General features: G+C 35.0%; 11 protein-coding genes across 30 annotated transcripts; 5 read left to right on the top strand and 6 right to left on the bottom strand.

The window, feature by feature from the left end:
* Positions 1–3,277: 3,277 nt before the first annotated feature.
* On the bottom strand, positions 3,278–8,488 carry LOC117934098 (2-deoxy-glucose resistant protein 2-like). Its single transcript, XM_034855714.1, has 8 exons — positions 8,389–8,488; positions 6,647–7,893; positions 6,470–6,560; positions 6,168–6,325; positions 6,017–6,068; positions 5,316–5,395; positions 5,094–5,187; positions 3,278–4,884 (listed from the first exon to the last, which is right to left on the bottom strand). Exons 2-8 carry the CDS (start codon positions 7,817–7,819, stop codon positions 4,352–4,354), a joined length of 2,181 nt encoding a protein of 726 aa, XP_034711605.1. The 5' UTR covers positions 7,820–7,893; positions 8,389–8,488; the 3' UTR covers positions 3,278–4,351.
* Positions 8,489–17,415: 8,927 nt separating this feature from the next.
* LOC117933458 (histone-lysine N-methyltransferase ATXR6) lies at positions 17,416–21,903 on the bottom strand. Its single transcript, XM_034854827.1, has 6 exons — positions 21,587–21,903; positions 19,397–19,477; positions 19,048–19,277; positions 18,578–18,678; positions 18,252–18,464; positions 17,416–17,901 (listed from the first exon to the last, which is right to left on the bottom strand). The coding sequence occupies exons 1-6, from the start codon at positions 21,864–21,866 to the stop codon at positions 17,742–17,744; spliced, it is 1,065 nt and encodes a 354-aa protein (XP_034710718.1). The 5' UTR covers positions 21,867–21,903; the 3' UTR covers positions 17,416–17,741.
* A 977-nt stretch (positions 21,904–22,880) lies between these two features.
* Positions 22,881–41,727, top strand: LOC117933442. The gene is made up of 10 exons (XM_034854797.1): positions 22,881–23,255; positions 24,283–24,414; positions 36,714–36,837; positions 37,699–38,132; positions 38,344–38,420; positions 38,556–38,691; positions 39,523–39,726; positions 40,982–41,298; positions 41,462–41,551; positions 41,648–41,727. The coding sequence occupies exons 1-8, from the start codon at positions 22,881–22,883 to the stop codon at positions 41,039–41,041; spliced, it is 1,542 nt and encodes a 513-aa protein (XP_034710688.1). The 3' UTR covers positions 41,042–41,298; positions 41,462–41,551; positions 41,648–41,727.
* Positions 41,728–47,906: 6,179 nt separating this feature from the next.
* Positions 47,907–50,059, top strand: LOC117933011 (dof zinc finger protein DOF4.6-like). Its single transcript, XM_034854357.1, has 2 exons — positions 47,907–48,054; positions 48,602–50,059. Exons 1-2 carry the CDS (start codon positions 48,031–48,033, stop codon positions 49,439–49,441), a joined length of 864 nt encoding a protein of 287 aa, XP_034710248.1. The 5' UTR covers positions 47,907–48,030; the 3' UTR covers positions 49,442–50,059.
* Positions 50,060–53,841: 3,782 nt separating this feature from the next.
* Positions 53,842–56,601, top strand: LOC117933705 (pentatricopeptide repeat-containing protein At2g13600-like). Its single transcript, XM_034855198.1, has one exon. It carries the CDS (start codon positions 53,991–53,993, stop codon positions 56,562–56,564), a length of 2,574 nt encoding a protein of 857 aa, XP_034711089.1. The 5' UTR covers positions 53,842–53,990; the 3' UTR covers positions 56,565–56,601.
* Positions 56,546–60,621, bottom strand: LOC117933706. Its single transcript, XM_034855200.1, has 5 exons — positions 60,237–60,621; positions 59,077–59,282; positions 58,103–58,201; positions 57,802–57,875; positions 56,546–56,990 (listed from the first exon to the last, which is right to left on the bottom strand). The coding sequence occupies exons 1-5, from the start codon at positions 60,526–60,528 to the stop codon at positions 56,765–56,767; spliced, it is 897 nt and encodes a 298-aa protein (XP_034711091.1). The 5' UTR covers positions 60,529–60,621; the 3' UTR covers positions 56,546–56,764.
* Positions 60,622–62,614: 1,993 nt separating this feature from the next.
* LOC117933707 (protein yippee-like At4g27745) lies at positions 62,615–64,729 on the bottom strand. Of its 3 annotated transcripts, none has more exons than XM_034855203.1 (3): positions 64,630–64,729; positions 63,882–64,004; positions 62,615–63,047 (listed from the first exon to the last, which is right to left on the bottom strand). In XM_034855203.1, exons 2-3 carry the CDS (start codon positions 63,972–63,974, stop codon positions 62,820–62,822), a joined length of 321 nt encoding a protein of 106 aa, XP_034711094.1. In that variant the 5' UTR covers positions 63,975–64,004; positions 64,630–64,729; the 3' UTR covers positions 62,615–62,819. The 3 variants fall into 3 exon arrangements, with proteins under 3 accessions (XP_034711094.1, XP_034711092.1, XP_034711093.1); XM_034855201.1 differs by having other exon boundaries at positions 64,555–64,722; XM_034855202.1 differs by lacking the exon at positions 64,630–64,729 and adding an exon at positions 64,192–64,541.
* Positions 64,730–66,299: 1,570 nt separating this feature from the next.
* Positions 66,300–68,022, bottom strand: LOC117933131 (protein yippee-like At4g27740). Of its 2 annotated transcripts, XM_034854524.1 has the most exons (3): positions 67,881–68,022; positions 67,669–67,768; positions 66,300–66,635 (listed from the first exon to the last, which is right to left on the bottom strand). In XM_034854524.1, exons 2-3 carry the CDS (start codon positions 67,762–67,764, stop codon positions 66,411–66,413), a joined length of 321 nt encoding a protein of 106 aa, XP_034710415.1. In that variant the 5' UTR covers positions 67,765–67,768; positions 67,881–68,022; the 3' UTR covers positions 66,300–66,410. The 2 variants fall into 2 exon arrangements, with proteins under 2 accessions (XP_034710415.1, XP_034710417.1); XM_034854526.1 differs by lacking the exon at positions 67,881–68,022 and having other exon boundaries at positions 67,669–67,874.
* Positions 68,023–70,078: 2,056 nt separating this feature from the next.
* Positions 70,079–80,225, top strand: LOC117933624 (RNA-binding protein 1-like). Of its 7 annotated transcripts, none has more exons than XM_034855077.1 (7): positions 70,081–70,318; positions 74,870–74,991; positions 75,083–75,317; positions 75,500–75,561; positions 75,629–75,710; positions 77,142–77,259; positions 77,382–77,750. In XM_034855077.1, the coding sequence occupies exons 1-6, from the start codon at positions 70,231–70,233 to the stop codon at positions 77,243–77,245; spliced, it is 693 nt and encodes a 230-aa protein (XP_034710968.1). In that variant the 5' UTR covers positions 70,081–70,230; the 3' UTR covers positions 77,246–77,259; positions 77,382–77,750. The 7 variants fall into 7 exon arrangements, with proteins under 7 accessions (XP_034710971.1, XP_034710970.1, XP_034710974.1 ...); XM_034855078.1 differs by having other exon boundaries at positions 70,083–70,318; positions 75,086–75,317; XM_034855080.1 differs by lacking the exons at positions 77,142–77,259; positions 77,382–77,750 and adding an exon at positions 75,949–76,437 and having other exon boundaries at positions 70,079–70,318.
* A 1,742-nt stretch (positions 80,226–81,967) lies between these two features.
* On the top strand, positions 81,968–85,679 carry LOC117933623 (oligopeptide transporter 6-like). The gene is made up of 6 exons (XM_034855076.1): positions 81,968–82,521; positions 83,198–83,295; positions 83,386–83,955; positions 84,233–84,488; positions 84,599–84,781; positions 84,887–85,679. The coding sequence occupies exons 1-6, from the start codon at positions 82,048–82,050 to the stop codon at positions 85,499–85,501; spliced, it is 2,196 nt and encodes a 731-aa protein (XP_034710967.1). The 5' UTR covers positions 81,968–82,047; the 3' UTR covers positions 85,502–85,679.
* Positions 84,195–102,139, bottom strand: LOC117933621 (U-box domain-containing protein 43-like). Of its 11 annotated transcripts, none has more exons than XR_004654323.1 (12): positions 101,800–102,139; positions 99,871–101,166; positions 99,275–99,578; positions 97,879–98,369; positions 95,948–97,166; positions 89,896–95,272; positions 88,606–88,717; positions 88,276–88,454; positions 86,017–86,359; positions 84,873–85,735; positions 84,647–84,758; positions 84,195–84,471 (listed from the first exon to the last, which is right to left on the bottom strand). XR_004654323.1 is itself a non-coding variant. In XM_034855074.1 (5 exons), exons 2-5 carry the CDS (start codon positions 101,089–101,091, stop codon positions 96,171–96,173), a joined length of 3,012 nt encoding a protein of 1,003 aa, XP_034710965.1. In that variant the 5' UTR covers positions 101,092–101,166; positions 101,800–102,139; the 3' UTR covers positions 95,854–96,170. The 11 variants fall into 11 exon arrangements, 1 of the variants encoding a protein (XP_034710965.1); XR_004654327.1 differs by lacking the exon at positions 89,896–95,272 and adding an exon at positions 87,439–87,645; XR_004654324.1 differs by lacking the exon at positions 89,896–95,272 and having other exon boundaries at positions 101,729–102,139.
* Between the last annotated feature and the right edge of the window lie 1,374 nt (positions 102,140–103,513).

The following is a 103,513-nucleotide window of genomic DNA, read 5'->3' as shown; positions in this document are numbered from 1 at the left end:
CATGCCTAATAAATTGAATATTGGAAATCAATGGTTAAAAATGATTATTACTATATTTTTAAAGTAAATATTTTTTAAACACCTCAAAAAATATAAATATTTTTAAATACCTTAAAAAATATTATTATTATTATTTATCCAATATATATATATATATATATAAATATCTTTAAGGTTATAGACAATTATTTGAATATTTTCGCTATTTTATGGACAATACATTGATATTATCTTAATATATTATTTTGTAACATGATCATCTTTTAACTAATGGTGATAATTAATTTTTAATTGAATGATGTATTATAACTTAATAATTTAAAAAATATTCAAATACCCTTTTAAATCTAAAATAGATGTGGGCCTGACATGATTTAAATTATTAAAACACGATGTCATTAAGTCAAACAAATGTATTATATTAAGAGATGTGTATGTAATTATATCATAATTTTTTTTTTTTTTTTTACTCATACATGATATCTTTTGTATAAAGTTTTGTACATGAAAAATAACAAAATCTTTTGTTATGTAAAGAGGTATAACAACACATTAAAATCGAAAAGAGAATATAATGGAATACAAATTAGATAAAAATCACCTTAAATAGGGATATAATAGAAAACATGTAAATGCAAGAAAAAACAAGTTTAGATGAAATTTAAAATAAAAAATCAAAGAAAATAAATTAAAAGTAATAATATAAAAATGGTAGAATCTTCAAAACTATAATTACAACAAAAAAATTATTTTAAATTAACTTGATAATTTAAATTAATGTTTTTTTTTAAAAAAAAATTACAAATGTTACAAAGATAATTTTTTATCCTTTTTAATTCTATTTAAATATGATTTTTTTAATCTCCGCTGACATTATGTTTATAAAGGTAAAACAGTAAAAATATATATATTTCATTCAGTTTACTTGTAATAAACACTTTAAATGTAATTAATTTTAATTTTTTTTCCTATGTTTTAATTTTGGTAGGGAAGATCTAAATGACATAGTTTGGTAAAAAATATTCATAATTTTTCCTTAATAGTTATTATATGTTGTTTATATTGTCTTAAGTCATTTGAAACAATGACACTAATATGTTATCCATTTATATTAATTTGATTTCACAAAAAAAAAAAAAAAAAAAAGGTAATACCTAAATATTATGGTTAATTTTCCTTTATATAGGATGTAAATATAGTAAGAAAAAATATTGTTAAAACTACTTAAATGAAATATGCAATTACAAATTTTGGATGATGAAATTTAAAATTTAAAATTAAAACAATTTTTAGGTGAAGGAATGTGTGGGGGGAAAATGTTCAATCCTTAGGTAACAAGAAAAAAAAAAGTTCAGAATTGATTGAAATCTTGCATAAAGGGTAGCCTTTGTACACTCTTATATAATTAGTACATTTGCTTCATACAGTTAGTATATTTGTCTTGTACAGTGAGTGTAATACTCTTTTATAGTTAGTGTAACACCCTTATACAATAGTGCAAATTTTAATTTTATTCTTAGTGCTTTTAATCAAAATGCTTCCTCTATAAACGTATTTGGGAGAATCATTTAATAAGTAATTCTCCAAGAAACATTACAAGTAGTTTTTTAATTTTTTAAAATGCTTCATATTTTTTTTTTCAAACATCTTATTTTTCTCCAAAAATATTTCTTGTGATATAAGTGTTTTCTAAAAGCATTGTATGCTAGTAGTATTTTCTAAAAGCACTATTAAACGGATTCTTATTGGCATCCCATCCATGCACACAACACAATAGTTCAAGCAAAGAGTATAGAGAGCTAAGCCATCATATTGTTCTGCAAACACATAATTCTGGACTAGAATTGGGTTGGGTTCATCCTTTGGACTTGGACTCAAAAAATGTTTTGTGCAAATATTGAATTCATTCCTTCCATATTGTGCTGGGTTTTTCCTCAATTGCATGAAAAGCCCATCTTGGGTATTATTGCTTGGTATTGGAGGAGTTTTGTGGGCAAGGCCCCCTGTTGAGTTGATTTTCAAATAAAAAATTAATAAGAATTTTTATAAATGCAAACCGGATTGAAAAATCTCATCTATCCCACCTGAGTTTGGGTTGGGATTGTGAAAAATGCATCAATATTTATAGTAAATTCATATTTTTATAATTGTAACATATTTTAACTAATATTTATAAATGCATAATTTTGTAAAATTGATTTTCAGTTAAACAATATAATATTTTTTATTATGATCATAGGTTTATATAAACTTCAAAAATGAAACCATTATTTACTCAACCCTAACGACTATTACCGACCAATCCGCCCTACTTATAACCCTAATGATGTGTGTCCAAAAAACGTTAGCCCCCAACTCAGCAGCAGGCTAAGGTTGGATCCAAGCTTTTTGTAGAATTCTTCATGATAGGCATTAATATATACTTAATCCCTGGCATTCAGATGCTGATGACCCGACAATTCACGCTTTAAATATCATAACCAACCTTAATAATTTGTGATTATCAATGTAAACAATGACAAGAAGCATATAAATTTCTGTTTACATTGATTTTCATGTCTGATACTAAGAAGGCAACAATGTTACATGTAGTGTGCGATGCCACATTCATTTCAGCAAGTCACATGCGGTTGTGTTTGGTTTATACACACTAAGTATTATTTTGTGACTCCTTGGATCCCATCGTGAAAGGGGAAGAAGAAGAGGAGGAAGAAGAAGAAAACAAGAAAAACCCGACCCCCACAAATAAAATAATGCGTTAATTATGATTAGGAGGCGAATCCAAGAGATGGGTTGTCTCTTTGTCGGGGATTAGTGCTTGATTATTAGAAGTCAATTATCTTTGATGAGGTTTTGGATGCGGGTTTAAGCCTAAAAACCTTAATGTTTGCCTCTAAGAAATAATCATCTTTTGTTCTCATTGTCCCCTTTGACTTGTTTTCATGTGTTGTAATAGTTTTTTCTTCCACTGTTTGATGGAAAGTAATTTGTCTTTGGCCCAGCACTGAATAGAGACTCAGAGCTGGGTCAAGAATTCTCTCATTTTCCCTAAACTTGATGCCAAAACTTGCCATCAGCCACATCACTATCTACTTCCTGTTGTCCTTCACACAAAGTTTTCATAATGATTCGTTATAATTTCCAAACCCCAAATGGTCAAAAGGCATCGTGGCCACTGTTCCAGCATCCATTCCCCAGTGGTTGGACTGGATGTGACCAATGTGCCCAACACCTACCTCTTAGCACTTGAATCATTTTGTTCGTATGTATATATGTATATATGTATGAATGAGTTTCATTATGAGCATCTGTGTGGGGAAAGAACTACACTAAGAATTTCATTTACAGACTAAATTACAGTTACAGATGTGATAGCTGCAAGACATTCTCAAGCTATGAAAAACCTGGAAAATAACTCGATACTGTCCGCAGGGATATATAAAAATTGAGAAATTTTCACCTATGAATTCTGTTAGAGAAACAAAAGGGATTACCAGGCTAACAGCAGGGTTGGCAAGTTGGGTGCAAGGAGGACGAGACATTGACCCTCCGGGGGACGAAGCAGCAAGGATACAACTGGAGATGGGATCCACGGGCAACTCTGAAATATGTAGGTTGGCGCGTAGAGCAGAGAGAATGAGTCCAATCAATGGAAAGTGAAACCATACCGGCCCTTTACTCAACCCCAGTGTGACATCACCCCACCATCAGGCCGCCCCGGAATGGCAGACAAGTGACTCAATCATTCAGACCGGCCAACATCTCACAAAAGAAGGAGATCCCCACCAATTTTTCCCCAGATAAATTACAACCACCAGCTCTGAAATCTTCTCTTCCATTTCAGAGAACAAAAGAAAGAGGTTCACTACAAGGCCCCACGGCCACCTCCATTATGCAGATATGGATCTCAAATTGGTTCTCTTAACACATGACTCTTTTTTACTTCTGGGCCAGCAGACATGAACTAATCAGGAAAACAAATCAAAGAATTGTAAAATGCAGCTAGGTACCCCATATCCAGATAGGCTAAACCTCAGCCACTAGCTGATTCCAAGCCTCATTACAGTACAACCATGGCACTGTTGCCACCAGGCGTGAATATGGTACACCTGAAATCTGTGAGGGGTCCACTGAAATCCTAAAATTCTCAAACACCATCTACACTTCACATGCCCGCTGAATATTCGAGCCTGAACTTGCCCAAAATCAACTTTACTCTGTCATCTGATCGAACATCTGATTGAACATATAAATTTTGCAGCATCAGATCAGCCATAGGGAGTACTATAGCATGTAAAGTACACAACCAAAGGGATCATCTCTGATTCTCTGACCAACAAGCCTATAGGATTTAGAGAGGTGCCGGTAACCCATAATTGTGGAATGACCTGATTCGTCCATCCCAGCCTGCAGTCACAATGACAAGACCCCATGCATGAGAACTGGATGTGCTCTGGCAAGCTTTCAAAAATTTATGTTCAGATTTACGGATTTTAGATGGAACAGACACCAGGCTTGAAGTAGGAAGTTTTTCCTCTGGCCATGTTGCGGATCCCTTGGGAAAAGATTCTGAGAAGAATTCTTGGCTCAGGGAAAATGAAGCAGGTGAAGGAAAAGGCAGAGTGTTGGGCGAACTCTCATCCAGAGCATGAAATTGCCATCCATTTTCAGGGTTCCCATATTTCATACCACACCATGGTATTGCAACTGATGCATTGGTCGGGAAGTGCTCAAACGCCCTAATGCTTTTTGATTGGGAGAGAGCAGACTCTCCTTCATTACTGCAGTTCCATACATAGACGTTGGAATCGTCACATGCTGAAACTATATGCTTTCCGTCTGAGGTGAAAGATGCAGACATCTGGTTTCCTGCATTACGGAGGCCTGCAAAGAGCGAAAGATATTAAAGTCAAAAACTAAGATTATGCAAATTGAAATTTCTTTCAGAAAAGATCATGTAGCTCCCTTTCTAACATGTCAAATGCCTGCTTAGGTTTCACAGCATGGATTCCACTAAAGAGTATATGTAATATGTATGCAATCAAAAAATGCATTGCAGAAAAAATGCAGCAAACAGAGGAACAACCACATACCCTTGTATTTCCCAATCACATTGGTCCCATGGAGAATTCTGACTTGTGAATCTGCACATGTAACCATTACCGTGCTAGGGTCTTGTGGAGAGAACTGGAGTGAATACCACAACATCAGGGTAAATTGCAAATCTATAATTAAAGGAAACAACAGACTAACGTAAAAAAAAAAAAAAAAAAACACAAAATGAACCAAATCGATAGAGGATAAGCAATGACTACCTGGAAGCCAGTAATCCTCTTGCAGAGTGATTTCTTTTTACCATGTAAGCACATCTGAGATTCCAGTTGCAAGTGATTATCTGAAATGAACAAAGCCAATTTGAAGGTTATTCTATGAAAAAAAAAACCCGATACGTTGAAAGCCCTCAAATTTTGGGCATTTCAAAACCAGAGCTGCTAAAAGATTAGTAAACCACAATAACTAAAGTGGGTACAAACTATAATCTGCCTATAAATTAATTCAAATGGAAGGGATTTATTCCAATCCCAAAATAAGTCTATAATTCCATCAATGGTTGGTTAAAAAACTCTGAGGTGTGCTGAAAAGAGAAAATTTTCCACCTATATGTACAAAAAAACATTATCTATTATAGATTTCTAGGATATGAAATACATGGTTCAACAGATGTAGTATTTGTATTCGAGAACTACATATTTTGTGTTCCTGTATAAATGTAACCCTTAAAGAATGAGAAAGCCGACTCTATCATATTGTACGCATATATTCCAGGACACATCCAACTGCAATATGATATCTATATTGAATTCATGCGAGTCATAATATCGCGCTAAAAAGCCAGCAAGCACAAAGAATTATCCTCAAACCTTTCAATGTCCTAGGACATATATTTTCAAGCGACAGCAGCAATTCATATACAAGGAAAAAGAAGGGAAAAGAATATTTCTGGTGCTTTGCATACCTGATACATTGTAAAAGCGGCAAGTGCCTGTCATAGAGCCGACAATCCCTCCCTGTATGAAAAATAGAAAGATTGTTTATACAACATTTCTCAGATTTCTAAGGCCACAACCGCATTCCAACAAGACAAAAGAGCAAGAAAATCACCAAACCTGCCCATCAGGGCGATAGCACACTGCAGTGACCATTTCTCTTATATCAGTCCAATCAACAACTTGGCAACCAGGAATTGCCCAAATCCGAACTTTTCCATCTATTGATCCACTGATGAAGTAATTATCATCCACAGGGTTAAACTGAACGCATGTCACTGCATCACATTGCCATAAAGAAAATTTTCATAAGAAGAATTTCTGAAGAAAAGCAGAGATCCTATTGACCAATCAACCATGATCAATGCCCCAATAACCAAAAAACATGTTAGGAAGAAACACACAAAGAGGCAGGTACCCACCATAATTATTATGTGAAAAAATTTTGAGGCAATGGTCGCATCCCACTCGCCACAGACGAACAGTTTTATCAATTGATGAAGAAAGTAGATACTGCACCAAGACAAAAGATAATGAAATTCCAATTCAATTTTAGCCACATTTCAGGAAAAGCTAATGTTTCCAAAACAAATACTTACATTGTTATTTGACCATGAGAGGTCCAAGATCTCGCTGCTGTGCCCATGGAACTCATGCAATGGTTTCTCCAATATCCTGAAGACTTTTGGTGGGAAAATGACACAAGCTGAGTCTGATGTTTTCCTCAGGCTCCTCAATTTGCTCAGTTTCTCTTTTTCGGCAAAGAGGGGTGTCAATTCAGAAAGATGATTCACTGTGAAGTACATGCACATTGGGTCTATTTCCGGAATGTCATGATCATTTGATCTCTCATCCTCCACCACTTGCCATATCCGAACAATCCCATCTTCACCCGCGCTGGCGAGGTACTTCCCATCCGGGCTGAATTTCATTGTCAAGATTGAACCCTCATGGGCCTGAATATCTTGTCCCTTATATAGAGCCGAAAGTTCCTTCATCTGCTTCCTGCATTGACGAACCCTGACTCTCTGTATCCTGGCCCCCGGAATTGGATTGGTGTCATTGGTCGTCAAGTTATGAATTTCTCCATGCCGATCCATGATGCAAGACATGGAACGCAATCTACTCAACCAGCCCTTCTTGACTCTCTTTGCTGCACCCACTGGATTGCTTGCCTCTTCAATTTCCCTTTGCATGACTTGCTGGACCGAGGAAGACAACAATGAATCAGAAATGTTTTGACATTCATTAATTGTCACCAATCGGTCCAAACCCACTTCTCGAAATTCACTCACCTCGCTACCCTCCCCCATTTCATCCACATCAAACTCTGCTCCAACATCCAAATTCCCAATTCTACATACAAATTTCTCCTGCAAACCAGACCCATCCTGCTCATTCGACCGACTAGAACGAAACTCATCCTCAAAACCCAAGGTTCTCAACACCGCCCCACTACTCTCTCTAACCCTATCAACCCCTCCTCCCAATGAATCACTACATACATCTACAGAATTATCGCGTGAAAACCTATCTAAGCTCGACCCCATCCAATTCAAGAACTTGTTACGACGCTCTTTCACGCTTCCTGGGCTCCCAGCCCATACATCATATTGAAAAGCTCTGGAAGCATAATTATTGAAACCAGAGCTAGAATTGGCATTGTCATTGCAATCAGAACCGGAATCTGACAGCGATGCAGCATCCATATCATCATGGGCATCGAAAAATTGGTATTGCTCATCCTCATTTTCACTTAAGCTACTCATCATTCTTTGAGTTCAACCCATGAAACCCCACCTCAAGAAACCTGAGTTTTTAAGGCCTGGGCAATGTGCTAAATTCCCTAAAAACAAGGAATACCCAGAAAAAAAAACACAAACACAAAATCCAAGATCAGTATAACAGCAAAAAAACTTATTAAATCAAGCAACAATTATAATACTCATCAATAACAAATAATAATAATAAAAACAAAAACAAAAGGATCCAACATGGATCCCAATCCTCACCCAATGAACCTGGTCTTCCACATAATAAATATCCATAATTTAATATTTAAAAAAAAAAAAAACCAAAACTAAAAAAATTAAATTAAAAAAAAAAAGGAAGAAAAAAAAAAAAAAAAAGACACCCACAAAACCCTGTCATTTCTGCAACAAATTAACGCCCTCACATCACTTACCAGCACAAATAGATCAAAACCCATTACCATTCAAGATCAAATAATTACACTCAATCCAAAAAAAAAAACTTTATCCAGCAAAAAAACAAACCGAAAAATGAAAAAAAAAAAAAAAAAAGGAATATATGAACAAAGATTGAATTTTTATGTGCTTACATGGGTTTTGGGTTTCTATGGGATTGCTTAGAATGTGTAGAACTCATCCATTGAAGCATCCATGAAGGTTTCGGAGCTAGCTCCTCTCCCCTCTTATATATCCTCTCTCCAGGGGAAAAAAAATTGCAAATAAAATATTAAGAACTCCAAAAAAATAATATAAAAAATGAGTGAGGGTAAAACAGGAAATACGATAATTTCTTGGACTTCGTGACAGATGGCTCGAGAAACGAGATTTTGAGGGAAGGAGCGGCGCGTACTTGGACGCGCAAATCGGTTGCGGGTGGGATTATCTTTCTCCGGTTCTCCTATTTAACCACTGAGCTAGTGAGTGCAGTTAGTAGTATTCTATACTCTATACTTTAATTAATTATTGGAATATAATAAATTAAAAAGAATTATATTATTTTAAAAAAATTTAAGAAGAGTCCAAAAATAAGGAATTTGAAAAATTAAATTAAAGAAATTAATAGACAAAAATACTTAAAATTACAAATTTTCAGATTTTGTTCATAGAACATAAAATTTCATATATTATATATGTTAATTTTTTTATAAAAAAAAATTATATTACAAATGGGCTTCACAAATTTTCATTAAAAAATTTGATGGCATAATAAATTAATATTCATAAAATCAAAAGTATTTACCCCATCTCAAGTAGAAGACCTAATTTATTTATTAGAATTATTAATTTTAGTTATTTGAATTTTATTTTTAAATGATTTAATTTAATTTAATTTAATTTAGCTACTTTGACTCCATTTTTCATCAAATGGGTTCTACAAATGGTCCAACATGGTTCACTTTGAAACCATTTTTTCAAAGTGGGTGAGCTATTTAAAATGATATAATTTTAGACCAATTTGGTCATGACAAGTCCATTTTGTTAAAAATAAATAGAAATGAGTTGATTATTATGTTTTATAAGGTTTAATCATTCCATTTACATGCATTAGTCCACTAAACAAGTTGTAATCATTCCATTTTAGGGCACTTTTTTTCTCCCTAAAACACCCCTTAATGAAATTATTATAAAATTGACGAATTTTAGATAATGAAATCATCAAATTGAGAGAATAGGCTGAGTAGCTAGGTAGGTGGTCTTTCCACTATAAGAAGTCAAACCCAAATTGTTGACTTCAATTTCAAATTGGACACATGGAACATTGATTGTTTAAATTAGCTTTTATTTAACTAAATATTTAATATGTTTAATTAAAATATCATTTTTAAATAAATGATCGGTTGTCAACGGTCCTCTAATAAATTTTTGTTTTTCAAAAAAAATAAAATTGAAATAGTTTTAGAGATTTTGTTTTGAAAATATAGTAAAATACAAACTAATAATTATTTTTAAAAACTATTTTTGAAAATATTATCAAATCAATGAAAAGATGGTAAACATATCTTTTCAAAAAATTTAGAATCTAAAACAAAATCTATAGATATCGGCTTCAATAATGATAATGAATGATATTACATCAAATCTATCAATTTTTTGTTATCAGATTTTTTTATATAATAAAACATTATGATTATGGGATTAAGAAGATCATGATTAATTTTTTATTTAACCCTAAATGTGAAGGTTTAGAACAATTAAAATCCATATCCCTTCATTAAAAATCAAATAATCTTAATTTGCATGGGGTCCAATGCTAGGAAAAATAAAATAAAATAATCCAAGTATGACCCAATTCAAATTATCATGCCCAAAATCATAAAAAAACCACCACAAAAAAATAGTAGATTGATTGATTTTGAATGTAGACTTGGGATGGATGGGAGGTAGATGAAGTGATCATGACCGTCCGATGATGGATAGTCAACGGTCGGATTGGACCAGGCAAATGAGGAAAGCTGTTGGGCATGAGGCCCATCTCTTGTTTGTATTCACTTTCAATCAAGTGGTGGGAGAGTTATCAATGTCACCCATCTTTTATTTACATATTTTTTTTCTTATTTTATATAGCTAGAAAATTACCCTAAATGGGTGGGCATGGGCATTTTTGTCATTACAATTTTAGCCCTACACGTTTTCAAATATGCCCTAAGTGACCCAATCAAGAGGTCAAATTTTTGTCTGACATCTTTATGGGGCATGGGTAGGGCATATCCCCAAATTAGGGATCTCATACCCTCCAATCATTCATTTATTTTCATCTTGATTTGGACGCGTTTTATAAAAATGTTGCATGATTCTCATCATTGATTCATCCTAATTTAGTATTTTATCACATGTGTGTGGAATTTTGCATTTATCAAATCAATGATGGTGATTTTTCACGGATACATTCATCTAAATTCCATACATTCCATCTAAATTTATCCAAAATACAAATTGGGTCTATACTTAAAGTTTGCATTAGGGTTATGATTCGTCATATCAATTATAGCGATTTTTTAATCATTTTACTAAAAAATAATAATAATTAATCTACTAGTATTTTAATCAAAATCAATCAAAAACTCGAGTAGGGGTTCAGTCCTACATTAGGTGATAATTCATTATATCATATCAATGATAGTAATACATTAATTTTTAATCAAAATTAATTAGAAAACTAAATTAAATTAGCTGAAAGGCTTGCGTTTAGGTTACTATAGATTATATTAATGAAATTACGATATGATCCAATTGGGTATGAAAATTTTATTAATAAAATAAGTGAGATTAATCAGGTCAACTCAAGTAGGTTTATGTCTTCAACAAAGGCCCATAAACTCAAAGAAAAGGTCTAAAGCTAAAGTCTTAACTTTAGTCTTTGCATGAACCAACAATTAAATATATGTACTCTACTTGATTATATGTCGTTGTTAAGGCCTTACAAAACCCTAAAATGTCAAAAAGGGAAAGCAACTTTGTTTCCATTTCATCTAACAATTTACAAAATTCTAAATGATGATTTGTTTTCATTTTACTATTACCGACCATATTATTGTAGTTTGCAAGTTTTTGGTTACTTTTGAAGTAGGCTTATGTCTTCTTAAAGCTTTACAAAAGCCTAAAATATGGTAAAAAGAAAAAGTTTTTCTTGTTTTTATTTGATTAACTATTTGCTTCATTAAATTTAACAATAATTTTGCTATTATCAACAAACACAAAGTTTTTTTAAACACTTTTCATCTAGGTTTATTTTTTGATTAAAACTCTACTAAGTCTTATACAACATATTAAAAATGAAAGCTTTCTTATGTTTAGGACAATTACTTTGATGATTTTGATAATAATATAGTAATTCTATGCAATAATAATAATAATAATAATAATAATAATAATTATTATTATTATTATTATTATTATTATTATTATTATAATGTGAGTTGTTGGTTGCTTTTCATCAACTAGGTTTATCTTTCCTTTAAAGTCCTACAAAACCTAAAAGAAGAAAAAGCAAAAAGTTGTGCTTGATTTCATTTGATTGCCCAATTTACATTAATAAATTATTTGGCAATGGCCCTAGCATTATTGTTTTCATCTTGCTACCATGGGCAGCATTATTATAATTTATCTCTTTAGTCACTTTTCAAGTGTGTTGTGTCTTGATTCAAGCCCCCTTAACCCTAAATTGTGCTAAAAGAAAATTTGTTTCCGTTTGTTCAGGTAGTTTACATCAATCAATTCTGCAATAATTTTATATAATTTTTTTGTTTCTATCATGCAATTACCGACATATCATTATGTTTTATAAGTTTTCTGTTATTTTTCCACGGTATAGGTGAGGCTTGTTTAAAAGTATTGAACATATATATATATATATTATTGTAATTAATAGTTCATCCCATTAAACCAAAAAGAAGAGAATCATCATGTTCTTTCGTTTCAACTAGAAAAAATTGTCGTTTCATGCGTGGAATTATATGCGTTCCCTTCGTTACGCAACCTATCTTTCATCTCTCAAATGATTAGTTTTACTATAACACAAATGAAAGCGGTATTAGATATTTTAATCGGACTTTCTCATCACAAGACTTCTATACATCTCATCACAAGTCTTCTATACAAAATAGATAATACAAATCTTTTATATCCATCAAAAGAATAGTTGGAGGGTTTCAATTAATTTTAACAAAATTATTCACATCTTGCCTTCTCATGAAGCAAATAGAATAGCAAAAATACAAGCTTTGAAGTAGCATATTCCACTCTACTTGCATTTAAAGGTGGAGAAGAGAAAATTCTCAAAGCTTTGCTCTTTTTTTCATGTACACACATCATAAAGAATAAAAAACACACTGGCATCATGTGGCGGTGCTGCATATATTTATTAGTTTGGCACCACCAAAATGGGCAGCTGGACCAACATGCACCTACACACATTGAATTAATCCAATGAAAACCCTTGATTTAATTTAATTTTATCTTCTCTTTTTGCCTTGGACCTGCCATTTTGCAACATGGAGATGAGTTGTGAAACAACCCTGAACTAAAGAGAGCATTACTTGTAAGTGAATATTATTTAATTTATTCATGTGGGTTGCCTACTTATCAAGCAACAAATCATTCTCTGGGAAAGAGACACATTCACCCAAGATTCTAGCCTTCATTATATGATCGATAAAGTTCATGGACTGCATGGGAGCTGGGGTTAGGGTTTGTTCTTATCAAACAGCACCAGATTCTCCTAACAGTTGACTCATATATATATATATATTGGGTTTCTCTCTTCTTCTTCTTCTTTCTTTTCTTTTTTTTTTTCCATTTTTGGCATACCCCATAAACCCTATCCCTTCAGAGTGGTGCTTCATCCACAGATTTGATGAAAAGTGAAGGTGGGTTGGTGTAGAGAGGATGGATCTCTCTCTCTCTCTCATGAATGGTTCCTTAAATTCCTCCATAACTTGACAGCCAACCTCATTAAAAATAACAGTTGAATGTCATGCAAATGGGAGTATAATATACATGATGAGCTACGACTTAAGCACTCTCTCCATTAATTGATCTCTGGCCGACATAGGATGAAGTCTTTTACTATATAATCACTTGATACTATAGTTTAGTCAAGTTGCTAGCATAAACCCTAGATTCAATTCAACATGTGAACTTTATATTCTATGTCGTTTGTTGGTCATGGTGGTAGTACTATATTTTCTTCCAACTCCAATGCATGTAGGGCTGCTCCCATGTATGCATGTTTTTCAACACGTTTTTAGGGTTTCTTCTGAGATGGTGCAAAAGGTGCTTTACGAAGAAGCTAGTGAGAAAGAGGGCCTCTTGGCATGCTGTTTTGTTTGACAAATTTACATTTCATGGAAGCTACATTTGATATCGATATCGATATTGACATTGATATTAAACAGTACCATTATTAATTATAGATAGTTATTGATGGTAGTTAGGTTATTGGGAAAATAATTCCGGTAATTCGGAAAATAATGGCTCAACATAATTGTGTATAATTGGAACTAGGTGTCGGGGAAATATGCCTAAGGTTGAGTTGGCTCGAGATTTGATATTGACTCAGGAACTAATTCTGATATTGTGTTTACTTTGGGATTTAGTGTTGACCTAGAAAATATGTCCAAGGTTGTTGGCTCGAAATTTAATACTAGTCGAATCATATGAAGAGGATTAGTTTGACGTCACTTACACCCAATTGATTGTTGAATAAATAACTAATATCTTGATCCTCAAAATTGAATCCAATTAAAATAAATTATAGTGTATATCATTGAATGAATGAACGATGAATATGTTGAAAAACAAAACAAATCATTTGATGAACCACTTACGAATTTTTTTTACTATTTTAATAATTATAATAAAAAATATTTTTATTTTTAGAATTATTCATCATACTAGCTATTACTTAATCAATTTGAAAAATAAATTAAAATTTTAGATTTTATTTAGTAGTTGTTTTTTAAAATAGTTTTTTATTCTCTAGAACAAAAAAAAAAAATGTTTGGAAACTAGAAAAAAAATTATATTCTTACAAATAGAAAAAATGGTGTTTTATCTTTTAATTATTTTCACTTGTTTGCCAAGGATTATTTTTAAAAATAATTATATAAATATAAAGAATGATTAAAAATAAAATACTTTATGTAAAAGTTATTTTAAAAACATGATAGAAAGCATATTAAAAATATTTCGGGTTCCAAAAGTTTGTTTGAGATGTGAAATGTTTTTAACATGCTTTTTATTTTTTTTTAAACATGTTTTAAAAATAAATCATATATATAGAAATTCATTTTTTATAATTATTTTTTAAAACATACATTAGAAAACCATTACAAATAATTAAAAGATATTCTTTGATAACACTCTGGTTTATTTAGTAATTGTTTTCAAAAATAATTTTTGATTAAAAAAAGAAAAAGAAAATATGTTTGTTAATTATAAAATAGAAAATAGTTTTCTATTATTTAAAACAAAAAACATTGCACTCTTAAACAACATCTTTAAACTATTTTTACTTGTTTTTTTAAAGATGGTTTTTCAAAATAATTATGCAAATATTTTGTAATTATTTTTGAAAAATAGTTCTCCTTTTTAGAAAAAAAAAAATGAAAATTCATTTGACAACTAGAAAACATAAATCATTATTCAAGATATAGAAAAGATGATGTTTTAAATTATTTTCACTTGATTTTTTAAAGGCCATTTTAAAGAATAATTATATAAATATAAAAAATAATTAAAAATAAAACAATATATATAAAAGTTATTTTTAAAGCATATTTAAAAACATAAAAAATATTTTAAGTTCTTAAACAAACTTTTGTTTTATAAGATATCAAAAAACTATTTTAAAAAATTATTTTCAAAAACATTTCTCAAATAGAGTTATTTTTAAGATCAAAAAATTGTTTTTTTCTTCTAATTATTGAACGCGCTAAATTGTTTATGAAACAGTTATCAATCAAGGTCTGAGTGTACTTGAGAACAAATCATGTTTTCATCACGTGATGACGATGATGAATGATACTGATAAACGTGTAGGGAGGAGGGGCCTCATCATCCAAAGTAGTAAGGGTGGATACACCTTGAAAAATCGAGTCCAAAAAGGATATGGTGGTCTCTAGAGTTCTCAAACAAACAAGCAAGTGGGTGGGGCTTTGATGGTTGCATTTCTCTGAGTCGTGTTTAATAGGATGGATACCCTCTACCCACTCGGTCTTTAAGCATTCCCTTTGGTCCTTTTTTTCCTCCCTCCTTTGATTGATTGCAAATAGGGCAATACTAGAATAAAGACCCAACATTCAACCCTAGCCCTAGCCCTTGCCCTAGTCAGACACATGACACATTGAATTGTGGGTTGGGCTAATCAAAGTTGTGGATTTATACTTCATATGATCTAGTGGGTCATCAAGATGAATTGTAGGTCATATTCATTTAATAATTAATATTAATGTAACCCACCTTTGACTCGTCTTACCAAAATTAACATCTTATGTAAATAGATATTCGACTTATCCAAAGCTAATCAATAAATATACCCAAGTCCTAATCATACGACCCTTTTTTGAATTTTTAAGTCTATTCAGTCACATCTGATTTCTAAAATAGAAATTTTCTTCTTTTACTTTCATATCATTCTATAACGATAGTATTAGGAGGTGAATTTCCATTCTTTGTCACAAGACAAAACCCTAATTGAAGAATGTTTGCAACAACAAGCAACCATGCTAAAGAAGGAAGAAGAGGAAGATTAAAATGTGGGGTTTAGCATGGAAAATGATATTTTCTCAGAACCCAAGAAAAGAGGGACTTGTATGGGCCTAGGGATCTGAGTCCCAGAAGAGAAATCTCTGGTGACAGATATTTTATGGTGGCTGGACCTTGTAATGCCCAAAGAAAAGTACATATTTTTCCCTACAAAACTGTGAATTGGACCACAATTTTGTGTGTGTGAGTGGGTGGTACATCTGATACAAATCTGATGGCAGACATAGAATCCAGCACCAGAATCAATGGGACCACCCTCTTTCTTTTTTTGTGTGGGGAGGGCACCATCTGATCTAAAACCCTCCCTCTCAAAACCCTTTTGGCAGCTACTGTGATTATGGTGTTGCCTCTAATTCCTGGACCACCCTCCTCAGTTTAGGGCTCTGACCCCATATATAGGGTGGTCCTTCATTTGATCATGATAATCATAAGTTCAGAGGTCATGGACTCACTCACTGTCCCTGCCCTTTTCCCTCTGCCCTCTGCATCTTAGTATTTGTCATCACATCAACTTCACTGTTTTTCTTGCTCCTATCTAGTATACGGCCTTTTGGAGCTTCTCCAATGTGGGTTGGTTGAGGCCTTTGGGTCTTATCTCAATGGTGGGATTTTAGTGAGTTTTGATATTTTTTTAATCAAAGCTTCAAAATTTTTTTATAAAATATAATGCATAAATATTCTTAAATTTATAATATTTTCTTTTATTTTTCCCGACAAGGTTCGTTTCAATATTGTCAAAGCACGTGTTCCAGGTGATGTTTTAGATGGTGTTCTAGGTGGTTGGAAAGCGATGTTAGAGATTAGGACTAGGTTTTGGGCTCAAGTGGTGGTGTCGGCATGGGCCGATCGAAGGACCTAGACGAATTCGATATTTGGTAGGCCTAAGCTAAAAATAGAGGTGATTGAACAAGACATCCCTCGTCACACTACAAATTATAGGAAAATTTGACAAGACCAATTTTCAAGATAGCCAAACAACATCTTGAGGGTCATTTTACCTTTTCCCACCACTTTGATCTGAAATCCCACTTTCACAATTCCCTTTTGGGCTACATTTGCATTTCCATTTCCCTCGTCTTAAAACAGCAGCCTGATCAAAGTGAGATGCCTGCCTGTGCGCACAATGACTTGAAAAACTCTCATCTGTTTGCTCAAAGAAAACCTGAGAGCCCATCAAGCGAAAGAGCCTGAAGAGACTTTCAGAATGCGTAAGGAAGCTACTTCAAAGTCCAAATAATTCATTGTAAAAGGGGTTATTAGATTTCAAAGAGAAGTTCCTCACACTTACAAAGGACAATTCATCTAACATATTCCCATCGCCTAGGGACCCACACTGAAAAAATGATGTGAGATGATTCAATCTTCTGCTTCAAACTATCATAATCAAGAGATTTAAAGGAAAGCTTATCTTTTAAAAAGATGAGCATTGGAAAATCATGAACATTTCTGATCCATTCCATTACAAAAGAATCCACTCCAATACAATAAATAGGATTAAATTTCTTGGTAAAAGGAGTTGGAGTTCTTGTACAGTTGAGGTTTCATGAACTTTAAGATCAATGGACAAATGAAAGGCACTGAGTGTGGTGAAATCCATCAAAAGAATGAGTGTCTATGCAGCCTGTTTGTTCACAGTTACTCTGGGTTAACTTAGCTGTGGATATCAGTCAAGGGAGGATTAGACAAAGTGTTGAGTTGGGTATTCATTCTCATATCCATTGTAGTCATAATACAATCTTTCTCCCTTTGGTATGTCTCTGCTTGCTATCAGTAAAACCCGACACTCGCCGTTGACTTCAAACCTCACACACTTGACATTCTGCTTCTTCTTACCATCCCTGCATCAAAACACATTGTCTTTATAATCAGATTGATCTAGAAACAATCCCCTTTTCTCCAATATAGTTCCCAAACTCAACAGGAAAACATAAGGCCTGGTTGATCAACTATATGCCTAGACAAATGACACAAGTTTGGGAACTATACATTCTATTATGTTGTTGCAAAGGATATCCAATCTGTGAGTCTTCCTATTTCTCTGTTTACACAAGTGTATAGAAATCATATTGGTGTGTCATCTAAGAAGATCTACTTAATCTAAAAGCATTTTGTGAATTATTATTTGAGGGGCAGAAAATAAGAGATTTGGCTGAAGGGAGGAAGAGCTTGAGAGAAAGAATGAGCTTACGGCGTGTGATTGTTGATTCCATTGATGAAACGGGCAATGTTACCACGCTTGTCAGGACAGATGACAAGGCTTCTTAAAGGCTCATTGGCAGAAATGAGGGTCATCATGCTATCCCCTTCATCGTTTTCTCTGTTCTTCAAGTAATCAACATCTCCAACATACTCTGTTATTATTGTTAGATCTTTTATGAATCTATCTGCCTCAACTGTGAACCTATTGAAATCAAATAAGCAGGCCAGGTTAAGGATCCCTATTTTAAAAAAAAAAAAATTATACAAGAAAATCCCATCAATGAAAGAATAAACAACATTGAGAACTGCACTCACCCTTCTTTAGGATCAAAAACAACCATAAGAGGTGGCCATTCTCCTCTTCCCATCATGCTTTTGCATAAATTTAAGGTTTCAGTGTCTTCTTTAGATAAAACCTGAAATGCAGGTTGTTTGAAGTTTTACTATGACAGAGCCAAAGAGCAGAATACGGATGTGCAAGAAACCCGTTTGGCAGATTATTAATAAGGACAACGTTATCAACACTGAAAAATAGGATAACATTTATTTGAGCATTAAACATGATATTCATGGATTTATGCAGAACTTAAGTAGGCTAAATTCAGTGAATATATGTCTATAGGCCAAGTGAGCGAACGAGCTAGAAGGGTCTACAGTGTCCTAGAGGTTTCAAATATCCATTAGCCCAGCCAAACTTAGCATCATTGAAAATATTTTCTAACTCTTAACTTTATGCCAACAAGAAATTCACTTGAGCTAGAGTATTTCCTTATAAGGTCACTGACCTGCATTCCTCCATGCTCAAGAACTGCTCGATTTGCAGACTTAGGAGCCATACCAGGGATGTAAGTGAGCTCATTGCTGAACTCTGTCCTGGTAGCTGTTAATGCTGTTGCCAGTGATGCCATTTGTTCCATTCTCCTCAAAGGGTCTTCAGTTGGATTGAAGGGCAGCAGCTTCCTCTTCTTCTTTGACACAACTAAGCTGCTGCTTCTTTTACGTCTCTTTTGGCTATCTAAAGAAAAAAAATTGAAAAACAAAAAACCACAACAAAAAATGAATCAATTCCAATTTGTGAAGGAAGCAAAAGACCATCTGGAAAAGAATCACCCTGGGAAACATAAAGCCCTTTACCATAATTAAGCTTTTGTGTTGATTCTGTTGACCTCTGAATCCGAAAGAAATCAACAATTTTGGTTTGGACCAGAGGAAAATCTGCAATTATAGAAAAGAAAAACGCTAGTGGTCAGACTTAGGAGAGGGAGATTGAGATACAATAATGCAAATGGACATACATAAACATAAAAACATGTAAACTCCATTTGATTGTTGAGAAAATAAAATTTGAAGCCCTAGATCTTATGATGCTTTGTTTTCCAATACCTCTGAGTTCCAAAAGTCGATTAAGATTCAAATTTTCATTTCTTTTCCCTTTTTTCATCTGTAAAATCATAAAATCCAATAGAATGTATAGAAATGCAATAAAACTTTGAAAGTTTCAAAATTGAAACAGTTCCTTCTTTTATGCAGTATTTATGTGGTTCTTTTTTTTTTCTTTTTCTTTTCTTGTACTTTCTTTTCCATTGTTATAAGAATTCAAATTGTTTGTTCACTCAATTTTAAGAACCTTTGAACTAACACAATTCCATATTTTGGATTATAATTTTTCAAAAGTATTATTTTCTTCTGATTTGTATTTAAGCTCCAATTCAGTACAAGGAAAAATTTTGTATCATGATATTTCCTCCATTTTCACAGTAACCAAACAAAAAGCTAACACAATGTTCTTTGAGATCAATACAGCATAACCCATTGTAAAATCCCTATAATAAACCCTGTTAGTGAACAAGTGAGATCAACTTTCTTTTAGAAAGGCAGACATGCAGCAAAGAAATCAATGAAAGAACAAACTAAAAGAAAATATCAAAATGAGAAAAAACAAAAGCATAAAACAAAGGTTTATATTTTCACTTTCTACTATATCCCTCCATTTTCTAACAATCAGATAGTGCATCTAAGCACATCCATATGACTTCTAGCACTAATACAACAAGACCCAGGAATCAACAAACGAATTTGAAACAAGAACTCAACTAATCATCAAAAAAACAATCAACCACTCAATCAACAAAAAGTTGAAACGGAGAGAAATCAAGAACCCTGGAATATAAACTTGAGCTTCTTGTGATTCGAATTGGTTGGACAGAGCCAGGATCCTTTGGGAACAGAAACAGTGAGAGGTGCAAGGCAAAAGAGGTGAAACCCAAGATAAAATTTGTTGCAAAGAAGAAGCTCAGTGTTGCTATCACTAGATCCACATTCTTCACAGCAGTTGTAATTGATTTGAGATTTTAAGGTGCCCTGCAGTGAAGCCCGTGAAGTGGGTTCCAAAGCTTGGCTCCTTGGCAGTGGCTTAGGGTTCTTGTTGAAGACTTCATAGCTAGGGTTTTTGGAGGTTTCATGCCCCAAGTGCAAAATTATTCTATGGGTTTCCTTCTATTTGCAGGTTAATGGAGATGTGAAAACCAAATATTTAATGCGGAGAAAAATAAAAAATTTCATATTCTTCTATTTTGATCTATTTCATCAGTAGACAACAAATCCTCAACATAAATAAAACGTATATAGCATCAAACATAGGGCTTTCATTTCCATTTTTCACATTTTCCTCCATTTTCTCACCAATCAAACTTCCAAGCTACTTTTGAGACTTAAGCCGTAAAACTCCCAAATCAAATATTGAAATTGAAGACAGAAAAAAAGCTCCATCTTGCAGATTTTCCTCCACTATGTGAGGAGTGGGACAGAACGTTGACACACTTTGTGAGATCAGTACAACAAAACCCAGAAAAGAATGAAACTGAAACAAACACTGAAATAGTGTAAAGCAGAAGGCCAAAATTTCCATTTCGTTACATTTTATCCATTTTCTCAGCAACCAAACAGATTATTCACATATTTAAGTTCCAGTAAAATCAATGCAATGGAACCCACAAATCAACTAATGAGCTCAAAATAAATATAGAAGGAAAACCTACATTAAATAAATAAGTGAACAAGCAAATCATACAAAAGCTTCAAAAGAATTATAAAAAGCAGCATAAAAATAGGGTTTAAAATTTCATTCTTCCCCTCTTTATTCCTCCATTTTCTCACCAACCAAACAAACCTTATCCACATTTCTAGATCACTTCCCTAAACTAACACAACAAAAACCAAAACACTACCAACAAAATCAAACCAAAAAACAACTCAAACACACATTAAACAGAAAGCCAACCAATCAATAAAAAATCGAATAATGCCAAGCAACCATCAACATACACTTGAGCTTCTTCTGACTGGAGCACGAAGGGCAGAACCATGGCCCTTTGGGCACAGAAACGATGATGGGTCTAAGGCAAAATAGATGAAACCCCCGATCGCACTTGTCACACAGGAGCAGCTCGTCGGCGGCGTCACCAGAGCCGCATTCTTCGCAGACGGCATCGCTGTAGTAGTCGTCGATCTGGGACTTTGAGAGGGACTTCACAGGAGATTGAGATATGGGTTTTGAAGCTTGGGTTCGGCGTCTACGAAGGGTTCTGGTTTGTGAAGAAGCCATTGCTGTAGGGAGAGAGAAAGAGAGAGAGGTGTGAGATTGGGTGTGGAGAGTGGGCGGTCGGTATTTGAGTGTGAGAGCCAACGAAAGAGTTTCGCGCGCTTTTTTTTTGGTTCGCGGGAAAGGGAAATTGGCGCCATTTCGTTGATTCAGTTGGGAGTGCTGGTCACGTGGAGAGGCACGTGTTTTATATTATAATAAGGGAAAATTGTATTTATTATTTACAGGCCCAATTTTGAAATTATTAAACATTTAAGGGCTCTTAGGTAATTATATTTTAAAACAATTTTTATTATTTACTATTTTTTTTTTAAAAAGGAAGCCTGTTTAAGAACAAAAAAAAACATAAAACAATTTTAGAAAGTGTTTTCAAAAAATATATTTTAATTATTCTTACTTGTTTTTTAATAATTATTTTTAAAAATAATTATATAAATAAATAATAATTAAAAATAAAGAATTTTTGTTTATTACAATTATTTTTAAAATATATTATAAAACATAAAAAACATAATATCAACATTTCATATTTCTAAACAAATCTTTCTTTTACAAAATATTTTCAGATAATAATTTTTAAAAAGTATATTTCAAAATGTTTTTTGAAAACAATTCCAACTTAAGTGGCCATGCTTGTAGTCTGATTGGACGCCGAGGTGGACAACAGGTGGAGTCTTCGTTGACAAAATTAATGGTATGTTTATGTAATTAAGGGTTGTTTTTTCCTTATCATCCAATTTCTTAATTTTTTTAATCCTCTTACAAAGCAAGAAGCACCGTGACATACTAATTATCAATGCATACTTCATTATAAAATAAATTTTCTATAAATTTTTAATATTAAGAAGATTTATGACATCATTTACAACAAATAATAGATAATAAGCTCATAAATAATTTTCACGTTGAAAGGGTAGAAGGTGGCGGGCCCAGTTACCACCAGAGGCCCAGGCCCAAAAGCCCAAACCACTCACAAAGTCCGCGCTATATAACTCGGAAGGTCCACTCTTTCCCTCCATGGATCCCGAAATTCACTGGGTCGCCTCGATCGACTCGCCCGAGTTCACCCTCCTGACTCAGTCCCTAACTCAATCCTCACTCATCGGACTCGACGCCGAGTGGAAGCCCATTCGCACCCAGCAGTCCTCTTTTCCCACCGTGTCCCTCCTCCAACTCGCGTGCCAACTCGGTCCTCGACTCGGTCCCGACTCGGCTAAGTCCCTGGTTTTTCTACTCGACCTCTCGGCGATTCCTCTTTCCTCGATCTACGAGCTGCTGAGAGACGTGTTCGTTTCACCCGATGTTTTGAAATTAGGGTTTCGGTTTAAGCAGGATTTGATTTATTTGTCTTCCACCTTTTGCTCTCAAGGTTGTGATCCCGGATTTGATAGGGTAAGTGTTCTAATTTTCTGTGATTGTGTGTTTGATTGCCGAGAAAATGGAGGAAAAGAAGGAAAGAAAGTTAACGGTTGAATTTTACATTCTTTTGGTGTTTCTCATTGTGTTTTTGGTTGCCGAGAAAATGGAGAAAAAGGAAGACGGAAAAAAAAAGTTTGAATTTTATATGGTTTTATGATCCTCTGTTTGGTCACGGAGAGAGTGAAGAAAGAGAAAAGGAAATGAAAGCTGGAATGTAACGAGGTTTTTGTTTCAAAAGGGAAAAAAAAGGAGAAGTTACCTCAACCGAAGGAAATGGTTGTATTGTGCTCAGTTGAGTGGACGATTTATGTTTTTCTGGTGCTTTAGAGAGTGGATGATCAGATATGAAGTTTCTTTTACTTTCTCATGTTTTCCCAGCAGCCAAAAAGAGGCTTTTATTCTTCTCTACTTTTTACAGGAATTAGTAAATTTATAGAATCTAATGAGTTCGGCTTACTATGATAGTAGAGGAGATGCTTACTATACTATATAGACTGAGGTTTTGGCAATGTGACGGTTTGTGTAAAAGCACATTTATCTGAAAACTACTTGTGAGGGTGGTGGTGTTTGTTGGGAATGATGTGCAAGGATGAAAAATACTATTACAGTTCTTTTCTAATTTTTAACTTAATTTCCAGGACGTTGTATACATTCAATGAATATAATCTGTAAGATGCATGGATGTTACGGGAAATTTATTGATTGGTTGGTCCAGTAATTACTGTCATTACTTCAGAAAATGCACGAACATTTTAGATGTTATTCAATCTTTTCCCCCGATATGACCATTATAGAGCTAAGTTTGTGAAAAATGGTTCATGTGACTAAACCTCAGAACATAGATTGGAAGCTTTGTGGATTTGTAATTGCAATTGAAACTGATGGTTTTATTAGTAGAGAGAATTTGTGGCTAAGTATTTTTTTATTGAATGGTCAATCTTCAGTTATATAACCTATATCGAGAGTATGATGCATGTATTTAATAAAAAATGTTGAATAGGTGGAACCCTTTTTAGATATCACAAGCATATACAATTATCTGCAACATAAGAGCCTGGGAAGAAGGATACCAAAGGAAACCAAGAGCTTGGCTTCTATCTGCAAAGAGTTGTTGGGCATTTCTCTCTCAAAGGTCAGTCTCTTCAGAATGGAATTTCTGTTTATTTGAAGAACGAAATATGCTATATCTCTCTATAGCTCTTTTATGGTACCTGGATGTTATATATTTCAGTATGTGCGGTTAATTTCCAATTTTATAGAACATGGTGTCTATAAAATTAAGTAGACCACATTCTCAGGTTGGTAGTACTAAAATCAAAAGAATGAGGAGATCATTTTTTTGTATAGGCAAATAGGATAAAATGTATTAAAAGGCACTGCTTGCATGCATAGGGTGCACTCCCTTTTCTTGGCGCTCTTTATTACTAGATGCACTATTTTCTTGTAAAATAATAATAATGATAATGTCAAAAGATGGGAATATTATATTATTGATTTAATAACATACAGGGGAAAATATATAGACTAACAACAGTTAACTAAATCCCAACAAAACTGAGATACCAATCCTTAGAAAACATAGAAACAATCCCTATAAATCAGGGATAAGGCTCCCTGTAAATCAAGGATAAGGCTAACTAATTAAATCAAATATTTTTAACTTTCCTAACTAATCTTATCTAATACCAGCCAACATGTTTAGATGTATTGATGCAAGTATAAACAATGTCGGTAGCTTCTCTTGGGGGTAAGTGTTGAGTTGAAGACGTTTGAGATTGGCATAGAGGAGTTCAAAGGAAAGGTGCATGGGAAGATTTGTGAAAGAGGTCCCAGGTTCTCTTCATGGATCAGATTCGGAGGGAAAGGCTTGTCTTTGCTGCTAAAAGGGGTGGAGTCTTGTTGTGGTCTAAAGGAGAGCTCCGTTTTGGAAGTTTTGGTCGGAAGGAAATAGAGACTATAGTTTGGAAATCCATAGTAATAGAGTAGGGAGATTCTTGTTTTGTGTTGTGAGAGATGCGGAGAACAAAAGATTCACCTCGGCTTTTCTTGAAGGAAGAGGACTTGTTGGGGGTTGGAAACTTCTTGCTAGCAAACTGAGAAGTTTAGGAGTCTCTCCCCTTCAGGGGAATGGAGCTCTGTTGGAAAATCCCGTGCCATCTTAAGCTTCGCCCAGCAGATTTGAGGAAAAAATGGTCAATTGGACAGAGACATGGCAACTCTTCGGGATTGCTCTGCGCCTTGTGATGCTGTTTAGTTAGAAATTGAGAAAGAGGTCCTTGATAGAAATGAGGAGTTGCTGGGCAGGTGTCTCGTGGGTAATTGGGAGGGAGACACTGGCCGCCTCCCTGACCTCGTCTCCTTTGGGCTGTGGGCGAAAAACTCTTGGCTTTTGGAAGGGAACCTTTGGCTGTCAGACATGGGAGGAAACCTTTTGCTTCTGGAGTTTGAATTTGCAGATGAAGCGGAGAGGGTGTCTAAATAAGGGGTGAGATGTTTCAGAGGAAGAAGTTTCTGTTTAGAAAGATGGAATCCCTCCGTTGGATGTCTTGAGGGAGGAGGGGGTGTGCGCCTTGTGTGGGTCAGAATTTTGGGCCTTCCTCTGCATCTTCGGGGAAGAAATCTCTTCAAGAGGTTTGGGGATTTTTGCAGGAGATTTGTGGCTGTGGATGAAAATACGGCTGAACGCCGGAATCTTCAGTGGGCCAGAGTCCTCGTCAAAACCAGAGAATGGCAACATCCAAGCTCGTTGCAGGTGGTAGTTGGTTTTTCTTGTTTCGCTTTGCAACTGTGGTGGGAAGAAGAACCCTACATCTCCACTGTGCTTCCCTCTCATGGTTTTGGTGCGAGGAAGCTTAGGGTTGATGAGGTGGCCCTTGCACACGTTGAGGGAAGTGTGGGCACCTTGCCCTTTGCTTCAGAATCCTCTCTGCCGCTAGAAAAGCTACCCCCACCTATCTTGGGGAGTGATGCCCCTACCTCGGACAAGACCGAAGCTGTGGAGAGCCTTGCCTAGGCCTGCAAAGGTGCCTCTATGGACTTGGGCCAGCGTCCAGTTGCAAGGGCCCATTCGAGCTTGGCCTGTGCTAAGGCTTTCGGGCCTGGGCTGGAGAAGGCCCTTGTCTCTGCTAAGTTTAGGCCTCCTTTTAAGCCTGACGCCCCTACCCCCTCTAACGATTTAGGGCAAGGAAGCCCTAAGTGCCCGTCGTGTCTGAGGAAAAGAGCCTTCGCACCGACTCCTTGCACCGTTGGGACTCCTCAGATGGAAGCGATGATGTCGCCTGTAGCTGAGATTTCTTTCCCCGCTGAAACCCACAGCTCTCAAGGTAAGCCATCTTTTCCATCGAACTCTTCTAGAGGGGAATATTCTTCTTCTTCTACTCTTTTTTGGGCTCTGGGGACTGAGAGGGAATGGGGATCCTTCTCCGGTCTTGTGGAATTGTCGCCAAGGGAGGCTAAAGCATCACTGAATCCTCTGTCCAGGATGCTTAGAGATGGGTCAACGGTGGTATTGATTGATGCCTCGGCTCCTGTTTTGGAAAATGAGGCGTTAGTTTTGGTGGATTGTGATGTGGCAAAGCAGGGGGAATTGTCGGCAGAACTTCCTTGTGAAGAAGGGTGGTCAGAAGAGGAGTTTTCCAAACTAACCCACTTTAGCGAAGTCTTGGGAATGCCTGTCGAAGGGCATGAAGTTGAAATTCTGGCCCTGCTAAAGAAACTGAAGTTGAGGACTGGCAGAAGTACCCTTTGCAAGAGACGTAAGAAGAAAAAATCATGCTCTACCCGTTTTGAAAGAGAGTTAAAAGGATTGGAATGCTCAGTTAGTTATGGGGAGACATCAGGACTAGCTAAAAGAACCGACCAGAGCTCCTGGGAGTTGATTCCAGTTGATTAATGAGAATTAAAATCCTTTGTTGGAATGTTCGGGGGCTTAATGATATTGAGAAAAGAAAGCTGATCAAGGGTGTGGTGAGGAACCAGAAACCAGATTTAATTTGCCTAATGGAGATGAAGGTGAAAGAAATGTCAGTGCAAATGGTAAACTGTGTGGGTGTAGGAAGATTTCTTAATTGGGCATCAGTGGATGCTAGGGTTGCAGCAGGAGACCTTCTATTTTGGGATAATAGTCTTGGAAAAGTTGGAGGTGGAAAGTGGAGGGTACTCCATTTCTGTTCGTTTCAGAAACTGTGCTGATGGTTTTACTTGGATTTTCTCTGGAGTATACGGGCCAGTGATTGGTAGTGAGAAGGAAGATTTTTGGGAGGAGCTAGGAGCCATCCATGGTCTTTGGGAGGGACCCTTGGTGCATAGGAGGGGGCTGTAAGATTCCCAGAGGAAAGAAGGAATGCCCCAAGACTCACGACTGAAATGAGGAGATTTTCAAAGGTGATAAGGGATTTGGGGTTGAGGGATTTTCCTCTGGCTGGAGGCCCTTTCACTTGGATAGGGGTTTTGAATTCTCAGGTTGCCTCTAGATTGGATTGCTTCTTTATTTCGGACCAATGGGAGCACCACTTTTCTGCCATTACTCAGTCCGCTCTCCCTCGTTTGGTTTTTTATCACAGCCCCATAGTCCTAGAAGCTGGAGGCTTCTCATCAAGAAAAAACCCCTTCCGTTTTGAAAATATGTGGTTGAAGATCGAAGGTTTCAAAGACCTAGTAAGCAGTCGGTGGAATGGTTACTTTGTTGAAGGCTATAGTAGTCACTGCATTGCTGAGAAACTAAAAACGCTCAAGAAGGATTTGAAGAAATGGAACAGGGAGGTGGTAGGTAATGTCTTGTACAATAGAGCAGAGGCCTTTTCCCTCCTGCAGAGTTGGGAGGCCAAGGAGAATGAAAACTCTCTTATTCCTGGGGAGGTTGAGGCTAAAAGGCTGACTCTTGAGGACTACAATAAGTGGGCCTTTCTGGAAGAAACTTCTTAGAGACAGAAGTCAAGAGAAATCTGGTTAAGAGAAGGTGATAAAAATACCAAGTACTTCCACAAAATGGCCAATGTTAGGGCAAGGAGGAACTTCCTGTCAAAATTTAGAGTGAATGAGGTGTCTTTCTCTTCTACTGAAGAAATCAAAGGAGTTTGCAGAGCCTACCATTCCCTCCTCTCAGAATCAGGGGATTGGAGGCTAAGTATTAATGGCCTAAACTTTAAGGTGCTGGGGAAAGATTCAGCCAGCAACTTAGAGGTGATGTTTTCTGAGGAAGAAATTTTTGCAGCCTTAAGTAGCTGCTGTGGTGATAAAGCCCTAGGCTCGGACGGTTTCACAATGGCTTTTAGTTGTTTTGTTGGGATGTTGTTAAATCAGATATTTTGGGGCTCTTTAGAGAGTTTTATCTCCATGGGACCTTCCAAAGAAGCTTAAATTCCACATTCCTTGTGCTCATTCGTAAAAAGGAAGGAGCCGAAAACCTAAGAGATTTCAGGCCAATCAGCCTGGTAGGGAGTGTGTACAAATTGCTTGCCAAGGTCCTTGCTAATAGGCTGAAATTGGTGATGGGGGAGGTGATTTCTAATTCTTAGCAAGCTTTCATCCAAGGGAGACAGATTCTAGACGTTGTTCTAATTGCTAGTGAGGCCTTTGATTCTAGATTGAAAGACAACACGCCGAGCCTCCTCCTTAAGATGGATATTGAGAAGGCATTTGACCATGTCAATTGGGACTTTCTTATGGTTGTGATGTCCAAGATGGGATTTGGGCATAGATGGATCAATTGGATGAAATGGTGTTGCTTTACGACTACCTTCTCAATCCTCATCAATGGGAGCTCTTTGGGCTTCTTTCGTAGCTCTAAGGGATTGAGACAGGGCGACCCCCTTTCCCCCTATCTTTTCCTTTTGACCATGGAAGCTCTTAGCCAACCGCTGTCAAGTGCAAGAAATGGTGGCTTTATTTCCGGTTTCAAAGTGGGAGGAAGGGGAAGAGAGGGGCTAATTGTGTCCCATCTCTTGTTTGTCGATGATACTTTGATTTTCTGTGATGCTGATGCAGAACAATTGCAATATCTTAGTTGGACTTTTATGTGGTTTGAGGCGATTTCAAGGTTAAAAGTTAATTTGAGCAAAAGTGAGGCCATCCCAGTGGGTGAAGGCGTTCCTATGGAAACTCTTGCCCCGGTCTTGGGTTGTAAGATTAGGAGTTTACCCACTTCCTACTTGGGTCTCTCCCTTGGGGCCCCTTACAAATCCACTAGGGTGTGGGATGTAGTGGAAGAAAGATTCAAAAAAAGGTTGTCTCTGTGGAAAAGGCAATATCTCTCAAAAGGTGGCCGACTTACCTTGCTAAAAAGCACCCTCTCTAGCCTCCCAACCTACTTTCTTTCTCTCTTTGTGATTCCCAAGAGAGTGTGTGCAAGGCTCGAAAAGATTCAAAGGGATTTCTTATGGGGCGGAGGCGCCTTAGAGAATAGACCCACTTGGTAAGTTGGAAGATTATTTGTGCTGCTAAAAAAGATGGAAGCCTGAGCATCCGCAGCCTAGCTGCCTTTAATAAGGCCTTACTTGGGAAGTGGTTGTAGAGATTTGCTAATGAGAATGATCCCCTCTGGAAGCAAATTATCACTGGAAAGTACAACCTTCAAGAGAAGGGGTGGTGCTTTAAAGGTGTAAGAGACCGTTATGGTGTGGGGGTTTGGAAGGCCATCAGAAATGGTTCGGAGAATATTAGAACTCACTCCCGCTTCATCGTAGGGGATGGTACTAGAGTGAAATTTTGGAAGGACTTGTGGTGTGAAAATCAATCTTTGGAAGATTCTTTCCCAAACTTGTTTAATTTAGTAGTCAACAAAGAAGGATGGGTTGTTGAGGCTTGGGAGGAGGATGGGGTTGGGGGTAGCTGGGGGCTATGTTTTAATAAACACCTAAATGATTGGGAGGTGGGGGAAGTAGAAGGCTTGTTAAGTAAGCTTCATCCTTTGACCATTAGAAGAGGAGTGAATGACTTGCTTTGGTGGAGAGAGAACAAGAATGGGACTTTCTCAGTCAAGTCTTTTTATGACTCGTTCTCAAGGGGCACTAGACCTCCTTTCCCGGCTAGAGTTATCTGGACACCTTAGGTTCCAATTAGGGCTAGCTTCTTTGGTTAGGAAGCTACTTGGAGCAGGCTACTCACCATTGATAGCCTAAAGAGAAGTGGTTGGAACATCTCCAACAGGTGCTATTTGTGCAAAAATGAAGAGGAAACCACATATCACCTTCTTTTGTTTTGTGAGAAGGCTAGAATGTTATGGCTTCTGATCTTCTCCCTTTTTGGGGTGCAATGGGTGATGCACTCCTTTGTTAGGAGGAACCTCTTGGGATGGCATGGTTCTTTTATGGGCAAGAAAAGGGAGAAAGCTTAGAGAGCTGCCCCCCTCTGCTTATTGTGGACCATTTGGAAAGAAAGGAATAGGAGGGCCTTCGACAATGTTGAGAGGACTAACCAAAAAATTAAATCTATTTTTTTGTACACTTTTGTGAATTGGGTTAGGGTGTATATAGAGGAACACACTTTCTCTTTGATTGATTTTGTAGATTGGTTAGCTACCAAGTAAGGGACAGGCTTGTTGCCTTGTTGTTTTTTGTTCTTTTGTTCAATGGTATACTCCATGTATGCTCTTTAGCCTCTTTGGATTTTAATGAATTTTTCCTTTACCTATCAAAAAAATACCAGCCAACATGTTTACATGGTTGACTTCGACACTCTCCCTCAAGTTGGCCAGTGGATATCATCCATTCCCAACTTGCGAACAATAGTCTGAAAGACTGAGCCGCTTAAGTCTTTGGTTAGCGCATCAACACTTTGACTATTGGTAGGTAGAAGCGGTATGCAAATCAATCCACTATCTAGTTTCTCTTTTATGAAATATCTATAAACTTCAATGTGTTTGGTCCGATCATGTTGTACATGATTGTGTGCAATGTTGATTGCTAACTTTTTATCACAATAAAGTTTCATAGGTCTTCCCCACAAAACCTTTAGATATTCTAAGATGATTTTTAGCCACAGAAGTTCACAAACTCCTAATGCCGCCTTGAATTCAGCCTTTGCACTTGACCTTGCAATTACATTCTACATTTTGCTTCTCCATGTTACAAGGTTTCCACCAAGAAAAGTACAATATCCTAATGTTAATCTTTTGTCATCAATAGATCCTACATAGTTTGCATCCATGTAGCCATCTAGTGTCAGCTTTTCTCCTTTCTTGAATAATATTCCTCTTCCCAAAGTTCCCTTGTGATATCGTAAAATCCGATGTGCTACTTGGAGATGGACCGTTTTGGGATTATGCATAAATTGGCTCATCACTCCTACTGCATAAGCTATGTTTGGTCTTGTATCTGAAAGATAAATCAATCTACCAACTAGCCTTTGATAGGGCTCTCTATCCATCACCATGTCTTCAACTACTTCACAAAGCTTTTGATTTTGCTCAATAGGAGTTTTCACTAGTTTACACCCAAGTTTTCCTATTTTAGTTAGCAAATACAACACATACTTTTGTTATTGATAAAAAATAAATAAATAAATAAATACAACACATACTTTTGTTAAGATATAAAAACCCTATGTCGAGTGTGAGCAACTTCAATGCCAAGAAAGTGTTTTAACCTGCCAAGTTCCTTAATTTCAAATTCTTGATCTAGACATTTTCTCAAAGCTTCTCTACTTTCCAAGTTATCTCTTGTTCTAACTATATCATCTGCATAAATTAACAAGGCAATTACTCCCCTTGAAGTTGAATGTTTAATAAAGAGTGTGTGATCACCTTGACTTTGCTTATATCCCATAGCTTTCATTACTTTGGCAAATCTACTAAACCAAGTTATGGGGGATTGTTTCAACCCATAAAGTGTCTTCTTCAATTTATACACCTTGTTACTTTTTGACTCAAAACCTGTAGGAACTTTCATGTAGATTTCTTCATCAAGATCACCATGTAAGAAGGGGTTCTTAACATCATATTGTTGCATATCCTACTCATGGTTGGCAGTTAGAGACAAAATCCTAACATCCTACTAGTTTTTTTTCTTTAGGTAGCTCAACCAATTTCCATGTTTTATTTTTTTTTTTCAAGAGCCTCCATCTCAACTCTTATATATTTTTTCCACTCTTTATGATCCAATGCTTTAGAAATAGTTTTTGGGATGGTTATAGTGTTTGGATGAGTAAGGAAGCTTTTATGACTGCCAAATAACTTCTCATAAGACACAAAGTGAGATAGTGGGTATAAAGGATGTTGGGTACACTTTCTCACACCCTTCCTAATAGCAATAGGAAGATCATAATCATCCAAAGGCTTGGGAACAGAGACATCACCTTCATAAGCTTCAAAGCAAAAACATTACCTTAATACCATTACCTCTATCATTAGCACCAAGGTTTAGTTCTAATTCTAGGACCTGCATAGATTGAATAGTGGATTCTCTCCTCATTTAATAGACTTGTAGTGAGCAAGTAGCACTATGAATATGTTTATCCTTTCCCATGGGACTTTGGGTTGATTGGATCTATTTTATTATAAGATGGTGGCTCATTTGGTGACAATGGTGGTGGAGACAAAGATGATGATGAAGATGAGGAGAGTGAAAGATCAAGCAAAAACAAATCTTTATCTTTATCTTCCAGAATGATGTCTCCCCCTAAAGATAAGGTTTGGCAAAATAACTTTCATGTTCAACAAATGTTACATCAACGAAGACAAGGAATTTTTTTATTGGAGGATGATAACATTTATATCCTTTTTGCATAGATGAATACCCGACAAAGATGCACTTAAGAACTCTTGGATAAAGTTCACCCCTATGATGGGAATGAATATGAACGAATGACACATAACCAAATATTCTAGGGGTGAGATGGTTTGTGGTTTTGAAATCAAGAAAGAATTTTGAAAAAAGTTGCATAGGAGTTTTGTGATAAAGGACTTGAGAAAGTAATCTGTTTATAAGATGAGAAACGGTTTAAACAGCTTCTCCCCAATAATTTTTTGGAAGAGAAAGGCGAGTAATTGCTAGAAGATGACCATTCTTCCTTTATGCCACTTTGTTTTTTTTGTAGTGTGTCAACATATGAAGACTTGTGAATTATTCCTTTTTCTTAAAAGAATGGAGATAAGGTTTGACTAAAATACTCCCTAGCATTATTTGATTGAATCCTCTTTAGTTTAGTTCTACCCTGAATTGATTTTTAATTGTGTAAAAGAATGTTTGGAAGGTAGAGTGAACATCATATATATATTTTTTTTTTCACAAAAAAACTCGACACATGAGTACAATTATCAATAAAAAAAACAAACCAACAGGGCCTAGAAACATTTGGAACTATCGAAGATCCCCAAACATCACTTGGATAAGAGCAAAAGAGATGGCATTCTTTTATTATTTATTAGAAAAGAAGTACGTTTGTGTTTTGCAAGTTCATAGACATCACAATGAAATATTCCCATGTCAATCCCTTTAAACAAATATGGAAATATAATTTTAAGAACACTAAACAATGGATGACCAAGACGAAGATGATGCAACCAAAGTTCGTTTTTATTTGAAAGAGATGACTCATAAAAGAATGAAAAAGGAAAATTATTACTAGTGCTATTTTGCTCATCGGATACTTCAAGATGGTAGGGTCCATTCTTCTCTCTAGCAGGTTTAATCATCTTCCCCATTCCCTGGTCCTGAATTTCACAATGTGTAGAAGAAAATGCTACAATACAATTGAAATCCTTTGTCAATTTATGAATTGAGACAAGATTTATGGACAATTTAGGCACATGCAAAATATTCTTTAAAACAAATTTTGAATTGATAACAATACTTCACTAGCAAGATATGGTACTTTGATTACAATTGCTAGTCAGTGAGATATTGTTATCAATACTATTCTCAATTACTGATAAAAAAAAAAAAAAAAAAACATATTCTGTAGATATCTTTTTATTACTAGGACAAGGGCTGTAAGTGACAAAATCATGGGAAGACTTAGTCATATGATATGTGGTCCCAGAATCAACTACCCAAGATCTTGTTGTGGGTAGATCCAAGACGCTAAGAGTAAGGGATTGAGATATATTACTTGAAAAGGCCAAGGAACAAGTACTTGAACCTGTTGATTTCTCTGAAGTTCCCAGAATTTTTTTTAGCTTTTCAATCTCTTCTATGTTAAACTCAACTTGGTCCTTAAAAGAGTTTGTTTTTCTTCTTGGTTGCATTGTGGTTACACGTGACTGTCCTTGTCCCATTGTTGGTCCATTCTTTACTGCCTGGTTTATGCTATTTGTTTGGGCATGCTGAAAGTTTGTGGCCTTATCATGAAGTTTCCAACATTTTTCCCTGATGTGCTGTGGTTTTTTGCAATACATACACACCACTGGATCTTTGTTTCCAGCCTTTGATATCTCCAGCCACTTACTTTCATTTGTCATTCCACTATAATAAGTGCTTGGTTAGTGATCTACTCCACTACTCCTTGCATTAGCACCCCTTACCACCATAGCAAAACTTTCCACTGGTTGAGCTTTTAACATGACCCCTCTCCTACTTTCCTCTCCTTGGATTATTCCAATAGTTTTATTCAATGATGGAAGGACTTCTTTTCTAAGAACTTGGACTCTAACAGCAACAAATTCAGCATTTAATCCAGTAAGGAAAGTATAAGTTCTGTCTTTCTCCATAAATCTCTTTAGAATGGTAGTATCTTCACTACATTTCATCTCAAAATATTGATAAGAATCCAATTCTTGCCACAAGTTCTGTAAGATATTGCAGTATTCAGTAATAGAGCAATTTCCCTGTTTAGTAGTTGAGATTCTAGTCTTGATATCATAGATTTGGGCAGCATCATGAACCTTTAATCAAGTCTGTTTACACATGTCCCAAATATCCTTTGCTATCTCCAAGAACATGCAAGTATCACTCACTTAATGCATCATGGAATTCCATAGCCATGACATAACCATAGAATCAGCTTTGTCCCAAGCGTCAAACTTTGGATCCCCTAGCTTCAAACCCTTTTTAAAGGGATGACTCAATTTGCCCTTCCCTTTCAAAAAGGTTCAAACAAATTGAGACCACTTCAAGTAGTTTTTTTCCATTTAACCAATAGTTTGGTTGAATATTCTGCAAATCTCCGGGTAGAACTGTGCTAGGCGTCTTTGTCTCTTGAATCTCAAATTTGTTTTGGATAAAAAAGTAAATTGGAGACCTCAGTTCCATTGGACATGATGACGTTGTGAGGGAAAAGAGGAAAAAAGCTTATGGGTAATGAAGGCCGAAGAAATAAAGAGAGTTTTCTGGGTAAATTGATATGGCAAACAGGAGAGTTTCTGGGCTAAAAAAAAAAAACTTTGCAATTGGCAATGAATGCTGAAATAAAAAGCTAATATATTGCTTCAAGATACTTTGTTTTGGATAAAAAAAAAAAAAGAAAAAAAAAAAAGAGGAACATTTGGTATTGCAGCAATTTAAATAAATGAGACAGCAAATGCTTAGAAAAAAAAAATTCATTGATGAAGGCTGAAAAGAAAATATCCCAAGGAGCCAAATTCAGCTCTAGCACCATGTGAAAAGGTGGGAATATTATATTATTGATTTAGCATGTACAGGGGAAAATATATAGGCTCTAGCACCATGGGAACATTTAACCAAATCCCATTAAAACTGGGATACCAATCCCTAGAAAACAACCCCCTATAAATCAGGGATAAGGCTAACTAATTAAATCAAGCCCTTGAGGCCTAGCTCAAGTGGTAAAGGGATGGGGAGGGTTTGTGGGAGGTTCCAGCTTCAAGTCCTTACGGGGGCAAAAATTTACCTATCCAAAAAATTAAATCAAATATTTACAACTTTCCTAACTAATCCTATCTAACCCCAGCCAGCATATTTACCCAGTTGACTTCATCAAATAATAATAATAATAAAATGTATTAAAGGCGCCTGACGAAAAGGGATTGATACCCTATTATACAGGAGGTATACAAAGCGCACTCAAATTTCTTAGAGATCATTTACACATCAATGACTGGACCTGGTGACTCTGTCAGGTTTTTCCTTAGGAAGGGAGCTACCCAATATCTGTAGGAATGCTTAAAGCATTTCAATATCTTCAGTCAAGCACTCGTGTTCAGGCATCTTCAGAATATTGTTATTTTAACTGTTTGTAATGATAGTATATGATATGTAACTATAGAGATGCCTAAGTATATTAGGTTTCTTTGAGTCATGTTGCTGGAATTCTCATTCATAGACATAGCTTTGGCACATATCCAAATTACTTGAGGAGATATTGGTTCACTGGAATCATTTGTATGTGGCATTAGATGACCATTTTTATTTGCTTGGCATGTATAAAAAATTGTTTAGAGATATGAAGGCTGGGTTCTGCTTATTCTCATGGAATTAAGATTGTAATCTGTATATTAATTGCTATAATAAATATTTGATGCAATTTAACTTTTTTTAGGAACTTCAATGTAGTGATTGGTCGCACCGTCCACTTACAGAAGAGCAGAAAACATATGCAGCTACAGATGCACACTGCTTGCTTGAAATATTCAACATCTTCCACTTCAAAGTTGCTGAAAAAGGTTTGAGTGTGTGATATTCTAAATTTGCAGAACTGTTGAGATTTGTCTTGTAGATTTTATCTGGGAGTTTTGTCTTGCTAATGTGTTAGGGAGCTTAGGTTAGGGACTAAAGAGTTTAGTTTTTAGATAACCTTATGCTTGTTATTGTTATGTCTTTGAAGATTCTCATCATGTGCAAACGACTAACTATAAATTGTCTTCCTTATGATTTCTACAATGATTACAACTATGAATGGCACTAAGGAAATGTGCCATTTGGAAGCAGATCTGTAATCTTAGTAGGGTGTCATTGCACATCCCAAAATTTTGGATGGTTCAATGGGTTCATGTAATCTTAAACGATCCTCCAAAGGTGAGTGCTTTCTGATTTGTTTGTCTTGGGAACAGGAACTACACAATTTTGAGAGTGCATATGTGCATTCACATGATTTTAATTGGAAATCCTATAAAGATCACTAAGCTGAATTCTAATGAATAGTTTGAGAAACTAATTTTCATTTATGCATATGGATACTGCTGGTTCCTGGTTTTAAGCTCTACTCGTAACTCAATCCACAATTTTCCACAATTTCCTTTTTGCACTGCCCCTCGTCAGTCTCACACTTTTTTATCCAAAGAGTTACCAATGGTCCAACATCCTTTTTTCTCTATACTTGTTGCCACTGCATTTATGGTGCATGAACATATTCAGCCTAAGTGTAGTTGTGGAACAAAAAACATAGAAGATCCCCATTATACGAAGCATGTTTCACTGTGAAATCCAGAGAGGTCCTTTTGATCATTTGTTCTATATAACTTACACATTCGATTCTTGATATTGTAAACAGCTTGATTATGAATTTCTTCAACTGTCTATTGCAGGAAATTCTTTTTGTAGTGCCACTGAACAGCGTTTCTCAAATGTGGATCGCGGGTTGAAACAGATTCTTGAGAATCCTGATATTTGTCATAAACTTCTGAGGAGCAAGTTTTTTGATGCTGTAGATATAGTTCGAGCTACTACATCTGAATTTCCTCAGAGAAAAGCTACTTTAGAGGAAGTTGTTTCATGGTCATCATGCAGAAATACCATCCCTATGGATGATTCCCTCTTTAGCATTGTTAGGAAATATGGTGAAAGAATTTTGTTGAAGGAATCTGACAGAAAGCCTAAAACCAAGAAGAAAGGGAAAAAACAATCTTCAGCAGTTTGCAAAGAGAAGCAAATAGAAATTTTTGATGAGTGGTGTAGCCCCCCACCATGGGATTTGACCTTGGGGGGAGATGGATGCCCTAAGTTTCTATGTGATGTGATGGTATGTTTCGATTTATATTTTGTGTATGCGCTACTTTCGTTCCAGGGTTTAGGTTTTCACACAGCATGTTCTCATAGTTGTAATGGCTCAGAATAAAACACTTTCTTCCTTCCCTTCTCTATGTTCATTTGAGTTTTCATTTAAATGTCACCTAGAATTTAAATAGTCGTGATCAGATTATAAGAATGGTGCTAATTGAACATTTACTCAGGTGGAAGGCTTAGCAAAGCATTTACGATGTGTTGGGATAGATGCTGCAATACCATATTCAAAAAAACCTGAATCTAGGTTTTCCTCTCACTGTAGTTTCAATTATTTTTTAATTTATTTAACAATGGAACTAGTTTTAACATCATGTTTGATATTTATTTTCTATGTAAAATATAATCTTTAACCCCTTTATTTATTATTCATTCTTTTTAGGGAGTTAATTGATCAAGCACGGAAAGAGAATAGGGTGCTCTTGACGCGAGATTCCAAGCTATTGAGACATGAGTATTTGATAAAAAATCAAATATATAGGGTGAAGAATCTTCTCAAAAATGAACAGCTACTTGAGGTATACATGCAGTTGTTTGCCAAAGAGGGAAATTAAAAAGTGTGCATATTCTATGAAAAGAAACTTTAGAAAATATTTTTTTTTTTTAATGATTGAAAGTTGTTTGTTTGGAATTATGTGACTATGCAAATGATAGATAAATGAAAAGTGAGAAAATGTAGGTTTTTCATCCAATTCAATGACTTGAAATCTAAGCATCCAATTTTGGAATTTGTTTTGGTGCTCTTCTGATGACAGTAAAGTATTGAAATGGTACTTTACAATCTTGCTCAAGTATTGGTGGCTTAGTTTAAATTGTTTAAATAGATTCTTTGTTCTTATCTGTTGAACTACCAATTTTCCTAAAAGCATAGTCTTATAAGATTTGGGCCCACAATATACATCATGCACTTTAACACCCTCTCTCATGTGTAGCCTCCATTTTAGGCTTCCATATGGGCCTAATAATAGGTAAATAAACATGCAGTGACGATGTTACAATGCTTGACCTTCCACCAAACAAGGCTTTGCTTCTATATTGAACTACCAATTTTCCCGAAAGCTTAAACTTGTAAGATTTGGACCACAATTTATATCATGCACTCTAACATCATCCAATATGTCAGTTTACACTTAGAAAATGTTACACTGCTGAATTATCATAAGTCTACAGCATCCTAGGACCTCATAGAAGATCACTATAGAGTGTGGTCATTGTTGACATGAGAATTCTTACCACTATGTCTGTTATAGATTGTATTTACTGTTTTTCTATATACTAATAAGGAATTGGGTTTGTCAATCATCTGATACGTTGGTGTAGCAATGCCTGAATTTGAATTATTGTTGTAGGTAATCGAAACATTCCAATTGAAAATTTGCGAGGATCAGCTAATGTCAAGGTGCACCAAATGCAATGGGAGGTTTATCCAAAAGCCGCTAACAGCAGAAGAGGCCAGTGAAGCTGCAAAAGGTTTCCAAGTAATTCCCAACTGCTTGTTTGACTCAAATCTAGAATTTTGGCAGTGCATGGACTGCAACCAACTTTACTGGGAGGTAATGTTTGTCAATTCCTTTAAGCCTTACTGAACTATTCAAACTATCCATCAGGGATCTGGGTGTTAAATAAATTGATTAAACTGACCTGATAATGTACTTTTCTCTTACTGAGCCCCTGTTTCATAAGGGCTACATATTGTGTCACATGTTTGGTGAACTTTCGTCGTCACATTGTCAAACAATGTTCAAATATTTATGGTATGTAACAAGAACCAATTGGTATGACAGCCTATGAGCTGGAAGAGAGGCCCAGTGGGCTTGAAGATGATTCCTAGCTTGGCCACCTTGTTCATAAGAAAATAGACAGAAGAAAGGAGTTCAAGTGAGGTCATGATTTGGTGGTGTTGCATACAAGTGGGTGGCAGCTGAAGGCACTGTGAAAGATTGCCACTATACCATTTGTAGGTTCCCCTAGAGAACTACTGACTGTTAGCTATGCTGACATGCAGCAGCATGCTATTAATAGAGCTAATGCAAATAGGTACATGGGAATCAATCTACATCAAGTAAGAATTAATGCCAGTTTCCAGCAGGATTCTCAGTTCTCCAGCCTCTTTGCTTTTTCCTTTCTAGAACTACTGCCCCTATCCCATCATTCACTTCAAGCTTCGTTTATCAGTCACCAATCATCATAGGAGAAAGGCTGCTGTTAAATTTTGAACCTTAGTTAAGGGAAGACATGGATTGCAGGTAGAAGTATCCAATTCTTCCGCCTTCCAGGGTTAGGTAAAATCCAAACATCATCAACATGACTGATAGTTCCTGTGAATTCCATAATGCTAGCACTAGGATGTGGGAGACTTAAGAAAGTTGATTCTAACCTCTCCTTTCAGTTAGATGCTTTGTCTCCCTGTCCTTTGATGGGTCAAGGCGTCTCATCTTACAGCCACTTGACATTGTGGCCATAGCTTCTGATCTCCCAAATGGGCTAGTAGAGTTCTCCTAGAGGTGACCAGAATTTTAGGATCCATTTTTAATTGGTCCCTCCAATATATCTAGGCCCCCCAGGATATTTATTAGATTGGAATTTGGAAACCCACCTGAATGGATCATAGTAAATGATAAAGCAACTCAATTATGCAAGTAGACGTCTGTATCACACCAAATATAACATCACTAGTGAAAACTTTGAGCTTACAACATCCTGTTTGGTTACTTTATTTAAAATTTAACTTTGAACTCATCAGATTGGGCAATAATCTGCTTCCAACCAACTCTGGCTAACATGTTTACATTCATGTCATTGTTACAGGGAACCCAATATCACAACGCAGTCCAGAAGTTCATCAACGTCTGCAAGTTGAATGAGTAGCTTGAAGTCCAATACATATGCATGATGTTAAACTATTTGCTTCTGTATCATATTCGTTCATCTGTTGATATAGCGTGTACTGTCATCCATATCAACCCATCACTCTGACATACCACCACTTGGTTTTTGCGAGATATGTAATGTTCAACTGGGTGGGGCCTTTACCTGATAGGGGAAATCTCCCTACCAGAAATGGAGAATCTGAGATGACACCAGAAATAGATTTGGTTTGGAGGGGGGTGGGTCGGTGGGAACAGGTTTTTTTTATCTATGATCGTGTACATGATTTTCATTTCTTAGACCATTTTCAGTTGAAGCCATGTAATTGATATCATCCAGAAAAATGATCTTCCTTGTGCATTTATCCCCAAATTGTATTGATTTAAAAGACACCCATGCTGACAAGCTTTTATCATGCAGGTGAATGATACTCGGCACATAGTTGATTCTGATGTCAGAGTTGATGTTCCAACCACAACTATGTCTTAACAACTCCGAATTTTTGCCACAGTAAGTCTAGATTAGATTAATTTTTGCTATTAAACTAAGAAAATTGATGCGAATAATGAGACTCATTAGGGTTTTTGCTTCATTTGTTTAATGTAGGTGTCAAATTGCTGTTTGACTAATAATATGTTATTCTGATTTTTCGAGCTGGGTTATCAAAGCACTAACATATTATATCATTGATTTAGCATTATTGAATTGATTAATCAAACTTAATTGTTAGGCATGCATGGACTTACAAGAACAGAGCACCACCACTTGGCTAAGGAGGAACCTTTAGCCCCAGAGTTGAAAATGCCCCACAATTTAATTCTTCTTAGTGGGTTGGACCCACCCTAGAAGAAAAGGTCTCTTTCCTGGAAAGATTGTGTGTTCAAAAGTAGGAAATGCCTTCTCTATTAAGCAATAAGGAAGGCAATATGTTGGGTTCTTTTCTAGGGTTTCTTTTTTTAATTCATGTCAAAGGTGGGTGTCTAGTATTTTTATGGTTGGTTCACATTCTATGAGCCCTTTTCTGTAGGGCATTAAGGTGTTTATAGGGATCATTTTTATTCTTAGGAGGGTCCATTTGAATCTTGGAAGTTTCAGGGAGAGTACAGGGGCAAAAGCTAAGGAGAGAGATGAAAGAAAATAAGAAAAGTGAAGGGAAAAAAAAAATACTAGAATAGTTTTGAATTTAGTTGAGTGCTTCACAGTAAACCAAACGAAAAATATAAGTGTTCTTTCTGATTTTTGTCTTTTCTTGGTACCTTTTAGGATCCAATTAGTCAAAGACTCCGGTTGTTGTTGTTGTTGTTTTTTCCTCTGAAGACGAACGTTATTCAAATATTATTTGTAAATAATTTTGTCCAAATGCAAAAAAATTGAAAAACTTTGAATTCAGGTGAAATTTGAAGTTTGAATGACAGTTTGCATCAATCTTACTTCAGATTTTACATAAATAGAAAATGTCTTTTCCTGATCATGACTTGTGATCGTGTTTTAGGGGTTTTTTTTTTTTTTTTATATAAAAGAAGAATGAAAAATTCTAAAACTAATTTTCAAAATTACTTTACATTTTCTGTTGCTTTTCTTTTTATCTTCTCTTTTGAAAATCCAAACAAAGATTGCCTGGATTGATAATGGTACACAAGTGGGACAAGAGTGAAGTGGAAGTTAAAGTCTTGAGGTGGGAATGGAATTCCATTAGCTAAACTACATGGGGCTGGCAAAATGAAAGTGAAATCTCAAATCATTTCATTTTCACGTTTCATTTCAAATCATATTGACACTTTTGATCTTGCACGTGGATTATGAAAACGGGAGGGAAAATTATTGCGGTCTTTTCCTTAATTAAAGGTCACATTTAGGTGTGTGGGGATCCTGGAATGAGATTCCTATGACCCACACCCCTAGTTGAAATCATTTATGACTATCTACCAGTAGAGTATGAGAACCTGGCCATGGCCTCTGGCGTGCCTTAAGATGTAAAAGTTTGTATGGCTCAGACCTAAGGTACAACATGATGTGCATATTCGAGTGAAGTGAAATGGACTTGGGATGATTTGAGATGTATTTCAATCAGATTATAAATATGTAGAAGCACCATTCAATAAAGAAACAACGAATTTGACAAAACATAAGGCATATTTCATGGCAAGCAATCCGCATGGATAAGCTGACACTAACCCGTCAATTTGGGATCCACTTCGGGATTTTTCTTAGGTATCGGGAAGGAATTGGAATGTAATAATATCGATTCATACAGATACAGAAGAAAAGGTTCTCTATTGATTCAAACGTTGTATCTATGGGATAGGGATAGAGGAAGAGGAAAAAATCGAAGATTTCACATAGTATTTTTGATCGAAAAATCAATCTGATTTATTTCGTACTCTTCGCTCAATAAGAAAATGGGTCAAATTCTACCGGATCAAACATATGGGACTTAAGGAATGATAGAAGGGAATAAAAATAAAAAATAAATAAGTAAATAAAAATGAAGTAGATGCCTTATAAGTAGGGTAAAATTGTGACCTCAACAAACAATGAACTAAAAGTCTAGAGTTTGTGTTTTTATTGAGGCATATTTATTGGCAAGTGATGCCTTATAACTAGGGAGTAACCACCTTGAGCCTTGGCTGCTTTTTAAAACCGTGACCTCAACAAACAATGAACCAAAAGTCTAGAGTTTGTGTGGTGTATGGTGTCTTTATCAAGGTAAACTTAATGAAATAATTTTGTGAGGATGATATTGATATTTTAAAAGTTTTAGTAAATATGAAAAAATTCTTCTTCTTCTTTTTTTTTAGATTTTTATAAATTTTTATATATTAATTTTCTATTATTTCTTTTTTATTTATAAGTCATATAGGTAAGTATAAACATAATGTTACCTCTAAATTAATAAATGTTCATTTATAGGTAATTAACTTTATTAAAATAATAATTTCTCTTGATCTTAAATGTAAAATTATTATTTTATAGTAGTTTTCTTAAATTGTGACGGAATCAAACACATGCATCAAATAATCAAATTAATTTAAATATAATTAAAGAGTATAAATATTTTCATTTTTATTAAAATTCAAAATAGATGGCATTGGAAAATGTAAGAAGCAATTTATAAAATTGAAATTCATAATTTCTTTTATTATTTATGAAAACTATAATTGGTTCTTATAAAAAAAAATTTATAGAAAATGCCTCTAGTATTAGTTGAAAATTAGGAAATTAAAAAAAAAAAAAAAAGGACTTAATTCTAGAATTTCAAATTATTGGAAAGGAATCAAACGCTAGTTGAGTAGTTGACGAGGAAGCAGAATCTGAACGCTGCAACAACCCACCACGTGACGACGTCGTTTCATCAATCATCAGCAGGATTCGATTGTTCTACTTGATTGGACGCTCGCACGCCATGATGGAACCTTTCACCACACCTAAATATTCCTCCCCTTGACATGTTTCTATTTTTCATTGGCACTCAGGTGGGGTCGCACCGATAGAGCTGTTGAATTGTGCCACGTATCCCATCTGCAGATGTAACGACTCTGACCGGCTTGAAATCCGGAGTCGCAGCCGGCGACGCCGCCACGGACTGCAGGCCTCTTGCTATGGTGCGCTTTTGATTGCTTACTAAAGTGCGCCGCAGAAGGTCCAATTATATTTTGGAATTAATGTTATAAAATAGAAAGAAAATTGATGTATTTTTGGAAATCTATTTTTTTATTAATTTAATTTAATGAAATGAGGGAAATACAACGTAATTATTAAGAAAATCAATACATTTATAGAGAAGTAAATCCACCAAACAATTCGAAAATAATTTAAATTATAAATATCCTTTTTTTTTTTTTTTTTAAGCTCACAAAGAATGGGCGAATTTTGAGAACTTTCCAATCATCATAGAGTATTTGTAACCATTGAATTAATTAAACAATACATGTATGGAGTAGTTTGACTAGAACATATTGGTTAAAAAAATTGGTAAAAGAAATGGTAGAAATTCATTTAAAAAGATTTGAGTGGCAAGATAACCCACAACTCAAGTGGGATTTTGAAAAATATATAAATCATTCTAAATTTTTTAAAATAATAATAATAATTAAAAAAATATTTATAAATCTACAACAAAATTTTTTAATTTAAATATTGAATTATAAAATCATCTTCTAAAGAAAAAATTTTAAGTTTTAATATGATGTAAATATATATTAGAATATTTTTTAAAAAATATAACTTTATTATGGTAAAGGTATATTAGAATAGTTTTTAACTATTATAAAACCCAAATTATTTTTATAACAACCGTTTTTTTTTTACAAATATTTCAAGAAAATGGTATAAATATATAAATAAAAAAAATCCCAACTCAACCTTTGGTGGGGTTGCCCATGGCTTGATAGAGCAATACCAAGAAAGAGCTAAGTTGACAAAAGGAATATTTGGGAGGTGGGTATGTGTGCATTAGTGTATCCATATATATATTCCCTTCACACTTTGAGACTTGAGACTTGATCATTCATACATGTATCAGAGGCAGTGGGTGCAGTCCTCTTACCTCCTTTTTAAGATGGCCATTCCCATTGGATTTTGTGAATTCCAATCAAATCCAAGACTCTCCATCATCTAGAAAAGAAAGAAAATAAACTCCCTATAATTTTAGTCTTCATCACTAGTCACAAACCCATACATTTATATTATATATATATATATATATATATATATATATATATATATATATATATATATATTATATGTAACTGGATCCCACCAACACTCTCTCTTGTCACTTCTTGAGTTGCATCACCACACTACCACCCTCCTCCTTTTTTCTCCTTCTCTTCTCTCTTGTCATGTTTGCTTACTCTGATTTTCCCCAAAGTGGGTTCCACATTTTTCATGGTTATTGCATTAGGAGAATGCTGTCATCACCAATTGTTGTATGTATTTTTATGCAACTTTGGGTCCTTTATGTCAATTGTCTTTTTTACTTCTTTAGTTGGGAAAGAGGAAATGTTTCTCTTCTTTTTGCTTTTTGGTCTTTTTCACAATTTTTGCCATTGGGTTTATGTAATAAGATATTTTTTTATGATCATGTATTACTAAAATCGTGATTAATCATAAGTTTTATGCTTGAGTCTCCCCTATTGTTTTTATCTCTCATAAGTGAAGGGTCACATTTTTATCGCATATATCCCACACATGAGGAATTTATCTATTTATTTGTAATATCATATTATTATATATGAAATATCTATATATATATATTTTGATTTATTTTTATATTTGCAAATTAGAAGTTATATTACTTGAAATTAAAAGACTTATTCTGAACTTACCGATATAGTTTTTTTATCATTTCGAGATTTTCGAAGACCATAACATTGTATAAATTAAATCACAAAAATTTTATTTTTCTTATTAAAAAAATTTCATTTCTATGATTTTATCACACTCATCATACTATACTAAACTACATTTTCTTTTATTTTTCACATATATATATAAATATATTTTAAAATTATCTTTATTTTTAGAATGAATTTATTACACATATGCTTGCATTCATAAAAATAAATGCACTTATCTATCAGGTTTGCCTTCTACATATGAGTTAATTTTAAAACTTAAAATTTGAACAATATTTTTCTCCTGCTTCATTAGTTTAAAGAAAAATTAAAACCACTTTTTTTTTCTTTTTTTAATAACTTCTTGTAGAAGTTAGAGACAAAATATTAATAGTAGCATAGGGGAAAGTTGCCAAAAAATAAAAGCAAGCTCAAGTAACATCCTACCCACCAAAGAGAAAAAAGAGAAACTTTAGCAAATTCTTTCTTATCTCCATATGCTTTTGTCACAATTTGAACTCATCCACACTGTGAAATCTAAATGATCATAACATCATCACCATATTCCATACCCTAAATTTGGTTCTTTGTAGAGCCAACCGACCAACTAACTCTCAAAACTTTTCATACCAATTGGAGTCACCTCAGAGAGTGAAACAAGGAAGGAAAAAAGAATCCTTCTTACTTTGATTTGAATCCATCACCATTTCAAAAGTCCTTTTATTACTATTATCACCTTTCCATATTTTGCATATGCTAATATGGCCTTTTCCCACTTCAATTCTATAAAGTTTAAATAAAATATGATTATTGGAATTGTAATTTCGATTACCAACCCCGTAGATTTGTCGGCTCTGATTAAAATCACTCGCAAACAAACTTTTAATAATTTTTAAAATCAAGAATAATTCTCCTACACTGAATTTTACGAAAGAAAATTGTTTTTCAAGATAAATAGATTTTGTCAATTCTTCTTTTAAGACTCACACGATCGTACATGGTTTTCATATAGTTTTAAAAACATTTATTTTAATTCTTGAAAATTTTGAGGAAAGAAAAAAAAATTAATGAAAGAAAAGATAAAAAATAAAATAAAATATAAACTTAAAGTTAATAAATTATTTTTATATATTTTTATAAACCAATTTCAATTTTTTCTTCTCTTTTAACTAATTTTATTTATATTTTTCAAGATTCACTAAATATGAAAAAATGATTTTCATTAACATTTTTTATTTTTAACTTTTCGTTGTTACTTTCTACATCAAGCTTCACAATTATACCTACCATCATGATTTAAAAAAATTAAAGTAATAATAGTATTTATTTAAAAATCCCATCCACCCATTTAAGGCATCCTAGGTTAAGTAATTAATTAAAAAAAACAATCAACAAAGAGTGAAAGATTAAGAATTGACAAAACTACCCCCAACCCCTTCTCAATCTCATTCATTCATTCATTCATTCATTCATTCACATAGGTAGTAATCCAAACACATGGAACCACCCAACATATAATATCTCCCTCAAAGTGTTCCCTCTTGCTTTTAAGAGCAGCTGCTGAGAAAAAGTGGGTGATTTTCTCCTCTCTCTCTCTCGGTCTCTCCATAGCTTTTCCTACTTCCTTTTCATTTGTCTTTCTTCTCAAAATCCATGGACACAGCTCAGTGGCCACAGGTACACAGACCCCATGTTTTCTCTCTATGAAATCATGAGATCTTCTCTTTTTTGGGGTTTGCTCTATTTATATAGATATAGGTGTAGATATTCAAGGCAAAATTCAGACTTTAGAATTTTATTTTTATTTTTTGGCTGTGGGTTTTGAAATTTTTTTCTTGTTGATTGTTCTAAAAGTTGAGAACTTTTTTTCCATGAGATGATGCTGTTGAGCCCCCACTAATATTTGAATTTTGTGTTGTTGTCATTTTGAGATCTTTCATCAGTTTCAAATTGAAAGTACTGCACTTTTTTGTTTTAATTTTTTTTCTTTTCAAAAATACTATCTGATGCTAAAAAGGGCCAAGAAAAAAGCAGTTATAATTTGTTTTTATTGCTTGCTGCTGTAATCCTCACTAGTGTAAAGCTAGCTAGCGACCTCGTTTTCTTTGTCTTGTTTGTTTCCCATGACTTTGGCTCCATTTTTTTTTCTTAAGAGACAAACACTATGGTTTTCTGATGATGAATTTATGCCTCATGGCCTTTTCTTTCTTGTCTGGATTTTTAGGGGATTGGAGTGGTTAAACCCATGGAAAGCTCAGGGCCTGTGGCTGAGAGGAGGGCAAGGCCACAGAAGGATCAAGCTTTGAACTGCCCAAGGTGCAATTCAACCAATACAAAGTTCTGTTACTATAACAACTACAGTCTCTCACAGCCTAGATACTTCTGCAAAACTTGTAGAAGGTATTGGACAGAGGGTGGTTCTCTCAGAAATGTTCCAGTTGGTGGCGGTTCAAGGAAGAACAAGAGGTCAACTTCTTCTTCTTCTTCATCATCATCACCAGCTTCTTCAAAAAAATTGCTTCCTGATCATCTTATCACTAGTACTCCTCCAGGGTTTCCATCATCTGCTTCTCAAAACCCTAAGATCCATGAAGGCCAAGATCTCAACCTAGCTTTCCCACCTCCTCCTGAGGATTACAACAACAGCATGTCTGAATTTGCTGATTTGTCCTACAATGGTGACAGCAAACCCCACCTCCAAAACCCTACCCCATCTTCATCTTCATCCCATCATCACCTCTCAGCCATGGAACTGCTCAAGAGTACTGGGATTGCTTCCAGGGGACTGGGTTCTTTCATGCCCATGTCGGTTTCTGATTCAAATTCAATTTACTCATCTGGGTTTCCTCTGCAGGAGTTCAAACCAACTCTTAATTTTTCTCTGGATGGGTTTCAAAGTGGGTATGGGAGTCTGCAAGGAGTTCAGGAGAGTGGTGCAAGGCTGTTGTTCCCACTTGAGGATTTGAAGCAAGTTTCAAACACCACTGAGTTTGAGCAAAGTAGAGGAGTTCAAGGAGACTCAGCTGGGTATTGGAATGGAATGTTGGGTGGAGGATCATGGTAAATAATCTAGAAAAGAAAAAAAAAAAAAAAAAAAAGCAATTAAGAAGAAGAAGAAGAAAAAGAAGGTGGTGGTCAAGGTGGGGTTCTCTTTCTCTTTGTTTTTCTCTTTCACTTGCTTTGCTGACTGGCTTGTTTGGAGTCGATGATGATCAAAACTAACAGATAGGGTACATGGGTTTCTTTTCTTTTCTTTCATTTGTTGTACTTCTTCATGAAATTTTTGCTTTTTAAATTTTCTCTCTTTTACTTTCCTGTTATCCCTTTAGTACTCTTTTCATCAATGTGGTGGTTTGAAGCTCATTTTAGGTTTGGCTTCAAGAGGGGTGTCAATGTCTTGGAATGATACTGTCTGTATGTAGAGATAGAGGAAAAGAGAGCCCAAGCAAAACCCATATCCCATCTTTCAGAGAAACAAGCTTTGATTCCCACTTGTTGGCCTTGCACCAGGCTTAATTTTGGTTCATATGTTTCTTCATCTTCTTCTTCTTCTATTATGTACAGCTAGCACCCACCCCATTGTTATCTGTTTGTTGATCTTTCAACAGGAGTCAGTGATATATATTATTGAAGTTTGTAATCAAGGAGAGCTTTTATAATCCTAAGAGGACTTGTTGTTTCATTTGTGGGTTGATTGGCAATTATTTTTAGTTTATTTCATGTCATGGAATGATTGCTGTCATCCTTTCCACCCCCAAGCTTTTGCTTTTTTCTTTTTATGTTTTCTTTTTTTCTTTTTTCCCTCTCTTTCTTTTTGCTTGCCAAACAGGTCAGGAGTGTCAGAGTCTTATCAGTTCCCATATGAGTCTTTGAGATTCTTCCAGCCATTAAAGCACCCTCTCATGAAGCAAATCTACAGGAGAGAAAAGAATAACCATAACAACTAGGTATGACCCATCTTCCATATCCTCACATGGTAGACCACTTCGAGAAGAGACTTTATATTAGACAGTAAAGTATTGACAAGCCTTCCTTCTCTCTCTCTCTCTCTCTCTCTCTCTCTCTTCTTCAATCAAGTTTATAGCAACAAACCCAATAATCTCTACTGAAAACAAGCTCACCAGTCTCCACCAATGCCCCACCTAATGATTTCCTTTTACAGTACCCACTTAGTCTTTGAAGCCTCTCATCCATCACAATGTGCCCCCATTTCCATGAATGATCATTAATATTATTGCTTCCCAGGCCATATTCCTTCTTCATTTTTCTTTTTAAATATTTGAAGGCATTGAAACCCTAGCTTGACTGCCATTCCCCTCTTGGAGGATTTTCTGTGTGGAACCCACAAACATTCCCTTGGGGAGCTGTGCCTAGGAGGGAGAATAATCTCCTCCACTCAGCAAATCCCCCAGACATAGACTGATGATAGACCCTCCCTTTTATTAAAACATTTTCTCTTTTTTGTTGGTCTGAGGTGGTGCCACTAGGGTAGTTTTAAAGTGGTAGATGGAGTTGCACCAGCCCCCATCAGGCCATCATGGAGGTCCTTTTCTTGCCAAACCTAGGTATCTTCTCTATTACTCTCCCCTCCAAACCTTTTTCCCTTGCTTCACTAAATTTGTCTATGTGATGAGAATATGAAATTTCTATGAGGTTCACTCAACTTCACCCTACTGCCTACCTCAGTACTATCATAGGTTACTACTAGGGTTACGGGGGTTGATCACTATTACAATATTATACCATTTTACACGACACAATAATTTCTAGATTCATCAGTTTTTTTTTTAGGTTTCCATTTAGGGTTCTAGATTCATTGTGATTATGGGACTTCCTTCTTTAAAATTATCAAATAAGTCATCTAAAATCCTAAGTATGACTATAAACCTCTCATGTGATTGAATGGCAATATCACTTAACAATGATCAAAGCTTTAACCAAATCTTGGATGTTTTTTAGTAGAATGTAGGGTAGAGAGACGGACCTATATCACTTGGTGTTTATACAAGGTAGATGAGTGACTCATATCGCACAAAATTAACTTTGTTAATAACGTGATCATGTTGAATTCTTGTTATTCGAAGAAAAAAAAACAACAAAAGAAACCTTAAAAAATATAACTATCCTTAAAAAATATAACTATCATATTTCTTTATAATGTAATTGGGAATTAACCCACCAAGGTGAGTGATCAAACCTAGGAAAAGTTTGTATGTCATGATGCATCGATTGGATCTATTGAGAACACAGGGTGAATAGCTTCAAGAAAAAAAATAAAGGGTTCTTGTGAAGGGGTTGAGCATAAGAAAATTCCTTCTAAGTGTGATAGAAATTAAATTAATGACTCTCATAAAGTAATTTTTTCTGCAAATTAAATCCTCTCGCATGTGTGCGGCTAACTCTTTATCATTGTTTCAACAATTAAACATGTTATTTTCACTAACTAATCAACATAATGGCTCATCCATGTGAAGGGATTGAGTATAAAATTCCTCCTAAGTGTGATAGAAACTAAATTAATGACTCTCATAAAGTAATTTTCTCTACAAATTAAACCCTCTCGCATGTGTGCGGTTAAGTCTTTATCATTGTTTCAACAATTAAACATGTTATTTTCACTAACTAATTAACACAATGTCTCATCCAACCACATTGATGTCTCAAATTCTCGATTTTAGGGTTTTTTTTTTTTAAGGTGTTCTAGAAGTTGAGAATTCATGTTTCATTTTCTAAGAAACCAAAAAGATTCACAAAATTGGAGTTTTTTTAAAAACAAAATAACATGGTAGTGTATTTGACATAAAAAAATCAATAACTTTTTTCTCGTAAGCATCAAGGATCATAGCATCAATATTATGCATGCTTACGTCTATTTAATCACTTCATATACCCTAAAAAAGTTCTATCATGCATTGAAACTAGACTAACAAATCATTAAGTATAGATTAAGATCATCTAATTCATTGTTAGAGGACAAACAACCTTGATTCATTGATTGTCAAAGGACACAATAAGAAAAAAAGATTGTAAAAAAGAAAAAAGAAAAAAAATGTTGACCAAGATCATGATATGGCACCAAATGATTATATGATTTACAAAGACTAATCATGATGTTCTCAAACTCCAATCGGATTAAAGGTGAGATACCCTATGGTCATAAAAAGAAACTACATAATTATTGGCTTAAAGTTTGTGTCTCTCCTTCAACCTCATCACCAGTATTCAAAAGAAAATTTAACTTTTGACTCATAACCTTCCAACAACCATGAGACCAGACTCAATTTTGACCTAACAAACATAAAAAAGTTGATTCATTAAATCAAGCTCTCTTTACTTAATTTTGTTTACTAAATGTAAAATACTTACATTGTTATATGCATTCAAAATTTTAAGATTTTATATAAGAGAAATTATATTTCTACCCATCTTAATTCCTATTTCCTCATCCACCCAATTTCTTTGCCCATTTTAACCCTTACATTCCATCAATGCATCCACCTATCGAAACTCAATGTTCCCCCAAAAAAATCCTTCGCTCCATCTTTCCTCTTCACCCACCATTTTTCTCTCATTTTTACCATAAGAGACATCTCCATTTTGCATTTTAGACATTAGCATATAAAAGCATGTCTTCTGAATCCACCATTGTTGATTTGGTAAGAAACATTAAGAGAGTTAATTTCATATTTTAAAATTTGGGAGTCAAAATTTTTTTATGACGTAACATTTTGATTTTTGCAATCAAATTTTAAAAAGTAAAGGGTTAACAAACACGATTTTTTTTTTTTTAATTTTACTTGTAAAAACAAATCTTGAAAAATAGAAGTACACAAGTTTAGGGCTCCAAGGGGATTGAGCGAAGGTGGTGAGGAAATTCATTTAAAGAGTGTTTATTTTTTGGATTTTTGCTAAAAATAATTTGTTTTCAGAATTTAGATTGTTTGTTTTTTTACTTTTTCATGATTTATCATAAACTTTTTGTTAAATAAAAAAATAATATAATGGTTATTCTTTATTTTTTAATGCTTAATAGAAATAAAATACAACAAAAACAAGCAACCTATAATTTAACATTATTAAGTATTAAAATTTGATTTAGAATTAAATAAAAAAAACAAACACCATCTTAGGGCTATTTTCATTCTCTTATTTAGGGGTCTTTAATATTAAAAAAATTCATTAAGGTGGGTGAGGAAATAAGGAAACAAGGTGGATAGGATTTAGGAATACAATTTCCCATTAGATAATGAGTTGACAATGAAAAGTTGCAATGTAATGTCATGTTAAATTAGTAATTTAGTTTAAATTTAAAATAATAATAAAAGAAAAAAAGAAAAGAAAATAAGTACATTGAATTTCCATCCACCCCTCAAATAATTCCATAAGAAAAAACTAAAACATAGAAAAAAAAAAAAAAGTTCATTGAAATTCTACCCACCCCTCAAATAATTGCATGTCAAGAGGTCTGCCATTTTAGATTTTTTTTTTCTCTCTCCTCTACTACCCGGCACAATCTGATTGGTAAATGTGACGAAAATAGACCAATCCTTTATCCATCATAAACCCTTCTTAAACCTTCGTTATAACTTTTGCCTTTGTTCCCCACAGCCAAAATGCTTGGCCTACAACCACAGACCACCACCCCTCAGCCACCACCACCCCCACAACATGATTTCAATGTTCCTGGCAAACCCACTAACCTCTCCTTTCAAAGCCCAAACTCCACTCCCCAATCCATGCATCTTTCTACAGCAGCCCACCACACCCATCTTTCACTACTTGATAAACAAATTGATTCAAGCACTTACGCTTCACTTCTTGAATCTTGCAGAACCCTTAACCTAGGAAAACAAGTTCATGCCCACACCCTCAAAACTGGGTTTCATGGCCATGAGTTTGTTGAAACCAAATTGCTACAAATGTACGGGAGATTTGGTTGTTTGGATGATGCAAACTTGGTGTTTGTAAAAATGCCCCAAAGAAACTTGTACTCTTGGACAGCCATTCTGAGTGTTCATGTAGATCATGGTTACTTTGAGGAAGCTCTTTCACTCTTTGAAAAGCTGCAGCTTGATGATATTGGGTTGGAGTTTTTCGTGTTTCCCGTCGTGTTGAAGTTATGCGGTGGGCTCCGAGTATTGGAACTGGGAAGGCAGTTGCATGGGGTGGTGATCAAGTATCAACATGTTTCGAATATTTATGTGGGAAATGCTCTGATAGATATGTATGGTAAATGTGGAAGCTTAGATGATGCGAAGAAGGTTTTAGCATCGATGACAGAGATTGATCGGGTTTCGTGGAACTCCATTGTTACCGCTTGTGCTGCCAATGGCAAGGTGTATGAGGCTTTGGGGCTTCTGGAAAGAATGTCTTGTTCTGAAAATTCAAAGCCAAATCTTGTTTCTTGGAGTGCAGTTATAGGTGGGTTCGCACAGAATGGCTATGACAAGGAAGCTCTTGAGCTGCTGTGCAGAATGCAAGCAGCAGGGTTTGAACCAAATGCCCGAACCCTAGCTAGTGTTCTTCCTGCCTGTGCCAGATTACAAAACCTAAATCTTGGCAAGGAAATCCATGGCTACGTCACGAGACACGGGTTCATGTCCAACCCTTTCGTTGTGAATGGATTGGTAGATGTGTATAGGAGGTGCGCTGATATGGGAAGCGCTCTCAAGATCTTTTCAGGGTTTTCGGTGAAAAATGTGGTTTCGTATAATACAATGATAGTAGGGTACTGTGAGAATGGTAATGTGGAAAAGGCCAAGGAGTTGTTTGATCAGATGGAGCTGGTGGGGAAGGATACAATTTCATGGAACTCGATGATTTCAGGATATGCTGACAACTTACTGTTTGATGAAGCTTTGAGCATGTTCCGGGATTTGCTGATGGAAGAAGGGATTGAAGCTGATTCTTTTACCCTAGGGAGTGTTCTTGCTGCTTGTGCAGATATGGCTTCTTTGAGACAAGGGAAGGAGGTACATGCTCAAGCCGTTGTTAGAGGTCTGCATTGGAATACCTTTGTGGGTGGAGCATTGGTTGAAATGTACAGCAAATGTGAAGATTTGAAGGCTGCTCAGTTGGCTTTTGATGGAGTAACGGAAAGGGATACTGCTACATGGAACGTGTTGATCTCTGGCTATGCCTGCTGCAATCAGCTTGAGAACATTCAGAATCTTATTCAGAAGATGAAAGGAGATGGTTTTGAGCCAAATGTATATACCTGGAATGGAATTATTTCGGGTCATGTGGAGAACGGCCACAATGAGCTTGCTCTGAGATTATTCACTGAGATGCAGACTTCAAGTCTGAGGCCTGATATATACACAGTTGGAATAATTTTACCTGCCTGCGCAAGGTTGGCGACCATTGCACGAGGCAAGCAGGTTCATGCACATTCAATAAGACGAGGATATGAGTTGGATGTTCACATTGGAGCAGCTCTAGTGGACATGTATGCAAAATGCGGAAGCATAAAGCATGCAATGCAGGTCTATAACAGGATCTCAAACCCTAATTTGGTGTCTCAAAACGCCATGCTTACTGCATATGCAATGCATGGACATGGGGATGAAGGAATTGCCCAATTTCGTAACATGCTGGGAAATGGCTTTAGACCTGACCATGTGACTTTCCTATCAGTTCTTTCTTCATGTGTGCACGCTGGGGCAGTTGAGACTGGCCGTGAGTTCTTTGATCTGATGGCGTATTATAATGTGACACCAAGTTTAAAACACTACACATGTATCATTGATCTCCTAAGTCGAGCAGGAAGGCTAGACGAAGCTTATGAGCTCGTTAAGAAAACACCAAGGGAGCCTGATTCAGTTATGTGGGGTGCCCTACTTGGGGGATGTGTTATTTGGGGTAACGTTGAGTTGGGAGAAATTGCAGCAGAAAGTCTCATAGAGTTGGAACCAAATAATACTGGAAACTATGTTCTGCTGGCAAACTTGTATGCTTATGCAGGGAGGTGGCATGACCTAGCTAGAACAAGGCAGATGATTAAGGATAGGGGAATGCACAAGAGCCCAGGATGCAGTTGGATTGAAGATAGAGAAGATATTCATGTGTTTCTTTCCTGTGACAAATCTCATGAGAAAACAGAGGATATTTATACAACTCTAGATAATTTGAACACTCACATGAGAACTGGGTTAGAACACGTATATAATTGTAAGAATATAGCATGAGATTTGAAGCTATGTATCATATTTGTACAACTTGAAAGCATAAGTTTTCTCCAGTGTCATGTTGAACCATTAGTCTGATAAATAATGGTTAATAGACAGAACAAATAAAAGCTCGATGGAACACTTCCTACTTGCAAGACAACAATGCAAAAATGCCTGGTAAGTACCAGAAATGTGAAACTGAGCACCTATGTTTTGATTCAGTACAGGTCCAGTGATTCTAGCACTCTTCGAGCTTGGATGTGCAGAGCTGTCAGCCTCTGCTCGGGATCAAGGGTAGACCCAAATTGACTGGCTGCCCATATCAAGGAGGCAGATTTCTCACCCAGAAGTCTCCTTACATCTTCATGTATTCTAGCCAATGGAGGCCTTTCCCTCCCGTTTACATGTCCAATGAGTAGCAGCAGGAACTCTCCACATTTCATCCTAAACAGAGAAAAAAAAAATGTTCTCAGTAATGTTATAGCATCGGGAATTTACAACATAGTTCCTTCTGCACAAATAAGTTAGGAAGGCAGAGCTGATTATAGGAATCTCTTTTTCAGTGAAATTCCATCAGCTTACCTCTTTAAATAAACTAGGAAAAGATGAGGAATTGGAAGTTTGTCTCAAGATCTATCCTTGACAAAATGATGGGTTTGATGCTCCAGCTACACTAAATTGATCTTATGATAAATAAAATAGATTTTCAGGAAAATTAAGAAGGGCCCAATAGGCTTCAATCATGTCACAGTCAATAACCAGTTGAATAAGGTGTTCCAAAATTACGGCCTTTTAAACAACAAAATTAATAAATACACAAGCATCATCAGATTACATATCCCAACCCACTCCCTATCACCTAAAACCAGACCTAGGGGTTACTCTGATCAGCAATTGCAATAGGCAAATATCTTTGATCAGTCATTTTTAGATTACAAGAATCTCCTACTAGTACTGCAGTAAATTTATTTTCATGTTCTCCAAAGGGAAGAATCTATACTCTACAATAAACATGAATCTTCTTGCTGAATATCACACCAAATATTTTTACTTCATTTTCTCTAAAAGTCAGAAGACCAGCTAATTTGCTATTAGTGTACATAAAATATGTCAGAAGTCAACATCCAGATGGAACATAATACACGTAAAAGTACCTCACCCTACCATCAAGGAGCAATACACTGTTCACTGGGGGGAGTTAAGAATAGAGAAAACTCTAGTAATATCAAAGATATGCATTAAAGATTAAAAATACCTTAGGTTTTCATCAACTTGTTTGTCCCTGATGATATGTGCAACTTCCTCAATACCATCACATGACTCAAAATCCTGATATAAAGTCAAAATACATTTCATGTTAACTTTTATCATCCATTAAAAGAAAATACATGAACCCAATGTGAGATCAGATGCTTTCATTGCCTAATAGAACCCCATTACTAAAATTGGACAACAAATGGCTGGTCTCAATTAAATTTGAAAGGGCATTCAAGGTCTGTATAAATATGCTTAAACATGCCATCATATCAATAACCGAAAACCAAGGGATGGCATACCATTTGATTTGCTGATGAATCCAACATTATTGAGATTAAAGCATCCAAGCATGCACCCTGCTCAAGTACCCCTCGAGTTGACAATATATCCATCAAAATCTGCATGATATCAAATAAAGCTTAAAATTCACATCCAGAAGCCACATGACCCAATACTTGACAGCTTAATCAAAACAAATTTCATCTTTGGAGCTCAAACAGCCAAGAATAGAACCAGAAGAGTTATAAAATGATAATAATCTAGAGAAGTCTTCATGAGAGAAGCAAAACGAAGTTGAACAGCATTTAGACTCATTTGGAATGACAGGATGAACAACACAAGCACAAGACAGCAGCATCATTGAAGTGAGCATTGAAGCAAAAGAGAATGAACCTTTTTACACAAATCATGGTAATAATGACTATCCCCAACAAACGTTATTCTTTTCATCTTCCAATGCTTTTTTCATTGGGGCAAATATCACAACATAAAATATAGTTTCTAATAGTTTATACAAGGAAACCACTCAATCATTCACCTTTTGTTTTATCCTTCATTTGAGTCCATCCTCCAATGAATTTGTGTTGCCCTTCTCCTTCATTATTTTCACTTTTGTATTCCAATAGCTTTTGTTTTTTATAAAAGAAATATGTGAGTTAGATGTTAAATGGAAATGTAATGCATGGAGTTGTCATAACATTTATTACGAATTTATCTTTTTTATTCCAACTCACCAACTATTTATCATGATATTCTATCAACTAAATATTCCCCATATATTTGATGATCTGGTTTCACTCTATCATTCTAATTAGCATACAACCAATGAACTGTTGTTCTAAAAATCCAAATATTGAATGTTCTAGTTTTTGTTAATCATGTAATTTAAAAGGTTATGAATAAATGGGAAATAAAAATGAATATTGGTTGAAGCATGTTAACCATTAAAGAAAATAGGAAAATAATAATGCACAAAAGAAGTTGATATACACACCTCAATTGCTTTATGTTGATGAGCGAAAATTGTGCTTTCCCTGTGTAGCAGACAACATCCTTCCAAAACCCGAAGTGCAAGTGCAACTTCAGCATCTGTTGAAGGACTACTTATCTTCATCGGTTCTACACCAAATATATGATCTAAATTTGCTACGGTGTCTTCCTCATACTGTTTTAATGAATTTTGAAAGAGAACAGGAACCACTGTTGCATAGCAAAGGTATCCAACATTAACATTTCAAAATTGCAAAGAAATTGGAGCCTTTGAATTGGAATTTAACCCAACTAAAATCCCATTGTATGGTTGGTTTCTAAATTTCCTTTTTTTTTCTTTTTCTTTTTTTTCCACTCCTCCATTTTCTCAGCAACCAAACAGAACATAATTCAACCATTTGGTTCTTTTTATTTTCTTCTTCTTTTCTTTCCTTTGAAAACACACAGATAAAAAGGTAATACCCAAAATTTCTTTTCTTTTCGTTTCTTTTCTCCCATTTTCTCAGCCAACCATTTGACTTACTCGGACTTCCTTCTTTGAAAATAAACGGATAGACAGGCAACATAACACTCCAAATTTTCCCTTCTTTTCCTCTCTTGCATCTCGTCATCAACTAAACACCCCCATCATTCACTCTTGCACTGTAGAAACAGCTATATCATAGAAATGGAAAGGAAGAAATTAATCAAATAAAAACAATTCCTTTGTATGTTTGCTTATATAACTAAACAAAGCCGCCGAGTAAGACCCTGAGTTCTATTTCCTTCATTTTCTCAACAAGCAAACAAAATATAATTCAACTAGCGAGCTAAGTAGCTTTTGTTCCACTGGGAAAAAAAAAGAAAAGAAAAAAGAAAACGCGCGCGCGCCTACACACACATAACGCTCAAAATTTTCTTCTCATTTCCTTTTCTTCTATTTTCTCAGCAACCAAACAGAACACAATTCAACGACCCGGCTAGCTCAGGTTCTTTTTCTGTCAAACACACAAAAACCATGATCCACCAAAATTTCAGTTCTTTTTTTCTTTTTTCTTTTTTTTTTGTTTTGCCTCTACTGTCTCGCCAACCAAACATCCCTATCATCAAATCTCGCATTTTACAAACCCTAAACCATATAATTGAGCAGCAAACAACAAATAAATCAATAAAAAAAGTCAAAACCTTGGAGCTCAGGTATAGATTGGCTGTGGCAGAAGAGATTGATCGTCGAATCGGACTCGGCGACCGAACGGAGAAACTTGAGAATGCTTCGAAGGCCACGAACTCGGAGAAATGAGAACTCGGCACGTGCCTCTCTGAGTCCGGTTCGGAGAGCGAGCGTCACCTCTCTGTACAGTCTCTGCCTATTCAGCGACGTCACCAGTTCTCCGACAGCCGTCGCCGGATACGGCGCCTTCTGGTCGGACTCCGGCGTCGCCATAGACTCGCTCCATAATGCTTTCTTCAGATACATTTCGCTCTGCTCTGTGTCTCTCCGTGGGAGAGGTTTAGAGGGCTGAGTTTTCGGGCCGAATCTCAAAGGCCCAATGAGGCCTGGGCCAGAGTTCATGGGTCAACCTCTCCATTTTAGCCAAATGATTTAAACTTTTTAGCCAATGAGGTCTGGGCCAGAGCCTAATAAAAATTTTAACTTTTTAAGAGACATATTTGAAGGAAAAAAGAATCTAAGGGTTTAATTAATAAACTTAAAGAATATTTACATAATATTTTGTTGAAAACAAAAATATAATATCCAATTCCACGTAAGCTCTTTACCATTTCAGCTTATAAAAGTAAGAATATTTATTGTATATATTTTAATTAAATTTATTTATTTTTTCATTTAATTCGAAAAGTCCTTTGGAATTTAGAAAAACATCATCCTTACCCATAAAAAAACAAAATTTAAAAATGCATCCTCCTGAATTGGCTTCTTATATATTTATTAATACATGTCAAAATTTTCTAACTTAAAATTCAAAAAAAAAATAATATAAAAATTATTAATATTACTTCCCATATGAGCTATTTTTTAATTTATATAAAAAGTTATTTTATATTTAATAATTAATTTTCATTGTATTAATATTACTCTTCAAAATCACAATTTTGACTTCAACTTCAATTCATGGCTAAAACTAAAATTTACTTCAACTTCGACTCCAATTAAGATTAAAAACATAACATCAACGACAAAAGGTATTGTGACGATGTGGATTTGGAATTTCCTTTCTTTAGTCTAGCCAATAGCATGCAATTAACTCAAATTTTCATTTGAATATTCCATTAGAAAACTTTCTTTAATGCAGAAAAGGGAATAAAATAGACTTGAAAGGAAAATTTAGTAAGCAATGAAGTGGACTTTTCCTTTGAAAAAAAATACATTGGAAGACTTTCCAAGCTTCCAAACACATCACTGTTACCTTTCCTCACACGTTAAACCAAAGCATGGACTTTTTTTAGTGCAGAAAACAATGGACATGACTCGAAAGGAAAAATACACTTGAAGACTTTCCGAGTTTCCAAAACACATCAATGGTGCTTTTTCTCACAAGTTGAACCAAAACCCAAAATTTTGTTTGGCAAAATTTTTGAAAACAAAAACAAAATTTAGCGTTTTCTTTTCCTTTTTTCAGAACTCACGACTTATTTGCTATTAAGAGCAAAAATTTATGAAGTATTCTTTATATTTTCAATTATAGTCTAAAACACTTCACAAAAAATAACCAAAAATACCTCGAATTTGTTTATAAGCAATACGTTTTCATAATAAATTCTCAAAAAAATTGTTTTATGTCCTAAGTTAGTCAAAATTGTTTTCAAGAACAGATCCTATACTTTCCCTATTCTTTAATGAGGTAAATGGTATGCAATGAAGTAAAAATTACCATGCAATGAACTGAATTTTTCCTTTGAAAAACCTATTAGAAAACTTTTCCTGGTTTCCAAACACATTAGTGTCACCTTTTCACAAGTTAAACCAAACCCTAGACTTTCTCTATTTTTTAATTCAGTCAATATAGTCTGCAATGAACTTGAAAGGAAAAAGTACCATACAATGAACTGAATTTTTTCCTTTTGAAAACCTATTAGAAAACTTTCCTAGTTTCCAAACGCAGCAGTCTTAACTTTTCTCACAAGTTAAACCAAACCCTAGACTTTCTCTATTCTTTAATGCAGTAAATATTATGCAATGAACTTGAAAGCAAAAATCACCATACAATGAAATGCAATGAACTTGAAAGGAAAAATCACTAAGATGAACTGAATTTTTCCTTTGGAAAACCCTTTAGAAAACTTTCCCAGGTTGTAAATGTTACCTTGTCTCACAAGTTCAACCAAATTCTGAACTTGTGAAGCCACATATGGTGTATAACAAAGAACACCTGGATCGAAAAATATGCAGAGAAAGGTCAAATTTCAAGAACATTTCTTCCATAAATGCATTTTTTGAGTAAAATAGCATGGCGTTTCTTCTAATGGTTTCCTTTTCCTCCGCAGCATAAACAACAAAAAACAGCTACCCGAAAAAAGAAAAGATGCATTCATTGCAGAAACGATTAGAACAAATGACAATTCCACAATTTTATTGATATGGGAGATGATAGTTCAATAAATCTTCCATATGACAGAACGAGAATTGATGAACAATTACCAAATTTTAATTGGGTAAAAATTCTATGTACAAGATGAACAGAGTCACACAAGAAGCATTGAAAGATTTACATCAGAAATGGGATAGAGTGGAAGATCAATTCATGGAGGTTACCAGTTTTCCTTGACAATCTTTGATTTCTCGAGTATGAACTTTCCTTCCTTGTACTTCTGTGATGCCTCGTAGGCTCGTTCATACTTCCATCCCAACACCTGGCGGCAATCTGCACAATGGATATCAGCAACGGTGTGGAGACCGGTTGTGAGTTGCCTGTCTTCCTTAGGCCCCACACCAATGTTCATAGCATGGGAGAACAGAAATGCTCGGCCATGTCTTCCCTAAAAACAAATTTCAGAAAAATGTTGGACATAATGCAATGAATATCTTTATCAACGAAATGCAAAACATGATATTAATTGAAATTTAGAACAAAAGAAACAAAAAGATTTAGTTGCTGAATCAAGCCTAAACCATTAAACTCAAATTGTTTCAACTCAATGCCCATGGTCTCTGTTTGGATATACAGAAAAAAAATGAGGAAAAGAAAGGAAAAATGCTGAAAATAGATTGAGAAATGTCCATTTCAAACTAATTCTCAGCAATTTCCTGCTCTTCCTATTCATTCTTTCTGAGATTTCAAACCTTAACCCAATGATGGGTTATTGATCTGTTGCAAGATTTTCATACATTCTGACAAGAATCACTCTATTTCTTCACAAAACCACCTCAATCTCTAATTGGGTTTGGACCAAAACTAAAACCTAATCTACCCGATGACAATACATACAAAACTATACATTACTTTGATCTGATTTCCCAGTGGGGTTCTCTTCGTACATGGAGCTTTCATCATTTTCAATAAGAATTACTCTCATTCTTTACACAGCCACCTCAATTTCTAATCGGTCTGGGCAATAACTAAACCCTAATCTCTCTACATAGCCACTTCAATTTCTAATTGGGTTTTTGCCAAATGATTGTATACACAAACCTATGCATCATTGTGCCCTGATTTTCTACTAGGGTTTTCTCCACTACTGAAAAACCCGAATGAAGCCAATGATCATATAGGCAAAACCACACATCACATTGAAGACTACCATATTAAGAGAACACTGCAAATTTTTGAAACTGAGAACAAGAAGGAATTCAACAACAACAAATTCACCCACCTGAAAAGCTTTAGAGACTATATCATCATGAAGGGACACATGATTCCGACAATTGCAACAGCTATACAATCGAGGGCCGGTCAATTCAGCCATCAAACAAAAATTTCAGCTCCAAATGCCTTTCTGCTCAATAACAGCATGTGTTCACATCAATCACATATAACACAGGATTGAATTGATGAAAACCCTAAGTGGAGACATCAACAAACAAAAGGGAAAGACAGCATATATGCATATCAATCAAACACCAATCAGAAAAATTGAACTGGTAACAAAACCCTAGATGGGAATAAGCCATTGATTGCTTTACCTACAATACACTCTGCAACAAAGGATCAAGCACACGAGACTGAACCAAACTGGAATATACGATAAAGAGTAAAGGTTCCATATAAAGACACTAGGGTTTGGGAAAAATAATGGAGATGATAGAGACAGGGTTAGTATGAAGAATAAACAACAAGAAAAAATAAATAAATAAAAAATTGATTTTTTTTTTTTTTTTGGGTGGAACAAATCTACAGTAAAGTGAAGTATAGAAGAAAACCCATTTGTGAAATCAATATTATAATGGAATTAGATGAGGATCTGAGGTGTAAAATCAAACCCTGAATCATGACGAGAAGTGAAAAAGAGAAAAAAGAAAGCAGAAAATTCAAGAAAGCTCTTATACCTTGCTTTGAGGAGGAAAATGAAGTAAAATTTAATCAATTTGATGAGATTTTTTTTTTATTTTCTGAAGGCTGACCTGACCAGTGTGGGCTAGGGTTCATGGCTGCCACTGTGGATTTTACTATTTTAGAGAGAATTTTCTGGCTTTGTTTGATTATGGGTTTGTGATAATTCACCTTCCTGGATATGGGAATCTATGAAAATATCAAATGGGCCCAGGGTCAATAAGTCCAAACACAGACCCGGGAACCACCTTAAGGTCTGTTTGGCTGCCTGGAAAATCCATTTGGGCTTGCGGATTGGTTGAGAAATGTGATTTTAATAATACCTTATAAAAAAATAAAAATATCCCTAGATGATATTTTATATTCATGCAGGGAGTAGTTGCAGATTCTAATCATTGATGTTACTCCAATTTCATGATAAGGCTCCATTTAAGGCCTGAAAACATGGAACAAGAAATTAATTTACTTCATAAATGTCAATTAGAGTTTGTCTGTTCTTAAAAATTTATAAAAATAGATACGATCACTATCCAATATAATTTATATATTTTTTAAACCCATCGTTCATGAATGAAGATGAAAAATAAATAATAAAAAATTTCATATGTATAATCTTATATTTCTTTTGTCTTTTGTTTATGTGATTCAAATCAAGTGATACTTGAACTTGAAATTTGCTACATTAATCTGGAAATATTGGTCTCGTTTTGTTATATTTTCTAAAATTTTATTTTTAAAAAACTTTTTTAAGTTAGAGAATAAAAAATAATTTTTTTAATGCTTTATAAAAATAAGGATGTTAGGGAAGTTGTTTTTAAAAATAATTTTTAAAATAAAAAAAATGGTTTGTTTTTAAGTTAAAAAACTAAAAATAAATTTTTAGTGTTTTATAAAAATAAAGGTGTTCCGAAAGTTATTCTTAAAAATAGTTTTAAAATAAAAAAGAAAAAAAAATTGTTTATATAAGTTGTTTGGAAATTTTTTGTTTTTGCAAAAAACATAAAAAATTCAATTTATATATTATAAATTAAATTTCATTTCGGTCCTATTAAAATGAAAATAGTTTTGTAATTATAAATAAATTTTAAAAAATATTTTTTAGTAAAACATAAATAATAATATTATAATAAAATCATAAATTATAATTTTTATTAAACAAAAAATATGCTATTTTGGTATATATTAAAAACATAGGGATATTAACATATTGATAGTGTTTTAGTTAAAAATAAATAAAAAATAGTAATTTAAAATAATAAATTTTAACAATATTTTATTTAACCTTTTTGTTGGAGGAACTTTTATGGATAGGTGGAAACTCAAAAGGTCAATACGATGAGTAAAAGGTTTTTACCGAAGAAACGTGATAGATAGGTGTCAATTGAAGGTAGACTTCAATTGAAAAGTGCTTTTGGACTTTGAGGGTAATAAAATTTTTTGAAAGGGCTTTTTAGGTATCAAAAGTTTTATAAACCTGGTCAAATTATTATGTGAGAATTTACTATTTCACCCTTCCCATGAAAATTTATTCCTTTTAAATCTAAAATGAATCTAATACATTTTCAGAAAATTTTTCCATTTTAAGAAAAAATCTCATAGAAAAAAAATTTCTTAAATGGGAAATATCTTAAGAAACCCAACGTCAATTTTTTTTCAAATACACCCAAGTCCCAATCAGCAAAGCCCATGTGCAAGCTCTCACCATCTTCCTCTCCACTTTCCTCATATTCAAAGGCAAGGATTCCGCTAGGAAAGACCAAAAGACCATATGCATCTAAAGCACAAGTTTAAGGCATGGTTCTTTAGATATAAATATTACAATGATACCCTCAAAAGGGGCCTTTAAATACTACTAGTATTCCTTAACAATCTTGGCTCTTTCAATTATGAACTTCCCCTCCTTGTACCTCTCCCTTGGCTCATAAGCCTGCACATACTTCCAACCCATCAACTCTCCACAGTTGCTGCAAGAGATGTTGGCTATGGTGAAAAGTCCAGTGATGAGTTGCTTCTCCTCCTTTTCCCCCACAACTATGTTCATTGCATGGTGGAACAAGAATGCTCGCCCAGATTTTCCCTTTATATGAAAACAATTAGATAGATAATCAAATGGGGAGGACTTGAACTCGAGACTTCTGGTTAATCAAAGTTTTGATACTATGATGTAAAGTATCATATGAAAGGATATAAAAATTTATATAATTTATGTGACATCCCACATCGGATAGAGGAAAAATTTCGGGCACTATATAAGCATGGACACACGTTTTAAAGTTGTGAGAGTCTCTTTAGATTCAAAACGGACAAAATCTATATGATTGGGAGTAGGTCGTTACAAATGATATTAGAGTCGATCTCTAACCTTGATGTGAGGTTTGTTTGGCCCTATTAGGGTGTTCATCTATTTGGCCTCACAATTTCATGGGACACAATGAGGGGTGTTTGTAACATTCCACATCGGATAGGGAGAAAGTTCTTGATGCTATATAAGTATGGACTCCTCTTAGACAGTCGTGAGGACCCTTTTGGATCTAGGATCCAAATAAGATAATATTTATTACTTCTACGTTGTGTCTGAGGGGTGTTTATAACAACATATCATATCAGATAGGGAGAAACACAAAGAGAACAATATATGTATGTGGGAGATATGATATGATATGGAGTATCATATGAAAGTGATCAAATAGGATGTAAAAATCAATGTAGCTAAATCAATGATAAAGCAATACATGGATGTGGGAGATCTGATACTATGGTGTACTTCAATTGAACCCGAGACTTCTAGTTAATCAAAGTTTTAATACAGTGATGCAAAGTATCATATTAGCAACTCATCAAACCTTACCAAAACCTAAAAACACTTTTAGGGTTAACAATCTCAAATGACCTCTACCTAAAAGATTGCACCCAAAGAGTTTGAAGGAAATATAAAGAATATGAATTTGAATTCTAACTTCTAAGAAGGTAAATGGGTGAAAGTGGATCAATCTGCCCTCACCCTCAAGAAAAAATTTTCCCTTTCTTGAGGAGCACAAGTTTACCAAACTACATAAAAGATTAGCAAGGAAAGACTAGAAAGTGAGCCTAATCTACAAGTTAATAATTACCCAAAAATCTTTAGAAATGAGGTCTTGCCAGAAAGCAACGGGGTTTCTGCAATTCCTGCAGCTGAAGGTAGGACGATGACCAGGAAATTCCCCCATTGAACTGAAAAATAACCACCAATTGAATGAATTTTGGGAAGGAAATTGGGAACTTAAACTACCAATCTATGAAAAAAAAGTTGCAAAGTACTAAAGGGGATGCTAGATCCTCATACATGAGAGATGGGTTTTGAGGGTTCTGCTCTCAGAGATGAGAAACAATGGTGAAAGTTGGAGGGTTTTATAAGGATTTGATCAGGAATCTCTTGACTGGCAGCTGAGAAAATACATAGAAGGAGATGGAAAATTGAGGATAGTTGATAAGATAAGGATTAGGTGTTGACAATAGTCTAATGAGTAGTACAAAGAAAAAATGATGAGATTATAAAATTGAGTTGAATAAATCCTTTCTTGGGGGCCAAGGATTGCACTTTAGGCGTATCCTATCACAAGTAGGGACAAGACCACCCCTTCCATCCACATGGATTCTTTCTAAGATCGAACTCTCATCTAAGCCCTTGATATATACATAAATAGCAAAATCCGGACCGTCAAATAAAGATTAAAAAAAGACTTGGGTCAAAATGCAAACAAGTGATTTGGTCGGGTGCTCATTTTTTTTTATTATATGGTATTTAAAAGTAAATTTTCTGTATTATAATACAATAAATAACTTTTATTCAAATAGTTCATATTTATGTATATAATATGATTCATCCTAATGTTTTTAAAATGTATAATAAATAGCCATTTTTTTTTTAATATTTGTTCATTTTAGATTTAAAATGTATAATGTTAGAAAATTTTCCTTTTAAAAGAAAATCTCATAGAAAAAAAATAATCTTAAATTTGTGATTTCTTAAGAAACCCAATGTCACTTTTTTTTTTTCAAATATACCCAACTCCCAAGCAGCAAATCACATGTGCAGGCTCTCACCATCTTCCCCTCCACATGCCTCATATTCAAAGGCAGGGATTCCACTAAGAAAGACCAAAAGACCATATTCATTAATTAGTATTTACTAGAAGTTCATCACCATGTAAATTATTGTATCCAACACACAAACTTAAGGCATAGTTCTTTAGATATAAATATCACATGACACCCTCAAAGGGGGGCTTTCTAGTAATACTACTAGTACCTCTCCCTTGGCACATACTTCCAACCCATCCCCTCCCCACAGGTGCTGCAAGATATATTGGATATGGGAATCCATTCTATGATCAATAAGTCGAAACATAGAATCAGGTGGTCCTTAGGTCTGTTTGGTTCCCCGGAAAATCCATTTGGATTTGTAGGTTTTTGAGAAATCTGATTTTAATGGTAATTTCTAAAAAATAATAATTTTGTATTCATATATGTTGAAGTTGGAGAGTCCATTCACTTCTCTCCATTGTGATTATGTCTTTTGAAATGGGTTATTTATATTCCATTCAAGTCCAAAAAATTATGGGACAAAGGAACAAAAATGTCAAATTTTTAATTTTGGTTTTTCTTAAAAAGAAATATAAAATATATATTTTTTTTAAATGCAGTCATAATCATATATCATTTGTATATTTACAAACTCATTTTTATGAATAAAATTAATAGCAATAATAATAAAATTATTCAAATTTCAACTTAGCTAATATTTACCGTCAAATCTTATATTTTTTTTCATTTTTTATTTTTACCATTTATGTATTTTTTTATTTTTCCAAAATTCAAAATCCCACTATATATGAGAAATTAGCATTGAGAAAACATCAAATTTTCAAAAGTTAATTTTTTTCCATTTATCTATTATTTGTATTTTTCCAAAGTTAAAAAATCCACTATATGAAAAATTAGCATTTAAGAAAAAAAATAATTTTTTTTTTCAAAAAAAAATTAAGTATTAATAATTTGTATACTGTTTTATCATTTCTTAAAATTTTGTCCAAATTTAAAAATAACCTCTTAGTTTAATTTGAGCCCCTTCTTTATACGAGCTAATACATTAATAAAAAGTGTTTTTAATATAATTACTTTTCAAGTGTTTTTACTATGTTTATCCAAAAAAATATTATAAATGATTTTTTAATATTATAAAAAAATTTTAAAAATGATTTTTAAATTTTATTAAATATTTATAAATAAAAAAACACTTTTTAGGTTGAAAGTGTTTCGTGGAATCACGATAAAATGCTATGATAATCCATGGGCCAAATAATGAAATTAAAGCATGGGAGAAGCCCATTAGTTATGAAATTAAGCCTCATGAAAAGCCCAAAATTTATGTTCCACACATTTTTTTTTTCTAATTAAGCCCAATTTGAAGCCTAGAAGCTATCCCTCCAATTTTATTTTATTTTCATCTTTTCCCCAAAACGCAGCGTTTCGAGCCACAACGCAGAGTCTAACAAAATGCGCCAGGGCACGGAAACCAAATTTCACCATAGCGACTGAGCAACCTCCGAATCCACCACCACTCCTCCGCCCTTTTCCGCCGGAATCCGATTCCTACTGCTCTCCGGTTCTCCAATCTCTCTCCTCTCTCGCAAATGGCGGATCCTTATTGGAGGTACGGCGAAGTCAGGCAGCCGCCGCCGATTCCTTCTCTCTCCGCAAAACGACCTCGTTCTGATTACGGTAACCTCCACTCTATCTCCTGCATCCATTTTTCTTTTTGGTTTCACGGTAAATTTAGGGTTTCGAGTTATTTTTGTTTAATGTTTTACCATGCATTTTTTGTTTTCATGGTGAAATTAGGGTTTTGTGTTAATTGCTTCGCTTTTTTTTTTTTTTCCATAGTGAAATTAGGGCTTCGAGTTAACCTTTTTAATATTGTATGATTATTTAATTACATTTTTTGGGGGCATTTTTCTGATTGATTGTTGTGAAAGCTGAAGAAAATGCAAGCGAAGGATTTTGACCTTTTTTCCACGGCTGTTTGTACTATCTGATGTGTCTTTGTTGTTGTTTGAGGTGTTTCTAGGTTAGAGTTTTCAATGTGTTTGGCTCCACGGAGGAAAACGAGGGAAAATAAAATTCTGATTTTTTGTTTATTTGATAGAAAACCTCTGAATTTGTTTCCCCTTCCTTTTTCTGGATTCTTATTTTTTATTTTCCTTTTTCTTTTCACCAGTTCTCTTGGCACCCAAAAGGAACTTAAAAGCCATATCTTCGTGCATAAATCTTCTTATTCCAACCTGGAACTAGTCTACTACCATTATCTATTACAAAACTAACCTTTTCATTGGGGTTATTGTTCCATCATTTTCTTGCTAGGCGCCTCACATTTCAATTCTGTCGATCGTTATAAATGCTTTCTTTCCAGGGCATTTCATCCATGATTTCACATTGAGCAAGGAATAAAGCTTCAAGTTTTCAAAAGTACTGCGAAATTTTTGAGTATCTACCTCCAAATTTTCATACATCCGCAATAGGACATTAAAAACTCAATTCTATACCATTGCCTTTTATATCCTTACACGTTGCAAAACGGTGAACCAGTTTCCAATTGACTACTAACTACTAAGTCCTTGTCGGTAGTCCAAAAAATGTTGCATTTTGGTGACATTGGCTGGACTGGTAGGAATATCTCATGAGGTAATAATATTCTGATGACTCAATATCTTTCTCTTTTTTTTCTTCTTTTTTTTTTAATTTTAAAAAATTAAGGATTTTTCAGATTTTGAAAGTGGAATTCAATATGGTAAAGCTGAGGACATTTATATCTTTTGTTCATTTGTTGCGAAAATTGTGTGTAATTTATTTCTAGATTGAAACTCAGAGTTAGGCAGTTTGTTTATACTAGAAGGGGTCATGTGCTGTGATTGCCATGCTTCCTGGCAAAAATGTAAAATGTAGGGTCTGTAGTTAGGAGTTTTTTTATGTTTTTCATCCTAGTTCTTTAATTGTTAAAGAAATGAGGGATATTTTTGGTAATTTATCATGACGTAGACGTGTTTGAGTTTTTGTGACAAATTTCTAATTTTAGAAATGGTGTTATAATCACCAAAGAGGGCTGTATTTAATCCTCAATGTATCACTTGATATTTTCCTTCATAACACGCAAGGTTGTTCCACACATGTTTCACTTGTTTTGAGCCTTTTATTTGTTGAAAGATCAAATCCTTCTCTATAATGAATATTGCTTGTTATCCAAAAAGTCAAGTATCAGCAGCATATATAGATATCTGATTTAGCATTTTTTTTTTAAGAATAGATAATTTTAGTGCAAGCAAACTGAAAGGCCACCAATGCATGTTACATGCTCAAAAAGAACAACTTAAAGGGTTAAGGCTGGCTTCTGAAAAAGACCAAATTAAAATCCTCTTTGTCGATTATTTCTGATCATAAATATTTCCCCAACCTTTGAGTATCCAGTTTTACAAGGTTTTCGCTTTTAATTTATAAGTAATATGCTGCATGAAGTATTGAACAGATCAGTAGTTTGCTTAGCTATATAATTGCTGGCGGTGACTGTTATTCCTTTTCTTTATGGGCCTGGAGATTTCCCCCCACCGAGAGCAGTTAGCTCCTGAATGGCAGCCATATAATGTCTGTTTTTCTGTAATGTTTTTTTTTCAAGCTTTGTTTGTATTGTATGGTGAGCTGGATCCAGGAAATGGTTCTAGACAATCATGATATGTTCTGCATTGTGATTATAACCAATTTAATAATGCTCCAAGCCTCCAAACGAAGGAAATTCAAATCTTATTTTATTTTGGACAGCCTGTTCTCCAGGAAAGGCAACTGTTCCACTGCATTACATTCAAATTGTGTTATGTAGATGCTTCAATTACAAACATTAGCCTCCTTGCATTCTCTATTGTATGTTTGCTGGCCAACAGCATTTATACAATATATCATTCTGGTGAAATGGATGGAACATTGTGGAAACTAGTCATGGCGCAATACTGAACTATTAGAAATTGTGTTACCAAAATGGCGCTTTCTCATATGGTACATGTAAGGAAAGGGCACTCTTTAAACTAGGCGGGAGCAATGTTTTCAGAGCGCTACTTGAGGCACACCTTGAGGCGAGGCGGGTCTAAAATGCACTAAGGTGTTATGGAAAAAACACAACTCCCAAAAGCGTTCGCCTTTCAAATTCAAGGCAAACATGAAGCATGCTTTTGTGCGCCTTTTACGCCCTAGAGGTTGAGGCGTAAGCCTTTGTGGATCTAATGTGGGTCACCTAAAAAGAAGGAAAACCAATCTCTAACCCCAAAACGGAGAACACTAACCCTAACTCTCCATGGAAACTGGACACCATACATCACATCTGTCGGCTCTCCTTTGAAGATCAGCTCTTTCTTTGATGACAACTTCTCTCTGGTGTTCTCCCTTCATTGTCTTGGCATCATCGTCTGTCCATCTCACTTCACTTCTCTCGTTTCTCCCCTTCATCTCACATAACCACATTTATACTTATTTTTTTTCATTTGTTTATCTTATTTTTTCACCATCACATGTTGTCTTCATATCTCCATTTTCACTTTTTATTTATTTTTTTAATTTTGTTTTTCTAATTCCTTTTCTATTTTTGAAATATATATTCGAAAGAAAAATATTACTATAGTTTATTCTTTTCTTAATTTAATTTTTCCTAATTAGGTTTTTTATTCTTTAATTTTATTTTTACCAAATTAAATGAAATTGATTAATTTGACTTTAATTCAGTTTTTTGTATTTTAAGATTTGGTATGTATAACATTTCAAGTTATTATGTCTTATCATTTTCTAATTATAAATTGACTTGTTAGGAGGTTTTTTATTTATTCTATTTTTATTTGTTTAGACATTTTAAATATATTTTAAATTCCTTTAAAATATTTTTTAATTGCAAAATTAGGCTCTCAAAAGGCTTAGGCCTCATAGGATATGGTATGTATTTTTTTGATAAGTAAAGCAAATGTAGGTATGTATAGCATTTCAAGTAATTATGTCTTATCATTTTCTGATTATAAATTGACTTGTTAGGAGGTTTTTTATTTATTCTATTTTTATTTGTTTATGCATTTAAATTACTTTTAAATATATTTTAAATTCCTTTAAAATATTATTTAATTGTAAAAATTAGGCTCTCAAAAGGCTTAGGCCTCAACGCTTCGAGACTTACACCTCTCCTCATAGATATAAAAACGTGTCGCCTTATCCTTTCGCCTTTAAAAACTTTGGGTGGGAGTATTCTTTGATTAGACCAATGGATTTAAATAACCTCCTAGCATTGCATTGTTTGAAGGTGTACCTAACAATTCTATCTGGAGCGTCTATCTTTCCATATTGTTGGATGTTCTTCCGCACATTTGGATGGAACATAATATAAAGGAATATTTTGAAGGTAGCGAATTTCTGATGTTTCAGATTGTTTTGTTGACTGCTTGTGAATAGGATTTTTAAGGGGTTGCTCCTATTTGGTCCTCGTTGTTTCTTGAGAATTTTGCCATTCGGGTCACTTGAATGGCTTCACAGCAGCTCTGGCAAGTCAGTGGGACCATGTTGGGTTTCTTTATAAAATGATGTTGAAATCGTTGGACTTAAGCTGTCTGTGCGTGTAACCAGGGTTATCCTTGTGATCATTTATTTATTTATGGTAACAAATAGCATACATGGACCAATGAAGTTGGCATCAAGGCCCTGCTTACTGGTTTTATAAGCATGTATCACTTCCAGTATTTTGAGTATATTTGACATCACTAGCAGGGCCTAAACAATATCTGCAACCTGGTTAAGTGTGATGTGATAGTTTTTAACTGTTATGCTAGTTCACACTCCAGGGTGGGCACCAATCTGGGTTATGTTTGTTTTTGTTTTTATTTTTTATTTTTTATTTTTTTATGACCGAGGAGCCTTCCATGGCCAAAGCCCATAGGATCTGGGTTATGTTTGTTATGATCATAACTTATTATGTTTTTGGTGGGTATAACTTATTATTTTTCTAAGTTCTTATTTCTACTTATCTTCTAACTTCTCTCCTTCCCCCCCCCCCCCCCCCCCCCCCTTTTTTTTTTCTTTCTTTCTGGAAAGAAGTCAAACAAGTAGGAAAACTGGACTACTTTGTTGCTTAATTTTTTATGGTCCGGCATGCAGTTGCTCATGCGCTTTTCTTCTGTCTGTAGAAGAAATTCATCTGCATTTTACATTGCTCCCTTTGATGGTTAATTTGATGTAATTTTATGCTTAATCCTGTAGATGTTCCCGGTGGCCATGATTTGCCCAGTTATTTTTCTCGTGAGGATGAAAGAGCAGCTCACCGTTCAATTAGGGATTCTGATTCCATTGGAGCATCCTATGATCGTTACCTGCGCAATGCAGTACTTACTATTTAATAATGTTCTTGAATTATGGTTCCTTTTTTGCCATTTTCTGTATAATGAGTACTAATATACTAGTGCAACTATGTAGCAGATGCCATCCTATGGTGGAGATTCTGGTCGGCCATTGAGCGGGGGAATAACTAGTCACCCTGTAGATGATCCACGTGTTGTGGGTGTTAGAGGTGTGGACCAAGGGGCAACTGTAAAAAGCCAGAGCTTAGGATTCAGTGGAGGAAGACCTGAGCTTCCCCTTCCTCCTGATGCTTCCAGTACATTGTTTGTGGAGGGCTTGCCTGCAAACTGTACCCGCAGAGAAGTATCTCGTATCCTTTTTTTGATCCACTATTTTTTTGCCTAGTATGACTTTCCTTTTTCCTCCTCTATTTTACAATAAAATGCCATTAGAAGCAGCAGAATTGGGCATTTATTATGCTCCACTACCGTCTTGCCTAGCATTACTTTCATTTTTTCTCCTCTATTTTGTTTTCTTCACTTGGATTTGTAGATATCTTTCGCCCTTTTGTAGGCTACAAAGAAGTGAGACTTGTGAGCAAGGAATCAAGACATGTAAGTTCATTTTTATCCAAGCAGATTTTTTAATTCGTCAATGAATTCATTGTTATTTTTCTTGCAGTCTGGAGGTGATCCATTGGTACTCTGTTTTGTTGACTTTGTGAGTCCAGCACATGCAGCCACTGCAATGGATGCTTTACAAGGTGAGCTTGACATGCTTATTACTTTCTAGTGGATTTTTCCTTTGTCAGGCAACTAGTGGAAACATTTTCTATTTTCTTGATAGAGTCTCCTCTCCTGTTTCTTCATAATGCAAGATTATATATAAGGAAAAGAAAAAGGGGACTGGCTACTTCCACATTTTAGAGTACAAAAACTAAGAATTGCACACCAATAGATCTATGCTGTGCAGGTGTTTTGAGGTTTCTCATCAAGCATCAGATTTTGTAGGAAATGGGTTTACTTAGCAACAGTTTGGGCTCTATCTTGAGATTAGTATAATTTTATATTGGGTAGCTTGAGAGTTTGAAAGTCCTTAAGCTTCTCATTTCTCAAGAAGAAGAAGAAGAAGAAGAAGAAGAAATCACAAATTCTTCAAATCTTTGGTTTGGTGGCTCAAATCTCTCACAAATAGAAGTGAAAACTGCACTTTTGGAGGCTTGCGCAGGATCTGACTCTTTTTCTTTAGGAAAGGGAAAGTGACAAACCACCTTTATCATGAGCAGGTCGTGAGACGAACAGTGTGTTACCGATAGAAATTACTGAAATTAATGAACTTACATCTAGTTTATATTCACATCTTGCTCCATTCTGTTCCAGGTGAATTTCAAGACTCCCAACTGCCGATGTAGTTCTATACTTGAAAGTATACATTAAAAAATTTTGCAACTTTAAGTCTTGGGGTTGAAGTTGCGGATTTATCCTTTTTAATTTTTGGTTTTATATTTACATAAGTAAATAGAAGGGGCTAATTTAATTTGGCTACTTCAACTTGTCCAGATTGCGTGGGCCATTTAGAACCATCTGGCTTAATCAGGGATTTAGCTCCACTAGGGTATCTGGATCTAGGTTACGGAGGATTCTCATGTCACTTGCCTAACTGGCAATGCTTGTCTGGTTGGATTTTGAGTTAATCACACAACCTCTTTGTTCAGCCCGATCTTTTACTTATTTTCCTCACAAGAGGAAACCCACAGGATGACTAAAGTAAAATACCAGGTAGGTGAGTCAAAATATTTCCCCTAACTTCCAGAGATGCATCGCAGAGTGCAACTAATTAGAAATTGAGAGAGAACTGAGAACCTTCCTCCATGGCTTGGGATTAAAGCACGTTGATTGAGCTTACCTTATAATGCAGCAGCCTTTTTCTTCTTTTTAGTTTTCTTCTTATTTCTTTCTCTTTCTATTTTTAATTGGGTTGAGTGGACGAAGGACTGGCACTGCCTTTTTGCCAAACCAGGAAATGAGTGACAGAACAACCACAACATAGGTGTTTCTAGAAGTGATTATGAACGTTTTTCCAGTACATTTTGCAATTGTGTATTTGAGTTGTAGTGCCAATTGCACGTCTAATATCTTCGGTTCAAAACACGGTGAGTTGCGCAAGCGTAAAACAGTCAGAATTAATTTTGCAGGTTATAAATTTGATGAGCATGACCGCGACTCGGTCAATTTAAGGCTTCAATTTGCTCGCTATCCTGGTGCGAGGTCAGGTGGCGGGCATCGTGGCAAGCGTTAATATGCGATTTGCAGGTGATTCAATGCTCTCTCCCATACGTCGACCCTTTAATATTCATGGAGGTTAGGTGCTTTTTTAGAACGTTCATTATGGAATGATGAATCACACTAAATCGTGGAACAACGCTTCTCTGTAGGACCCACTCGAATCGGGGAGGTTTACATTAGAAGTGATGATACAACAGCCTGTGCCGTCTCGAGAATTACACAAATCTCTGAATGGGTGATTGTTAAAACCAAGTTGAATCGAGTGGGTTTTTCGTAATCGAGGGACGATGCTAGTTTTGAAGTGCCGTTTGCTTTTCTGAGAGATGATTGTGAAGTCTAATTGGTTTTAATTTTTAAAGATTTCTTTCAATATCATTCGACTTAAACTTGATACTGCTAATCTTTATCCGGCGATGAACCTATGGAAGATTACTCTTGCTTTTTGTTAGTTTATTGGGGATAGAAATTCCAGAGCAGCACATATTTATATCAAATGTGGTGGTTTAATCTGTTTTCTTTTTCCTCTGTTTTATTAAATGCTCTATTTCTCAAAAAACAACTGCATTACTGCTTTGATCAATTCTATTTACCGATGAGAACTCACAACTCATGCCAAATCCCGGTCTTAGATTCTGCATCTTTGAATGCCTTGGGCACAACTCTTGGACATTTTGATAACTCTTGAACATGGCCTAGGTTTTTCCATTATTTTCTACCCATAGTTATATGTTTCTAAGATTGTGTATCAACTCTGTCTCTGCTTGATGCTGCTTCTAGAGCTTTTTCCATTATTTTCGACCCATAGTTCTATGTTTCTAAGATTGTGTATCAACTGTCTCTGCTTGATGCTGCTTCTAGAGCTTTTTGGTCAATATGGCTCTTTTGATCTCTATCTATCCCTTAAACATTCAAAGAATTTATTCTCTTGTCTCTGCTTGATGCTGCTTCTGGAGCTTTTGGTCAATCTGGCTCTTTCGACTCGACTCTCTTGTCCTTTTTCATTTTTAGCTTTGCGAATCATTTTTTGATTCTGATGTTGTTCTAGCTGTTGCCTGCCTAAGTCTCTGTTAAAGTGCTTTCGCTTATCTGTCACTAGGGTGTGCGGATGCCCGACTCTATCCATTGGGCTACTTCTTCTTACCTATCTCTAGGGTTTGATACTGACCCCATCCGTTAGGCTGCTTCTACTTATCTATCTCTAGGGTTTGACGGGGTTTAATGTCCTCAAATGGTTACTTCAATTGTTGGGAAAGAGTGGGAGCAATAACAGCTATCAGCTCCGTATTGTTTGGGAAATATCTTTGACAATTATTATTGTTCATATTCTCACCCTTTGTGTTGCTAGAACAGTGATGTTGATGATGGTTGTGTATTTCAACTGTAATTCTTTTGATGGTATAATGTTGTTTCTGTTGAGCTGAATATCGACAACGGAAACCTAGCACCGTGGATTTCCAGAATATATTGTTGATTCTAGTAGATAAGGACCCGAGGGCAGTCCATTACCACCCTTTAAAGAGTCGCTTGTAGGCTTGTAGCCTTTATTCTATTATCTTGATCTGAGCTGCCCATTATGACTACTTGCGTCATTGCCCTTTTGATTCCCAGAATACCTCTAATTCCTTCATGTTATGATTGATTCCTCAAAACTGAGCTCTGGGAGGGCACGCTCACTTCTGTTAGTCTCTACGTTTGTTAACGTATATACTTGGCCTTAGTTTAAACATTATGATTTGATTTAGCGAATTCGAAATTAGCTGGGGCCTGTGGACTATAAACGATCTTTGTGATCTGGACTGTTCAAGTGTACGGGTCAATCTAGACCGTTAAATGATGGTACTAGGACATCAGTCTCAGTGATGATATCAGACCCACGTATAATGATGGTATTCAAGTATAAACTAATATAGGGCAATGGGATTTTTTGATCATGTGAGAATTTGTGATTGGGTGAGAAGGGGAGAGATAGATTGGGGTTTTTGGGCATTGTTCTATGTTAAAGTCCTTACGGCACTGGAGGCCATTGCAAATGTGGGCAATGCTTGGTAGTCAAATTTCTAGATGTGAATCAATGATGATCAAAGACGACTCTAATGGACAGAGTGGATCACGGGTGGACGGCATTGCTTTTCAGTTTTTTGTCCTTTCTTAGCCTTCTTTTATTGACTTCTTTTATCTCTTAGCAGTTTTAATAATTCCCAGAGGATGAGGTCCTCTGTACAAAGATCACATTGCTCTTATTAGAGATCCGTGCGAGGGTTTTTTTTTTTTTTTTCTTTGGAATAATTTCATTTAGTTCTCATGAGGTTTTAATGAAAGGTAACAAAGATCGTGTTTGATATTGATTTTGAAAAGCATTTTTAAGTTTTTTAATATTTGAATGATAAAAATATTCAAGGGTTAGAAATGTTAAAAATATTTGTTAAACTTACTACCAAGCGAATTCAAATTTTCATTGATTTGAAAATTTGTCAAATAAACCTTTTATTTTGAATTAGAGGGGAGGTGAGTGAAAATATGAAAGATAAAAGGGAAATACATTATGAAATTACAGAGGTTAAATGTATTTAGTTAATTCAGAGAGTTCAATCACATAACTTTTTTTTAGGAAGTGTTTTTTATTTTTTTTATTTTTGCTGGTGTTTAATTAATTAATTAAATTTGAGTATTTCTAATGAATGAATTTGGCGTGAAGCTTGACTCATCATGGCCCCCGACCTGGGGGTGAGGATTATGATGGCAAGAGATGCGACTTTGGCGAGTGCCTAGTGACCATAAAAATGAAAAGGACACCAAACTGGTTCCAATAAATTCCGGTGCCTAATGAATGAATTTGGCGTGAAGCTCGAATCATAGAGGCTACCAACGTGGGCATAGGGCTACCGTTATAAGGGCAAGAGATGCAACTTTGACATAGTGCCTATTGACGAGAAAAGTGTACAAGTACATTAATATCATAAAATAATAAGCTAATTTAAATCATTAATTTATGATGTGTATTCTTTCATCAATATCATAAAATTTTCTTTAATAAAAAAGCGATTCGTGTGGAACGAATGATGCTGGAAGTTGAAAACTTGAATGTCAATGCGCCGACGATTCAAGGACAACGGCGCCGTTATGACTCATTTTTCCCCGAATCGCACATGCAAAATTGTAGGTCATATTAAAAAATCCGAAAAAGGTGATCAGTTATCACCCACCCAGTCTACATAAGTAGGACTGCCAAATTTCATTACGTTTCGTATCCGATCGTCTCTCTAATAAAGCGCATCACCCAATAGTTATCTTCGATCTAAACTCCATTAATTAATTAATTAATTCTGGATTAAGTTATTAAAATAATAAGAGAGATGCCTTATTCAAACAATAGATTCAGAATCAACGACTTAGAACAGAACTTAATCAACTCAATAATAAAATAATCGTCCTTAATGAGCAACTATTCAATACTAATTTAAAACTTACGCATATCAACATCTTTATCTCCTCACATTAGCATTAAATAAATGTAGTTAATGACTAAATAAAAAATTTAAACTTGAAAGTGTAATTAAAATTAAATGGCAAATTTTTTTTAAAAAGTTTGTCATCCCCTCGAACCTATTGTCCATTGATACACGTTTTTATTTTTCTTTTCTTATTTTTCATGACATTATTATCTTAATATTATTTATATAAATTATTTTTAAATTTTCATTTTTTACATATATAAAACATCTAATAAAAATAATAATAATTGATAAGGATGAAATTTGAATAATTTGCAAATGTTAGAAATCTTAAAAGGGTCTTCTAAAATCACTTTCAAGTAGACTTCAAGTAATTTTTAAATGTTAAAAAGGTAAAAAAAAATGTTTTTATAAAATTACTGTCAAATAAACCTGAAGTGTTTTGACAATTATTCATGGATTGCTATTATACTAAGAACCCGTTTAGTAGTAATTCTAAGAAGTGTTTTTAACTTTCTTAACACTTCCAAAATTTTTATCATAGTTTTAAAACATTTTTTTTTAAATTAATACCAAACACACTCTAAATGTCAAACCAATATTGAATGGAATGAGAAGTCTTTTCATGTCTATACTAATATAACTAATAACTAACAAATTATCCCGAAGATATTTAAAGTATGAAATTTGAATAATTTTCAAATGTTAGAAATTTTAAAAGTGTCTCCTAAAATCACTATGAAGTAAACTTTAAGTAATTTTTAAATATTAAAAAGGTAAAAAAAAAATGTTCCCTAAAATACTATATCAAATGGATATGAAGTGTTTTGATAATCATCCATGGATTGTTATTATAATAAGAACCCGTAGTAATTTTTAGAAATGCTTATAACTTTTTTAACCTTACAAAAATTTTATCATTCAAATATTAAAAAAAAATAATTTTTTTTTTTTAAATTAATACCAAACACACTCTAAATATCAAACTAGTATTGAATAACAAACAAATTTTCAGGAAGATATTTTCTTTACCTTATGTTTGAATTGCTTTTCAAGAAATTAAAAATTATTTTCCGTAAAATTAAAGATCTGTCATTTATTTTAGAAGCTTCATTCCGAGTCATAAACAACGCAATTCTATGTTTGATAAAACAGCAGTTATTCGAAATGGAATCTAAGTCAGGAAAATGTGAATGGCTATCATCATGATTAATTTATTTAAAAATTTAAAATTTTTACACTTTTAATGGCTGAGATTGGCCTACCTAAACTTAGGTAGTGGATGTCAGTGTGAAACTAAGGCTACTAAACTGGAAGAAGAGGAAGAGTGCCGCTTTGTATCCTCACAGCCAGCACTACATTCATGGCTGAGATTGGTGAAGCTGCAGCCATGGAGGCTGGAGTTTCCTACGAGTGTCCTATCAAACAAGTGGATGTCACAGTTCCTAAAACTGATGATCCCACTATTCCTGTTCTCACCTTCAGAATGTGGGTTCTGGGTCTGTCTTCATGTATTGTTTTATCCTTTGTGAACCAGTTCTTCTGGTACAGATCACAGCCATTGATAATTTCATCAATATCTGCACAGATTGCTGTTGTGCCTATAGGCCATTTGATGGCCAAAAAGATCACAAAGCGGGTGTTCCTAAAGGGTTCTAGGTGGGAGTTTACACTTAATCCTGGGCCTTTTAATGTCAAGGAGCATGTTTTGATCACCATTTTCGCCAACTCGGGTGCTGGAACTGTTTATGCTACTCATATCTTGACTGCAGTGAAGCTTCTGTATAAGAGGAACCTCACTTTCATTCCTGCCTTGCTTGTTATGACAACCACTCAGGTAATTTTCTTAAATTTCTTGTGAGTTTTTATTGTTAATAGTATTGATTTTTAAGATTTTATTGATGATTTTATCAATTTTGTTGTATTGGTTTTCCCTAATTATTAGCCTAACTAATCTGGGATCTGGGAATCGTGTTATTGTAATTTAGGAAGTTTCAGGATCATTCATGAATGTTCACAAATCAGTGGAATATACAAGATAAATTCAGGTTAAATTTCAAGACATGATCCTGAAATTTCATGGAAATGACTTCATATGTCGTGTACTACTCTTAAGCTCCTAGTTTTCTTTTTCTATTGCAGTTGTAGAGATCAAATGGTGCTAACAAATTTTTATTGTTTTAAATTTTAAACTTACATGACAGATTTCTGTTATCATCTTTACTTAAGTGTTTTTTTTTTTTTTTAAACCACGGAACCTTTCTTGGTCAAGCCCTTTAAACTCTCCACGGTGATCCAAACCTCAGGATCACGGAGTAATCCATGATATTCAACCAGAAGGGAAAAAAAAATCTCAAACAAAATGATTTTCATGAAAGAAAATCGAAGTTAATTAAAATTAGCTAGAAAGTTATATTTCCTTCATTTTCTCTTTTCTTTCATTCTTGCTCTTGCTTTCTTCCTCAAATTTTCAAGGAACCAAACATTAACCTAGTTTTTTGTATTAATTCTAGGTGTTGGGGTTCGGCTGGGCAGGACTTTTCCGGAAATTTCTGGTTGAGCCGGGAGAGATGTGGTGGCCTTCTAACCTGGTTCAGGTTTCACTGTTCAGGTATCCATGTCTTTGTGATGGTTATTCCTCCAAGAAAAGGGTGTCTTTATGGTCGAGTAGCTTTTCTAATGAACCTAATGAATATTTCAGGGCTCTACATGAGAAGCAGAAGAGGCCTAAAGGTGGCACAACCCGGACTCAGTTCTTCCTCATAGTCTTTATTTGCAGTTTCACATACTATGTGGCTCCTGGGTATCTCATCAACATGTTAACATCTTTCTCCTGGGTCTGTTGGCTTGCTCCTAAATCCATTCTGGTGCAACAACTCGGGTCAGGCTTGGAAGGCCTAGGAATTGGCTCAATTGGGTTGGATTGGTCTACGATTTCATCATATCTAGGGAGTCCATTGGCTAGCCCCTGGTTTGCCACAGCCAACGTTGCCCTTGGATTCTGCCTAGTGATGTATGTGATGACACCTGCCACATACTGGAGCAATGTCTACAATGCCAAGAACTTCCCTCTATATTCTGAAATGCTTTTCATGTCGAATGGTTCACGTTATAACATTTTAAGCATCATTGATTCTAACTTTCATCTTAGTAAAGAACAATATGTGAAGAGTGGGCCTTTAAATATGAGCACCTTCTTTGCTATGACCTATGGTCTCGGGTTTGCCACACTTTCTGCTACTATTGTCCATGTCGCACTCTTCAATGGAAGGTAAACGTTGAACTGGCTAGTTCCTAAATTTCTTCATAGTTTATATCATATTTTCTAGATCAAAAACTGATTTTCCTTCTAGTTCTTTCCTTCTATCATTGTTTTTGAGACTTAAGTTACATCAGAACCAATCTTTGTTCCTTCTGCTATAGAAAGAAATGTTCTAAAACTCATGATTCACGTAAATGAAGTCTTATGAGCACAATTTTCATTTGTTTTATGCAATAAATCAACATCAATAACATGAACTAAAGCTCTTTTAAGCTGGTAAATGCAGTGAGCTATGGAAACAAACAAAAGGTGCCTTTGGAGAGAAAAAGATGGATATACATACATGGCTAATGAAGAAGTACAAGTCAGTGCCCAATTGGTGGTTTTTTGTGATCCACGTTGTGAACATTGCCACTATCATATTTGCATGTGAGTATTACAATGACGTACTTCAGTTGCCGTGGTGGGGTGTCTTGCTTGCTTGTGCCATTGCCTTTTTCTTCACCCTTCCAATCGGCATCATCACTGCTACAACAAACCAGGTAGGAAATTGAACTTCAATTTATAAGCTGAAGTTGAGTTAAATGGAATAAAATCTAATAATGTAGCTATTTGAAATTTAAATGAACAATCTTTTGTTGCCGGTGAACAGACACCAGGTTTGAACATTGTAACAGAATATGTTATGGGGTATATGTACCCAGGCCGTCCTGTTGCCAACATGTGCTTCAAGGTTTATGGGTACATCAGCATGACTCAAGCTCTAACCTTTCTGGCCGACTTCAAGCTGGGCCACTACATGAAGATTCCACCTAGATCAATGTTCATGGCACAGGTCAGTTTTGATTCTTTCACTGTTTCAAAACTAATAATACCACTCTACATAAAAGCGAACAGTTGAACTGGAAACTTTGAAGCTAAACTACCTTGGTATTGCAAGGTGGTAGGAACAGTTGTGGCTGTAATTGTATACGTGATAACTGCCTGGTGGTTGATGGCAACCATTCCCAACCTCTGTGATACCACTATGTTGCCTGCAGACAGTCCATGGAGATGCCCAATGGACAATGTCTTCTTCGATGCCTCTGTTATTTGGGGGCTTATTGGCACTCGCCGAATCTTTGGAAACCTGGGTGCCTACTCGAATGTCAACTGGTTCTTTCTGCTTGGAGCCATTGCCCCTCTCCTAGTCTGGCTCATGCACAAGGCATTCCCAAAAAAGAAATGGATTCCCCTTATCCACATGCCAGTCTTGTTAGGTTCCACAGCAATGATGCCCCCAGCCTCTGCTGTTAACTTCACGAGTTGGATCATTGTTGGGTTCCTCTCTGGATTTGTAATCTTCAGGTACAAACCAAAGTTGTGGGAGCGCTATAACTATGTTGTTTCTGGTGGTCTTGATGCTGGAACTGCCTTCATGACCATATTAATATTCCTTACCCTCGGGTCCAGGAATATTAGCATCGACTGGTGGGGAAACAATCCAGAAGGATGCCCCTTGGCTTCATGCCCAACTGCCAAAGGAATTGTAGTTGATGGCTGCCCTGTTTTCTGATACAGCCTTTTGATTGACCCCTGTAGTTTGAAACAATACCTTTTATTCTCTTCTTCTGTAGATGTACACAGTTTAGCCTTTCGTTATATGTGTGACTCCTGACATGCTGAAGGCACATAACTGGGTTTGTTAGCCTTTTAGATGAATGCCAAATCAAAATAGCAAGTACCAAACTTAATTGCTCTTCACTGGTGCAAATTGAACAATGGTTTCATTTGCTTTGGCAATCATATCCTGGCGCAGAAAGAGAGATATATTAAGTAGTCTTTTTATCATCAAATGATCTATGAAATACATTATTTTTATCATAAATACAAAAGGAGACAAGATTATTTCACTGTTAAAGATAATTTATTCACAAGAAGCATTACAAAATCCATAAGAAAAAGGCACGAGAGAGCCAAAGTTATGTTTTTCTTTTAGCTTAGTAGATTAGATTTACTTTGTTTAGCCACTTCTGCTTAAGAGACAGATTAGACTTGTACTCAGATAGTAATTAAGGAATTGATCAGTACCTTATTCTCCATTCCATTCTTTGCAAGCTTGGGAATGGTGATTGCCCTCCAATGTTTGAGCAGTGATAGCAACCTGGAGAGTTTTGTTAACGTGTAGAAGAAAAACATTTGTCGTTCCTTTCCTCTCAAGAGATGTAGCTGGAAACAATCTGTTCTATTTCCTTACCTATACCCAATCCACTCTTAAATTCTTCAAACTCTCTCTTTGATGAGAAGGTATCTGGTCTAGTATGGCATTATCATTTATTCATGTTATGCTATCAATGAAAAAATAGTTACTCCATTAAAGTGTGATCTTCTCCAAGTTGGGAGTTTCTTCTACTTCTCATTTTGAATGAGGCACCTGAAAGAAAAAAGGAAAAAAGGAGATTAATACTACCTTCTTCATCTCATTACAGAGGTCAAGGGCCAAGATTTTGGTCAAAGTTACCTTTTCAGAGTAATTCAATGAAAAGCTTACATTATTCAATTTAACCAAGAGATTTAAGATCAACCAAAATAATGGAAGAGAAGTGATTAGGTAACAGCTTTGTACCAAAAGCACTTAGTCAAAGCCGACTGAAATCTGCAAATAATGATGGTGACAAATCTTTTTCAGATTCTAAACAATTTGGAGTTTCTCATGCTTTGCTGCTTTTACCAGTATTCAAACTTTCCTAAACTTTTGGTTGAAGTACTATGAGAGCAAAATCTAATATTTCAAAATTCTATATACATATACATAGTTTCATCTATAAAAGCATCACTACATCATAAAGATGTAGTTCTTTTTTAATAGAAGTTGACAAGAATAATGAATATTCTCATAACATCCTCATAATCGACATTGATGAAGAAATAGACATGGAGTCGGCCCCTTTAATGTCAAGGAAAATGTTTTGATCATTGTTTTTGCAAACTCTGGTGCTGAAACTGTTTTTGCTACTCATATTATGAGAGATGCCTCCAATTCATTCCTGCCATGATTTTTATGCTTACCTCCCAGGTGCTCTTATGCTAAAAGGTGTCTTCATAGCAAGAAACTTTTTTAATCAAACTAATGAATACTACAGAGCTCTACATGAGGAGGAAACAAGACCTAAAGGTGGCACAATCCAGGCTTGGTCCTTTCTAATGGTCTCTGTCTGCTGTTTGACTTATTATGTCATTTCTGGCTATCATTTTAATAAGTTAACATCCTTCTCTTGAGTCTGTTGGCTGGCTCCAAAGTCCATCTAAGTCCAACAACTTGGCTCAGGGCCAACTTAGAGGGCCTTGGAATTGGCTCCATTGGGTTTGACTGGGCTACAATTTCATCATACCTCATGAGTCCACCAACTAGCCCTTGGTTTGGCACTGTCAAAATAGCTATTGGATTCTTCCTCATAAGGTATACAATGATACCCAAGTGGCTCAGTGTCTACAGTGACAAGAACTTCCTACCATATCTCAAGAGCCTTTTCATGTCAAATATTCCAGGTATGACATCTCAAGTATCCTCATGTCTAAGTTTCATCCTGCCAAGGAAGTTACTCAAGGACTGGGCTTCTGTATCTCAGCACCTTCATTGCTACGAGTTATGGAGTTGGATTGGCCATACTTTCTGCTACCATTGTCCATGATACTCTTCAATGGAAGGTGACCCACCACCTAATTTGAGAATAGACAAGTGGTCAAATGTTTTTTGCGGTTTCTGTATAAACTTATACACTGCTTCTGTAAAATATGCTTACATACATTCATACATATATCCTATAAAATTCTTTATGAGTGTATAAAAGACGTTTTTTATGAACATAATTTTCATCTTGTTTGAACATGAGATATTAGGAAAATTAATTGTCCAACATGGAATTAAATCTCTGGTTGACTGACAGTCTCTACTGGTGTCTGTGCCTCCCCCAGTAGGTTTGGAGCATGAGACACATTATGAGCTCAAATCCTAACAGCTCAAGCTTTAAGAACTTGTCAACACATCTTACACTAAAATTTTTAATTAATAAGTGGTGCTGGCAACTTTAATGCAAAGAGAAAGCATATGGTTCCAATTAGAACCACATTATGTTATTCTGCTTATTTTAGTTTTAAATCCAGAAGTGAACATCTTAAAGCATCTCCTTTTGGCCTGTTACTCCACTAAAGTAAACTTGCAAGTATTACTCCATTGCATTTTTAGGCATAATAGACCCCATCAATAACTACAGATCACTAGAACCTGTGGCACACAATGATATATGGAAGCAAAACAGGACATGGAGAGAAAAAGTTAGATGTACATACATTGCTTATTGAGAAGTACAATTCAGTAATCATGTGATCGTTCCTCATCACCCTTGTGTTGGCTATTGCTGCTTTTATGTTTGCATGCGAGTATTACAAAAAGGAACTTCAGTTGCCTTGGTTTTCTTTCTTGCTTGCTTGCTCTATTGTCTTCTTCATCCTCCCGATTGTTATCACAACTGCTACAACCAATCATAATTTAATTAATATGCAAAAGTAATGAGAAATATAATGATGAAATTTAAACTAGTACTCTTTGTTCAATCCTCTGTTGTTGAGCAGCAACCAGGTTTGAACATCAAAATAAAATATATTATTAAATATATGTACCTGGGGCACCCGGTCTCTGACATGTGCTTCGAGTTATATGGGTACATCAGCATGACTCAAGCTTTAACCTTTCTAGCAAATTTCAAGCCTGGCCGCTATACAAAGATTCCACCTAAATCAATGTGTTAGTGCATTAAACTATTTAGATTAAGTTGACAATTTTGTTTCCTCCATCCTAGTTTAAAACTCTATGTACTTTCTTGTGATTTAAACTCCTTTGAAGATTCAAGATTGTTGTAGAATCAAATCAAGATTAAACAAGTATGGTTGAGTTATTTGAAAATAATGACATAAAACACATAAAATGGACTTATAGAAATTAGAAATAAAAATAATTTGGAAAGGAATTTTAAATTGAGGATTTAAAGTTCAGAATTTAAAAAGAAAAATCTTTCCAAATAATAAAATTAATTTGGAAAAGAATTTTAAATTGAGGATTTAAAAAAGAGGATCTTTCCAAATCTTTTAAAGAATTTGGAAAAGATATTTGAAGAAGTTAAATTAAGAATTTTAAAAGGAAAATCTTTCCAAATCTTTTTGAATTTAAAATATAACATTTCTCTAAATCTTTGTAAAATTCTTAAGTTTCTAAATTGTTTTTAGTAAAATATGGTTTCTAAATTAATTCCAAGTCTACTAGGTTTTCTCTTATATATGTTGATTAGAAGAGTTATTATTATTAAGAACTAACCTGCCTAAACTTTTAAGTTATTATTATTTGTGCTTAACCCAAAACTTTCAAATATGTTTAGCTTTCCATTTGTTGAGTTGTGAAGGAGATTTGCATCCCTTCGAGCATTTAGGCGAGATCCACTAGAGCACACAAGGTGTTGTGTTGCAAACGTGGATTGTAGTATAGGTTCTGGAGAGTATCTAAGGATAGCATCTATCAGGTAATTTTGTGTACTACTTTCTCATAGTGGATTGTTGATTCGAGGTTTTTAACCCTGTGGTTTTTATCTCCACACTTTGTGTGAAGGTTTTCCACATAAAAAAATCTGTCTCTCTTGTGTTATTGTTCTTTTGGCTTCACTACATCAGAATTGAGATAGTTAAATAATTGAAAATATTAAATTTTGGGTTTAAAAGGTTCAAACACCTATTCACCCCCCTCCAGGTGTTACCCTACTAGATATTTGTTTTTTTCACATGTTCATGGCACAACCAGTTTTTCTTCTGTGTCTTAAGATTCTAGTAAGTTTATATAAAAGCTAATCATAAAATTAGGAAATTCAAAACTAGCTTGATGGCATTTCAGGTGCAAGAGACAATTATATCACAAATGTATACCTAATAATTGCATGGTGGTTGATGGGAGCCATGCCCAACCTCTGTGATACCTCCAAGTTGCCTAATGACAACCTCTAGACTTGATGCGGAACCTTTGGAAATCTCAATATGTCAATTGGTTCTTCTTAGTGGAGCCCTTGCTTTTCTCCTTTTCTGGTTTGCATATAAGGTCTTTCCAAAGAGGGAATGATTTACCATGTCTACAAGCATTTCATATTGGTGCCACAACAGTAATGTTTTCAGCTTCTGCTGTTAACTTTACTTGTTTGATCATTGTCGGTTTCCCCTCTGAATTTGTTATCTTAAAGTATCAATAGAAATGGCAAGAACACTACACCCACATTGTTTATGGTGGTCTTTGTTAGATAGTATTTTAGCTTAATTATTTCTTATCATCAATAAGGGTAGAATAGTCTTTTAGCTTTTCTTGTTAGCCTCTACAAAACTTTTTATGTAATCTCTTTCTTAAGCTTTTTGTCAATGAAACCCCAGTTTTCTTTTTTCTTTTCTTCTTCTTCTTCTTCTTTGTCTTTGCAAATCTCACATGGTATTAGAGCAATGATCAACATAGGGCCTTTGATAGAAGATTTCATGGCAAAAAAAATTTTGGGGGGTTTTTCGCGAAGATCTTTTGTCAATCTTAATTTGTTTTAAAAAGGATTTTCGGCAACTTTGAAGTATTGTTTGTTTGTTTGTTTGTTTTATTTATTTATTTATTTATTTATTTTTTTGTGGTTTCGCAAGCAAATTTGAAGACGTATTTTTTGCAGCTATTTTGGAGGTTCAATTATTTGATATTCTTGCTCGCTTTGTTTTGTTTGGATTATATTGTGGTAAGATTATTAGTTGATCATGGTTGGTGAAAGAGATGACTCTCTTCAATCCATTAGTGTCAGATTAGATGGAAATAATTACTCGTATTAGAGTTATGTGATGAGAAATTTTTTGAAAGGGAAACGAATGTGGGGTTATGTCAGTGGTGTCTTGAGCAAACCTACAAATGATAGGGATGAAAAATATATTGATATGTTAGAGAGTCGGGAAGCAAACAACTCAAAGATTCTAATTTGGATTAATAATTTTGTTGAGCAATTGGCATACAATTGGCAAAATATGAGATTGCAAAAACAGTTTGGGATCATTTGGCACTGTTGTACACACAATCAAACTTTGCAAAACAATATCAATTGGAGTCTGATATTTGAGCAGTGCAACAAAAGGATGAGTACCCAAGAGTTTTATTCTACGATGTCTGATCTTTGGGATCAGTTGGAGCTCACGGAGCCCACGTCTCTTCAAAGCAATGTTGAGTATCTAACTCGTCGAGAACGGCAACGTCTTGTTGAGTTCTTGATGGCTCTTCGTAATGACTTTGAGGGGCTTTGGGGAAATATTCTACATCGTTGTCGTCACCCCCTCTATTGATACAATGGTAAGTGAGCTTCTAGTTGAACAACCATGTCTTAAGACTCAGGTAGGAAAGGGCCTTCCCCAGCATCTAGCCCATCAGTTCTAGCCATTCCTAGCAAACCTTTCTCAAGCAACCAAACTAAATCACCTACACATGTTAGTTTTGATGAGTGCAACTTTTGTAAGCAAAAAGGACATTGAAAGGCTCAGTGTCCTAAACTATTGCATAAAGCACAAACATTTCAACAACCTCTTCCTACATAGCTATAGTGGCGACCACCTCCTCCTATGCAATAGTAGGGCAACTACCTCCTGCTACGTAACAGCAATGGCAACCACACCTTCACAACAATGGCATCCTGAAGGACAACCTAAAAAACGAGCTTATAGGTCATCATAGTCTAATACTACAACACTTATACCTAAAGTTGCATCATCCTCAAATCTCAACATGGCCATTCTAGAGCAGTTTTAGAAGTTCCTTACTACACAACTATCGCTACAGTCGTATGCCATGTCTACTCCATCTTCATCAGGGCTACCATTCCCTAACATTTCAAGTAAATCCTCTTCTTTATGGGTCTTAGACTATGGTGCCTCACATCATATGTCACTTTTTTCATCTTCTTTTGTATCTATGTGCCATTCTCCTTTCTCTGTGTCAGTCATCACTGCTGATAGCACTCCAATGCCTTTAGCAGGTGTTGGTTCTATATGCACACCTTATTTGTCTCTTTTTAATGTTTATTGCATTCCTAAACTTACTATGAATCTCATATTTGTGAGTCAACTCTATGATTCTTGTTATTTTGTTCGCTTTCTCCTACTTCTTGTCATGTATAAGATCCTCAATCCCAGAGGTTGATTGGGATAGGTTGTAGGCAGGAGGGCTTATATGTCATGGACGAGTTGCGACTTCCACGAGTTTCAAATTTAGCTGCTTTGAGTGTTGATTTGTCATATTTCCATTTAACTTCATCTTCCTCTAGTTTTTATTCGTGGCACTCTAGACTTGGCCATATTTCGACCCCTCATTTAAAATATTTAATTTCTAACGGATTTTTGGGCAATTTTCAAACTCATGATATTTCTTATTGTAGTGGTTGTAAATTGGCAAAGTTTTCTGCTTTACTCTTTAATCGAAGTGTTTCCCCCTTTGTTGCACCATTTGACTTGATTCATTCTAATGTGTGGGGACCTTCCACTGTTGCCACAAAAGGGTGGTCCAAATATTATGTCTCATTTATTGATGATCACACTCGATATTGTTGGGTTTATCTAATGAGGCATCGGTTTGATTTTATACATGTTTATACTACTTTTCGCTCATTTGTTAAAACTCAACACTCTGCTATTATCAAGTGCTTTCGTTGTGATTTAGGTGGGGAATATACATTTATAGCCTTTTCTGAATTACTTATCTTTGATGGTACTATGCATCAATCCTCTTGTACTGACACTCCTCAACAGAATGAGGTCGTTAAAAGAAAACATAGGCATATTGTTGGGACTGCTCGCTCCCTTCTCTTGTCTGCTGGTGTCCCAAGTGCATTTTGGGGCAAAGTTGTTCTCACTGTTGTGCATTTGATCAATAAAACACCTTCTTCTCATACATCATGTCTATCTCCCTATGAAAATTTGTATGGTCACCCTCTTGACTACTCTTCTTTACGGGTTTTTGGTTGCACTTGTTTCATTCTTCGTCCTAGTGTAGAATGTAACAAGCTATCTTCACACTCCATCATTTGTGTCTTTCTTAGCTATGGTGAGGGTCAAAAGGGTTATCATTGTTATGATCTTGTAGCTCAACAGTTATATATTTCTTGTCATGTCTTCTTCCTTGACCATATTCCTTTTTTCTCTATTCCTACCAAGTGTCATACCTTATCAAAGTCCAATATTATTTGCATTGACCATTTACTTGATGATCCTCCTAACCCTATGTCTCCTACTAGCTGACCCATATCACATGATGTTCCCTATCTTGTCACTCCCTTACCTTCTCCCATCCAACCTTTCCCTTATCATTATTCACATGGGACTCAAGCAACTACGAATGATACAACTCATGGTATTTCTGATGCTCCACCATCCACAAATGATGCCTCCATGCCTCCTTCTTCTGTCATCTTAGCACATCTTGTGATTGCAGATCCTCTTCCATCTCGCTATCCAAAGCGCATTTGTAAGTCCACTAAGTTACAAAATTTTGCTTATTCTTGTTATTCTCTTTCATTTACTTCATTTTTAGCATCTCTTCACAATCTTTGTGAGCCTACCTCCTATACAGAGGTTGTTCTTGATCCCAATTGGGAGCAGGCTATGGCTGAGGAACTTTTTGCTTTACATCGGACAAATACTTGGGATTTGTGCCACTTCCGCTAGTGTAAGAGCTCTATTGGTTCTTGTTGGATTTATAAAATCAAAACAAAGTCATATGGTTCAGTTGAGCACTACAAAGCTAGGTTGGTTGCGAAGGGTTTTGCTTAGAAATATGGTATGAACCATGAGAAGACTTTTGCACCAGTTGCCAAGATAATCACTATTTGTGCTCTCATTGTAGTTGCCTCTGCCCGCCAGTGGCACATCTCACAGATGGAAGTTAAAAACATTTTCTTAAATGGAGATCTTAAAAAGGAAGTTTATATGGTACCTTCTCCTAGTATTTCTCACAACCCTAGAGAAGTTTGCAGACTCAAAAAGGCTTTGTATGGTCTCAAACAAGCCCCTCGAGCTTGGTTTGAGAGGTTTTCTGCAGCGGTTACTTCCCTTGGTTTTTATTCTAGTGCTCATGATTCAGCTCTTTTGATGACATGATTATTACTAGTGATGATGTTGATGGTAGTATTGCACGGCTAAAGACTGAATTGACTCAATAGTTTGACATGAAAGACTTAGGTCCTTTACGTTACTTCTTGGGTATTGAGGTTGCCCGTTCTCCTAAGGGTTACCTTCTTTCTTAGTCTAAATACATAGCAGATATCCTTCAATGAGCTCAACTTACAGATACTTGGACTGTTGATACTCCTCTGGAGCTTAATGTTCGATATGCCTCTACAAATGGTACTCATTTGCCTGATCCCACTTTGTATCGAACCCTGGTTGGTAGCTTAATTTATCTCACTATTACTCGTCCAGATATTTCTCATGTTGTGCACATTGTCAATCAGTTCGTTGCATTCCCCACTACAATTCATTGGGTTGTTGTTCTTCGCATTTTATGCTATCTTTGGGGCACTCTTTGTCAGAGTCTTGTCTTTCCTTCGACTTCCTTTTTGGAGCTTTGTGCATACTGTGATGCTGATTAGGCTAGTAACCCAAATGATCGTAAGTCTACAATTGGTTTTTGCATCTTCTTAGGTGGATCTCTTATTTCATGGAAGAGTAAAAAATAGAACGTTGTCTCTCAATTTTCCATTGAGGTTGAGTACCGTGCTATGGCAACTACCACAAATGAGATTGTTTGGTTGTGTTGGTTAATAGTAGATATGGGTGTACCTATTACTACTCTCACTTCTCTTTACTGCGACAATAAGAGTGCCATTCAAATTACCCGCAATTCAGTTTTTCATGAGCGAACCAAAGACATTGATATCGATTGTCATACTACTCGGCAAGAACTCCAGCGTGAGATGATTGCTTTGTCCTTTGTCTCTTCTTCCATGCAGATTGTTGACTCCTTCACCAAGTCTTAGACTGTTCAGTGATTTTATTTTTTTGTTGGCAAACTCTCGATACTTCTTGCTACTGCATCGTGAGTTTGAGGGAGAATGTTAGATAGTATTTTAGCTTAGTTATTTCTTATCATCAATAAGGGTAGAATAGTCTTTTAACTTTTCTTGTTAGCCTATATAAAGTTTTTTACGTAATCTCTTTTGTAAGCCTTTCATCAATGAAACCCTATTTTTCTTTTTTCTCTTCTTCTTCTTCTTCTTTGTCTTTGCAAATCTCAGTCTTGATGCTGGAACTGCATTCACAACCATCTTATTAATTGTTGCCTTGGGATACAGAAACATTGGTATTGACTGTTAGGAAAGGTGAGCCTTAGCCCAACTGCCAAGTGAATTATAGTTGGTGGCTTGCCTGTTTTCTGATAAAATGTTCTATTGGAGTCCATGTTTCAAGTCTTCTGGAGCATTATATTTCTTCTATTGCAGTGATTATTCCTTCCTGGAAACTGCTAATAAACTAATTTTTACTTAGTTAATAAACAATTGCTAAAGGCACAACTTACTGAAACTTTGTTGGGGTTCTTTACATGAGGCCATTCACTCAATGGGGCAGTTTGAATGCATTTGGTCTGGAGGCCAATAAGAGAGTATAGCCAAATAACCATACTGCAGACAGTCCTAACAATCCAAACCTACCTAATCTTTTGCCAAATTTTGTTAATTTAATAAATCTCGATTAGTTGCCTTGTTCACCTTCTTACTTTCTCAAAGGAAAATCTCAATCATATTATTGAAACTTTAAAATGAACAGAACTAACATTGGTTCTGGTTTTAACATGCATCCACATAATGCATCGTAAAGGAACAAAGGATGAGAGACACAAAGGAATTAGAACTTATATCATTAACAGGAAGGAATAAAAATTATATCATTTCATAAAATACATAGTACACATAGTATACAGACATACCTTGTTATGTGCTACTGAAAAAACAATTTGAGTGCACTAGCAGAATCTCCATTGGATGTGGCAAGTACAAACCTCTATATTCCTTATCAGGGATGTTCAATGTAGCCTCCCATTGTGGTTAAGGATGGAATCTAATTTGCATATCCAGAAAGGCTTTCTTCACATGGTACTCACAGAAATGGCATTATGCTAAACTATAACAAACTCCATCACCCACCATCCATTAGAAGTAAGAAGATTGTTCATGGAGCACATCCAAGTGAGCAAGTACTTTGGCAGCTAAGGATTTCATACCACCATGTCCCCTCTGAGTAATGTCAACTAATGACATTTGGGCTAAATTCCCATACTTCTGTTTGAAATCAATTAGTCGAAAGATCCTTTCTAAAGCCTTCAGAGCTTTCTCCTGCAACTTGGTACACGATGAACTCAATAACCTTATAATTGGAACAATAGCATTAACTTCAGAAAGCACCTTACTCCCATTTTGCAATCTTTCACCATCAATCAATGTCAAAAGTGCATCTAAAGAAGCTTCACAAGCTCCAACATCTGGTTCCACAAGCACCCTCACTAGGGGTTCTACAGCATTAGCCTCTAAAAGACAAAATGAGGACTCAACTGTACAGATGCCTAAGTGCACTCGGCAACCAGTTTCACGAGAGGCCAAACAGCACCAAAAAACTCCATGCTTCTTCACTGGTTGGCTTAAGCCATTGGAACTTTCTGAAAATTGCTTAAGTGAAACTGCTGCATTTCTCTTTGTCAAAGCTGTTCCAGAATCTAGAAACTGTAGCAGGATTGGGAAAAAACCACATTTGGCTACCTCCTTTTGCCAATTCTGATTTGTTGAAACAGTGAAACGACAAAGAGCGCCAACAGCATTCTCAATTAATTGCCTTTTGTATGAAGCACTACTATTTCCATCAGTAAGACAAGTAAAAATGATTTGAAGAGCTCCGGAATCAAGAAGCCACTGCGTTATATGGGCCTCCTTAGGAAGGTTAGAGATGATACTCATTGCACCAGCAATCTCTTCCACATTATCGGAAGTTTTGATTATTCTGATTAATGTCTCTATGTATCTCTGGCTCACATGCTCTAAAAAGGTACTGTCTTCACCATCTTCTGTCAAGCAACAAAAGAGCTTCACAGCATTTGCACGTACTGTATGGTTGTCAAACTCGCATAATTGAACTAGTACTCGAACAGAAGAGAGCTGTGAATTACATGGACATTAGCCATAAAATTTAGCAAATAGTAAATATTTCTAATAAAATACAACGAAAGAGAGATTAGAAACTCTGGACATCACTGAGAGAGGGCAAAATATTTTGATCTTGGATATGATAGGGTACAAATTATTCCAAATACAGATTAGAAAAAAAACAAGAGAAGCTAGGGTGACAATTAAAATTGTTAACTGCAGGTGCTACTGTAATGGTTCTGTTCAAGCCATTTCTGTTACCATGGATTTTATGGTTCTTGATGGAATTTTAGAGCTCCAATAATAATCTACAAAGTTTATACAACAGAGAATAACCAGTAGGCACTTCAATTACTTTTGGACTGAGATTTTAAAATAAGGAAGTTAAACCATAATACCAAAAATTGATAAAAATTATTACAAACAGTTCAAAGTAAATTTTTTCTGATGCTATATTTAACTATATACTACTTTTCTTTATTGTTTTTCTTCCTTTTTTTCCACCATGTAATAACAACTTTAGTCGAAGAAATAAACATAAAAAGTCCGTTAACCAATAACGAGTGTATATGAAGATATATAATCTCAAATAACATTTCCCTGAGGCTAGTCTCTAAGTTTGTGGTGAAACTTCAGAATTGCAATAATTGATGCTCTGATTATCAGTAAAACGAAGCTCAGGCCTGGTGGGTGAGACACTAAAAATGATTATAAACATTCATACCTGCCTTAACTTAGTTCTGATGTCTAAACCAGAATGAGATTGACACATGGCATGAAAAGTTCGGAGAATAATTTGTTGTATGTCAGGTCCTGTCAAGGATATGAGAGAGAAAAGCTTGAATATATCTTCCTCAGATTCCAACAATGAAACGTGCATTTGATCAGCTTCCAGGGTTGTGGTTGATATTGCAAGGTGCATAATGATAACTGCCACCTCTCCACGCAAACTTGGGGAAGACAAGCTGTGACGGTAGAGAAGTTCAAACAATGGGCCTGCAGCACCTTCTCTAATCATCCGCAATCCATTTTGTGGCACACTGGAGAGGTTATAAAGAGCTTTAACAGCCACTTTCTTCATCTCCATATCACTATGTGAGAGCAATACTAGAAGTGGCTGAAGTGCTCCATCTTCAAATAGACTCAATTTATTATTGTCAGTTAACTCAATCTCTGACAAAGTAGCAGCCACAGTCATTTTAGCATTCACTGGCCCTGCATCACCATGATCCCCCTTATTTACAGTAACTTACAAGTAATAATTTCATGACTTCCTGATTATCACTTATAAGTTGAACCAGTAGTAACTTTTGCGCTCAGATATTAAAATAAGGAGTAGTCAGAAATTTTTCCTTAACTGCACTCCAGAAGATGCATGTTTAAGTATTATTGCACAACATATGATGCTTGTATATGTAATTTCTCTTTCTTTCTTCTTTGGTTTTTTTTCAATGTTTGTACTTTCTTAAGCCTTGCCGTGATGAAGAATTTTTTAAGTTGTACAGTTTTTACTTTTTCAGAATAACCCATCTCAGTAAACAAGAAAAGTTAAATAGTTATACCATTTTGCAGGTGGATCTCACATATCAAATATCAAATACTCAATTAAACAAACATCTAAAGGAATACTTTAGTGTTGAACTTGAAAAGGTTTAAGGCTTGTTTTTTTGTTGTTTTCACTGGTTTTCTGAGGGTTGTTTTAAAAAATAATTATATAAAAATGATTATAAACAAAACAATAGACAAAAATTATTTTTAAGAAATATTAAAAAATATTAAAAACATGTTAAAAACATTTTAGGTTTTTAAATAAGCTTTTATTCTACAAAATATCATAAAACAGTTATCAAAAACTGTTTTTAGAACTGTTTTTGAAAACAATTACCACGCCCTTAATTCTTGATTTCTTATACCACTAGATGCATCAGTTCAATGAGATTCAATACTTACAAGTTTAAACTTTGAAGCATTCCTACACTAATACATACAACGACTTGAATAGGAATCAAATGCTGAGAAAATATGATATTAAATATTAGCAACCCCATGAGCCTACTAGAATACTTTGTATTGAATCTGATAGTGGATAGAAATTAGAAAGCACATCATCAAAACAATACCTGAAGAAAGAAGGCGCAACAAAGGTTTAAAATAATTTGCCCTTGCCATCTGAATAACATTCTGATCAAGAAAAGAGAGATTTTCCAAAAGCTCCTTTGCATCTTTGGCAGCTTGAGTATCATCACCACTGGAGATAGTCACTAAGAGAAATATGCAACCCTGAACATTGCCGATGAAGTCACGCACTAGATTACTTCTTGATAGCTCCAATAGTAATTGCAACGCTAACTTGCTTTCCCCAATCTGGCGGGCAAGGGAACGAACAATTGATTCAATTGCATTATTCACTCTAGCAATTCTTTCCTGCCACAAAAAATAAATAAATAAGTAAATACAAATAACTAAAATGGTAGTAATAGTGGGAATGAACAATTGATTCAATTGCATTATTCACTCTAGAGATTCTTTCCTGCTGCAAAAAATAAAGTACTAGCACTCATAATAAAAATACTAAAAAGAGTGATGATAATAATAATAATAACAATAATTTTATGGAAGAAAGATATAAGAGATTATATTTATTTGTTTAAGCTAAAAAGCTTAAGAAATGCATGAGCTTAAATTGTCAGGTAGTAATGAAGGAACTGAGCAGTACCTTATTCTCATTGCTATCCTTTGCAAGAATGCAAAGGATGACTAGAGAAAGTTTTCTTATTTCACGGTTTTTTGCACCAAGAAGTCCAATAAGAATTGGACAGTACTCATCCATCATTACCCATTCACGGTGCAACTCTCGTTCAATACATAGATCATGCAGCTTGCCCAGAGATTGAAGAACTTCTTGCTCATCATTTGAATGGAGTGCAGGTTTGAGAGAAGCAAGCATAATCATGGTGTTCCTATCCTTCCATTCTTCAATTGATTGTCGAAGAATTTTGTTAGGTCGTAGAGCTGACATGTCCAAGGGAGTCGCTGTCAATGGACAGAGCTTATTCCCTTCTGCAATCCACTTCTCTATTGCACTTCTCTCAAATGTCTGCCCTGAGGAAGTTTCCACAGGATCCACCATGACATCATGAGTGATTGAACAGTAGAATGCATGTAGAGGTTCCAGTCGTTGCGTACCCAAAGAATTTCGCTGATTAAAATATTTGATTTCTTTCTCCTCAGGAGATGTGGCAGCATCTGCTTTTGCAAGCAATGCAACAATCTTTCCCATTTTTAAAGCTTCTGCACTGTCTTCTCTGAGGTTCACATCCTCTATTTCACTCTTGAATTGTTCTAACTCTCTCTTCAATACTGACTGCTCAGTTGAAATCCCAGCAGCCTCGGCAATACAGAGGAGCAAATTATTTGCATAGGATTTGTCGACATTCCTCTCCCGTATACCAGTTTCAATTTTTTCCAGAATTTCTTCCTCCACTGCAGTTGCTTGATACTTGGAATCTAACATATCCTTGCGTAGTTTACTAATCTTATCATTAATATTGAATGAAATATCAGGAATAAGGCCTAGAACCCGACTAATCTCTTTTGTGATACACTCTAAGTCCTTGGAAATTCTCTGGCAATTGACTAAGAGATAGATCTTGTTTCTCTTCCCACACTCCACAGTTAGCTGCTTTGCAACCTTAATCTCTCGATTAAGATTTGCAACAGCAATTTTTAACCTCTCAGAATCCTCTATCTTTAGATTGGCCAACTCTTTCAGGACCACTGTGACCATCTCCAAATAAATTGCGAATTGCTGGAAATTCGCATCTTGAATGATGACTGCTTTGGCAGCATGTACAGTGTCAAAGACAGTCAGGATAGTCTGAGAGAGTAACTCTGAGGCTGGAACAAGTGAGACAGTAACATTTGCATCCTTCTCCATCTTATTTAGGGAGAAAACAAGCTATGGACATGAACTTAGAGAAGTTCAATTATGACCTTTGCAAGGACAGCAATCCTGCATTTATATCCATTTCCAAGAATATTCTCAATCAGATATACTGGTTCTCAATCATCTAATCCAATTTAGGAAGAAATAAAATATAAAAAATGGTAACAATAGTTAAATCATCAAATAAAATAAATGAATGATTCTCCACGGCAACCAAAATTCAAAGACAATCGTTTGTATTATCACAAGCAGAAAGATCTAGAGACTATGAACCGAAATTACACCTAAAAATGAAGCTTTTAGTTCTACTGCAAAACCTACGCAGTTAAGCAATTCCACTACTGAATAGCCGGAGTAGACTTCAAAAGAAAAGATCAGCCCTGTTTAGTGGCCAAAGAGGATGATAGAAAATAAATTTAAGAACTTTCCCTTCTTAGAAAACAAAAATGCTTAATTTAGCCCATTCAAATAGTTGCACAAAGCTTAGTTGAGTTTTACACGTCTAATTTTTATTTCTTACTTCTCCAATTTCTCTGCAACCAACCGGAGCATCAAACTAAAACTCCTGAAGTCAAACTCCAAAAATCGGTCACTACCAATACATTCCAGAATTTTAAGAAATTATTACCAATCAAACCACTCGAAAATTGGACTAGCACTGCAACAAGTCAAGTTCACCAATCCAAGGAATCATCTCACCTTCTGTTTGGTTTTCGGGAACGAATAACCGAAATGAAAGCAAAACCAAAATCCAATTTTCTAGAAAGCCTTTACACCGAACTTTCCCGAGAACCAACCGGAGTCCTCAACGTTACTAAAACGCATACAAGTACTCAAAAAACTGACCTGCTGAATGAAGAAATCGATTAATTCATTGAACAATATTCATAAAAGCAGCAGGGCATTACAGAAAAATCTATGAGGAATCCCTTTTTCCCGAGAAAGTTAGGGTTCTGATGAGACACTCTTCCTAGAGCGAATTTTTTCTCGCTCAAAGAAGAGAGACTTCGTTTTGGTAGAGACAGAAAGACAGAAAAATAATGGAAAGTTGTTTTCGATATTCGTTAAAAAAATTAATAATAAACAAATAAATAAAACTTTTCGTTTCTTTTCGTTTACTCAGAAACGTTAATCAGCCCTTTTTCAATTTTTCTGAAAATGATATTTCCAGGATGATCTTTTGCTGATTCCACGACACATCCAGGAGGATGATTGGCGGAGGACGATGGAAAGGCGTGGAAGCATTGAAAATGGGTTTGGCTTTGGTGAGCACGTGTTGGACCAAGAGAAAACCGAGTGTAAGGGATTATATTACCTCGCTCCGGCGCAGCATGGGATATAATGGTTCTTTGGTAATCGTCTGCCACGTGTAATTTTAGGATACGTGGCAAGATCAAGATTGAGCCTCATGGAGTAAGATGGTCTCGCTGAAGTACGGCGTGTGGACTTCACGTTAAAATGGGAAAGCAACAGACCATCGGCTTAAAGAACGGTTAAACGCAATACGACAAAAATAATAGAGAGGGAAAAGGGCAAACGCAAAATATTATAAAAATTTATACAATGAATTTTTATTTTTATTTTATTTTTTATTTTTCCAAGCTTTCCTTTTCTCATCATTTTTCCCATGCTTTTAAGGAAGGTTTTTTTTTTTCAATTACTATTTTTATAATAAATTTTAAAATCATGTGTTGAACATATGCTTTTACTTTATAATAAACAACAGTTATTTAATTAAAATTCATTGAAAATTCATGAAATACAACTTTTTTATGACAAAAATACCCTTCAACAATTTTGTTAATTCACATATCTTATTAAATATTTTTTGATAAAAAAAAAATTAAGGGCAATTATATGTACAATTTTTTAGTAAATGGAAATTATTTTTTCTAACATGAGTAATTTATCATCCATTTTAATACAACATTTCTATATATAATTTGGTTTTTTTACTTTATAACCAACTTCCATATCCTTTCTTTATACTTTGGTCTCGTTATTTTATATTTTGGTTTTATTTATTTGTATTTGATATATTATTATTGACCAAGATTGAAAGTTTAGTAAGTACCGTATGAATATTTTATAATGATTGGCATAAACACCTCTTCCCCCTCCTCGACTACAAATTTGCATTCTAATTTAATATACATATTCACGGAAATATGAGTTTTAAGCATAAATATTTATTTTTTAAAAAATAGAATAAAATTTTTATTAAAATAATTTTAAGTTAGTATTTTTCTTCCATATGGATGTTGACATCACAAAACCACAGTGGACAATCATAATTTTTAATTTAAGCTTAAAATCATAATTAATGACTACACTTTCAAAAATAAATTGAAAATTGTAGTTACTAATTATGGTTTTTATATTAAAAATAAATAAAAATAATAGTTATTAACAA

The sequence above is a fragment of the Vitis riparia genome, chromosome 16 (genome assembly GCF_004353265.1).
Source record: "Vitis riparia cultivar Riparia Gloire de Montpellier isolate 1030 chromosome 16, EGFV_Vit.rip_1.0, whole genome shotgun sequence".
NCBI classification, from domain to species: Eukaryota; Viridiplantae; Streptophyta; class Magnoliopsida; order Vitales; family Vitaceae; genus Vitis; species Vitis riparia.
This window is presented reverse-complemented; position numbering and strand designations above follow the sequence as displayed.

Bases quoted from the DNA above. Each gene is read 5' to 3' on its own strand.
- LOC117934098 (XM_034855714.1), bottom strand. From the start codon at position 7,819: ATGATGAGTAGCTTAAGTGAAAATGAGGATGAGCAATACCAATTTTTC. The intron at 5,396-6,016 runs GTATGCAAAGCA...TGTTCATTTCAG, and splicing joins CCGCTTTTACAATGTATCAG to ATAATCACTTGCAACTGGAA. The intron at 4,885-5,093 runs GTATGTGGTTGT...CGCTCTTTGCAG, and splicing joins TGTGATTGGGAAATACAAGG to GCCTCCGTAATGCAGGAAAC.
- LOC117933458 (XM_034854827.1), bottom strand. From the start codon at position 21,866: ATGGCTTCTTCACAAACCAGAACCCTTCGTAGACGCCGAACCCAAGCT. The intron at 19,478-21,586 runs GTATGTTGATGG...CTATAATTGCAG, and splicing joins CAGTCAGAAGAAGCTCAAGT to ATTTTCCTCTGGTCCAAACC. The intron at 19,278-19,396 runs GTAAAGGGCTTT...TTTTTTCTTTAG, and splicing joins AACACAAAAGCTTAATTATG to ATAGCCAAAAGAGACGTAAA.
- LOC117933442 (XM_034854797.1), top strand. From the start codon at position 22,881: ATGGATCCCGAAATTCACTGGGTCGCCTCGATCGACTCGCCCGAGTTC. The intron at 36,838-37,698 runs GTTTGAGTGTGT...TGTCTATTGCAG, and splicing joins CTTCAAAGTTGCTGAAAAAG to GAAATTCTTTTTGTAGTGCC. The intron at 38,692-39,522 runs GTATACATGCAG...TTATTGTTGTAG, and splicing joins AAAATGAACAGCTACTTGAG to GTAATCGAAACATTCCAATT.
- LOC117933011 (XM_034854357.1), top strand. From the start codon at position 48,031: ATGGACACAGCTCAGTGGCCACAG. The intron at 48,055-48,601 runs GTACACAGACCC...CTGGATTTTTAG, and splicing joins ACACAGCTCAGTGGCCACAG to GGGATTGGAGTGGTTAAACC.
- LOC117933705 (XM_034855198.1), top strand. From the start codon at position 53,991: ATGCTTGGCCTACAACCACAGACCACCACCCCTCAGCCACCACCACCC.
- LOC117933706 (XM_034855200.1), bottom strand. From the start codon at position 60,528: ATGTATCTGAAGAAAGCATTATGGAGCGAGTCTATGGCGACGCCGGAG. The intron at 57,876-58,102 runs GTATGCCATCCC...ACTTTATATCAG, and splicing joins ATTCATCAGCAAATCAAATG to GATTTTGAGTCATGTGATGG. The intron at 56,991-57,801 runs GTATTTTTAATC...TTCTCTGTTTAG, and splicing joins CAAGTTGATGAAAACCTAAG to GATGAAATGTGGAGAGTTCC.
- LOC117933707 (XM_034855203.1), bottom strand. From the start codon at position 63,974: ATGGCTGAATTGACCGGCCCTCGATTGTATAGCTGTTGCAATTGTCGG. The intron at 63,048-63,881 runs GTGGGTGAATTT...ATTTGTTTTTAG, and splicing joins TAGTCTCTAAAGCTTTTCAG to GGAAGACATGGCCGAGCATT.
- LOC117933131 (XM_034854524.1), bottom strand. From the start codon at position 67,764: ATGGGGGAATTTCCTGGTCATCGTCCTACCTTCAGCTGCAGGAATTGC. The intron at 66,636-67,668 runs GTAATTATTAAC...TTTCATATAAAG, and splicing joins TCATTTCTAAAGATTTTTGG to GGAAAATCTGGGCGAGCATT.
- LOC117933624 (XM_034855077.1), top strand. From the start codon at position 70,231: ATGGCGGATCCTTATTGGAGGTACGGCGAAGTCAGGCAGCCGCCGCCG. The intron at 74,992-75,082 runs GTACTTACTATT...GCAACTATGTAG, and splicing joins ATCGTTACCTGCGCAATGCA to CAGATGCCATCCTATGGTGG. The intron at 75,711-77,141 runs GTGAGCTTGACA...TTAATTTTGCAG, and splicing joins TGCAATGGATGCTTTACAAG to GTTATAAATTTGATGAGCAT.
- LOC117933623 (XM_034855076.1), top strand. From the start codon at position 82,048: ATGGCTGAGATTGGTGAAGCTGCAGCCATGGAGGCTGGAGTTTCCTAC. The intron at 83,296-83,385 runs GTATCCATGTCT...TGAATATTTCAG, and splicing joins GTTCAGGTTTCACTGTTCAG to GGCTCTACATGAGAAGCAGA. The intron at 84,782-84,886 runs GTCAGTTTTGAT...TGGTATTGCAAG, and splicing joins GATCAATGTTCATGGCACAG to GTGGTAGGAACAGTTGTGGC.
- LOC117933621 (XM_034855074.1), bottom strand. From the start codon at position 101,091: ATGGAGAAGGATGCAAATGTTACTGTCTCACTTGTTCCAGCCTCAGAG. The intron at 98,370-99,274 runs GTATTGTTTTGA...ATGGTGATGCAG, and splicing joins GTTGCGCCTTCTTTCTTCAG to GGCCAGTGAATGCTAAAATG. The intron at 97,167-97,878 runs GTATGAATGTTT...TGTAATTCACAG, and splicing joins TCAGAACTAAGTTAAGGCAG to CTCTCTTCTGTTCGAGTACT.